Source organism: Perognathus longimembris, chromosome 16 (genome assembly GCF_023159225.1).
Source record: "Perognathus longimembris pacificus isolate PPM17 chromosome 16, ASM2315922v1, whole genome shotgun sequence".
NCBI classification, from domain to species: Eukaryota; Metazoa; Chordata; class Mammalia; order Rodentia; family Heteromyidae; genus Perognathus; species Perognathus longimembris.
In genome coordinates this window covers 4,932,415-5,076,593 of record NC_063176.1, presented here as the reverse complement: position 1 = coordinate 5,076,593, position 144,179 = coordinate 4,932,415, and the positions used below count along the sequence as shown (strand labels likewise).

General features: G+C 38.1%; 3 protein-coding genes and 1 pseudogene across 3 annotated transcripts; all 4 read right to left on the bottom strand.

The window, feature by feature from the left end:
* Positions 1–23,800: 23,800 nt before the first annotated feature.
* Tmprss11a (transmembrane serine protease 11A) lies at positions 23,801–68,702 on the bottom strand. The gene is made up of 10 exons (XM_048364875.1): positions 68,605–68,702; positions 58,928–59,049; positions 56,578–56,696; positions 44,945–45,012; positions 42,424–42,581; positions 36,444–36,482; positions 33,673–33,844; positions 30,185–30,444; positions 26,850–26,992; positions 23,801–23,962 (listed from the first exon to the last, which is right to left on the bottom strand). The coding sequence occupies exons 1-10, from the start codon at positions 68,700–68,702 to the stop codon at positions 23,801–23,803; spliced, it is 1,341 nt and encodes a 446-aa protein (XP_048220832.1).
* A 5,473-nt stretch (positions 68,703–74,175) lies between these two features.
* LOC125365020 (transmembrane protease serine 11G-like) lies at positions 74,176–85,308 on the bottom strand. The gene is made up of 9 exons (XM_048364874.1): positions 85,230–85,308; positions 84,123–84,241; positions 83,607–83,674; positions 82,909–83,069; positions 82,482–82,520; positions 81,354–81,525; positions 79,513–79,772; positions 76,249–76,391; positions 74,176–74,350 (listed from the first exon to the last, which is right to left on the bottom strand). The coding sequence occupies exons 1-9, from the start codon at positions 85,306–85,308 to the stop codon at positions 74,189–74,191; spliced, it is 1,203 nt and encodes a 400-aa protein (XP_048220831.1). The 3' UTR covers positions 74,176–74,188.
* Positions 85,309–98,626: 13,318 nt separating this feature from the next.
* Positions 98,627–130,022, bottom strand: LOC125365019 (transmembrane protease serine 11F-like). The gene is given in 11 exon segments (XM_048364873.1): positions 98,627–98,785; positions 99,474–99,616; positions 100,587–100,846; positions 102,151–102,307; positions 102,310–102,351; positions 103,535–103,573; positions 106,827–106,990; positions 109,846–109,910; positions 124,193–124,311; positions 128,406–128,557; positions 129,925–130,022. Coding segments are annotated over 11 exon segments (1,398 nt in total).
* Positions 130,023–132,897: 2,875 nt separating this feature from the next.
* LOC125365059 lies at positions 132,898–132,996 on the bottom strand (annotated as a pseudogene).
* Positions 132,997–144,179: the final 11,183 nt, after the last annotated feature.

Sequence of the window (144,179 nt, the reverse complement as noted above, 5' to 3'; positions counted from 1 at the left end):
AGGCTTAGAGTTGAAAGGACAGTAAAAGGTTTTACAAGCAAACAGAACCAAAAAGGCAAGTGCAATAGCTATATTCTCACCTGACAAGTACAGGTCAAACCAAAATTAGTCAGAAGAGATAAAGGAAATCACTTGTTTTGATAAAAGGAACTGTCTGGATGGGTGATATAACCATTATAAACCTATATGCACCCAATGTCATGACAATCACTTTTATATACAAACACCTTCTGAACATAAAACTCCCAAATATACTTTAATGCCGTATTAGTGAGTGTAACACACAAAGCTCACCAACAAATAGATTTTCCACAGAATAATAAGGAAAGTTGAAAATTAAATGAAACTATAGATCAAATGAATATAATAGACAGCTAAACAGTATTACACCCGAGAGACACAGAATAAACTCACATTCTTCTTAGTATCTCATGAAGTATTTTCCAAAATAGATCATAGAGTATAGAGTGATGCTTAACAAATATGAAATTTAATTTTTAAGCATTTTGTCAGACAAGCAATGAAACTGAAGTTGTAATAAGCAGTATTCCAAAGGGGGTGGGTGGGGAGAGGTAAGGTAGGACTGGAGTATCTACAGTTAAATTCTACCAGATACTTTTTTCTCTTTTTATTTTACACTTTAATTATCTGCAAGTAATTGTACGAAGGAGTTTCTATTTAACAAAGCAAAGTGTGAATTCAATATATCTCAGTCAATGTCATTCCTTTCAGTATCCCCACCCATCCCTCCCTCCCCATGCTGTCTCTCGCTCTTCTTAATTTTGTAGGCTATACATTGGATTATTGTCTGCATTATTGTCTCTCTTCTCTTCATTCATCTATCCCCTGGCCCTTGATCCCACCCCACCAATTGGGAGTACTTACTTCCTGGTGTTTTGTTTTACTGAACTTTGGTTCTTGCCTTTCTTAGGAATTAAACTATTGAAGATCGCTCTCAAGTCTACGGTATTTCAGTTAACACATTTGTGTACACTTGCATACCACCAAACATATTTACTTTTGAGTTTGTAAGCTGAATCTAGCTTCCCCACATATAAGGGAAAACATGTATCCTTTGTCCCTCTGGGTCTGACTTCTTCACTTAACAAAATTTTATAACATGATTTTAAACGTAATTTTTTTCCAAGGCTTTCCATTTCTTTACAAATGGTACAATATCATTCTTTCTAATGGATGAGTAAAATTCCATTGAGTGTATATATACCACATTTTCTTGATTTATTCACTCATTGAAGGGCATCATGGCTAATTCCGTATCTTGGTTATGGGGAATAGTGCTGCAATGAACATGATTGTGCTGAGACTTTTTAAAAAAAAACCACTGACATTGATTTTCTTTGAACTAGTCAATGAATAACAGAAGGAATACTGTCAAATGCCTTCTATAAAATTATCATTATACTCAGCCAAAGCCAGATAAGAACACAATAAAAAGTGAACCTTAAAGACCAACATAGACAGAAAATGCTTTAATAAAAATACTTGTTTGCTAGTTATTGCAATACATTAAAAAGATCATACACCATGTGCAAGATGGTTTCATTCTAGGAATGCAAAGATCATTCAATATGCTGAAATCAACAAGTATAGCACATTCCAGAGTAAAGGGGGAAAATTACATGATGCAGAAAATGGTTTTGACAGATCTCAACATTTCATGATGAAAGATAGGAGGTGGCTAGCAATAAAAGGAACATGCCTCAACAGAGTAAAGGTGATATTTGACCAACAATATGTCACACCAACAGAATAAACACTTAAACCATTTCTTCTAAAGTCAGCCATGAGATAAAGTGTCCATGCTCTCCTCTCCCGTACATTCTAGTACTTGAATTTTCAAAGCAATCGGGAGAGAAAGAAATAAAGGAGATATTAAAAGAAAATGAAGCTATAATTTCCCTTTTTGTAGATGGCACGATCCTCTACCTAAAAGAGTTGACGACTCTGCCAACACTCTCTACAATGGTATGAGGGTCAAGGGTGGTACCATTGACTATTAGAAAGCAGCACAACAAATAGATGTATTTCCTCTGGAACTTTAGCATGCTAATGTTTTAAGTCATCAGGCTTTCAAAATACCAACAATTGTAACAGATAACCTGCAGTAGGTTCCTGGGAGCTTCTTGCCAATCAGTGGTGCCGCTTGAGGAGTCAATGTAGATACACTAGAGGGCACTGGTGTTCAGTGTGAGTGTTGTTTCTAAGTTCTAGCAAGTGTAGCCATGGAGAGACATGGAATCCCTACTCATTTCACAGTAAGAAACAGCACATTAGTTGATGACTTATATCCTTTTCTGTTTTCCTCAAGGTAAACAAAAGAAGAGTTTAGTTCCTACTTGGATTTAATTTTTTTCTTTATTTTTAAAAATTATCCTTAAAAACTTGTCATTCAACAAGGTAGTTAATGATACAATGCGTCTTGATCAAGGTTACCCCTTTCAACATTCTCATCCATCTCTCCTCTACACAACACTTCCCTCATTTCTTCCTTTTGTAGGGTATACATTGAATTCTTGACTGCATTCTCTCCCTCTTCTCCATTCGTCTCCTCCTGCCCCTTGCCCCTCGCCCGACCCCTCTCAAGTACTTGTTTCCTGATGTTTATTTTGTTGAACTTTGACTTTGATTTTCTAAGACATTACACTATTTGGGTTCTCCCTTGAATCTACCATATTTAGGTTAAACTATTTGTATATACTTGCATAGCATCCAATGTGTAAACTTATTTAGCTTATAAACTAAATTTTTGCTTCCCCATGTCAGGGAAAACATGTATCTTTTGTCTCTATATGCCTGATTTGCTTTCCTAATAGGTCAATTTTCTTCCTCCTTTCTCTTTTCTCTCCGCTCTCTTGAAAGCTTTGAGGAGTTTGCTATATAGGTTCACCACACTTCAGCCACACCTCTGGCTCAACCACACCTCTTTATTTTTAACTAAATGTGTTCTTTGATCTTTTCTGTCATCAACATGATCTTTTCTGAATATTTATAAAGTATAAATATATATTAATGATAGTAGCTAGGCACCAATGGCTCATGCTTGTAATCTTAGCTACTCAGGAAGCTGAGGATTGTGGTTCAAGCCAGCCAGGCAGGAAAGTCCATGAGGTTCTTCTCTCCAATTAATCACCACAAAAGAGCTGGAAGTGGCGCTCAAGAGTAGCTCAAGTGGTACAGAGGGTATAATAGCTTGGGGATTGCACCCGTGCTCTGAGTTCTAGCCCCAGGACTGGAAAGCACACATACACACACACACACACACACACACACACACACACACACACGCACGCACGTACACACACTATTCATGACAGTGATCTTTTTTTGGTCAAATTTTTCTTTGGGGAAATAGGAGCTTAAATATTTTGAATATCTTGTGATGAAAATTTTGTGAAATTGGACCTCAGTGAAGGCACACATTTCTATAAATATACTAACCACAATTAAACCTCGCACTTTAAACCAGTGACTTTTAAGGACTGTAGATATATTTCCACTATGCTAGTGAAAACTTTAGTTTTTCTTTTAGTGAATGTTAACTCCCTACAGTAGTAAAACTATCAAGAATTCTGGGAATGGTTGGCAGTGAGAATGGGTTTAAACATCTAGAAGCAAAAAAGAAAACAACAGCAACAACAACAATCCATTCAGTTCACTATTCAATGGCATTTCCCAGGCAATTCTTAGTGAAACATTAAATAGGAGGTGCATTTCTGTTGATGACAAGTGATTTGTGAGGCATAATAGTTAGAAGCATGGGAGGTTTGAAATGATTTACTTCTTATAGCATTTAAGGTATTTAAATCTAGGACAATGTTCCTCCCTCTCACTTTCTAGCCAAATAGGCCCATGCATACGTATTGCCTCTTTTCATCACATGATGTATGACAGATACACCAGAGTGGAATAAGGCTGGACAGACCTAGAGGGCAACTCATGATTGCATTCAAGCTGCTAAATGATACGACCACCAACAACCCTGATCATTCTGTTCACATTCCCCATTTCCTCTACTTTCCCTTTCCCTTCTGCAGCCAGATGTGATGAGATAACCCTGCTTCCCAAACTCATCTGAGTAGAGAAACGTCAGATTGTGAAGGACCAAGCAGTTTGAGCAACACAGTGTTCATGAAGCTTAAGGGAATGCTGGTGTGGAAGTTGGGATGGCTCAAAGTGGCAGTTGTTTCTGCAGGAGAGCAACAGGAAAACTGGAAACCCACCTAAATGCGCAAGCAAGCTCCTCCATGATGTCTCCCTGTCTCCATTTTGGAGTCTTCAGAAGCTATCTTATAACTTACATTGCAGGTGCTTACTTTGGTACTTCTTAAACTTTAATGTACATATGAATTGCCAGTTGAAATGCAAATTGTCAGTGACTGAATCGGGATTTCTCTGAAGATTCTTCTTTTTTAGCAGTCTCTCATGTGTTCAAGTACAGAATTTTGTATAGAAAGGGTTTTAGATATAATTAAACTAGAGTAGTTCAGAGATGAAAGAGATTTTACTGAGGCATAGTAGTTCTCCTGTTTCTTAATGTCTAGCCACATAGTCTTCGACTATAGGATCATTAGGAAATATTAAAAAACCTTAATGTATTTCTTCATCAAAATATACTAATTTTATAATTGAACTAGATATATATTTGTATTCTATTGAAGATAAAGGGATAAGGAAATTAGGTGCCCATATACTTATGTGTCATTGTCACCATTTCTATAATATTTCCCACTCATTATCTTCTTTACAAAGTACGTCTCTAAGATACAAGGAATTTAGTACACTGGAATGTTGGGGACAAAATACCAAGTGAAAAGGGAGGTGCTATGGGTTATGGAGTCAAAACATACAAAAGTTGATCATTAAATGTACAAGTTCTAGAAATTAAAACCCTAACTATAAAGAGACTACAAGCAGAAAAGACATTTCCGCACATATTTGGTGAAATAGTCAGAGAGGATGATAGATGAGAATCCCGAAATGTAGTGGAGCTATTCTGTCAGGGGAAATGTTTGAGGGTTATTACCAGTAACTTTGTGAAGGGGAGTGGAGACTGAATCAGTGCCCCATTCTTATTCATCATGGAGAGTTCTAGTTAATTACTGTACCTAGTAAATGATGATTGTTCTCACAGAAGGAACAAACACAGAAGCAAGTCTTGAGCTACTCAGTGTTCTTTTCCCAGGGTAATTTTGTATCATAATGAAATGAAGAGTTTCATGGTCTATGAAACAAGTAATCTGTGTGTGTGTGTGTGTGTGTGTGTGTGTGTGTGTGTGTGTGTGTGTGTGTGTATACTAGGGCTTGAACTCAGAGCATGGGCAGGGACTCTGAGTGTTTTTTTCCTCAAGGCTAGCATTTGACTATTTGAGCCAAGGTGAAATCACTTTGGACAATTAATATTCACCGTAACAAAAATGCATACTAGGATGCTGACACATGTTTGGATATAGGTGTTAGGGGAGGCAGGAAGTGAGGAAAGAGGGTAAAGGAGGGCCAATATAGTCAAAAGAATTCCTGTCCATGTGTGACAGTGGAACAATAGAACTTCCTGAAACTGTTCTTAGAAGAGGGAATAAAGAGAAAGAATGGCAGAGAGGGCTACTGATCAAGATTCATTTTATATGTAAATGAACACGCTATTCTTTTGCCACTAAATGTTACTAATAAAATTACAAAAAAAAGAAGATAGGATGAAAAGAAGAAATTAGAAATAGAGACAATGGGTTTAAAATACTTTTAAAAGTGTTGTAAGGAGAAAGTGGGAGAAAATGAGGGAGGGAGGAAGTTAACACTGTTCAAAAACGTATGTACTCTTTACCTGACCTATGTAACCGTAACTCCTCTGTACATTATCTTTACAATAACATTTACATTTTAAAAAAGAAGTGTTCCCTATTAGGAAGAGGAAAAGAGAAATGAGGCAATACAGTTAGAAAAGGAACAATATTCAAGAGAATAATATGTACATATTACATATATGGTCATAGGTATATGCATGCGTGTGTGTACATACACACACACGTAATACGGACTGGAATTCAGGTATTTGTGCCTGTAAGACAAGTGCTCTACTACCAAAACTAGCCTTCTCTGCTTTTGCTTTCAGGTATGGTTTTAAGCTTTTTGCTCACATGGGACTTAGACCACAATGCTCCTCTGTCTGTCTCTTAAATAGTGGATACGACATGTAATTACAGGTATAAATCACCACACCTTACCTTTGCAAATATTACAGTTAGACAAGTACCCTACTCAAGATCTAGTAGTATTAGAATAAAACTTTTCTAGGCTAAGGAAAATATAACCAATGGTTTTAATTTTTTTGATCCACAGACTTAAACTGTGAGCTAAATATCCTATTATTGATACTGACATATTTGTTCATACTTCTATCAAAGACATATTATAAATATACCATGGAACCTACCATTTCCTTCCTGTTGAGTTATTCATCAGTATGTACTATTTAAGAAGTCGGTTTTAATTTCCAATCATTTTAGATGGTTATTGATGATTTTGTTTTACAGGTCATAAGTATGTTCTAATGCTAGACTTCAAGAGTGCTCTTAAAAACGGAAGTCATGGCAAATCTTTGCTCAAGAGAGCAGGATCTTTTGAATGTGAGCAGAGCTTTCGTCGGATCAGATGGCTTTAGGTTCCCTTACAATAGAAGATAGTGATTTCTTCTTCTTCATGACTTATTTTAAGGGTGCTAACTATAGCCCAGGTGGGAGCAGAACAGTTTTAATGGAAAATAATAAGTGTCTGAGAAGATAGCTTGGGTGTGCTCTCTGGTGGACAAGCTGACAGTGGAGTTGGAGGCTTTGATAGAAGCCTATGACCTCAGATGATGGGCCACATGGAGTCTTCCTGGTTCATATTCACATCCGCCACTCCCTCAATCCATCCCACTGTTAGAAAAAATCATGCGATCAAAGGTAGCAATGGTTTTTACCTGTGGTGCCAGGAATAGGTAGGCAGGAACTTGCACAGTACAATTTCTTTAGTACCTGAGGGAGATTGGTTCCAGAGTCCCACGCACATGACAAAATCCACAGATGCTCGTCCCTTAAGTAAATGGTGTTATATTTCAAGTAACCTATACAATCATTTCTCATATGCTTTAAATTATCCCTGGATTACTTATAATACCTAATATAATGTAAATGCTATTAACTAGTGATTCTACCATATTGTTTGGGGAGTGACAAGAAAAATAAAGTCTGTATATAGTGAATATAGATAGTACTTTAAGTGTGCTATTTGGGACTATTAAGATACATTGGGGCCTGCTTCACTTTCTCCTGAAGACATGTATCCTTTACCTAATGAATTCAATTTTAAACATTTTTTTGGGTGTGTTCTATTGTTGCTTTTAGGAACAAAATAACAACTCAAAAGCCAGGCTTGAAACAGCAGGTCTGTTTGCTTGGGATGCATATTTTGAACACGATGGCTTTTCTTTTAGACTGTTGTCTCACGTTCTTTTGGGCTCTTGCCAGGCAGGGCATCTGGTTGTCTTAGGCACATCACTATTATCAGGTAATTCTTTCATAAACACAGACAAAGGAGAGGGAGTAGAAAGCGGGTTTGCTATGGCAGGAGGAATCCTGTTTAGGCTTGTCTCTTTCAGAACTGAGATATGCTTATTTGCCTTAAATCTTTCTTTAAACCACATTTCTAAATTTAACTTGTGAATCTCAGTTCCAGTTCTCCAGGTTTTGCCTCCTACTTTTAGTGTATTATGGTAGAAAAGGATATTTTGCTGGTGGACCTGAGAAATTCTGAAATACTTGAGGAACTTTAGATGAATAATTATCATATAACATAGCGCTGAGTCCTGTGGTAGAATATCTGTCTTAGAGGAGAATAAGATGGAAAAAGAAAGGAACAAAGTCTTGAGATATTTTTAGGAGAGGAAAACTTGAGAGAAGTCAAGAAATCTTGGTATGAAAGCAATTGAACCATTCAAGAGAGCCCATTCTTAATGAAAGGTATTTCACCCTTATGGATAATTGGACATACATTACCTAGAATTACCTAAAATTTGTCATTTGTAATTTCATGTTCTTTTCCTCTGCTTGATTTAGATATGTTGATCCCTCAAAATATGCTGAAGTATTGGGAAGAGTTGAAGCTTCAAAAACTTTCGAGAGCACTGAAATGGGCTTCCTCCCTTCCCATTGGAAATTCTGACTTTTACTCCGGTTGATAGAATATGTCGTTTCTCAGTCATAGTCTTAAGATTATTGGAGATGTCCTTTTCAAAGTTTCACTATATAATTCTCAGAAAAACTAATGACTCAAGCTAGGAAAAATGAATTAAAACTTAGAGGTATCAGGTTAATAAAAGTAGGAAATCTGGTAATTATTAGTGATAGTAGCCCATCTAAAAGACAAAATTTACTAAAAAGTCTTCAGAAACCAAAATACCAAAGAAATGTCCTTTATTATTGGCCAAATTAGCTCTAAATGTCGGATTTTCTACACAGGATGGAAAAATTTCAAAACTAGATTGACTGAGGACAGGTAAAGTTGCTTATCTCCTTCATTATTTGCATTACCTATATCTTCCTTTACTTTCCTTTGCATGATTTTGGGGTACATTTAGCTACATATATGGATCCATTTGTCATAAGAATCAAAAATTTCCTTTAGGTGAAAATATTTCAGTATTTTCATTTCAAAATATGTTATGATTACTAAGAGACTACTATGGCCATAGATGTTTTAGGAATAATAGAAACATGTAATTAATAAATACCACTGGTAACAAAAAAAAATCAGTTTTTTGTATTCCTACCCAGACATTTTTACATGTATATCTTCACAAGTTGATAATGGATCAGTTAGTTCAACTTTGTAGTATCTTTTTCTTCAGGTAGAATGAGAACAAACATAGTGTTTTTCATAATTTTTTGCAACATATTCATGTCTACTTTATGGCTATGCAATAGTTTAGCTTATTTTATGTTATTGATAGGAATGTACACTGTCACATAGTTTAAACTATTTATCTACTCAAATGAGCACATTACATAGATTTTTATGTTTTTTAATGGCTTCCATGTCAATTCCATAATTTCGAATGTTTAGGAGACCTAAATTTCAACTACACCATATACCCACATTGTCCTTGCTTTTATTTATCTCCCTTACAGCACAACTTACCAGTATTTTTTTTCCTATACTCATAGGGAAACAATACATACAATACACACACACACACACACATACACTCACGCACACAACTTCCCACATATACACATCAAATTATGTGATGATGTATTTCATGTGCTGTATCATCTGATGGCGCATTATATCACAGGGATTCTTTTTTATGCCAAAGTATGAAAAGCTAATTTAAAAAGAAAGCCAGATAAAATTCGAAATCTATAACTGTATAAAATATAAAGAAATACTGTCTTTACTTTCTTTTTTTAAAAAATTTTTTACAGCTTTATTAGACAGTTTAAGAACCAACGACATACCTCAGTAATGATAAAGGAAAGAAAACAAGCTTTCCTTTCGAGAAACCAAAGAGCACAAAGACTGTTTCATTGTATATAATCACAAGATTAGGCACTCTGACAGGATTAGGCAGGAGTCCGGTGTAAGGTGAGGCGCAGGCACTTGTATCTGTAGAATATTGTCGATTCTAATTTTGAAGGTTAGGTTTTCTAAAGATCTTTAAAGAACTTATCACTTCAGATTTCTGGCCCCAACACAGCAGCCTATATTTCAAAAGTTGTATTTCTCCCTGGTCTCTGTTCATATACACATTGAAAATAACTTACAAATAAGAATCTAAAGGGCCATATTTCATGTGTTAGCTAAATGTATGAATGAGAACTCTTAAGCAAGTAGATTAGATGAAAACATATTCTTACCTCGGCAAGAAAAAGCAAACCAAAAATCCCGAACCCTTCATATGTACTTTTATACAGCTATTAAATTGTAATTCTTTGTATACCACTTTTGAAAAGTATTTAAATTAGTAGTTGCATAAATAAATGCAAATATTGTATTTTTAATTATTACTTAAAATCAGCCTTAATGTAATGTCTTTACTTTCTTAAAGAAGACTTTAGTATTTAGGACTTTGCCCTGTTTAATAGCCAATAGAGACCTGGTGATAGAGTTATGAAAAAGTTCTTAAACAAGAAAGGAATTTTTATATTGATTAGAGCTTAAAGAACCCACAAATCACTTCTTGAAAACTGAAACCTGCGAATCAAAACACTTCCTTAAAGATATGTTACAATATTAATCCATCCCTTTAACATTATTTATTTCATAAAATATTCAGCTGAGGAGTCAAGCACCTTATTTAAACAATGTTCAGTGTTAAACAATATCTAGGAGGTTCTATGAAATTTTCAGAGAAGTCATTCTTGGATACAGCTAACATTTTTAAACTTCTTTACAGTTTTTACATATTCTGAGATACAGTAAAGCTACAAAGGCAAAAAAAAAAAACTTTAGGACTCACCTATACATCTTAATCCCAAATAACAACGTGATCCTCTTCCTCTGCCTGTCCAACTGCTTTGAGATTCCCACTCAAACGAACCATTCTTATGTCTTAGGTGTATCTTTGAAGGAGATGCAGTCACAAGAGGAAATCCCACATAATTAAAATCTAACTTGTTCAACAAGTCTGAAGGAGTCAACTTACACCAATAGTATGACTTGTGGATCCGAATCAGAAACAGACAGGGTATCATACAAATCAGTAAGGATTTCATGTGGTCTAGTAAATAAACACAATTGAGCACGATAAGCATTTAGCAAGATTCTAGGACTGCTTCTCATGTCAGAGTCATCTGTGACACTCTGCCCATGCTAGCACATTATCACGCACCCCTTTCCTTGCCACTGTAACCTAAGAACTATCAGAAAGTATTTTTCTTACATAATGGGCACTACTTCTGAATCCTTTGTCTCTGTTACAAGGCATTGTTTGTCTTTACAGTGCCTGGAACAGAGAGAGAGAGAAGGACTTGAACAAGTGCAAAACCCTGAGGCATAAGCAAGAAGACAGACGAAACAAAAATTCCCTTTTTGTTCCAAATATTTAAACACACTGCTTCTAGTGCAAGGAATAGACATGTGTGTGGGATTAAGGTAAGGCTATGGTGTGGGTAGCTTCTACACAACAGAGCCCAACTAACCACATACACAAGGAAAGTGTGGAATTGAGAAAGGGGAGTCACACAAAACAGGCTGAGAAGTAGCTGATAAATATCACAAGTTATGTTGGTATTACTCTGGAAGAATAACAAATCCTAAAGAATTGAAATTTATATGTAGATTAAGTGTTAAAATTTGATTGCTGAACTTAGCTTCTCCAACAAATTGTTTTACATAAGGAGAAACTACTACTCATTTCTCTACGAGTCTCCTAGGCCTTTGAGAAAATGGAGAGTGAGGTAGTTCTTGGAGGACGCTTTCAACTTTAAAATGATATGACTCGATGGACAAATCACTGATAGCTAATGTCTAATAAATTCACTATAGAACTTCAACTTAAGAAAGTGGTCAATTAGGTATACATTAAAACATATAATATTCTAGTCACATAACAAGAACAGGAATAATTGCTCCTTCCTTATCTCTCCTAACTATATTTTAAGACATTGCATACATACCATGTTTGATGTTCTAAAATTGGTCTTTCCAGTAAAAATGAACTCTGGGCCTGGGCACTGTCCCTGAGCACTTCACCTCAAGGCTAGCTGTCTACCACTGGAGCCACAGCGCCACTTCCTGTTTTCTGGTGGTTCATTGGAGACAAGAGTCTCCTGGACTTTCCTGCCCCGGCTGGCTTAGAAGTGTGATCCTCAGATCTCAGCCTCCTGAGTAGTTAGGATTATAGGTGTCAACCACTGGCGCCAGGTTGCCATACTTTTTCTAGAAATTGGAATGTTGTCTTCTGGTCTTTGTTTTGTTTTGTCTACAAGATGTCTCCTGCAGTACAAAAGATTTTTCTCCCACAGCTTTACATTTCCTGGAGGAGTCAGCCTCTCCCCTTTCACCAGGTAGGTGTTTAGTGAATATGTACTGTTCGAATGCTTCATCTATGAGCTCAGATCTAGTACTATTTTTATTCCCAACAGAATTTGAGAATGAGTCAAGGGAGTAGTGCTGGGAAAATTCAATGCAATTTCAAAGTGGCTTCCGGCGTGATTATGAGCTCAACACAGCAAGGGATATGGGGCGGAACTTATGCACTGCTAGGCAAAGCAATTGTTCGCAATGGGATCTTCAGATCTATAGGGAGTGGCAGGGTAAGCTTTGGCCTAGTCTATTTCTAAGGGGCAGCCATTATAAGAAAAAAGGAATATAGAATCACATCGTACAAAAATTACGGGAACTTGCCTCAGCTATTAGACTAAAAGGGACTCAGTCTAGGGAAACAGACAGGATTGCCTACAGGAAAGTAGTAGAGATCATTTACTTTGTAGGAAAATGAATCTTGCTATATAAGGGTAATTGACAAAGTTACAAAAATATGCAAATATAGCACATTCATCAGTTATTAGCAATTGACATCATGATATTGGTGACGAGGAGAGTATCTCCAAACTATTATGTCTTACACTATGGAATATTTATCAGTAAATATCTGTTAGAAATCCTGTCTTTGACGGAAGTATGAATCATTCAATGCAGCCTGTCATAATATGAGTAAAAAAAACACAACTGAAAACCAGATGATCTAAGAAGGGCTGGACCTAGCGTGTTTTCTTTAGTGTTGGACTCTATTTATCAAGTCCATGGCAGAAGAGATGCTGGGCTATGGCTGGTGATTTATCATTTAGCACTTCTTAGAGTTAATGTAGAAATGAAAAAGTTAGTGAAGATAGAAAAAGAATAATGGATACATCCACCAAACCTGTATGATGTTATTTAACTGTAAGGATTTATAGTTGCTATGAATACAAATTTTAAAATTAGCTAATAAGTGAATTTTGAAAAGTGTGCCCAATATAATTTTCTGGATTATGATTTGTAGGAGATAAGGAATGGGTACATGCTACTGTAGTGTGAAGACTTTCTCTGTACAGAAAGTTTGCTATATTAAAAAAAACCTGTAGGATTTGTGGAAGTAGAATGTGCCTTGCCCAGCAAGATATAAAAAGTAATACTAACTGGGAGAGATCGAGGGAAGAGGTGACATTGTTCAAAAAGACATGTATTCTTTATCTGTGTACATCACCCTTACAATAGCAATAAATAAAATTTAAAGTATTATCTTTCTAAGCCCTGATGGGTTTTCTTAAGATATAAAAATATTTATCTTGGGGCTGGGGATATAGCCTAGTGGCAAGAGAGCTTGTCTCATATACATGAAGACCTGGGTTCGATTCCCCAGCACCACATATACAGAAAATGGCCAGAAGTGGCGCTGTGGCTCAAATGGTAGAGTGCTAGCCTTGAGCAAAAAGAAGCCAGGGACAGTGCTCAGGCCCTGAGTCCAAGGCCCAGGACTGGCAAAAAAAAAAAAAATTATCTTTCTAAGTCTTGGTGGTTCTTCTCCTTCATCTCCTTCTTTCTTCCTTCCTTTTTTCCTCCTACTTCCTCCTCTTCCTCCTTTTCATCTTCCTCCTCCCCCTTCTTTATTCTCTTCTCCTCCTCCTCCTTCTCATCCTTGTGCTCCTCCTCCTCCTCCTCCATTTCCTCCTCTTCTTCCTCCAACTCCTGTTCCTCCTTTTCCTCCTTCTCCTTTCCTACCACTTCTTTCCTTCCTCCTCCTCCTCCTTCTCCTCCTATTCTTTCTCTTCCTTTTCTTCTTTCTCCTCCTCCATCTTATTCTTTTTCACTTTTTTTTTTTTTTTTTTTTTTTTTGCTAGTCCTGGGCCTTGGACTCAGGGCCTGAGCACTGTCCCTGGCTTCTTTTTGCTCAAGGCTAGCACTCTGCCACTTGAGCCACAGTGCCACTTCTGGCCATTTTCTGTATATGTGGTGCTGGGGAATCGAACCCAGGGCTTCAAGTATATGAGGCAAGCGCTCTTGCCACTAGGCCATATCTCCAGCCTCTCACTTTTTTTTTTTGACAGTACTAAAGTTTGTACAAAAGGCACCTTAACATTTGAAGGCATATGCTCTACATTTAAGCAATTCTTTCTAGACATCTATTGCTTGGTTATTTGTCAGACAAGGTTGTACATTTTCATTTGGGGCTCCTTTTACACTGTGATTCTTCCAGCTATCCTTCTTCTAGTTGAGACCATAGATACCACCATATGAGGATTATTGGTTGAAATGTCTCACCAAGTTTTTTGTTCTCCTGGCCTTGAATCATAATCCTTCCAATGTCTGTCTTCCAAGAAGGAGGGGTTACAAGTAGGAGCTAGTGTGTTTGGCCTTTATTCTTCAGTTTTCTTACATTTAGAAACAGTTTAAAATACCATGTCACAGAGCTATGCAAATCAAATTCAGTCAAATTAAATAAAGTGACGTAACAAGTAAAAAAAAATCTGATGTGTTCAACCATTTGCAAAGTAGTTGTTCCTTTAGTACTTACTTTGAAGGTTGTATGTGTGTGCATGTATATATGCATGTGTGTATGTGTGTGTGTATATGCATGCTTGTGTATATGTATGTGTATGTGTGTTTGGAGGTCCCCGTTACTGAGAGGCGGACAGTTGATGCACTGGATATTGCTAAAGTTTCACCTCCTTAAAGCTGCCTTTTATTTTGCTTCTTAAGCCAGTCTGATTTCTTAAGTATTCAGACAACATTTATAAGAATCTGTGACAGCTTTCATGTTGGCAGTCAGCTATTTCTCTGTGCTTTTTCATATGGATTTTTAAACTAAATTTTCACAGGAGGGGATAAAAGAGGCATCTTGGTTACAGGCACCTTTGGGTCTTGTTAAAATGAATGTCTGCCCTTTGTGCCTTTTCTGCTCCTCCTTGAGCTGTAGAGTCATTTCTTCTCTAGAGCGCAGCTCCCGCCTTGTTGAATACAGGCTCAGGTTTGATTTTTACAATGTTTTTCACATCTAGAGACATGCTCAAAGCAAATAAATAGAACACATTTAATATATGACACCACAAGACACTTCACCTACTTCAGGGTCTGATAAACCTGATTCCTGAAAATTTATAGTCTATCCACAAAAATCTGCTAAAAATATCTTTTGTTTGGTCAATGATGAGAATTTTATAAATAAAGGAAGTTGTTAAAAGTAGAATCTTTAAAAAAATGAATGGCCATTGTCAAGAAAACTAGTAACAACAGGTGCTGGCAGAGATGTGCCCAAAAGAGAACCCTACTACACTGTTGGTGGGAGTGCAAGCTTGTTCAACCACTCTGGAAAGCAGTATGGACATTCCTTAAAAGGCTAAACATAAGAGTTCCCCTATGACCCAGCAACCCCACTTTGGGCATTTACCCAAAGGATCACAAATAAGACCACACTAAAGCTACCAGCACAACCTTGTTCATTGCAGCACAACTTACCATAGCTAAAATATGGAACCAGCCCAGATGCCCCTCAGAAGATGAATGGATCAAGAAATTGTGGTATATATACACAATGGAATTCTGCCAATATCAGACAGAATGACATTGCCACATTCATAAGGAAATGGACATCCTTAAAAAAAATCATACAAAGTGAAGTGAGCCAGACCCAAAGAAACATATACTACATGGTTTCCCTCATTGATAACAATTAGTGTATTTCTAGGATAGTCCTAGAAGATAATCACAATAGCTCAGTAGCTGTGTACATATGATCACATAAGATGCTGCTAAGTGAAATGAACTCCAAGTTATGAAAACAAGTGGTCTATCATTGTTATTTTTTAACACACTATGTGAAATTATTTCTTTTTTCTTTTGTATATCTTCCCTATGGGTTAGCCCCTGTTATCATTGTATTTGATTTTGGTACCCTGGGTATTCTATATATGTTTGCCTGAATTAGAGAAGCATAAGTGAAAATCAAAATGGTGAGACAAAGGATGAAAGGTGAACCAATGCACCCTCAATTCTTACAAGACAATATGTAGTAAACCAAGTGTACAATTCTGGGGGGAGGACTAGGGAGGAGAGGGGTTGGGAGAAAAATAAGGGAGGAGGTAACTAGTTTGACAAGACATGTACTCACTACCTGTGTATGTAACTGTAACCCCTCTCTACATCAGCTTGACAATAAAAAGTTAAAACATTGATTGCATTATAAATTTATTATTGGTCTAAGCTGAATCTTTGATATTGCCTAGCAGTACAGCTAGGTTTCTTTGGTTAGTGCCTGGCTTAGTGTTTATGAAAAGCATTATAACTCTTTTCTATTCTGCCTCAAACATTTTTATCCATCTCCTTTAGCATGCCCTTGTGTTTCAGTATACCACTTACCACATGACTTTAGGAGAACACAAAACAGAAGCCTTTAAATGGACCCACCTTCAATTTCCTGTTAGCCTATCTTCACATCTGTATTCTATCTGCCCACATCTTCCTGTTCCATTGGAGGAGGCTTTCCTGGTTTTTAGAGGAGGCCATTCCTTTCACCTGTGCTGGGCAGGCACTTCATCCTTCTTTGTGAACCTGTCTCTCCAGTCTTCCCCTTCTCCACTCGTGACCTCTCATTCACCCAGGTCGCCCCAACGCCTTCCATGATCCCACTTTGCTCAATGCTCTATGAGCCTTGATACTCATGTCTTTCCTGCTTTGTATTCCCACCGTCACCAGTGGCCTGACTTCAGTCCACTGTGTACACAGCTGGATTACCACCCCAGCTCTCATCCGCATCATCTCCACTCTGCTTCATCATTCCCATCCACATAAATGATTGCTATAGTGTGATTATTCTTTTAAACACTCTTTAACAACAACAACAATAACAACAGCAACAACAACAACACACACACACATATGTATAAATCCCTTAGAAAGATCTCCCTGCAGTTAATATGGAATTTGCCCTCCTTTGGGTAGTTGGCAAAGTCCTCTCCATCTTTTTCTACACCACCTTTAGCTCTTCTTTTCCTTTCCTACTTGCTTTTCAAATGTGATACTCAGTCCGTTGAATTTCTTTGCACTATTAGAATATGCCCTTGTTTGTTTCTTGCAGATCTGTTCAGTCAACTTGAACTATCTTTCTCTATATCTTTTAATTAATTTATTCTTAATTTCAAAATTCTAACTTTTTAAATATATGTGCTTGTAGTCTTCTTCCTTTGTAAGGACTTCTGATTCTTTGGGTGGACTGCTTGCTCTGCAGTGTGATTCTACATCAGCCTACACCTCTCATTATGGTGCTTGGCAGACTGTTTTGAAATTTTTACAAAAGAGAAGACTGGGGTGAAACTCAGCAATACAGTGCTTGCCTAGCATACTTGAGACCCTGGGTTTAATCCTCAGCAAACCAAAAAGAAAAGTAAGAAACTGTTATTTAGTAGAAAATCGAACCTATGAAGGAAATGATTATTTCATTTTCAAAGCCTGTCCATTTGATACATGTAAGTGATTTTTGAAATGTTGACTGGATGAATAAGAATCCATTGCTTTTTGCAGTACTGCATAACACATACTGTGTGTGTGCTTGTGTTAGTGTGTATGTATGTGTGTGTGTGTGTGTGTGTGTGCATGCATGTCCTTGCTCAAGGGTAGTGCCTTACAATTTGAGCCACAGCTCCACTTCTGGCCTTTTCTGAGAAGTTTATTGTTGATAAGGACCTCACAGACTTTATTGCCCAGTCTGGCTTCAAGTTGTGATTCTGAGATGTCAGCCTCCTGAGTAGCCAGGAATACAGGCATGAGCCACCAGCACCCGGCTGTGTAGCAACTTTTCAAACATCAGTTGAGTAGCAAACATGGGAATGTCCTTCATATCCTCTTCCAAAAACCAGTGTCTGTAAGCTCTAAATACTCCTATTTTAGATTTATGAGATTATCAGTTCCGAGGACGATTTTGACATTGAAAAGACAGGTTTGAGCCAGACACTGGCGGCTCACACCTGTAATCCTAGCTACTGAGGAGGCTGAGATCAGAGGATCATGGAAGCCAGCCTGGGTAGGAAAGTCTATGAGACATAAGTTGTGGGTGAAGATCTATAGTGCTAGCCTTGAGCAACCAAGGTCATAGACAATGCGCAGACCCTGCGTTCATGCCCTAGTTCTGGTGCAAGCCAAGAAGCAAGAAAGAAGTAAAGAAGACAAGTGTGTTACCATTTCTAGGAGAAGGGTGCATGTCATGCCTTCCAAGGGTCATGCAGGGTCACAAATGAAAGCTTCAGAGTAAATAGGAAAAAAGAGGAAGAAGTATTGGTTTTCTTGGGGGTGGGGAGGGGGACAGGTGACCATAAACACAGATGATAGTAAGGGGGTTTAGGATTGGGTTAGTTTGAATACTTTCAGAAGTTTTAAGGTAGAAGAGCTGTCCCTAGTTCCCAGATATCTGATCCTGGGGGTGATTAGAGAGGTAGAATAGTGGCTTTACTTACAAGAATTTTGAATAGGAGGTAATTGGGCTTTGAGCTGTCGGTTAGGGGAGTAATGCACCTTTAGGCACAATGCCCTCCCAAAATATAAAAGTATCAGGTTAAAAAGATGGGCATATCACAACCCATCTCTGTTAGATTTTCCAGTCAGTGTTCAGTGTTCTTGTCTGAGTAGTTTGCAGCCAGTGATTGAGCAAGGTGGTGGTACAAGCCATTTCCCCCTCCTGTGGGTTTTTCTAATAGGCAATGTTGATTAGCACACTCATTGTTACTATGGTAGACATGTTGTCAGACTGGCACCGCCATCTGACAGCAAGTCTGAGCAATGCCATTTCCTTCCTTCTGCTTTAACAGGTATTACTCTTCAATAAATCCATGGGCTTGTTTTGTCTACGTGTTCATGTGCGTAAAGCCACAATTGTTTTTAATTTAGGTCCTCTTTGTCTTGTTTATTTGAAGGCTAACAAACACTAAGGCTAGATTTAGAGGGTGGAGACCTCCCTACCTTGCTGGGTAATGGGGACTCTAGCATGGGTGGTACTATTGTTAGAACTTTCCCTGGCACTGTATTGGAATGCTGGTTGGACAGTGTGATTCTAATGCACATATTTGAAGGACATGAGGGATGGAGATGCTAAATACCAAAAAAAATGGAATGACTTCACTGTGACAGCAGGCTGCAATTATACCCAACCTGTAGGAAATGAAAAGTTGAGGGTAAGTCACACAATTGAAAAATCGGAATAGAAGATCTAGAGATTTTTTTTATTTGGTTGTTGGAAAGCCTTCACCTTCTGTAGTGGAAAAGCAGAAAAAGCTGAAAACCTAGGACAGGACTGGCTAGAGCAGCTGAGCTCCGATGAGAGTCGAGATGAACTGAGATCAACCGATTATTCTAGTCCGGACCATGGTTAGAAGACCCAAGACCTTATGTGTTGGATGTCAAAAATCTCTCTAAATGTCTTTAAAGGTTTGCACTCAGCAGGCTTCTTTGAAATCTTCTGGCCATGCAGAATTATCGTCTTCCCATTGAAAACTATCACTCAGAGGAGAAGTTACAGAAACCTTTCTTGCCAAAAGGAAAGGGCTGCCTTTTCCAGGAGCTAAGTGTATCCCTGCATCTGGCTGCAAGGCCTATCATCAAAGTTAAGTCAGAGTAAGACCTGCTGGTATAAACTTGTTGTAGGAGTGGCTCCAGAAGCCTAGAAAATGACGGACTACGTCAAGGGAAGTTTATTATTGTAGGAGTCAGTAAAGGATTTTAAAAAGCTCCCCAAAGTAGGCATAGTGAATAAGCTATGTTAGGTGAAGCCAGAAGACACATTAGAAAATTATGCTCATGGGAATATCCACATTTTAAACCCTTCACCAGGATCAGCAGAAACATGATCAGAGAGGCAATGGGAAGAATCCACTCTGCCCACCAGATGGCCCTGCTCCCCAAAGAGACCAACTAGTTAACTGATACCAAGTTCACTGCTTTGGGCATCCTTCATTCTAGAAGAAGCTGCCCTTTTTTTTTTTTTTTTTGCTCAAACACATAGACCTATATTCTTTTTTTTTTTTTTTTTTTTGGCCAGTCCTGGGCCTTGGACTCAGGGCCTGAGCACTGTCCCTGGCTTCTTCCCGCTCAAGGCTAGCACTCTGCCACTTGAGCCACAGCGCCGCTTCTGGCTGTTTTCTGCATATGTGGTGCTGGGGAATCGAACCTAGGGCCTCATGTATCCGAGGCAGGCACTCTTGCCACTAGGCTATATCCCCAGCCCCCCAAGACCTATATTCTTGATAGGGCTTAGTCTTTCATGTCTACATAGCTTTCACTAACTATATTATATGGCTCATTGGGAATATCCTGACTGGGTACTTTTAACCAAGAGTAGTCTCCTTCTCCTTTGCTACTTTGAAATAACCGATCCTGTTGTGATTGTTTCAGTCACATTATATTATTAATTTGAAAGTAAAATGAGAATATCTTATTATACCATCACACACACACACACACACACACACACACACACGCACATGTTTGTGTGTTTGCATTCAGAGCCTGAGCACTGTCCTTGAGCCTCGTTGTGCTCACTGCTAGCGCTACCCCACTTGAGCCGGGAGGACATCACTTTCAGCTTTTTCTCAGTAGTTAATTGGAGGTGAGTTTCCTGGCTTTTCCTTCCTGGGCGGGCTTTGAACTTCGATCCTCAGATCTCAGCTTCCTGAGTAGCTAGAATTACAGGTGTGAGCCACTAGTACCTGGCTTCATGCACATTTATTTTCACTTCTTTAACATAAGGAGACAAAATTCAGAGAAATTATACAACGTTATTCTTTGCTATGCCATACGTTCTGTGCGCAGGTTAAGAGCATGTAAAATTCGAGTGTGATATGTGGGTGTTTTGATTAGCCAGTGCTTTGCATTTTGTATCTATCTTTTTCATTTTAAAGAAATTCTCAATCAGTGATAAGACTGAGATATTTAAGAAAATATTAGGCATATCACAGGCAAAAATAAAAATCTCACAAATACTTTAAACATGATTTTTGCTCAGTTTAAAAAAGTCTTTGTTAGGGCATTATTTTCTAGTATTACTAATAGCATAAACCATAGCAAAGGTGATGATTAAATTGAACAAACTTAACTATCATCTTTTCTGGAGACAATGTCTTATCATATTGACTTGAAGATATGGCAATATTTTACTGTAGTTAATTTTGAAAAATATATCTATAGCTACACAGTATTGTTATTTAAATGACTTAGGACCCATTGGTCGGGTTCTCTGGGTGACTGTGTCTCTTATATTCCATTGCTCAAGGCAAGCACTCTACCACTTGAGCCACGGTGCACTGTTTCTTAAAGGGACCTAACAGTGAAGGTTGAACTTGATCAGTATAGTTTTTTTTTTTTTTTTTTTGGCCAGTCCTGGGCCTTGGACTCAGGGCCTGAGCACTGTCCCTGGCTTCTTCCCGCTCAAGGCTAGCACTCTGCCACTTGAGCCACAGCGCCGCTTCTGGCCGTTTTCTGTATATGTGGTGCTGGGGAATCGAACCTAGGGCCTCGTGTATCCGAGGCAGGCACTCTTGCCACTAGGCTATATCCCCAGCCCTGATCAGTATAGTTTTGCATTACTCAATGTCATATTTTTGAGTCTCACATTTCTAAAAGTGATAACAACTTCCTTCAAAATAGGGCATAATTTGGTTCCCTAGGAAACATTCCAATATCTTGTGTTATTTTTAGCTATCATAATATGGGGGGAGAGGGGTGTTGTAGTATTTAGTGGATATTACTAAACACTTGACAGTGAACAGAGCAGCCCTTTAAAACAATGAGATTTTCTGACAGTAGCATAAATGTTAAGAAGCCTGGCTTCAGAATAATTCAAACTAGTTGCTTAAAAGGAATGTAATTTTTTTTACCACAGTTAAAACACTTGCACTGGCTGGGAATATGGCATAGTGGTAGAATGCTTGCCTAGCATGTATGAAGCCCTGGGTTCGATTCCTCAGCACCACATTAACATAACAAAGGTGGAAATGTTGCTGTGGCTTATGTGGTAGAGTGCTAACTTTGAGCAAAAGGAAGCCAGGGACAGTCTAAGGCCCTGAGTTCAAGCCCCAGGACTGGCAAAAAACAAACAAACAAAAAACAACCCACAACAAACTTGCACTACTAAGCTAACACAGACTCAGTAATCTTGTTTGTAGAATGCTCTTCCCACCAACTTTATTAGATTTGAACTGATTTATTAACATTTGCTTACATATGACCCAATGAAATGTTACAGAAAATAGTTTAAAAGTTCATAGTTTACAAATCTAAAATGATTTCCTAATTCTCAGCATTCAAGTAAAAGTTTCACCTTGCCACCACAATTCAGAATTATTTATATGTCTACAGTTCAGAGAATTGGCAGCCAGCTGCCTAAGTGAATCACTTAAAATCATTAATTAGTTTAAGAATTTCCTAATTAAAAATGTATTTAATACCACTATTGATTCAACAAATCGAGGCCATCACAAAGATAGTAAGGAAAAAGGCATGTGAAAATTGATACACAGGATTGCCAGCTACCAATAGTTTCAGTGTTCTTGACCCTAACATAACTGTGTTGGGTTTTGTGACCTGTGGGAACTTTCCTAAACTTTAAAATTCTATTAGTCTAAATTATGAATTAATTGTTGGTGGACAAATTATAAATCCCATTTAGATCGCATTAGGAAAAAATAGACTGCCTTAGGATTGTTTTAAAATAATTTCCTTGTTCGAATAAGTTTGGCTTAATTTGGACTGCCTGAGACTCCTCAGGGTACAAATGCTGAGGTTTCACAGGCTCTGCAGAATGCAGTAGCATTTCTACAAAGCCTTCGTCTAGCTGCTCTATGGAATGCAGTAGGCATCTCCTAATTCCCGCATGAAACACTTAACTGGGCATGTTGACTTAGACCACTCTGTCCATGAATTTTATTTCTTAAATGTTCTTCTTCTTCTTTTAAGGTGTTAGGGCTCTAGCATGGTGGCAGCTGGTAACCATGACTACGAATTCCAAATTTTTGTTGGGCACCCCCCCCCCATTAAAATAATCATAGATAAAAATCTCCCCCTGGTGATCAAAATATGTAACTGCGTTTAAAAATGTCAGATGACTGAACCCTTATTGTTTTATCTATTATTCTTTAGTCAGGACTTCTCGGTATAATAGGGATCTCTGTGTGTGCTAAAAAAATAACCCCACAGAAGCATTAGAGAGGTTTCACAGCTAAGAATTAGGAAGCCATTAATTTAACACTAGACTTTGTTCCCTATATATTTTTTGCCTTTATCAAAGTTCCTCACATGCATTTGGAAGTAGCAAGCTGCTTCCTAAAAGCCCTAGAAAACCCTAGAAAGCCCTAGAAAACCAGGAAGAAAAGGAAACGGAAAGTAGTATTATTCGTGAAGTCTGGAAAAATCACTGGGGACTTACGATTCTTCTGCACTCGGAGAGTTCAAGGAGTTTCTGACTTAAGGGGGCGCCCTGGACAAAGGCACCCTAACATCTCAAGGCTAACAGAGAATCTGCAGGGTATTTTCTTTATCCTCCAACTTATTTAACTTAAAGGACTGAATATCTTTGCTATAGTTTCCAAGTTAGGGTAAACTGACATTAATTTACACCTACAAAGCCCCTTTCTCTTGGCTATGGGTCACTGGCTGACTACACGACAGTGAATGAAATCCTGTCACGCGTCTCCTGCTGCTCGTCATTCAATCTCGCTTCACTGTGCTGGTGCCTGCTGGATGTCTGGGTCTTCATGCACGTGTGTCCCGTGTGCAGCTCTCTTTGTTAGAGGCCGGTTTTTGAAGCAATCCAGCGTCGGTAATAGGTCACTTGTGTGTAGACTCCGGGCTTGTTCTTTTGGCCACAGTTATCACCCCAGCTCACAATTCCCATAAGATACCAGGTAGCGTTAGGATCTCTGATAACTAATGGCCCTCCAGAATCACCCTGAGAGTGGGAAGAGAAAGGACAAAAGAAAGCAAATGAACAAAACATAGCCTTTGTGATTTAAGATGCTTATTTGCATTGCTAGACATTAATAGACATGAGGTCTAGCGCTTGCACGAATGACACAGGACCACTGAGCCACGCCTTCAGCTTTTGCGTTGGCTCATCATTTTAGAACAGGGCCTCGCTTCCCGCCAGTGCACGCCTGATCTTTGCTACACCTACATTTAAGCTTCCCATTATTCCTGAAATCACAGGGGTACACTACCACGTTCAACTTCTACTCAGCTGGCCCCAAACTAGAATTCATCCATTCTTAGCTACCCAAAGAACCAGGGTTACAGCTGTGATGTACTGGCATCTTGTATACCCTACATTTCTTTATTCATTTTGCCAATTCATGCTAGTTTTGTGATTTCTTATCATCTCACTTCTTGTCATTAAATGATATGATCAAATTTCGGCTTCTCTATTTAGACTATTTATATTAATTTCTTGTTACGTAGTTCAGGATCTAGCTATTTTACAACTTTTTCTAACTTACTTCACTCTATCATTATGTATGAGTCAGGCTCTACTTTTGGTTATATTAACAGCTATCATTTTGTAAATGTTATAAATTCAAGCAAAATCTTGATTTCTTTTTACTTTTATTTGTCAGTCTTGATTTCTTATTAATAATAACATACTTTATTTTCATGTGGCTAGTTTTCCATGTACCCATGGAAAATGTTGAACATTCTAAAAAATCCGACATGGTCTAATAATAATTGTTACTGATTGTCAAGGACACCAGATGACATGTTAGCTTTTACTCCCCCTGACTCTTTTTTTAATATATATTTTTTATCATCAAACTGAATTACAGAGAGGTTACAGTTTCATACATTAGGCAATGGATACATTTCTTGTACTGTTTGGTACCTCCTCCCTCATTCCCCTTCTCCCCAATCCCCCTTTCCCTCCCCCCCATGAGTTGTCCCCTGACTCTTATATTTGTCTGTGTGTCTGTCCTTCTCATGCACACATGCATATAGTATTCTCTCGTGTGAAATTTACGATGGTTTAGGTTCTTTCTATTTTCTCAACGCCATTTTCCTGAGTATCTCATTTCTCTCCTAAGAGAGACACTGTAAGAAATCCGTTTTTTTTGAAGTCACTGCCTGTCTCAAATTTATTATTCTGTCATCCTAGTTAATATTAGTTTTAGATTTCATGAGCAAGAAACTTGAATGAAATAACTTTATTTTTGAAATACGAATGCGTTTTCCCCTGTCTTCCACCTTCCAAGATGATAGAGATTTTCTAGGCAAGTGTGATGTCCATTCCTTCGAAGCTCTGAAGTTTTCCTCCTGTTGCTCGGGTCCTAACATTTTTGACGATGAGGCTTTGAATACTTGGGTCCTTGTTTTCATAGGAGGCATATAAGCTTCACAATTAAAAAGCACTGGCAGATGCTTTGGTAATGGGCTCCCAGGATTCCTGTTTCAGACCTGACGCCGTTTGTTATTGTACCTCCTGAGCTGATCATCTAACGTTAGTGGCTGGGCTTCTTCTGTCTTCTCATGGAGATGAAGGCCTTCATCAAGAGCACCAGCTACAACCATGGCATTTCTATATTGGGGTCGTGTGCCTGAGTCCCTTACCCGGTAACTTTCCCCATTTTCCCTCGAGTGGACATTCGCATGGTGAAGCAGGAATCTTACCTCAGTGAGGACTGTCTGACTGCCAGTCCTTCCTGAAGCTTGTCATTGATCTCACTGAATCATAATACCCTGCCTACTCCAAGCCTTCAAGACCCTGCCTCTGCTTGCTTCCCGTGGCCCAGGCGTCTCTCCGCATTATTTCAGTGCTGGCTGCCTCCCTCCACGTTCTCATCCATTGACATTAGCTCAGCCTGAGTGACACGGGGCTCACTGCTTTCCTGACAATATGGTGCCCATATTTGTAGAACTCTGGGTAGAGTTTCCTGTCACCTCATCCTTTCAACGCTTCTTGGAGTTTTCAAGAATCTCATGTGAAAAAAGCGAGGGTCGCTGAGAATACACACATTTATACCTTTGTCAAAAAAAAAAAATAGACACGGCAGGTAGATTGTGGAGGCTGGGGAAAGCACTGGAAGAACTTCAGGACATCGTCAAGTAGCCTAACCTCACCTCTCCTGCTCCTCATGCTGAGACTCAACAGTGTCCTCACTTTGACAACATTGCTTCCTCTTTTTTTTTTTTTTTTTTTTGCCAGTCCTGGGCCTTGGACTCAGGGCCTGAGCGCTGTCCCTGGCTTCCTTTTGCTCAAGGCTAGCACTCTGCCACTTGAGCCACAGCGCCGCTTCTGGCCGTTTTCTGTCTATGTGGTGCTGGGGAATCGAACCTAGGGCCTCGTGTATCCGAGGCAGGCACTCTTGCCACTAGGCTATATCCCCTCTTTTTGAATACAGCATTCTTACCCATAATTGGGCCTAGTGACCTTCAGGCTTTATTGAAATATCCTTTCTTGAATGCTGGTTAAGATTGCCCCTTCAAGGAAAAAATATTTGCTCTCCACTGAGTTACTTAGAGCCTTGTATCATGGTTCATTGTACATCCTGGAATCCTCAGTGCAGTGCAAGCCCTTTGAACATGGGAACTCTGCTTTTCCTGCAGTTTATGGCTATTAAGAAATTTTAATTTTGTTACTTAGCTTCATGGCCTCACAGAAACTCCTTGCTTATTTCATATTGCCTAATAAAACATTTGAAGAAGGTACACATTGTGAAATTTACGTTTAGAACCTTTTCAAGCTGACATGATATATGAATTTTATATTCACATAAAACACAAAGTATTTCGTAGGACATATAAAAATTTTGGGCTACAGATATTTAGATGATTTTCTCCCTCCAACCTACCCTGCAGGCATCATAAATTCCTTCCAGAAATCCGGCACAAAACATTCCAAATTTTATGTCGTTGCCATACACATGTGGTTGCTTGCACACAGTATTGCTGATGATCCTCACTCTGGCTTCTCGGAGATTGTTTTGGGATTCCCCTTAAGAAAAAAGACAGTGGCTTTAGTTTTTGCAATCAGCATCCTTACTTAACATGAAAAGAGTAGGTTTTTTGAATCTTTTTCATTCTAAAATTGTCAGTACAGGATATTAGCATATAAGCAGTCCTAGAGGAAAAAAATCTGATTGAATTTTGGCACATTTAATGATACATTCTGTGCTTCACACTTTTATAAAGACTTTAAGCAAGAAAACCATTTAACCATTTGGCTTTTTAAAAAACACAATCTTTTTTTTTTTTTAAAGAGCTACTTTACATTTTTATGGAAGACATTCCATTTTCATGAAGTTTGCATTTTCAGACTCTAGATTGTTCCTAGAAATTTTTCTATGTAGTATTGTTTCTTTGGTTAATAAAAAAAACTTACCATACTATGTACATGCATAGTATCCTTTACATTTTATAAAGAGCTTTCACCTATTTCACTAAGTAACAATGCTTTAATCTTGTGGAAATCCTGAAGGCAATACTGTGGCAGGTACATTCACTGGGATGGCTAACACAAGTATGCTGGCATGTGGCATTCTCCTACAAAACTATATAGTGGCCAGGAAACAGCGTTCTCCCGGCTAGAGTTCCACGATGTCCCAAGTATAGTGGCAATCTGTGGATATGATGGGTACGATTTTCATAATTACATGTAGGAAATTTTCACATGTATTAAAGCCCCTAATCTGATTGATGTTTGATTGATTAAAAAGTCAATCATCCAAGGTGAGACTATTCAAATCAGTTGAGACTTCTCCATATGGGCTTAGAACTTTGCTGAAATCAGAGACAATTTCCTTTAAGGAAACCAGACACCCTGAGTTCTCCAGCGGCAAGAAACAGAATTCTTCCACGCGTCAGCTTGAGCTAGGCTCCAGAGCCAAAGTTGTGACTACTCTGAGGGCTACCCCTGGATTGCATCTTTGGGAGAGACTGAGCACCCAACTCCGTGGTATCGGAACTTTTGACCAACAAAAACTAAAAATAATAATAAAAAAAATGGGCGCTGTTTTCAGCTGTTAAGTTTGTGGTAACTTGCTACTCTGTAATAGAAATAGACATTGTTTCAAGAATATCAAGAGGACCATTTCAAAATGTATTTCTAAAGAGGCATTTGCAAGTACATTAAAAAAGTACTAAGAAAAGATATGCACAAAATAAATACCATGAGGATTTAAAAGTTTTGCTGTCTTTCGAATTAAAGCAAATGTTTCCGCCCAGGACTAAAAGAAGGAGGAGGTCCATCCATCCAAATTCACTTGGTCCTGCTGTTGGCCAGCTCTACCACTACGTGGAGCTAGAGGCCCTCCAAATGAACATGGTGGGGGGGGGGGGGACAGACAGGAGATGGGAAGGATTCAGACGTTCAGAGCTCAATAGCATCTGAGGAAGGCCTGGTGGTAGCTGGGTTTAAAGTTCACCTTCTCACTCGCATTGATTTCCACTTTACAATGGCCACGTTTTCTGCTTTCGTTATCTCTTTCTGTTTCTGGTTTGGCTAAGTTGAGTTGAATTCCCTCTCTCTGTCTCTCTGTCTGTCTGTCTGTCTGTCTGTCTGTCTCTCTCTCTCTCTGTCTCACCCGCCTCCCCCAGCTTCCTGGAGCTTGAACTCGGGGACTAGGTGCAATCTCTGAGTTTCCTTTGCTCAAGGCTTGTGCTCTACCACTTGAGCCACAGCGCCACTTCCAGCTTTTTCTAAATAATGTATTGGAGAAAAGAGTCTCACAGACTTTCCCGCATGAAGGGCTGGCTTTGAACCACCATCCTCAGCGCTCAGACTCCGGCCTAGCCACCAGTGTGTGTGTGTGTGTGTGTGTGTGTGTGTGTGTGTGTGTGTGTGTAGTATTTATCTTTAGGTAGTTGTGCAAAGGCATTGCCACTGAGCACAGCAATTTTAATACAGTTCATCTCAATCAATGCCACCCCTGCTTTCAACATTCTCTCCTGTCCCCGCTCCAAGCCACCCCTACCCCCCCTACCTTAAATGTGTAGAATCTGTCGTGGATTTTTTTGCAATGTAACAAAGCGTCTTAGGAACACACCGCGTCTGAATCTGTTTCACCAACCTTCAACACGGCCCCCTCCCCTCGCCTCCCCCTTCCCTTAGTCCTGAATTTCGCCGTAGATACAATTCGACTTGTGAAATAAGAGTTTTAAAAAGAAAAAAGAACAAGTAGACGAGCTGTGGACGGCCCTGCGGGAGAGGACAGCACCCCGCTAGCTGCTCACCCGTCTAGCTGCTCACCCGTCTAGCTGCTCACCCCGCTAGCTGCTCACCCTCTTAGCTGCTCACCCCACTAGCTGGTTACCCTCCTAGCTGGTCACCCTCCTAAGTGCTCACCCCGCTAGCTGCTCACCCTCCTAGCTGCTCACCCTTCTAGCTGCTCACCCCTCTACCTGCTCACCCTCCTAGCTGCTCACCCCACTAGCTGGTTACCCTCCTAGCTGCTCACCCCGCTAGCTGCTCACCCTCTTAGCTGCTCACCCCACTAACTGGTTACCCTCCTAGCTGGTCACCCTACTAGCTGCTCACCCCACTAGCTGGTCACCCCGCTAGCTGGTCACCCCACTAGCTGGTCACCCCACTAGCTGCTCACCCCGCTAGCTGCTCACCCCGCTAGCTGCTCACCCTCCTAGCTGCTCACCCCACTAGCTGCTCACCCTCCTAGCTGCTCACCCCACTAGCTGCTCACCCTCCTAGCTGCTCACCCCACTAGCTGCTCACCCCACTAGCTGGTCACCCCGCTAGCTGCTCACCCCGCTAGCTGCTCACCCAGCTAGCTGCTCACCCCGCTAGCTAGTCACCCCTCTACCTACTCACCCTCTTAGCTGCTCACCCCTCTAGCTGGTCACCCTCTTAATTGCTCACCCCGCTAGCTGGTCACCCCTCTAGCTAGTCACCCCGCTAGCTGGTCACCCCTCTAGCTGGTCACCCCACTAGCTGCTTACCCCTCTAGCTGGTCACCCCGCTAGCTGCTCACCCCGCTAGCTGCTCACCCCGCTAGCTGCTCACCCCTCTAGCTGCTCACCCCGCTAGCTGCTCACCCCTCTTAGCTGCTCACCCTCTTAACTGGTCACCCTGCTAGCTGCTCACCCCTCTAGCTGCTCACCCCTCTAGCTGCTCACCCCTCTAGCTGGTGCCCAGCCTTCCTCGCGCTCGCGTGCCCCCGAGATAGGTACCCACCGCCGTAGTAGAGCGCCCCGAATCCCGTGATGTACACGGTGGCATTGGGCCGGAGGGCGGCGGACGCGTCGGGCAGGCAGACGGGGCGGACGTCGGCGGTGAAGGCCACCCGGGGGGTGACCTGCACGAGCGCGATGTCGTACTCCCTGGCCGGGGAGCGGTAGCGCTCGTGCACGACGATCCGGCGGACGTCCCTCCTCATCAGGGGCGGGCTGATGGTGGTCCCGAAGCTCACGGTCCACTGCCGGGGGTTGGCGTTGCTGGGGAGGCCAGGGGTTCGCGGGTGAGCACGCGGGGCGCGGGCCTCCGCCCACTGCCCGCAGGCTCAGCAGAGGAAAAGCAATCCCACCCCGACCGTCTGCTCACCCTGCTCCCCGTGTGTGCCCAGGTGAGGATGCAGGGTCTCCTGGTAGCATGTGGAAGGAGCACAGACTTCCAAAAGCTGAACCCCAATATCCTACTTGGGATTTTAGTGCCATGGGGCACAGTGTTTGTGTATCCGTTCAGCTCATGCTCATGTTTATCAAACATCTGTACACTGAATGTTGCCCAAACTCTGGGGCTGGAGGAGTGACTAAGACCTAGCTTTTTACTCCATGAGATTACTAGACTGAGGGAAGAAAAAAAGATCCAAACTAATTTTTTTATTTTAAAAAAGTAGATGATTTCCATGGTAGAGGCAAAATAAAACAGGACTCTACCTAGACTATCAGGGGCTAGTTAGAGAAGGCGGAAACATGGTTAAGGAAGACGAATGAGTCCTACGAAGATGGGGAGAGAAGTTTCCAGGGAAACACCCTCAGACTGCATGCAGGCCAGGTGGGATTCAACTTAGGGGGTGAAGGGAAGAAGATTTTGGAGGGATTAAATTAGAGAGGTAAGAAGAAGGGACCGGAATTTCTTATACGATGTGATAACATGCTCAGAATTGATTCAAATGACATCTGTTTTTTCAGTCAACAATTTTTGGGTGATTAGCTTTAGCTGAAGAATATAAAGGTAATAATAGAAACAAGCCTAATCTTGCAACTATATAAATTGTGCTGGGATTATTGAGCTTTTGTTTTCATGCAACATTTTGATGTAAAAATACTGTAAAGAAGCTTAGTGAGGACTGATTTATAAAAAATAATTTATCAGATATTATAGATATGTTGACATTTTGGTTTGTAAATATGATTTTAGACTTCAACTTAAATATGCCTAGATGAATTTAGTATTTATCAGTTTTGTACTTACAAAAGTAAAGGTTAGATGTTAAATTGTATTTACGCACATGGAATTACCCGTCTAAAATTCCCAAACAATGATCCAATATGTGTGGTTCTAGAACATAAACCTTAAAAACATATATAACTTGATAGATGATAGGTGAGGTTCAGGTTTCTAAACTTTTAACTAGGGTCCAAACCAGTAAGGTAAAGATTAATGATGATAAACATAGATCCACAGGAATTATTTTGATTCCAAAGTAAACTGTAAAAATTCAAAATGGTAACATTTGTTCTACAAAAAGATCTCCCTAAAGAAAAGGGGTTTGGAGATGTTGTTGATTATTATTTTCCAAATAAGAAAGCTGTAATCCATTTGCACCTAAAGACAATAAACTATATATCTACATATATAGTGTGTATGATGTCATATGTGTGCCACACATATTATATGTATGACATATATGTATTATGATATGTATGTATATTTAACTTTGCTATATATAATGTAGGATAAATTATGTATGATATATGCCATATATGGATATATACTTTGCCTTATATATTATGTATCATATATAATATATTCTCATATATAGTATATGTATTATATAAAATATATATCATGTATGTATATCATACATATGATTAAAAAATTGACCAGTCCTCTTACTGATCCTCATTGGTGAAAGATGAGTTTTGGCATCAGGAAGATGTGTCCTTGCTATGAATTTCACCATCTCCAATGCTGACTGCAGGCAAGCGTCTTAACTTCTCTTATCACCCTCAGTGAAAAAGGACACAAGGATTATAGGTACAAGAACTTTTTAGATGTCGGACCAAATGTCTGTAGCATAGTGGAGCTGAATAACTCGTTCTAGCTGTCAGGACCAAAACACTGCCACGCTTGAACACAGTGTCTTAGAATCCTGTTTCCTTTTTTTCTTTTTAATTTATTCATTTCTTTCTTGTCAAAGTGATGTACAGTTGCGTTACAGTGCACACTGCTTCTGTAGCTTGGAATTCCTTTAATCTCTGAGCAGCTCTGCCTGGTGGCAAATTCCTTTTTGTTTCTCGAATTCTTTCCCACATGATAGAATTTCAGACCTGTTAATGCAGCATTCAGCTGTACTATAGAGATTGCCCAGAAAAAAAGTATTTTTTTTAATCTCTCCGGACATTTCTCAAATTTTAATATGCACATAAATAATTAGGGGACCTTATTAAAATGTGGCTTCTAATTCAGTGGGTCTTGGTTAAGACTCAATTTTCTTACAAATTTCATAGTGTTAAGCAGACAACACTTTGAGTGGAAAAGCTGTATGGATATACATTTCCTCGCTTTTCCTTCTTATTTTGTGGTAGCGATTGAGCCCAGGGAGTCATTCTTCCTACGCAGGTGTCCTAACACTTGTGCCAAACAGCTAGCCTCTTTCCACATTTGTTACTGTCAAGCTAGGGGCTCCCTTTACAGCAGGGCCAGCCTTCACGGCTGTCTTGCTACACACCTGTGCTCCCCTGTGTTGGTGCCACAACAAGGGTACACCACGGGACCCAGTCATTGGTCAAGATGGAACCTTCCAAACTCCTTTTTGCCTGGACTGACCTCAGGTTATGGTTATCCGATGTCTAGCTCCCATGCTAGGATTGAGCTACTATGTCTGGCTGAGAATTGTTTTTTCCCGAGACTCTAAGAGCACTTTATTTTGCTCATACCTCTTGAAGTGTGTTGTCTAGCACAGAATTAATACCCCAGACATGATTGAATGAACAACCAGCCTGAAATCTCATGTACGCTGGGGTCTGATTTAAGAATGCAAAATAAGTCACAATAGAATCTGCAGACAACTGACTCTAAGTGAACTAGCTCCTGACAAGTATTTCTACACATCAAAGGACATTTCTGCTTTCCTTTTTTTAAAATAAAAATAAACTAGCATTAAATGTAGAATATTGGTTACCATGGCTGATTTCATAAATTATTTGCAAATTTTTTTCAGTTTGGAGTATTTGTGCTTTCTTATAGTTTCTTTAGTAAAGCTTTGAGGACTCAATTCATGAACACTAGGATTATGACACTAATCATTATCCTCCCTTTCTACCTAACGAACATTGCAAATAAGTATATGAAGAGACTGTAACTTTAGAAAAGAACCTGAAAGTTTTCCTTACTTTTAGTTCAGCAACATTTGGAACATTGATTATTCCCCCAAAATATGATAAAAACTCAAGCCTTTCTACTTTCAGTACTGGGATCTGACTCAATTAATGACTTACCTTTTAAAGCAGTGGGCCGCAGTGACAAGCCACGTGTTACTAATCAAGGTGGCTCCACACTGATGGATAGTACCGCGTTGGAGGGAGGCTTGCCAAGGCCAGGCCCCTTTAGCTGCAAGTTCCCCAGACATTATTCTGTTGACTACTAATGGGGTAACTCGTTTACCACAGCCTGAAAGAGATGAGATGGTTAAATTTTAAAAAATGCCCAATCTGACAAGACCCCAGTAAACTACGGTAATGGAATACTTGCTCCTATTATTGCGTAGACATGTACTGCGTCCTTATTCATTCTCTATGTCCCCAGTGCATTAATATTTTGCTCAATCTCTTTCTTGGCAGCTGCAAATGTACGTGGCCTACTGCTGCTTTGCTGAGGATGGATGTAATGTGGTGTCAAACCAGCCCGTGGACTTTCGCTGCCACTTGTGCCGTTATCCTGAGAGCTCCCAGTTAGAGTAGTTTTTGATGACCCAACCATGTTATGGTGACACAAAATACTCACCAGAGAAACAAGGCTGTCTGTTTAGGAATTGTCTCTCTGGCGGAAACCCCTCTCCTTTCTACTCCTGAGAATGACTACTCCCTCTATTGTGCACAGATTCATGGAACACACGTCTCTTGAGGATGGAAGTTTCCATATTTCTACGTAAACATCACATTTAGTATTGACAGGAAGAAAAACATGTGCTGTGTTCATGTCAAGTCAGAGATGACTTTGTTGCTTGGAGTTCTTTCAATTAGCCAGGAACATAGTTTGATACAGAAAACATGTTGGGTTTCAGTCTTGTTCTGGCTAGTTAGCTATCAAAAAGGGAAACTCATGTTGCTGCTGTGGATTCCACTCCAAACATGACCGGCTGTTTTAAAAATCATCCACTTTTCTCCATCTAGCAACCCTTTTCCCCTCATCTTAAGGATTTCAACAACTTCCTACTTCATCTTTCTTTTTCCAGGCTTGTGCTCCCAATTTATGTGCCACATTAGAAGCTAAGAGATCATTCTGCAATGTGTGAACCCTTTTCGGACACCTCGTGTGCCTCCAAACAAAGTCAAAATGTCTCAGTGTGGTTCTGGTCCTTGTCTATAGCAATCGCACTCATCTCCTACACACGCAAGTCTCCATCGTATGTTGCAGCCACGATGATGTTTTTCATTTACAAGAAATGACTTATATTCCTACTTGCTTCACAGATTATCTCGTACCACTCCCTTGTCTGAAGTTTCAGGAATTACTCACTGTCTTACTCCACAAGGCCGGATTAATGGACAGTCTGACTCTCACGGAATGGTGTACCTTTACTGTGTTAACATGTCCTACGTGAGTTCCGCCCTTCCTTCTTTTTGAAGTGTACTTTTGAATTTGATTGTGTATAACCCATAATGGTATCACTAGCCCCCAGCACACGTACTTGATAAATGTTAAAATACTTTTGGTTGAATGAACAAATAAATGGGTAAAAATATTGAGGCTGTTGCAAAACACAAAAGCAAATCCATGAGTAATACCACTTCGGTTTCCCATCACCTCTGTAAAATATTTTAATGAAGTCACTGCCAGCTATGAAGATTAGTTATTACTTATAGTTTGAATGATTGGTGTCAGATCATAGGGATTTGTCTCTTCCATATGTATTGCTTTCACATTATTTTTATTTCTCAACAGAAAGCACACTTAATAGCATTTAAAATTACAAAAAACAAACTCACTTATTACAAACCATATATATATATTACTTTCTTAAAATTTCCCCAGAATTTTTATTATGAAAATTTTAAAAATTAAACATGCTTTTAAAAAATAATGCATTCCAGGCACCAATGTCTCCTGCCTGTAATCCTAATCCTAGCTGTTAAGGAGGCTGAGATCTGAGGATCACAGTTTGAAGCTAGCCAGGGCAGGAAAGTCCATGAGATTCTTATCTCCAATTGACCACTGGACAACCAGAAGTAGCACTGTGATTCAAAGTGGTAGATCAGGGACTGGGAAAATGGCCTAGTTGTAAAGTGTTCATCTCGTATACATGAAGCCCTGGGTTCGATTCCTCAGCACCACATATATATAGAAAAAGCCAGAAGTGGCGCTGTCGCTCAAGTGGCAGAGTGCTAGCCTTGAACAAAAAGAAGCCAGGGACAGTGCTCAGGCCCTGAGTCCAAGCCCCAGGACTAGCAACAAAAACAAAACAAACAAAAACAAAAATTCAAAGTGGTAGAGCACTAATCTTGAGCAACAGAGCTTAAGGATAGTGCCCAGGGCCTGAGTTCAAGCCCCATGACCGAGAAAAAGAAGTGTAAACTGGGTGTTGGTGGCTTATACCTGAAATCCTACCTACACAACCTAGTTAGCATGCTGAGATCTGAGGACTGCAGTTCAAAGCCAGCCTGGGCACGAAAAGTCCATGAGGCTTTTATCTTCACTTAACTACCAAAAAGCTGAAAATGGGGCTCTCTCTCAAGTGTAGAGAGCTAGCCTTGAGTAAAAGGCTAGGAAAAAGCTCTCTGGGTCAGCACCCAGGCCCAGGAGTACATAGAAATAGTGCTTGAGATCAAACTCAGAGCCACACACTTGCAAGGGAAATTCTCTACCACGGGGCCAATTGTGTCTCAGCACGACATCAGTCTTAGAGTAAAATAAATCGATTTCTATTGTCCAATTGTTATTCTTTCCCAAAGAAAATGTAAATCACGGGTGGGAAATTGTGAGCTAATATTGGAAGGTAAATTTGCTAATGTGGGAATGGGCCTTGTTTGTATAAGCTAAGTAGACACACTTGCCTGGACTCTTAGTTTCCCTGATGAGGAGCTCATTGCTGAAGAACATAATGGATTATCCTAGATGCTAAACATTCACACAATGAGATCAAAGGAGGATATTCTTAGGAAACGATCACAAAGGCTCAATAGCTATGTGTATATGATTATATAAAATTATGTCTACTGAAATGAACTCTAAGAAATTGAAACACCACATTGAAAGCTAGTGATACAAATTGTGGGGAAGGGAGTTGGAAGGGAAAAACTGGGATGAAATGAAGGAGGGGATGGCACTGTTCAAAAAGAAATGTACTCATTACCTGACTTATGTAACTGTAACCTCTCTGTACCTTATCTTTACAACAATAAAAATATTTTTAAAGAAAGAACACAACAGAGCAGTGCATGATCATTTGATATTCTCTTGGCTGATGTCGGTGACTAAGACTTATTAAGGACATTGGCTCTCCTGGGATTCTAGACAGTTGAGCACATAGAATCAGGAGAATAGCTCTGTGGTATAACAATACACCTGTATATGTTTGTAGAAATCTACAAGCTACTTGTAGCTCGGTAAATAATCTCTCTCTAATTAGGTGGATAATATTGTGTAAGATACAAATAGTGGATAACTGAAATCCATAAATATTTTCTATTAATAGAACTGCAAGGAAAAACCTCTTTAGGTCCTACTTCAGGACATGCAAAGAGGGACCAAGAAGGCAGGACCATTCATTTCCAACACTGCCTCAACAAGGGTAAGTCGTGTGTTTTTCTTGTGCACATATATAAAAATTGTGTGATCACAGAAGTAAATACATATGACTTTTATTGGTTGTTATTTCAGTAACATGGGGGAAAGTAAGTTGGTGGAATGAACACTAACGATTTTCAGGTCTGAGGAATAGCTAGAGTGGTAGGAATGAGTACCAGTCCCTGTGTTTAAACCTCAGTCCCACGTTAAGGCAAGCAAGCAAACAAACACAAAACAACAGTAAATATTTTGAAAACTCAATGTAAAACAGCAAGGGCACTATAATGACTTTTACATTAAAATGGCTCAATGAGTGATGATCATAAACGATTTCATTTTTTGCATTAGTGCCAGGTTTCTCAGACTTAGGGTCTTAGCCTTCTATTTCTCATTATGCAAAATGAGAACGCTTGATTTTGCTAAGTTTTTATGAGTTGCACCTTTGTAATGTACAAACGGAGAAATTATTCACAATTTCTGGAAGGTATCCCCAAATTACTCCATGGTGAAGAATCAAATGCTCAGAACAGGTTTGGTTCTACTTGGTCTATGGGAGGAATGCAATATTCTATCAAATGTAAGTTAAAGTAGCAAATTTCTTGTATATATAAAACAGTTCTTTTTTCCACAGTAGTGTATTCAAATGGAAAGTAGTATAACTGTTGCCAAGACAAGACCTAAGTAACTCTATTTGTAGTTGATTTTCACTGGCTTTTCTACAGAAGACACTCTTGACTGAAGCTACCTAATGGATTAAAGATTGTTGTCCTAGAGATGGGCATGGTGGAACAGTTATTTGGGAAGCAGAGACAAGAATATAAACAGTTTAGAGGACAGTATGAGTGAAAATTAATAAGGCCCTATCTCAAAAATAAAAGAAAAAAGAAAAAAAAACATGAAAATGCGAGAAGCATAGCTCAAGTGGTGGTAGATGTGAGGTCTTGTGTTTAGGTACCAGTAACACACAGCAACACACACACACACACACACACACACTTACACACACACTATTTTCTAGGGAATGCTTTCTATCCTTTTTCTTCAGAGGGAAATTACTATCCTCAGTTTTATGCGAACCACCGCGAACAAGTAGCCATTTGTTCTGTTCTCTCTTCTTCAGGGAAAAGACACCCTTGTGTATTAATAACTTTACCATTCCTGGAAAAACCAACTAAAAAGACAGGAGTTCCATCAGTAGCAAGGTTTCTAAGCAGTAACTTTTGCTTAGATTTATAGAATCCAGAAAATCAAATGAGCTAAGAAAACAGCAGTTCTTGTGTGTATCAGAAAAACAAACTGGACCACCTGGAACTTGTCACTACTATGATAACTCTCCTATGTCATATATCTCACACAACTTATCACAGAAACTTTGTGTCTAAGACACTAAAAGAAGATGATTTTTGCTGGTGATGGCCTATCTTAAGAAGATAGTTAAGCTGGCCACTCATGGGTCACACCCATAATCTTAGCTACTCAGGAGGCTGAGTTCTGAGGATGGCGGTTCAAAGCCAACCTGGGCAGGAAATGTCCATGAGACTCTTATCTCCAATAAACTATTCAGAAAAAGCTGGAAGTGGTGCTGTGTCTCAAGTGGTAAAGCATTAGCTTTGAGCAAAGGAAGCTCAGGGTCAGCGCCCAGCCCCAGAGTTCACGCCCCTACAACTGACAAAAAAAAAAAAAAAGATAATTTAAATTTTCTTACCCTATCAACCTTTTTCCTTCCCAACCTTTGTCAGTGCCCTTTGTGAGCAAAAATGTGCTTTCATGATTGCACACTGTTAAAATTCTTCAGTTAAAACTTCACTAATGCCAAGTTTCTAGCAAAATGAATGTTATCACCAGGCACTTCTAGCTCACACCTGAAATCCTAGCTACTCAAGACGTTGAGATCTGAGGGTAACAGTTCAAAGCTAGCCTGAGCAGACAAGTTCTAGAGACTCTTATCTCTAATTAACTATGGAAAAGACAGCAGTAGAGGTGTGGCTCAAGTGGTAGAGCACCAGCCTTGAGCAACGAGCTACTAAGGGTTCAAGCCCTGAGTTCAAACCTCAGGGCTGGCATAAACACACACACACACACACACACACACACACACACACACACACAAATTCCAAGTTATCCATTCTGGAGAATGATCGGTGTGTAAGCCTAATGGCTATTAAGTATAATTAGAATTTTAAGAATAGAACCCTAGTAATATATGATAAAATAATGTCTAATCTATAATACTAATATCTTCGATATTATGCATTATTATATAAAATATAATAATTATATACAATGTACTATGTGGTATAAATATAATAAATATCATTTATTATATTAATAGCAACACTTATAGATTTCTATATTTCGACAACTATCATTACTTTCTATTGTACTAATGAAAAGAAATATCGACACACTTTTCTTGAACACTTCTCAATTGGGAGAAATCTGGTCAGTGATCTGGACTTTACATATTACAGACATGGTGCTAGGAACTGAAGCACCCAGGAGCTTCTGGGTGTTTTGAGTACCAGAGGAGGTGATTTTATCTTTGCTCTGACACATTGTATCTAGGGAAGAAACCCTGCTACACAATTCTTTGTCAGACAAAACACTGATTCTTGACAAACTAAATGAATCTGGACTTACAGGGTTATTTCTAGACTTGATCTAGAATCTCTGCCATTTTCTATACTTTTAGAAGTTGCCAAATTAAGAACTGCCTTAAGACTGGCTATGAGCTTTCTACTATATGGAACTTTCCTAAGTGCCAGTAAACACCACAGGAAATACTGAAACCTTCAGTGTTCTAGATCTACTTGTTTCCAAAGCATATTCACTCCTAAATTGAAGTAGTCTTTGGTTCTGCATTATATTTTCTGCTTTCTTGTATATTTTCATGATCTTTTTATGATTTCAGGAAGGGAAAATGTTATCATTGCAATTTTAGATAGAGAAATGACACAAAAGTCCGGGGCAATTACTTGGGTCTTTGCTGACTCAGTAGAGTTAAAGCAATCAGTTTCTCCATTGGTACAACATAACTTCTTAATCTGGTATTGTCAGTAAAATAAAGAAGTTCCAGTAGCCAATGATCATTTCATGTTTCCTTCCTGCTTTCGGGGAGTTCAGGCTTTTAAATTCCTGGCAAATTTACACATTTACTGGAAATTACACACAACCCAACACAGCAGAATGGCTAGTGTTTCACAACCTGCATTCCTGGGCCTCCCCACAGAACAAAGAAGGTAGATTAAGCATTTGACAGTTCCTTCTTTCTAACAGGAGAGGTCTATATCTTCATTAATTCCCTAAGTAGCTGATTCTCAGTCACACCAGGAAACTTCTGCTCATTCCCTTATCTCAGATTTTCACTTCCAAATGAGTATTTCCTCTTCAAAAGTCAGCTAGAGTCTTATAAGGTCAGGGCATCCAATCTCATGTGTGATACAGATTACTTGCTCTGATTCTCCTCGCTGACTCCCTTAAATCTGGTATCCAATGGAATTAATAGGAAAAGCCCATTCTTGTCTGTCGAAAGTAAGTGCTGTGGAAATCCATCACTATACATGATGAAACGTGGAAATCCATCACTATACAAGATGAAATGTGGAGATACATCACTATACACGATGAAAAGGAGTTCTGGGGTTCTGGAGTTCTCGAAGTCTTGAATATTCTAGCATAAAAACTGAATGCTAAGAAACAAATATAGAGAGGGTTGTTTTTTTTAGGGGGGGGGTGTATCATGGGGCTTGGATCCAGGGTCCAGGTGTTGTCCTGAGCTCTTTTTGCTCAAGGCTAGCTCTCTACCACTTGGAGCCACATTTCCATTTCCAGTTTGTATGTGGTTAATTGGAAATAAGAGTCTCTTGGGGACTTTTTTTGCCCAGGCTGGCTTAGAACCAGGATCCTCAGATCTCCTCAGCTTCCTGAGTAGCTAGGATTAGAGGTGTGAGCCACTGGCACCAGTCGAGAAAATTTTTTTAAATGTGTTTGAACACAAAACGCCCTTTGGCTCCTTCTAATTATGAGAGTCCTTTTTGTTTTTTGTCTTAATTTTTGCATCTGGAAAATTGAACTTCCCTATTTCAGTGGGATATAGTAACGAGATATAGAAGATAGGCCTTAATAAACGTTGCCTCTCTCAAATTCAAGGAAATGGTAGCAGTGTAAGTAGCTAAATGTGAACAAAAAGTGGAAATGAAAATGTTCTGTTAATGTTTCCAATGACTTTTTTTCCTGTTTTGTGATTTTTAATTTATATTTTAATGTCAGTCCTGGGGCTTGAACTCAGGACCTGAACCCTGTCCCTGAGCTTTTGTGCTCAAAAGCTAGCACTCTACCACTTGAGCCACAGCTCTATTTCTGGCTTTTTGGTGATTAATTGGAGGTAAAAGTTTACAGACTTTGCTGCTAGGCCTAGCTTCTAACCCTAATCCTTAGATCTCAGCTTCCTGAGTAAGTAGGATTACAAGCATAGCCACTGACAGCTAGCTTGTAGTGATCTTCATAGCATTATTTATCAGCTGGCTTTAGTGGCTCCAAAGTTGGTTTATAACTATTTCTCCAAATGCTCATAGGAAGACAACCATTAAAAACATGATAACATCATTATCTAGACCTATCAATGCTTTTTTGTTGTTGTTGTTGTTGGTTGGTTGGTTGTGGGGCTTGAACTGTGGGCCTGGGAGCTGTCCCTGGGCTCTTTAGCTCAAGGCTAGCGCTCTATCACTTGAGCCACAGTGCCAGTTCTGGTTTTTGGTGGTTAATTGGAGATATGATTCTCACAGACTTTGAGCCATGATCCTCAGATCTCAGTCTCCTGAGTAGCTAGGATTACAGGTGTGAGCTGCCAATGTCCGGCCCTATCCATGCTTTTTAAAGACAACAGATGAGTTTGTGCGTTTGGAAGCTCCTATCCAGAATCACGGTTATTGCTTAGACCTTGGTATTTTTACTTGCTTAGTCACATAGGCCGTGGCTGCTCTGTTTTCTGTAAAGCTTTGCTGTTATTTGGGGGAGTCAATACCAATAAATTATTTCCAGGAAAACCACTTGTTGACTAAGTTCTGACATCCTTTTGTCAAAGAATGACCAAAAAACTCCCATGAAATATCATATGGTTAAATTGAATCATCTTACATATGAATTCTAACTGATTTGAAGTGGAGATGACAAATGAGTTTATGATTGTACAAAACATCAACTCAATAGGGAAGTCCATGACACATAGAAAGGAACCTACTTACCATTAGCTTGGATTGACGAGATGTTCATTGGCAGGGCTCTTGTCTTTCTAGTCTTCTGATTGAAGATGCCGTCGATTGTCTTCTCTCTTGCTGTCCTAGGCACAGTCAAGGGGATGTGGAATGCCAAACCAGTATCTGCTTTCCCATCATCCTCTGGGCTATGACACACAGAACAGAAAGATGCATATTCAAAAGATGCCTTTGGTACTGTCTTATGGTCTTTCCTATCTGCTCCTTCCTGATTTATGCCTCAATTGCTGACTGCCAAGAGTTAGTGCTTTCATTGGGGCTGGGGATATGGCCTAGTGGCAAGAGTGCTTGCCTTGTATACATGAGGCCCTGGGTTCGATTCCTCAGCACCACATATACAGAAAACGGCCAGAAGTGGCGCTGTGACTCAAGTGGCAGAGTGCTAGCCTTGAGCAAAAAGAAGCCAGGGACAGTGCTCAGGCCCTGAGTCCAAGGCCCAGGACTGGCCAAAAAAAAAAAAAAAAGAGTTAGTGCTTTCATGTTTATACCCTTCTGTATGTCATCCTTGGTGTGTTTTTGACCCAAGGCTAGTTCATATGTTCTGTTTTCCAGATTTGATTATATTCTGTGTGTTTCTTGTATTCCTCTGAATGCTGTTACAGTAGTTGGGTAACTCACAGTCATAAAAAGTCATCACCAAAATAAAGAACTCTAAAGACTGGAAGAAAGCTTCATGTTCTCTTGGGACAATGACTCATAATTTGATATCTCAACCACTGCTATCGCATTCATGAGAAGTGGTCTTCTAACCCTAGTGTGGTCATTAGAATGATGGCACCTTTGCTTCTTTAAAAGTCTGTTTGTTTTTTTTTGATCAGCTCTGATTTTAAGGCTTTGTTTATTTCAAATTGAAATATCAATCCTGTGTTTTCCATTCCACAAAGTTTAGGACTACCAATCAGAGCACACATAAAGGATCAATTTCCTCTTTCCCATACTGAAGGCAACAAGGTGTGATCCCTTATTCCAATCCGAGCTAGTTTCTTCAAATTCCCATCTGCACAGGCTCAATGCGACCATCCATGGAATTGATTTTTAATAGATTCTTAAATTAAGAAAAAGGAAACAATTTGTGATCATTTTAAAAGTTGAATCAATATATCTTGATCTGTCATATTTGCTAATTTTTTTTCTACAAGGTATCTAAACACTAAAAAAAAATTATGGGCATATTTTCCTGAACTTTTGGCTGAACAAAAATAGGGGGTTATATAGATTGCAAGACATTCTACATATTGTCTTCCTTTTGGGCAATGGAATAGGAAAGCACAAATGCTCAGAATTTTAAGTCAAATTGGGAAGTAGGTGTACAAGTAAATGTCCATTTTAAATAAGAGGAATCAATACTGTTCATCAGGTATCATTTCTCTAGATTCACACAAAACACACTATAATGGCTACAAACACAAAGGATTTTTATCAAACTATAAGAATGTTTCTAGTATGGCAAATAAGAATTTGAAAAAAAGGCATGAAATTTAGAAAGTTCCAGTATTTACATGCTTTTCAGCTTGTAAATTATCCAATCCAGAGTACAACATTCTCACAAAAGTCCTCAGTTACCAGAAATGGTATAAGAATTTGGAAAAAGTATGGGAAGGGGGGGAGGGGGAGGGGAAAGGGGGGAGGGGGGAATGAGGGAGGAGGTAACAGTACAAGAAATGTATCCAATGAACTGTAACCTCTCTGTATGTCAGTTTGACAATAAAAATTAAAAAAAAGAATTTGGAAAAAGTAAGCCAATTAAACCTTAGTCTATTGGTAAGGAAATCTAATGGTGACTATGTCTTTTTTTAAATTTTTTTTAAGTTTTTATTATAAAACTGATGTACAGATGACTATGTCTTTTAAATAAATCCACACATGAATATAACCTCTTTCTTTTCCTTCAAGAAGATGAATCATACCTACTCATGGGTTTGTGCTTGTATGTTCTGCTATGTGATTTTTCAAAGTAAGGCAACTGAAACCTCTGAGCAATTTCTGCAACTGATCTGAGTCTTCTTCCATCAGAACAATAACAAAAAAGAGAACATTTATTACAATAGAGGCATCTTTTTGTTTGGACATGTCTCCTGTGACTAGGGTTTTGTTACTGGTAACATTCTGTAGTTAACTTTAATGCTTTCAAAGTGACACCTCTGTCAAAAGCATAGTGCATAGTGCATGCAGCAACAGGCAGTTGGCTTTTCCCAAGGCTATGGGGTTTAGGTAGATTACAGACCTAATAATCAGCTGATAAACTTTTGAGACCTGCTTCTGTCATTTGGGGTAACTGTCTCCTGAGGAAATATGAGTACATCACTCCTACTTCCTCCAAATCTTCTCTATTGCAAAATGGTGGCTAGCTCTGTATTACAGATTGAGAGATAGTATCTATGAGCATACCAGGAAGGGCGTAATAAATAGAGACACACTATCTGAAGGATCCTGAAACTTTTGCCCTTTGACTTTCCAGTCTGTGATTATACTTCAGCCCCAACATACGTACATCGGCCTGACCACTTGGTTCTTGATAGAGAGCTTGTTCAAAGTGAAATCTGTGAATATCTCATCCACCTGTTATTTCAAGAGAGAAACAAAATGTTAACAAGATATTTTGTAACAGAACAATATTCTGGATTAAGAAAAAATACAGGAATGGTATCATTTCTGTTTTAATTAGTGAGTCTCAGTTCTTACAGCATGACAGAAATATTTGCTGAGTTGAAAACAAATAACAGATCCTGGGCTCCTCTCTCAACATTTCAATTGTTCCTACAGTGGCCTAGCCACTCTTGTTTTTAAGGCATCCCTCTAGATGATTCTAACTTCTAGTGTAAGTGTTTGGAGTAGAAAATACTCTAAATTTCATAGAATGAGTAGTGGAAAGATACCGGCTAGACATGAAAAATGGGATGAGGCTTTGTAAAATTTTACTTTTCAAATTATCTTTGAAGTACTTGTACAAAGGAGTTCATATTTCACAAAGCCACTATTGAACACAAAGCATCTAGATCCATGACACTCTTTTCATCATTCTTATCCATCCCTCCCAACACGCCCCTTCCCTTACTCTTCTTATTTTTGTAGGATGTACATTGAATTATTAACTGCATTCTTCCCCACCCTTTCTCCTCTTCTGGAATGAGGCTTTGCTGCTCATGAACTGGCCAACTTTGGAAAATATATTAAATCAAGTGGAGCCTCAGTTTCATAACTTATAAGACAAAGACATTGATACGTTACTCACAGGGCTAGGAGGATTAAATACATATGAAGTGCTGGGAATGTTTTGGTAGACCCTTGCTGGTGACCCTCCAGCCTCCAGAGTGGCATTGCAGGTCTTAGCCATTTCTGCACGTGTTTGTTTGTCAGGTATAATGAAAATGAATGGGCATTCAGAATTTAAGGGTGAGCCAATCGTTTTTAAATTGATGATTGTGGACAAAAGAATAACGAAAGTAATATTTAAACAAGGGGTCAAAATGGTGTTACTTAGTTGGTGTCACTGAGGAAGAGGAGGAAGAAGAAGTAATTGTTTGGGGTCAGTACACAGGGTTTTATTGCCTGCTACAGCATGGTACTGTGGTGCATTTGGTTAATCTCCCCGAGTAGCTACTTTGTGGCCATAATGTCATCTCAGTGTGTTAACAATGGAGATGAATTCAGTGAGTTTACCTACTCATTCAAGTAGATGAGCCAAATGGGGAGGGAAATACCCCAGGAAAGGCTATGAAAACCAACTCTGCTTTGAAAACCACAAAGATAAGAAGGAAAGCTCTTTCAGGGATTGAGAACTACTGGGAAGTCATAGATGCTTCATTTGGAACCATTACATTCATCCTCTCCTCTGACCTTTACAATTCCTCATGAAAAGAATTATTATTTTGATTCCTGCTTTTATAAAAAAAAAAAGAAGAAGAAAGCTGTGACTCAGAGATACTATGTGAAATTTCCTCCTGGATTCCTGTAGATAATGATAATCTGGGACTTAAATCTAGGTTTTGTATCTAGGGGGTCTATATTTCTGTCCACACAATAATATAGTTTCCTTGCTAAATGTGATGCACATTTTACTTCAGTTTATTTCCCTTAGAGCACATGCCTATAGGTTTTCAAATAAATAGTTAACTGACCTAAATATAATTCAGTTTAATACTTCTAAAGAGACATATTTGGTATGAGTTTTAAACATAAGATCAAAGAAAGCACTTAAATATGGATAAATTGTTACGATCCCAAATACGCCTTCATCTGTACTTATTATAATAAGGAAATCCTAAATTTGGAGGCTGGGGATTTCTATGAAAGAAACCGAACTATCTTGTAAGGTGTGTTCTTCTGAGAATGACATTGTTCTAGTCATTTCTTGTGACTACCAGTCCTATTACTCAGTACCTGGCGAGGAAGTCCCAGAGGAAAATAAAAGGCAAACTAAAAGGAAGGGGGAAATGTGATGAATTTTAAAAGGAAGGAAAGTTCATAGCAGCCTGACATTTCAGGATGTTTGGTTTGTCATCAGTTCCACCCATCATTGATTCCTGGTCATTTGGAACCAGGTACGAAAGGCGCTGGATCTGGCTTTTGATTCGGATGACACTCTAACTGGCAGTGGGCCCACTGAGAATGGCCAACCCCAGCTCCAATTCCACTTTTGACTGATTATGTGTTTTGGGAAAATAGGAGCTAAAGGAATACCATAAGAAGTCTAAGTGGAAGAAACTTATGTGATGCCAATAATCAGAAGTTTCTTCTTTAGGATTCTGATTCCGGGACCTTATGTGTAGAAAGTCTTAGGAATTAAGTTGGGAGTGAGGTCCCGGGATCTTCGGGTGCTATCAGCTGTCTATGAACAACCTTTTGAGAAAGGAGGCGCTGGGCTTGGTGAAAAACACTACTGGCTTTATAATGGAAAAACCTGAGTAAACATGGATAGAAACTTCATAGCTGAAAGGAGTTTATGCAGAAAAGAGCTTTCCAGATACCCTGAAAGTTTGTCTGCACAGGAGATTTAAAACTTGCCTCAACAAAAACAAACTTTGCCAAAATTAGGTTGTTTCAGTGGCCCCACAGTTTAGGAAGACACTTCTTCATTTCAAAGCCATGCACATTTTTCTCTATAAATGTATTGTTATTCATACAACTTAATAGATTCGATGATTTACCAATTTCTGTAGCCTCTTTCTTAAGGGGCATTTGTAGAGTTTTGTAGTTGGAGTTATTCTTGACATTGAACAAAAGACCCCTCCTCTTTCTGCTTGATGATTTGTGAATGTTGAAAATTATGTTAGGATTAAGGTCTCAGTGCAACTGAAGGTTAGTTTGGTGTTTAATGAAAGAGTTAGGGAGAGGTTGACAACTCAAACAAACAGATACGCCCAGAATTCATCTTTCATTCCTGAACTAGCTGTTCTTACTTGTCCACCTTTTTCTGTCAGCTGCTTCTGTTACAGCAATCTGTGTCTTTGCAAAGGGGTTGTTTTGGTTTCAGACTGCAAAATTCAGATGCTTATGCCACTGAAGATTGAAAAATGGAATTTTCAGTCTCTTGTTTCCAGATGAGCCTTTAAGAACCCAAGAAACTAAAGATCTGCTGTGGAAAAATTTTCGATCCTATTGCGTTCTAATTTATGTAGACATAATTTATATCACACAAGGCATGGTACAAGAGGCCTTTTTTATTTTAAAGACATCCTTACTGAGTCTTAACTGAATGTACAGTTCTTAATCTTAAATGAGTATATAGTTCCAATGTATAGTTGAATGTATAGTTCCAATAAGGGATGAATTCAAGATAGACAAAGAAACAGAGTGCAATTGGGTTTGCAACTGTGCTCACATGGTTAGTAGACTTCAGAGGTTCTTACCATCTGTCACCAGCCTGCTTGTTCATTTTCTAACCACAAGTCCTTTGCAGGTATTTTCCTATGTACTTGGTGTTTGGCCTCTAGCACTTCTTCTTTGTGCTAGCTCTGCTTTTCTGAATTGCGATTATCTATCTTTTAAGATCTATCACAGATAATACCTCCTTTGGCATTTCCTTCATCCTCAGACTAATCATTCTTCCTTCTGTCTCAGGTTTTCTTATCCCCTTTACATCTTCTCTTCCTTCACAGTTATTTATGTAAATATGTTATTTCCTTTACTAATGTACTAAGCATTCTGCATAGATTGATTTATGTTGTCATGTTCTGCAGTGATTTTTGTATGACAATTATGCAAAATGAGTTTGCTCAGTTAGTGTACAAATAAAAAGACATTTAGACTTTCTCTAGCAGGAAGATTTGCATTCACTAGGAAACATTGTGAAGGTTTGCAGTGTACTTTACTCATCTGGCAGAGATCAGTGTTTCTAGAAAAAAAATACACATGAGTTATTTGAAGAGATTTTTTTTTTCTCTCCTCATGGACATCTTTTTGCCAGTCATTTCTTTGTGGAAAACCCTTTCTTCCTGAGAATACAGACTTTATAGTCAGGAGTAATAATCACGGATTTCTTCCAAATGTGTACCGAATACAAAGTCTTTTACATTTCAGATCAGCAGAGCAGCATCTACAGTGAATACTGCTATTATCTGCATTATATGGATGAGGAAGTGATTTGCCCAAGGTGACACTTCAGTGAGCCACAGAATGAGAATTCAAGGCCATGCAGCCTCTGAGTCTGTTAATGTCCTCAGAGAGCTGGCCTTGGGCAATTACACAGCTGGATTCCACCAGGAGCTTCTCTGATGGCTCACAGGCACTGAGTGGCCCTATATGGATGAGCCACTTTGCCCTTTGCAGCCATTTTTATAGATTCCTCTAAAAATAAGGAGCATAGTCTTGGCATTTTTTTTTTTTTACTGCAATACCTTATTGCTTCCATTTAAAATGCCAGTGCTGTTGGGTTTTCAAATTGAAGACATCAGCTGTAAAGCATTCTCTCCAGCCTAGCTGGCACACCGTCAGCCTGAGCACTAATGGATGCCCCCCGGATTTTGAGGTTGGTTAACTTCTGAGAATCAGGTCTGCCTCCCACAGCATTAAACCCAGTGCTTCATCTAGAGGTGGACAGAATGTCACCTGAGGTCCCTGGGTATGGGCGGAGAGCCGTGGTTGTGTGGCTTTCTTACTGCTTTGTACTAGAAGATAACGAGGTCACTAATGGGGTGTCATTCAGTGATGGTATCGGTCATTTCTTTGATTGCACCAGTGAGACTTCAATATCGCTTTGTGGAATGTCAGAATGAAACAGATAGACATCAAGGACTAAGTAATTGCACACAGCCAGTCCCAATACATCAGAAAACAATACCTTAAATTAAAGATCATAAAGGATCAAGTATTAATTTTTAGTGGGTCAAAAAATATAGGTCTGCAAATTTTCTCTTAAGAAAACATAATTTAGAATTAAAATTGAAAAAAGTGGAATTAAAACTAGAATATATAAAGCAAAGAAAGGTGGTTATTAGAAGGTTCATGTATTTTGAAATGTTGGTTATTCTATTAGAGAAAGGGGGAGGAGGGAGATTGGTAGGTAGATGGATGATAGATAGATAGATACATAAAAGTAGATCCAATATTACTTAGCCTCTTATAATGCCTAATGAGGTGCTGAATTTGCTGAGTGGCGTATGACATTCTAGGTAATCTAACATAATGAAGACTGCGTTTACATTTACAACTTACAAATTTTTGCTATGCTGAGGTTTGAATATGTCTACAAATCTAATCAAGTTTAGAGATGTCTCATTCTATTTCTTTTCTCAGAAAACTTCTCTCAAAAGGCATAGCCATCTACATCTTTTCTCCAACTATAGAATTTTTATGACATATACAAATGTATCCATCAGTATCCTTCCTCTTTATCTCTGCTATAGTTCCTTCTATTGTTGCCTTCCTCACCCCAAACTAACACAATAAATAAGGTAACCACAGTATATCAGTTAAGAATATACTTTGGCCAAGCATTGATGGCTCACAACTATAATCCTAGCTATTCAGGAAGCTGAGATCTAAGGATCATGGTTAGAAGCCAGCCCAGACAAGAAAAGTCCATTAGACTCTTATCTACAACTAAGCACTAACAAAGCTGGAAGTAGAGCTGTGGCTCAAGTGGTCGAGTGCTAACCTTGAGCAAAAAGCTCAGGAGCAGTGCCCAGGCCTTGAGTTCAGACCTAGCACTGACACACACACACACACACACACACACACACACACACACACACAGTATATTGTAAAATATTTGGAATTGCACTATAATTAATGATTCATAACCTTATGGATTTAAATAATTAAATGACACAATTGATATAGGTTTTAATCATTTTTATCCCTCTTTTTTACTTGAGTCTCTTCTTGACATGTAGGATGATTTAGTTGGACAGCATGTTTGATGTTACTTATTTAGCAAGCCTTAAACTTCCCATCTATCATTTGTAAGCTATGGACATTAAACTCAGAGATTAGCTCTCTTATCTGTAAAGGAAGGACAATAATACCTCCCTTGCAATGTTATGCTGAAGGTTACATATGGAATATACAATTAGCTTCTTTTTTTGGCCAGGATACAAGTTAATTACTGATACATATCTTTTTTTCAGTAATGTCTAATCTTTAATTTCAGAATAAATGTAAGTCTGAAATCTCAAGTAAGAACTCATACCTAAGCTAGGAATGGAGGTCTATACCTGTAATCCTTGCCTTTGGGAGGTTGAGGCAGGAGAATAAAGAATTCAAGCCCCACTTAGACGGCACAGTATCCTCAAAGCCAATCTGAGTTTCATAGTAAGACTTGATCTTAAAAAAACTAAGGGCCGGGGAGGTATCTCAGTGGTGGGACATTCGTCCTCATGCAGAAGATGCTGGGTTCAGTCCCTAGCATCTCCCTTCTCCCCAAGTATAATTTAAAAAAATGGAACTCAGTCACTCTCTATTATTATAAACTCCAAGTGTTGCTATTGTTAATGTACATGGTGGCTTCAACCTCAGATCCTTTCCATTCCTAGCTGTATAATTTCTATGACCTTGAGCAAATTAACCTAGATTTGAAAATTATAGTAACATCATCTCCCTTAAGAAGGTAGTTATTGAGGATAAGGTGAAAGTAATACACATAAGGTGATCAGTGTGAAACCTGACATTCAATAGGTTAATTTTTACTATTCTTATTCTACAGGGTTAGCTCTTTCACATAGGTAGTGATGCTATGATCTTATGTGCTTTTCCTTCTGAAATATATTCTCTAAGTGAAGCATTCCTTTCATAAGTAGTAACTACTCAAACTCATAAAGTCTACGTGACTACAAAAGTGATCTACCTGTTTGGAAGTGTTGCTGATTATGGCCTGAATCCAGCTTCCAGCGGATCTGTTTATGATTTTTTTTTAACTTTTACAAGGTGTGAAAACTAGATATATTCAGTAGTAACTGTGCTTTATAGAAACTTTTTACTCTCAGTAGAACTTGTACTTTGAATTTTAAATTCTGATCATTTCCTGGACTATAAATAGGTACTAAAGGCAGGCTACAGTTTTTAACCTTTTGTTAATACAGATATTCAGTAAATTACATGAGCCATCTAATACTTTATTATTCAACGAGTTTTGTGTTAGATGATTTTATTCAACAATATGCTTTAATGTGTTTTGGGTACCATGATGGTAGGATAGGCTAACCTATTGATGTTTAACTTAAATGTATTGGATGCATTTTTTTCAGTTTATGGTATTTTCAGTTTATGATGAATCTATCAGGAAGTTGTCTGATCTTAAGTTGAGGAGCATGTTTGCTGGTATCTGGTTACTAGAGCCATCTCTAAAGGATGACATGGGAGAAGGGATATATGTCTGTCCCATTATCTCAGGGAACTAGGCTGAGTTTTAGTGGAATCTGAGCATGAACTCATTTTGCTTTTACATCTCCATTCAAATTCAAATCAGGAAATCCTAAGTTATGAAGACAAACAGGAACTACAACCTGCCTTTCTGAGAAATCTAATTAGTACTCTTATAGGAGAGAGAAAAGAATCTGATGGCATTCATTAGGATTTAGCAACAATAGACAGGAGTGGCTCAGGATAAGGCACCAGCTCTTCCTGTCATTTCTCTCAGACAAACTTGATGGGGAAGGGGCAGATGAAGGAATACAGACTGCCTGTCTCATTCAAACAAGTGTAAAACAATACAAAGCTTTTCCTTTGAGAATCCTTATTGATCTTCCTTTCCTGTGAAATTCTCTGCTTATTACCCTCAAAATGTATGCAACTGTAACCTCTCTGTAATTCAGTTTGATAATAAAAAATATATATAAAAGAAATTTAAAAAATGTATTATGTTAGCACAATAGATTTGTGTTTCACTTAAGAACAATTCAATTTTAAGTCTTAAAACTTAAAGATAAATAGTCTTTAAACATGAAAAAAAGAAAGTAGAAATCTTTATTAATGTGTTTTTCAGACTACCTTATTTGCTTGTTGTGATTCAGTATTCCCGGAAGTTGTTTCAGATTTCCACTGACCAAAACCTGCTCATTTTCATAGGCTTGGTTGTGGTCAAATTTGCATATATCCAAAATGAGGTTAAATAGTCTTATGCCTCTGTGTTTTGTTGTGTTTTTAATCAGCAGGGTGGTGTTGCTCAGGAATAGGCCTCTGATTTTTCTTGCTATGTAATGAATAAAATATGTGGGAAATGTGTAAAACTTATGTAAGCTCTTTTGTCTTGGTCTTACTGAAGGGCTTTAATTTTACTCTTCTTTTTTTAATCCTGGAGATGTCAAACTGGCCCCATGACATCTTTCAACTTTATATTTTTCCTATGGAGACCAAGGACTTCAAAGTCTGACAGGAGAACGTGAAAAATAAAGGCCCCTGGGTGGTGATTGTGAGCATTACTTTCCCTCAGGAAGCTGTAATGTTACCTAAGATAAGTATGTTGTATTAGCATTTGGGCATATATTACAACTATATAGTGACTACAGAAGCTTTTCTGAATTCTAATATACTTCCTAGTAATGTTGCTTGAGTAATTTTATATGCTGATTTTCATGTCAAGAATATTGACTGGAAGGAAGCATAGATTTCTTTGTGTTATATCTGTTTTGTAATTCTTGCAACTTAAAACATAACATTTTTTTTTCTTTCTGATCTGTTGATAATCATTACTGTAATGGAATCATAGTAAACTTTCTTCTTTCAAAGAATCTGCATCTCTGGGTTGTGGGAAAGAGTATATGAAGGAATGCAACTAAGACACTCAGCAAAATAGTCCTAACTTCTTTATATGAATCAGTGGGTAAATAAAAATCTGGAAATATTGTAATAAAAAAACCAATTTAATCTGTAATTTTGCCACATTCATTTTCACATGTGTTACTCACATCTCTTAACAAAATTGGTAATAAGTTGAGAAGACAGATCGTATTTTCTTTTCTGTAAGAAATACAGTGAGCTCAATCATCATACCACATGTATTGAGGAAATCTTTGATTGGTTAATGGGTTATATTTGAAAGCTGTCTCATTATTTAGTGTCTAGAAACATAGTTCTCAATAGCACTTTTCAGAAGTGTTCTTCAGATGCTTTGAAGACCTAACATAAAGAACTATAAATGGAATATCAGAAAACATGGTAAAATGTTTTATGACTTAGGAGAGAAGAAGTTTCCTTCTAAATAATTATGAAGCAAAGAAAACTGATGAATCTGATTGCTTTCAAGTTATGGATCTCAGTTTCAATAGTCAATAAAATATAGAATGTGTATGTAGAATATCTGCAATGAATAAACTATTAGTATCTAGAAAAAAGTAAGAAACTCCTGCAAAGATACATGAATAAACAAAAATGTACAATGTACAAGTAATTTACAGAAATGGAAACTCAATAAGCTAATATGTATATGAAACAAGTACAAATTCATTATTGCTTAGGAAATGTAAATTAAAGAGTAAGATGCTATTTTAAGCTTTGTAGGCTGTCAAATGACACCAAGAAAAGAGAAATAAAGTTGTGTCATTCCAGATGCTGTGAAATGAGTTTTATGTAATCCCCAAATCCATATCTTAACCTGTTAACCCTCAGATGATGGCATTAGGTACACAATTTGTCCTTGAAGATGGGCCATCATGAAAGAGAAAAGTGTCTTCTTGCTTCTTACTCCATGTTAGGACTCAAGAAGTACTAGTTTTCTAGGAATTCAAACAGCAAGTTATGGAAATAAGTGGTTTATCGTTATTTTCAGCATACCATGTGAAATTATGCCATTTTCTTTTGTCTTTCTTCCCTATGGTTTTACCCGTGTGTCACTGTAACTGAGGTTGGTACCCTGGGTATTGTATATATGTTTATCAGAACTAGGGAAGGGAAGGGAAACATCAACATGGAGAAACAAAGGGTAAAAGGTGAACCAATGCAACAGCAATACTTACATAACTGTATGCTGTAAACCAACTGCACAACTTGGGGGAGGGTTGGGGAAGGGGAAAGTGGGAGAAAAACAAGGGAGGAGGTAAGAAGTTAGATAAGAAATGTACTCATTGCCTTATGTATGAAACTGTAACTCCTCTGTACATCAATTTGACAATAAATTAATTAATAAAAAACTGTAAAAAAAAAAAGAAAAGAAAAGAAAAAAGCAAGCCCTCACTTGACACCACATCCGCTGATTAGTTGATCTTAGACTCCTAAAGCTTTCCATTTGAAGTAAATGTTGGTTGTTTAATTAATCCAGTGTATGGCCCTTTTGTTATAGCAGCTAGAGCCAACTAAGACACAATACATTGGCAAAGCTGTGGGAACATAAGTAGACTTAGGAACCATAGATGGGAGTGCACATCAATTCAGTTATTGTGAAGAGGTTTCATGTACTAGTCACATGAAATACATGCATGCCCAAAGACACAGAAGTGCTTGCATTAACCCAAAATGGATACACAGGAGTCTGTTTACAGCAGCAATTCTGGGGGTTATAGGGACGATATGGTGGACATCAAGTATGAATTGTCATGTAGTAGCTAATGGCAAAGAATTCGATGTGCATTCAGCAACATGAAAAGTTGAGACAAAAATCACTTCTAATACAAAAGATAAGTTTAAAGTTTATACACATAAAACAAAAATGCAGGTTTATACTAATGGATACAAACAAATCACTCATGAATCTCAGGATGGAGTAGTGGTATGGGCTTATGGCAATAGAGGATATTAAGCAAGCAAAGATGATTGACAGCTAGAAAGGGGCTTTGCCTATAACTCAGATGAGAATGTGTCCTTATTGAATTCAGTCTTTGTCCCTGAGAGGCCTCTCAGCATTTTTACTGGTTAATTAGAGATGGAAATTTGAAGATTTTTCTGCCAGGGTTGACTTCAAACCACATTCTTCCAAGTCTTGGCTTCCTGAGTAGCTAGGATAAAAGGTATAAGCCACTAGCATCCATCTAGCTCTGCTCCTTTTTGTCTTTAATAATAGGTTGGTGAAGTAAAGTGAACATATTTGGTTGTCCTTATTTTTCTTATCTTTTCAAACAAATACTTTTAAAGCCCAGCGTTAGTGGCATGCCTGCAATCTTAGCTACTTAGGAAGTTGAGATCTGAGGACTGTGATTCTAAGCTAACCCACCAATTAACTACCAAACAAGCTGGAAGTGGAGTGTGGCTCCCGTGGTGGAGTGCTAGCCTTGATCAGAAAAGCTTAGGGACAGTCAGTGTCCAAGCCATGAGTTCAAGTTCCAGGACTGGTACACACACACACACACACACACACACACACACACACACACACACACACAAATACTCGAAATTTTAAAACATGCCTTACTAAAGAGTACAATATTACAAATAATTAATTCTGTTAGAGTTAGACTTTTTATTAGAAAAATATTGTGGTGAAGTTGGGAGAGGAATTGTCTCAGCATTGGCATTTTTTAATGAAATGGTTGAGTTAGGGACAATGGTTTCTCAGAATTACCCATATGTTGGATAGGAGGAGGCCTTTTCTCCTCTCCCCAGACTTTTTATCCATCAGATACTGGTGGATGATGAGCTATGGGTGTACCTAGAAAATCTACCACCTGATTCTGATGGAGATGATCCGAAATTAATATTTCAAAACAAGGGAAACTGTACACAAAATCATTTCCACTTATAAGAGTTTTATCCACTTACCAAGTGTTCACTCATCTCCTGTGATTCCTTAACTTGATATGCACTTCTTTTTATGGTATTACTATTGACTTGGGGATGTGGACTTTCAAGGATGCCATGGTAATATTCTAGTTGCTGACCTGCAAATAAAAATGGAAAGTAGGAAATTAAGTGACTTGGGCAAAGATTTTAGGACATAGATTTAATTTTAATCAGGCTATTTGGAAGTCTTAACTGTGTCATGGAGCTTTTTTCAAATTCAGTTTCATAAGTATTGGTTTACTGTTAGATGTTGATAATAGATGGTAGCTGGCATTTGTTGAATGTGCATTGTGTGTCCAGTGTGGGTGATTCACAGGTACTATCTGATCATACCCACTTTCTAGAATGGACATCTTTATTTTATACAGGAGGAAAATAAGACACAGTGGCATAAGTAACTAGTGTTGTGCCAAGTCGCGAGACGACCACCAAGAAGGCCACCGAGACTCAGACGTTCCGAAATGCAAAAGCAAGGCAAGGCTTTATTCAAGCGAGCTGCAACTTGGGCCTCGTCCTACCCACCGACACAGCGAGCTACGATTACACAGGGCTTATAAAGGCAAAAACAAAGTTACAGCAATCAGGTGTTCAAGCAAGCAAGCTTAGGACACAGGTACAAATCTGATTGGCTCAGGGCTCGAGGCAAAGGGCTCAAGGCATTCTAGGGGTGGTTAGAGTTAAGCATTCCCAGCGGTTCTTGACCGGCTGGGCCCTAATAAGTTTGCCCTGGGTCTGCTCACAGGGCCTGCTTATCTCAGGTTCGCGTGGTAAAGTGGGGTTCACGTGGTAAAGTGGGGCCTGACTTCAAAGTCTGGCACTTCACTAGCTTTGTGTAATATAACTATACAACCAGTAGATGACATATCCAGGTTTTGAGCTCTAGACTCTGGCTCTAGAGTTTAAATATTCATTATGACATTGTCCCTTGCTGAACTGACATATAAACTACCGTATACTCTACTGATTGATAGTAGAGGAAAATGAATATTTTTATAAATTTTTACTTGCAGTGAGATAGGTAGAAACAGATAGGAAGGCTAGGGGAAATGCTCTCTGAGATGGCAGGTAAGAAAAGTATGTAATGGGAATAAACCAATCAAATCTTTCTAATAAAAGGCACTGGGTCTTCTGACAGTGGACCCAGAAATGAAAAGATAATGACTCCAAATGGAATATCTCTTGGATTTTGACTTATTTGACATAATCCATTCTGTTATCAAACTTTGTTTTCATAGCTAAGAGGTTTTGGAGAAATCAACTGAATTAACTTGAGAATCATTTGCCATTGGCACACTCTCCAATTGGAGGGAGTTTCAAAGGAAGACTGGATTATGGATTTAAATCCTTTTCTTCTCTTATTAAAGGCATTATTCCCTCCTCAAGTCAGAGGAAAGTTAACAACAGATAGGACCACAATTGAACTCATCATTTTAATGGTCCACGGCAGATGATAATGATGTTGAAAGGATTCATCAAAAAGGAAATGATACATGCTCTGTATTGGGAGGAAAGATAGGGTTGGAGGTGCGGCTCATTGCAAGAGCACCAGCCAATGCCTGAAACATCAGGTACCGAGCTTGAGTCCTAGTCAAATATGAAAAGAGAGAGGAAAGTTCAATAATGTATTTTTGTGTGATTTTAGATATGTTAGGCAACAAAAATTTAATTCTTGAATGCTGTTTTGAGAAGAGTAAACTTGTCCCTATAAAACGGCATTTTCATAATTTATCTAACATTATTTTGTGTTTTTATTTGTCTTGGTTTAAAAGCTGCTGGGCAGAAAAATGATGGTGATGAGTGAAAGGAACAATTAAATCACATTTATTTTGTTTTTGTTTTTGTTTTTTTGTTTTTGTTTTTGTTTTTTTTGGCCAGTCCTAGGCCTTGGACTCAGGGCCTGAGCACTGTCCCTGGCTTCCTTTTGCTCAAGGCTAGCACTCTGCCACTTGAGCCACAGCACCACTTCTGGCCATTTTCTGTATATGTGGTGCTGGGGAATCGAACCCAGGGCCTCGTGTATACGAGGCAAGCTCTCTTGCCACTAGGCCATATCCCCAGCCCTTAAATCACATTTAAACATAACTGGGTTATCACATTTTTTGGTGAAAATTGTTTAATGTCTAACCAAAAAGTTAGCATGTCTGGTACAAACAATGACTGTTTTTAAGTATTTGCCTGTGATAAACATATTAACAATTTGCTGACAAAATGATCAGATGAAATTTAAACTGGGCGACATGTAAACATTCACAGATACAAATGCATTCTTTTTTTCTTCACTTATCTGCAAATGAATTGTAGAAAAGCGGAACCTCTTGGTTTTACCCACCAGAGACCAGGAAGTGAGCCAGAAGAAGACCGGCCAGCGCCGCCAGGGTCAGCGACGACACGAGGAGCAGGGCAGCCAGCCATGGTTTAAGAGCGCTGCGCTTGGGGTCCAATGGCGATGCTCTGCCAAAAGGAAAGTCCCCGCGTTAGTCTCACAACGTCCAGGAAACCGGATTTTAGGTTTCCTTGGAAAAATTCAAGTGTCTTCGGATTATTCCAGTTTCCTTGGATAATTTCAATGGAAGACATTCCGTTATGGTGAAGAGCATTCCGAGGAAGGAAACTGGGAGAAAATGAAGGAAGGGTGACCCTGTCCAACAAGAAATAGTCTCATTCTTTGACTTAGGCAATTGCAACCCCTCTATACATCACCTTTACAGTGAGATTTAAATTAAAGAAGAGATCATTGTGGCTTGAGAGAAAGCGTAAAAAAAAAAAACAAACCAGAAAACCCAAACAAACCACAAACCAGGATCTAGAACCAGTCAGTCTTGGTTGCTATTTCTAAAGGCATTTTAAAGCTCCTCTTGGTGCCCTGGCTTGAACACTCTTAGTAATGGGGTCAAAGTAGCACATGTACTTGAAGAAATGACTGTCCCTCCTTTTCCCAATGATTTGTTTTCCCTTTACCTACTCACCGTTTTAGAGTTTAGAAAGTGATTTCGTGTATGCTATTTTACTTGTTTATTTTAACTCTATTCTGTAAGTTTTCAGACACATAGGAAAATTTATAGTGGTATAAATACATATCCATATGTTTGGGATAGAAGTTTTATTAATTCTGTTAAGATTACTGTTGTATTTAGTTTATGCAATAAGACATTATGAGCTTTCACCAAATTATTGTTACAATCAAGATACAAGCAGTACATTTTTAGTATTTCTAAGCATTACCCAATCCATCTTCAATTTGTTTTATTTTCCTCATTCTATTTACAGCTACTTTATGGAAACTCGATGTTATATTCCACAGCTGTTTTAGATAAACAAGGACAGAGCCAGGGGCAAGTATTTTGCTTGGCTGACAGGCCCTTTATGTCTCAATCTCCCCTTAAGTTTTAATGACACGGCCTTGTTGAAGACTCAAGGTCTTTAGGATGCTCCCACAGTTTGGACTTGCATGATCCATTCTTTTCATTACAGTTCACTTAAATATTCTTTGTTTTTGTAAGCTAGAATTTAGATCTAAAGTTTTTCACAGATTTTTGATTAAATGCATTTTTCAAGAGTACTTGTCATATTTCACATTGCATCACATGAAGACTGGAGGTCTTTCCCCACATTCTGTAGAAAAAGTAGCTGCTTTCTGTTAGTGGCTTTTGATCAACAACTGTGTTCTGACATTGCCTTAAGTGTTTGCCAGTGTTCACCTACAGACAGTTAACTGGCACGCCATAAGGGACTTCACTAGTCCTTCTCATTTTTTATTAAAGCAGAGCTTTAGTGCTCTATCTTTACAACTTGCAATGATGGTGCAAGTTTTTTTTTTCTCACTTTACTGGCTTAATCATTGAATATGTGTATATAAATAACTAAATAAATAACTAAAATTCTTTGGGAATAAAACATCTTCCTCAAAGTTTCTCCACAGATGTTGTAGCAATGTTTTGTGCTAAGTGAGCTTTCAATGATTATTGTTGATGTCTAAGACGAATTTCTTTTTCATATACATTTCATATAAGAAGTAAAAATTATTTCAAGGCTTAAGAAAATGATAGTAAGTTCTTGGGCCTAAGTACTGGGCATACATACTGCCATTTGTCTGATACAGTGGAACTTAGGAGACCCTAATTAAATATACTGACAATGTGAACACTTCCTCATTAAGAAGAAACTAAGTGATAGAAATGCAGCATACACTCAAGCGAGAACCAAAACACTTGGCTGTGGAAAAAAAACATAAGCTGCATGGGGTGAGATGATATGTCATCTCATTAGTGGATGGAAGCCTAATTGCAGAACTGAGAGAAATCTTAGAGACTTCTTAGCATACTTCAGTGACTTCCTAAGGTTCAGAGACAGGAAATAATTTCTCTCATACACTAGAACTTGTCTCCTCAAACACAGGTCTTCCAGTCTCTAGGACATCTACCTCTTTGTAGCTAGACTGCCTTTCCAATAGTTGCTGAATTCTTGAATATATGTATCACTCATGACCATATCTACTCACCTATCATATATTCTCTCCCTGTGGGGACCCTTCATTTGAGAATCCAGGTCATTACAAACAAAAGAGGAGCCAAGAAAAAAAAAAAAAGCTAGAACTCCAGAACCTTTATTAGCGTTGAAATAACAGTACAGTTCCTTTGACTGGAATAAGTGGAGAATGTAGATTATGGAAAAATCACACCCCCATCACTCAGATAACTCACATGGCTACTGATTGAACCATGAAATCGGGAGTAGAAGAGTGGCTCAACGCCGCGGAAAGATAGTTATTACATTGACAAATAGGAGCTGTGAACATCTGGGTGAAATGACCACCAATAACGTGAAATGTTGTCATTGAGACTGTTTATCCTTTCAAGAAAATTGTTGAGGAATCCACCACGTATATAGCATAAAATTAGAAGAGCAACAAGATCTAAAGGTTAAAGCTGTAGCTGCTTATGAACAACTTTGGAATGAACTACCAGATTTTATGGTTATAAACAATCAAGGTGTGAAAGCAAATATCTCTCGTTACCTTTCTATTCTGAAGAGGTTGTGTTAGTCCTTTGTTTATTATCACTTCCTCTTTGAAAATAAATAAACTTAGGCTGGAGTTTGGTTCCTACTCAGGAGGCTGAGATCTGAGGATCATGGATTGAAGCCAGCCAGGGCAGAATTCTGTGAGACTCTTATCTCAAATTAACTATCAAAACAGCCAGAAGTGGAGCTGTGGCTCAAGTAGTAGAACACTAGTCTTGAGCATAAAAACTCAATATATAAAGATATATAATGTATATATATATATATACATATATATATATCTTTTAAAAAACTTCTAGTCTACAGCAGAGATGCACCATTTTGTCCAGGCATTCTTTCTTTTTTGCCTTGCATCAAACATACACAAATGTATTGATTTTCTATTACTGTGTAACCAATTTTCACCATGCTCACTCACAAGTCCATACTTCTGTATGCGGCACATTTGGATCCTTTGCTGAGTTCAAGGAGTTGGTTGGAGTTGCGTTTCTCATCTGAGATTTGTGCGTCTCTTCCCGCGTCACCCAAGAACTCACTTCCTTAGGGAACTAAAGTTCCTGAAGCCTTAGTCACGGGATGCTCTCAGCTCCTAAATACCATCTCTTTCTTGCCGAGAAGCCCGTCCATACCAAACGACAGCAGTAGAGAAGAGCTTTCATTCAGTCTCAGTCAGCAAGTTTCTAGGTAAAGCCCCATCCTTTTAAGCCATCCCCCAATTCATTGTAGGCCCCAAAGTTAACCTCCCCATCTTGAAGAGGAGAGAGACCTTAATTACACCTTCACAACCATTTTAGAGGGACATCCGCATTAGCATCTTATTCATTAACTGGAGAAAGTGTGTGTACACTACAGAATGGGGATCCCGAGGACCATTTTAGAATGATATACACTACAATTAAAAATACACTACAACTGAAACTTTCCACCTCCACAAAAACGAACAAGATTTGTAGCCTTCAAAGAAAGCATGTAAGTTAAATGGTGAATTTTGGCAGGGGTGGTAGTTAGGAACTATTCCATTAAACGTGAATTCTATGCCAGGTATAGATTTTGCGCAAGTAATAACTGCAAGAATGAAAAGTGAACTTTTGGAAGTTTAAATGAGAAGAGAGCTAAAGGTAATCCCCAGTCATTAAGTAATTGGTGCTCTGCATGCTTCTAAAAACCAAGCAGGCAGAGGTGATCCTTATTCTGAATAACATAACTGTAATCGCCACGAATTCCAATGTATCATACCCACTATCCTTTTAGAAAATTTAATATTTAGTTTTTAGAAGGGTGTATTCATAATTATATCTGAAATACTCTAAAAGGACACAGTAATAATTGAGTGATTTTGCGACTTTGCTTTTTGCAATCTCGCTGGCTAAAGCCAGAGTGGCAAATGCAAATCATGAATGATCAGAGTTGGAATATCAAGTTGTTTAGTGATTTTCAGTTCCTTCCTTCTTGCCTGCCTGCCTGCCTGCCTCCCTCCCTTCCTTCCTCCTTCCTTCCATCTTTGCTTCCTGCCTCTTTTTGCTTCCTTTCTTCTTCTTCTTCTTCTTCTTCTTCTTCTTCTTCTTCTTCTTCTTCTTCTTCTTCTTCTTCTTCTTCTTCTTCTTCTTCTTTTTTGGAGTAGTAGTAAGTTTAAACTCAGTGCCTTGAGCTTGCTCGGCATGTACACTGCCAACACGAGCCACATACTCCCATCCTTTTGTCATTTTTCTCAATAAGATCTTGCTTTTTGCCTAGACCTTAAACCTCCTGTTTGTTTTCCCACAGTGGATTGGATCACACACGTGAGTACACATTGTCACTTATAGAAATTCAGACATATGTAATTCTTACAGAATTGCCCATTTATAAATCAGTTAACTCCATAAACCTTCATGAAAATAGTTTTTTGAAGTTCAAAATACATTATATGATATAAAAAAACCAATTGTTGTACAGCTTTCCAGGCCAACCCACAAATCTGTATATTTTCTAATATAACAAAGGTGCTAAAGTATTTCAGGAAGCTAATGCATATAGAAAGCTTTGCTATTCAGGCAGGTATTGTTAGGATTTGGGTCTGAAATGAGGAAATAATTAATCATACTCCATACCAACCACTAAGGCAGGCATGGTAGTTCATGCAGAATTCCTAGCTACATAGGAAAAGTTTGTAGAACAATCTCAATTTGAGTACATCCTGGGGGCAAAACTCGTATCTGAAAAGCAAGCAAAAGCAAACAAGGGCTGGATGTGGAGGTTTATTTTGCAGTTTTAATTTTTATGCTATAACTTTAAAATATATTAGGGATTGGGTTTAGCAAATTAGTAATTTAAAAATCCTCCCCCAATTAAAATGTATGGTGTATATATACATATGAGTATAATATATACTATAATATAACATATACATATAATATATACTATATATCATAAAATGTAAGTGTAAAATTATAAAATTAGTGTCTGACAAAGGACTTGACTAGACAAGAGGAGAAACTATATTGGTCTTCTTACCCATTGTTGAAAAGAAAATGCTACAGAAAGAGAAAGATGTTACTTTTCTTTGACTAGTTTAATTATTTCAGATTAAGGATTCAGTTGCATTTTATCTTTTATAGGAGAGCTAACCAAGATTTTTAAAGTGAGTGAATCATCCAATTGAGCATTTGAAAGGTAGGCGTCAAGAAATTTCTAAATGCAAATGCAAATGGAGTTATGCACTCTTTACATTAAAACCAATCTGAACTCTAGAAAAGGTCACAGAGAAAATCCACAGAGAAGAGAACCAAAGTTCACGATATCACTGATGACATAAATAGGAATCAAATATATTTTGCCCAACTTTCCACACTGTGTTTCTTGTTAATGGGTAAAATAAGAAAGGTCAGCATACCTATGTAATTTCTGCCAGACTGAGTGGAGATGGGACCCAGGATGTGGTAGTGATTATTAGACACCACTTTTCCTTAATCCTTACACCCGCCTGCTGGTATGATTTGCCATTTCCTAAAGTCCTCCAAATTCTCCATTGGTATACTAGGTATACTATTGGTATGTTAGGCTTAAAGAAACTACAACCTTCAGAATTCCCATGGCCTGCTCACTGGGTTATCTGTGTTACAGAACAATGGTATTTGGCCTCCACTGCTAATCCGGTAAGTTTCTTCTCTTGAACGTCAAACATTCCTATAGATACATAAATTTTTGTTTACAATTGGGTGCTTTGATGTATAAAATTATAAGATTGATGTTTGTAAAATAATAATGTAGGAAATGTGAAACATGAGAAGTTAGAGATCATACATGATTCCTGAAAGCACAAGAGATGAATTTTCAAATTCCATGAGTTTTAACAAATAAGCAAAACACAAAGGTTACATATTTACACTTGTTTGCTAATTCACTTGTTCACTTAATACATATATGCTGTGCTGACTGTGTAGGAATCAGTGAAGATGGACTTAAAGCCTGGTAGACTCTTTAAGGATTACTCTGCCCTGTCTAAAAGATTGAATAAGTGTGGATTTGATAAGGGGGAAGTAAGCCCAGAGACATTCTTTAATTAGCAACTAAATTACTACTAAAACTATCCAATTCTCATTCTGAAATTCCTTGGGTGGTAACCTTGCCACCCAGAGAGGCAAGAGACAATAAAGTTAGTAAGCTCTGTCAAGAGCATTGAACTCTTCAGAGCTGAGGGGTAACGAATGACAGCTTCCCTTCTGACATCTGACAGCCCCGACCAGCTGACAATGGCCCCCGAATTTCATAGCTTCTTTTAGAATAATGATTCCTATTTTTACAAAGTACACAGGCTGCCCTGGCTCCTAAAAGGAAAAACATAAATAAAAAACATCTTGAAGGTGGCATAAAGCTAAACAAGGAAATATTATTGTCATTATGCTTAAAAAATCCCCATTGTACGAGCCCAGAAAGTTATTCCAAAGAATCTTACTTTTGGGGGGAAAAAGCCCAAATAATTCATATGCTCTTTTTTGTTTGATATTTAATAGGAGACATTGGAGAGAGTATTTTTCCCAGTTTTGATTACCCATTCCCTCATTCTTCCCTCAGGAAGTTTGGGGTCTTTTTGTAGAGGAGACAGGTGTCTGAAGATACTGCCTTCCCACCTGTGCTAGTTCACAAAAACTGGCTGCGAATTACAAGGAAAAAAAGCCAAAGAAAAACTCTTATACAACCCAAGTTTTGCTAAATTGCTGAAGGAAGGTTCATTTTAAAACAAATGAACACCTCCCTCCCAATTTAGGATCAATCGTAATACAGCTTAAAATTACTTCTAAAATTCCAACTACCATCTTTTGAACTCAGCAACATAAAACAGTACTGGCAATAATTTTATATAGCATTGGTTTGGAAAAAAACCCCACAGATATTACTGAATCCAGTTTGCTGAAAGCAAAAATTCTAGAAATCTCACAAGCTCCAATGCAGTTTTTAATCCAGTAATGTTAGCTCCACAGACATCCATGGGAAATCCAGACATTGACAGATGATACAGTAAAATAAAGGATCCATTTACAAAACAGAAATGAACTTACCGATACATCATTGACAGGAACTAAGGGAACTTGTAGGTCTGTACCCAGTGACTTGACTTTCTAATCAACTCTTTGTCATCCTAAGTATATTGGAGATCTACTGCTGGAAGAACTAAGGAAACAAATTATGAGTTGTTGAAATGAAACTAGTTCGACAAGTCTGAACAGAGAAGCCTCAGCCCATAGGAAAGCTTGAAGAAAACAGCCAGAGAAAACAGAGAGAGAGAGAGAGAGAGAGAGAGAGAGAGAGAGAGAGAGAGAGAGACTACATTTGTAAAAGAAGCATAAACTGCAAGGATTTGGATGAGAAATATTTGAGGAGGAGTGCAAAAGGACTAAGAATGTTTTAAGGTTAATAACTGGTAGGTATACAAATATCTTAAAGCAAACCACATAAAAGCTCTCAGTGAAGACAATCAGATATTCCTAAAATTCATATTCGTAATGTAACTTAAGAAATAATGCTTAAGTTTTTGTTGAGCAAAAGGCATTTTTATGTTTCACATGGCTGCAGTGACATAAAATGACCTCTAAAATACCTACTCCTGAGAGGACAAAAATATAATACAAATAATATAGTATAACACATAGTGTACATTTATCAGAACAAGAAAACTGAAAAATAATGAACACATGTACGTATGCTTTTCGTCAATATTAAAATTAGAAATGAGACTAAAATCCTGTTCAACTATGTTCTTACCTTCATTCCTTTCTTGCTCAGAATTAACTGTTGTCACGAATGTTTATCTTTCTACAGAACATTCTAAGCATTAACATGCACATACACACATATCCATGGAAAAATATCCTTAAGGTATTTCAGATTAAAGTATCAATGTGGTTTTTGCTCCTTTAATATTTTTGAAGAACTTTTTATTGCTAACAACTACTGACCTGCTAAGCGATTTAATGTTTATCTAATGAAGTTATTTAGTGTTAACCAATGGTACTATGAAAAGGGAAACAGTAAATCTGCAAGAAAATTTGCTTTGACATTTAGGGAAGAAAGGACAGCTGAAATCATCTCAGGCAGAATAGTGCTTGTAATGCAGAGATTCTTTAGCACCAAAATACTTAGGTGACAGTTTCCATGATTGTAAAATATGAATTATACTAATAATTACTTTCTTAGGGTACTGGTGGACTGTAAATACCCACACACATATGTATATATATACATATACACACATATATACACGCATATATGTGCATACATGTGTATATATGTGTTCATATATACATGCATTCATATGTGTACCTACATATGTGTATATGTGTGTATAATAAATATATGTGCTTATTTATAAGTCCTTTATATATCTGTATAAAATACTTAGTACCTCTTCCAATGAACACAGCAGAAGACATTGACTAGTATTATTAGTTCACTTGCTTATACGTAAGAAATACAATTTGGCGCTGTTATCACCTCTTTACTTTCTGCGGGTTTGGTTATAGAAGGGTAGAAAATGAAATGGGAGAATATAAATGTAAATCCAAAATTGGGTACAGACCTTGAAGTTGGAGGTAGGAACTAAAAGCCTTTTCTTTCATGATGTACCACCTTAAACAAATACAGTGTCCCTATGTCCCGATGAGGCTGAAATACAGAAGTAAACTATCATGATTGTTGCCAATCACATTTTTATTATGGATGGCATTGACTTTTGTTCCATTTTAGATATCTATTTCAATAGATACCCATAAGTCATACCATCTATAAATTACATGGAATTATATCTAAACTTGCATTTATATTTATACTGCAGAAAATCTTTCTTCAGTTTGTTTTTAACTGTCAATGTAACTTCAATAGGCATGCTGGTGGTTTGCTATAATCTCACAGTCAATGTGGCTAGGCTGGAAACTACTCTAGTATATCACATAATGAGGGCATTGCAATATGCCTTGTTTGAGGGAGATGGAAGGTATTTCTCTGGTTGAGATTTTTCAACTAGTGTTTTTGTCCCATTTTATATAGAGGAATTGATGTCCGATAAGTATTGCTATGTTGAAAATGGAGAGATGAAAGATACCATGTTACTTAGAAGCAAATGCACATAGTAGGACAGTTTATTATATTTTGGCATTTCAGAGAATCTAGATGTGTTAAAATAAACATCATGTCTTTTAGGAACTCATTATTTCCTCTATTCCTATAATTCTTTTCCTAAGATATGCTTGGAATTAGAGAAGTAAAATAAACACAATTTATTAAAATCACTTTCTTGTATGTTTCCTCAACTCTTCGAGCCCTCTAATTTCTTTTTTTGACAAAAAGATAACTTTAGATGATGTCAATTTTCTGTAGTTCTTCACTACAGGGCAGATAAGTAGGGCTGGAGAAAAATGTTCGGACTGATCTAATTTTTAACTTCCTAACCATGAGTTAAAGTTGACTTCAATTGCTGCAGGCAGTCATTTTATAGTCCCTAAAAACACTCACTTTCCCAATCGCTTCTTGCCTCTCATCTCTCTCCTTAAACTCTTTTCCCCAATCTTTTCTCTATTCTCATTCTCAGCTGATCTTCTTGGGTCCTGCATACCTGTTCTCGTTTGCTATGGCTGCATTAAAAATTGTTATAGACTTGATGGGTCAAAATAATAGAAATTTTATTCTTTCCTCATGCTGCAGAACATAAGGCTAAAGCCACGAAGTAATTGAGGTCTTACTCTCTGCAAAATCTCTAGGGAGAGACTCATTTCTTGTTTCTTATGCTCTGGTGACACCACTTTCTTAGCTTGTGTCTTACAAATCCAATTTCTGCTTCTATGTCCTTATGAAGATATCTTTTGTCCTCTCTTTTTCGGTGTCTCTCTTTTTAATTTAAATTTTTTTTTATTTTGTTTCCTCCCTACCCCTGAACTTCCAAATCTAGTACAAGGGACTTATAATTGAAGTATTCAGTGCTGCTGTCATACTATTATTGACAACAGTGGCACTATTTTACATTCCTAACACCAATGCACAGGAATTCTAATTTCTCCTCCCCGGGATAAGACTTGCCACTTTCCCCCATTTTAAAGGCTGTTTCTGCATTTTGGATATGGTTTGAATGTGTATACCATGGTTTCCCATATTGGCAGCTCGGTTCTCAGTGTGGAGGTGTTGGAAGGTGATTGTAATCTTTACGAGGTAGTGCCTAGTGGGAAGCAATTAGGTGATAGAGGATGATTGGAGAACTGAGGTAGTTCCTGTGTCACTCTGGTTGGTTCTCATGAGGAGAGTGCTGCAAGAGAGTACGCTTGGCTCCTCTCTGTCTGCCCTGGTTTTCTCTGGCGCACATGCTCATTATGACAACAGCTGCCATGATAGTCAGAAGGAGCTAAGGAGGGCCGCACCAGGGCCTGCATTATGTTGTTTGGAGTTTTGATTTCTAGAAATAAACCTCTGTTTTTTTTAAAAAACGAAGCACTAAAACTCAAATATTTAAAAAGTGTGAATGGAAAGAAAAAGGACTAATGCAGGTCTACAGTCCTATCTTGCCATGTATTTGATTTATTTCCCTAATGATTAGTGATGTTAGACGTGTTTCCTGGTGCTTAGTATCATATTTAGATCTTTGTTGGAGACATGTCCAGCCAAGTACTTTGCTTACTTTGTAATGTGTTGTTTGAGTTTTAGTGGTTGAGTTATGAGTCCTTTATATGTTTCATATATTAATTTCTTATATGATACCTACTTTGTAAATGTTTTCCTTCCAATCTACAAGGTGCTTTTTCACTTGGTTTCAAGTATTCTTTGGCACACAAAGCTTCTGAATTTGGGGTTAGCCTAATTTACCCATCCTTTATTGTCAGTGCTTTGGGACTTCACCCAAGAAATCATTGCCAATTCAACATCCTTTATGGTTTCTTCTAGAATGTTAGTACTTCTACCTCTTGCTTTTAGATATTTGGTCCTAACTTTTGTACATAGAATAAGATAATATTTCTCTTTTTTATTTAGGTATGCAGGTTTTAGGCTACTTCTTGAAAGTTTTTGGGATGCTTTAATATCTTTGACTAGGAAGCCTAATGTTTGTACTTCTCAAGTACTGCTTCTATTAATTTCTTTTTTTTCTTATGAATGGACTACTTTTCTTTCTTCTTTGCATACTTCACATTTTTTCTTGAATCATAGATACTAAATATTATGATGTGATATCTCTAGAAATCAGAATATCTTGGTTTCCCTCAATTTGCTAGCATTGTTTGTTATTTTTTGTGTGTAGTAACCTCTCTAAACTATTTTTATAAAAAGTATTCTTCATCAAATGTACTTTCTGAAATCTTTGTCTTTTTAATTTACTGGCAAGATAATGGATTTCCACAAATATTGAGAGCCCACAAACCACACAAAAGAAAACAAAACCCCAACACATATCAAAATTTCAGATCTTTTCAAATTAGCTGATGTAAGAGTACTCCTTCAACAAAGGCAGGCCATTTTCCTGTCTTCCATATACTTTACATGCTGTTTTCACTGAGTCTAAAGAGCAGCCAACATGAAAGCCACTAGCCACTAGTCTTCTCAGCTTTTTCTGCATATGCATCTGGCATGCAATCTGGGCATGCAAGTGACCTTGTGTTTCCCCAGTGTGTGCAGACATGACTTTTCCTAAGCCCTAATTCCCTCAAGTATCCTCATAACCTACCTTCTCTTTCCAGGCTTTCAATGTGCCTATTGTTTGCTCCATCTGGTTAATTGGCATGTTAATGTGTTTGAGCAAAGTCTTCCATGAATCTGCTTCTCTGCCTTGCCAGTGTTCTAGGTAAGAGAAACAAAGTCTAGTATCTTGAGTTAGTGTCTCCCAAGTCCTACAGACAGGTCAAGCCAGACAAGCACAGTTCATTGGGAACAAAATCTGCTCTGGTTCCCTTGAAACCTGAAACTCACAAAATTGCCTTCACAGAGAGCCAGTTTTTGAGGGGCTCTGCCCTGTGATCTTACTGACTGTGGGTGGGTGGGGGAATGAGAAGCCCCTGTATTTCCAGATCTCAATGGCTTCTCCTCTTCCCTGACTCAGTGAGATGGTCACCCTGAGAGCCAGTGTGTATTCAAGGGGCTGATAGTTATGTGGACGGTGTTCATGCATATAGGGTTGCACGGTGGGAACTATGGGCTGTACTGCAGGGGAAACAGGAAGGTAGCTCCTTTTATGAATGGAGGTTGGACCTCTAGAAGTTGGAGCACGACTAGCCCTCCATGGGTTTCTGTAGGGATTGGGATGACAACTGGAATGATCAGGGCTCTGGACCTGAGTTCAAGCACCACAATCTCTCTCTCTCTCTCTCTCTCTCTCTCTCTCTCTCTCTCTCTCTCTCCCTCTCTCTCTCCAAATAGATATATATTAACCAGAGCCAGAAGATGGCAGTACAGTAGCACTTTCCATGAGACTTTTGCACAATTGTGGGTCACTGTGACCGGCTGTTTGTCCGTTTTCTGCATTTAGCTATAATCAAAGCACCTTAATGGATTACATAGTTCAATTATTGTTTTATTTGGCTTGATTTCTTCCATAAATACCATTTGCTGTGTTTAATGTGTGCAAGTCCTCTGAAGTGGGGCTGTGGCTCAAAGTGGTAGAGCGCTAGCTTTGAGCTGAAGAGTTCAGAGACAGCGCCCAAGCCCTGAGTTCAAGCCCCAAGCCCCACAAAAAAAAAGAAAAGAAAAAAAAAGAAAGAAAAGAATAGTTTGTTAGATAAGTTGATAAGTGGTTATGTTATGTAGGTTGTTGCCTTGAATGCTTTAGGTCAGTGATGTCCAAAAGGACTTCCTAAGGTTAAACAACTGTCCTAGATCATTGCCGGGCAGAATAGTAGCTACTAGCCACAAATAACTTTCTTGTGTTTCCAAAGTGATTGAAAAAATAAAATTTTAATGGATTAAATAACAACTAAATAACATCCCTAAATAGCCTTACCTGGCTAGTGGCTAGCTACTACATGGGTCATTTTAGCTTTTAGTGCTTAGTGTTATCCTGAAAGTTAATATTCTGTACTTCCCAACATTTAGTGGGGAATAAGCTGTGTATCTCAGCTGAATTCATAAACCCCATTTCAAGTGGTGCTTATGCATTCTGATGATGTTGGTGCGATGACGCAGAACTTAGGCATTTGACGCATAAATCCATCATATAGATTTTGGGTAAATGAGTGATCTCGCTATAGTAGCTCAACCCTCATCTTCCACTAACCAACTTCAGTTTCCAACAATATTCATCTGGCTTGTACAGATCGTACTGATTGTACAGACATAAGAGACTTTTTTTTTACATTTTCAATGCACCTAGATCATAAAAAGGAAGGGAATATTTTCAAATATATGTGTGGAAATTGTGAGTGTATGATTTTTTAACCACTGATCATTGGTTGCCGATTCTGTAACGCTCTCAGGGGAACAATTGGCAATATCAAGAGTCATTTTTGGTTGCTATAACTTGGTGGTAAACTACTGGAATACAATGTATGGATATAAGGAATGTTGCTAGGCATTGAAGCGTATGTAGGGCAGTCTCCTTTCTCAAAAGAGAGTTATTGTGACAAATTGTCACAAATTTGTTGTTTCACACAAAGGCTGAGAAGCCCTATAATCTAGTGATGAATTAAAAACAATTAATTTTAATATATGTAATATGATGTTATGTCGGGGTAAGAGAGTCCCTTATTTGATATAAAACCCAAAGAAAATCTTAGCATGTGAAGAGAGGGAGGTGGAAGAATATAGTCATAAAATTCAGTGCATATTCCATAAAATTAAAAAAATTCAGGGTGTGTGTAGAGTTAGGGATGGGATAGAATGATGAAACTGATGACTTTGATCAAGATTTAATGTATTCATGTACTATGCTATTGAGTGACAACTCCTTTGTACAAGCAAATTTGAAAATAAAATTTTGACTTTGGTACACTGGGTATTGTATGTACATTTATCAGAACTAAGGAAGGGGGACACCAAAATGGGGAGACAAAGGGTAAAAGGCAAACTAATGCAACAGCAATATTTACAAGACAATGTGCTATAAACAAACTGTACACCTCGGGAGAGGGTAAGGAGGGAACCGGGGAGGGGGGAAGGTGGGACAAAAATAAAGGAGGAGGTAACAAGTTTGATAAGAAATGTACTCACTGCCTTACGTATGAAACTATAACCCCTCTGTACATCACTTTGATGATAAATTAATGAATTAAATTAAAAAACTGTAGTTATTTAATTAGCAATTTGAGTTTTGTTTAATACTAGTCTGTAGTCATATACAGAATTAGAAAACCTGTAATACATAGGAAAAGAACAAACATATAAAAATATTAAGCTCTCTCAAGATGTCTTCTTGATTATCTACACTTTTCCTATAAATACAATTCAGCAAAAACTGCATGTCATCTTTTACATAAATTTAAACATTGTTCTTGGTAAAAAAAAAGTGTAATACTTATACTTCCTCACAAGTATCTTTTTTAGTAAACATCTTCAAAATTTGGGTATCATACTGTTTGATTAATGGCAAAAATGGATTGGCTCACAGTAGTGCCATCTCTAAAGTTTTAGTTTCACATCTTGTGCACCCTACATCATTGGTGACAGCTCTGATCAAAACTAATTATCTTAACTTGCTAGTCAGTAGGCCAACAAATTCTTAATGAGGATTATCTGATGAGGAAGCCAACAAAATGTTGGAGCCACTAGAGAAGACAGGAATTCTCTATCAGGAAACAAGTGCAGAATGCTACACCAATTGGGATTTACTGGGTGAAAATATCAGATTACATACAGATATAATTAGGGACTGAAAGATGAACAAAGAGGTAAGGAGAGACACTTTGAGAAATGGCAGATCTTTGTGGAGATGCCAGTGTCTTCTGTGCTCCTCAATAGCAAAGCACTTCTAATGAAGTCTAAGTCTTCCTTCTTCATGTGTGAAGAAAGGTCATAAGGCCACACTGACTTTCAACTTGACACTGACAATATACATGGCAAACACACTAAGCATGATTTCCTGGAGACCACACCTGACATTTAGAGTTTGGATGTGGAGGTAGTTGACACATCAGATGTTAGTTTTCGACTTAATCCAGTCCCGATAATGAGTCACTCTGGTATAAAGTCCAGGCTTGTTTTCTTTTCCACAGCCTATACCCCAGCTTACTATCCCAATAAGATACCAGATATTTCTATCAAGCGTAATAACCAGAGGTCCTCCGGAGTCACCCTGTGGAAGAAGAAGAAAAACAGCCATTGTGATAGATGAAATGGGTGTCAAAATGAGAAACGTTTCCATTTAGATCTTTAATAAATCCATATGTTGAGCTGAAATATACAAAACTAGTTTATTTTACTAATTATTAGTATTGCTATGATAATTGAGTCAATTGTTTATTCCTCCTTGTATTCATCTGGAAGTTTCTGTGAATAAGGCTAAAGTTTTAGTTTTTCTTTGTCTAAACAGAGACCAGAAATTGATCAAGTCCGGGAAGTCTCAAATTTTCTTATAGATGATGAAGTCAGTATTCAAGAAACATATCATACCCTATATTAAGCTCCTTCTAAATCTACCAGATAGAAATAATATCCTGTGTTGGATCAAAATCTCACTTTGTTCCACTTATACCAATCAGTAGGGAGAAGGTAGTCTGTGTATTGTGTCTTTGTGCACAAGTTTATAACTGAAAAGAATTTTCTCTCAAACTAGTCATAATGGAATCCCTAGTCATAACGAACTGGCTTATGGTTCCTTAACCATTAGAAATTCCTGTATCTTTGACCCAAGGTTAATCAAAGTATTTTCAACTTACCTTTACAAAATAAACTTATTGTTTAAAGAAATATAATGTGAAAGTTATCACAAGTTTTTTAAAGTCATACAAATGATCCTGTTTGAAGAAAGCATGAGTTTCTAGAGTCCTATGTCTTAAGCTCTTTCCTCTTCCATTTTCTTCACATTTTTATTCTCCTGCAGTGTTCATTGCACGAAGTATGGAAACTCTCGTTTACTAAAAACTGTCTTTTACCTCCCTTCCCTGAGGTATCCATCCTAATGCAGTTCCTCATTAATTTACTGTGCTAATGGTACAAGGAAGCAAGGTAGTATAAACCAATGAAAAGAGAATATCTACTCTTGTACAGACACATGGTTCTTTCTTCTCTAGGTCATGTGATTTAGTTATATCTTGGCCCAAATATATTGGCTCTCCTTTGTTCAGGTGAGAGGACGTATATTCTGCGATCTGGATCTACACTTTCTAAAGTCAAAGCCTTAGAAACCAGAGAAATGAAACTTTATTGACTGTGGAGATGTCTTCAGGGTTCATTGTACCATAGCTTTCAGAGAGAAGGGACTGCATATCTAACTGTGGATTATATCTGCCCCTTAAAGCATTGATTGAATAGCTTCTAGTCTTGGTTACTACTTCAGATTCTCTAGTTGGATACAACTTTTAGTCTCCAGTTAGCGTTCTATTTTACAACTGAAGACCATTTTCAGATGGGTCAATAAAATGTTAAATAATGAATGTCTTGGGGTCCTTCCACTTCTTCATTTTACCTTTTCCTCTCTCCTTCATAAATAAATTTCACAGAACTAAGCGAGGTAACATTGGTCTATTCTCAGTGTTATGATTTAGATGTGGAATGTCCCCCAAATGTTTCTTTGTTGAAGATGTGGTCCTCAATTGGTGGGTCCAATCATTGAGAGATGGTTTGACCATGAGAGCTCTGACATAGCGAATAGATGAGTCATTTATGGGTGCTTTATTTGAAGGCGTCATTGGAGGTGGTGGACTCTTCTCAGCGTGGGCCTAGTTGGAGAGGTAAGTCACTGACGTCATGTGCTCGGGTGCTATATCTTGTCCTTAGTCACTGTCTACATCCCTCTCCATCACCTGGCCATCATTAGCTGAGTTGTTCTTTTCCACCAAATGCTCTCAGCCATAATGTTGTAACTTAACTACAGCCTGAATGTGATGGAGCCCGCCAGCTATGGCTGAAATCTTTCCTTCTTCAATCTGTTTCTCTCAAGTCTTTGTCAAAGGCAATGGAAATCTGATTAACAGCAATGGCTAAGCCCAACCTTACCCCATAGTCATTATTTTTATTTGCCTCTCTTCTTACCTCACAAGCATCATGTTTCCCTGTCAAGAACCCAGCACATATCATTCCTGATGACACAGCACCACCATATACATTAACGTGATTACATATATCGTTACTGATGATTTCTACTTGAACTTGGCGTAGAGTATTGGGAAAAGGACCTAAGTAAGAAAAAATTAAGTGAATAGGTGAAGGATTTCTGCTTTCTTGTTGTAATAGTTCATTGTTTCGTTTCACATGAAGCGGATCAATGGTACGTCATTCATCTTGAGTAATAAGTTTCTGGGCTAGATTATTCTGCTTGGAAACAAGTTACATTTTGGGGAAGTCCTTCTATGACAGGTATCAGGCCTGGTCCATTTACTCCTACAATCTTATTTGGTATTGCAACAGCCAAAGATAAACTGAGTGTTCTCTTTATCAGTTTAGGAGACCAAACTTTACCTGGCTAGGAGTCTTGCCATAGTTGTATACCTAAGTGGAGGAAAATGTTAGATTTAAACTCGGTATTCCTCAACACCCAGGAGAATCTGTGCTTCTCATAGCTCACTTTCCTTTGTACTTGCTTTACCTCACCAGCTTTTAGAAGAGGAGAGTCAGACATCTAAGGGTTTTCAGTACAAAGAAACTCAGTTCTCTGCTGGGAAGCTGATAAATCTACTCACCTAAGACTATGTTTCTCAGAAAATATGTCTATCTTCTCTACAGTCTTTGAAGATCATCAAGATTATGGTGAATTTATTTGTTTCGGTTTTTGTTTGTTTGTTTGCCAGTCCTGGGTTTGGACTGAGGGCCTGAGCACTGTCTCTGGCTTCTTTTTGCTTAAGGCTAGCACTCTGCCACTTGAGCCACAGCACCACTTCTGGCCATTTTCTATATATGTGGTTCTGGGGAATCAAACCTAGGGCTCCATGTATACGAGGCAAGCACTCTTGCCACTAGGCCATATTTCCAGCCCATTATGGTGAATTTATTCACCTGGGTAGTAATCTCCCAGCATTTTTCTTTTTTTTTTTTTTTCAAATTTTTATTATCAAACTGATATACAGAGAGGTTCCCAGCATTTTTCTAGGAATGCCCCTAGTGAGAGAATCTGCTCTCCAACTGCTCTTCACAATAGATTTTGATGCAATTGAAACTACTTATATGTGCAGATATCTCATATAAACATACACACACACACACATATATATGTGTGTGTATATATATATATATATATATATATATATATATGTTATTTGGGTTGTCTAGAAAGGCATTCAGACTTTAGATATTCCCAAAGTATAATCAGCTATACTACAACGATTTGTAATTTGTGTGTTTCAATTTTATTTTAGCTAATTGATGTAGGATGATACTTTCAAAGTGTAAAAATTTATAATCCTTTAACCTCAATTTAAAAAACATTCAAGTGCAGCTGGGACTGGAGGCTCATGCTTGTAATCCTAGCTATTCAGGAGGCTGAGATCTGAGGACCACATTTCAAAGATAGTCTGGACAGGAAAGGTTGTGAGAATCTTATCTCCACCTAAAATCTGGAAGTAGAGCTGTGGCTCAAGTAGTAAATCAACTATCCTTGAGCAAAACAGATCAAGGACAGCACCCAGGCCCAGAGTTCAAGCTCCATAATCAGAAATTTAAGAAAAAAAATCAAAATGCTTACCATAAAACAAGATACTTTACATTATCACTAATTCAGGAAAGAATTTCTATCAGAGAACAGAACGTGTTAGTTTGGTAACCTATCAGGTAACATTTTTAATTGAATAAATACTAGAAGGCAAGAAAAGGAAGCCTAAGTAGTTCTTGTTTCAGTTTCAAAATTCAGAAAGAAGCCTTGATCGAGTATCTATTTGTTGGCCTCCGTTTGATGTGTTACCTATTTATAGTAATATTTTTGAAAAGTATACAACTTGTCAGAGTAGATAGCTCACCGTACAGGTACCTGCACACACTACTGTGCTTAAAGTTGATGATGAAATCCAAAATTCTCCAAAACTAGTACTTTGGGGAGGTTTTTAATTAAATCTAGAAAAAAATGTAATGCTTTCCATTCCTATTCTCACCAACACAAGATTAAAGGCTTAATTTTATTTTTTATCCAATACCATTTCCCATAAAACAGTGCACACACTGAGTGATAAAGAACGCTCAGGTTCTACACTGAGCAATGATGGCTCAGGCCTGTAATCTTAGCTACTCAGAAGGCTAAGATCTGAATGATGACCATTCAAAGCCAGCCTGGGAAGAAAAGCCAAAAACCACTCCACCTCAAACAGATGAGCATAAAGCTGAGGTGGAAGCATGGATCAAATGGTAGAATACTTCCTAAGCAAGCCAGTCAACCAAGTATGGAAATGCTGAGTTCTAATCTGGTACTACTAAAAGAAAAAAAAAAAGACAGTGAACCTAATGTCAAAAATTTCAAGTAAGAGGTGACACTGTTCAAAACTAAATATACTCATTACCTGACTTATGTAACCTTCCATACATCACTTGTACAATAAAAATTAATTTTTTTCAAGTACATGTTGGAAGGAAGTGAATTTCTGTAATAATCAACTGATAAAGACTGATCAGAAACGCAATTTCAGTAAGTCCATATATAAGACACCAACTCAGATTCTGAGCAACGAATAAGAATTAGGAATCCGAAGGCAGAACAAACCATGTGTAAAAAGTCTAACTGAGAATAAGAGAGCTAAAGATTTCTACCAATATCTAAAAGTCTAGCCTTTCAGTTTATTGTGGATTGTAACGTGGAGTAAGATGCCATCACTGTCAACTTTATAAAGTCTTGGACTCAAGAACAGCTTCATAAATACATGGATAAGAGGTACCCCATACTGATTTCTTATGTAAGGCTATTTCTGTTTAGCTGCATAACCCATTCCTGCAGCCTGTCATGCTGAGTGCTTGCAAACCATATACTTTATGAACAAGGCAGCCAGGCAGAATCTCTACAGATGAACCACAGTCCAAAAGGAATACATCACGTGAAATGATATGCTTTGATTGCTTCTTAAAAAAATGCTATGAATATTCTAAACTAGTGCATATAAGTGGAATTCAGAAATATATGTACTCCGTACTAGTAATAGTAACAGAGTTCTCATAGTTCACCATGTGTGGCTTTTTGTTTGCCTTTTCTGTATCTATTGTAAGATATTTACATCTCATCCCCTATTTTATATATTCTGTTTTTCTGTTTAGTTGTGCATCTCCATTTGGAAGGAAGGTTGATCTACCCTTTTTGCTCTGTTATTGTCCTGAAATACTCACCATTTACTTTTGATGCCCCCCATCCAGTGACAAACACTTTGCTCTTAGGTGAGACCTCCAAAGTGGCATCTGGGAGGCAGACTGTATGCACCTCTTCAGAAAAGGGGACTGGTGTGGAGAGTCTCACCACAGCGATGTCGTCGTCATGCTTGTGGGCCGCGTAGTTTTCATGAATGATAATGGAATCCACTTTCCTTCTCATCAGTGGGGATCTGAGGGTTGCTCCAAAACTGACCGTCCATAGTTTGGGATTTTTGGAACTGTTCACAGATTAAAAGGAGCACAGTGGGGTCATTCTGACTTTAAGTTGCCCAGAACTCTGGATGGGCGTGGGACATAAATATGGGAGAAGGGCAAATTTTAAAAAATGAGTATCCAACCTTTCTCCCTTAGAACAGTTTTTGTTTGCCTAGTTGATAACCAACACCTCCTCCATTGTAAGGTAGCTTCAGATACTCTCCTTGATGCAAGTTTACATTTTAAAAAATCATACAATACTGCTATTTTTATTATGAAACATAATACAGCTTCATTGAAGAAAATTACGAGTAAACTTTAGACATATTTACCTGCATATATTCCTGGGGGTACACATACATGCCCATAACTGTGTGTGTGTGTGTGTGTGTGTGTGTGTGTGTGTGTGTGTGTGTGTGTGTGTAGCTATGGAGTAAAGGAGATAGAAAAAAATTAAAAAGGAGAAACTAAGATAAAGATGGAGCCATTTCAAATATATTCTTATCTTATACTTCTTTTCCACAGAGCATTTTATCTAATGTATTTCCTACCCCCTTTCTTTTGTGCCAGTTGTAGCACTTGAACTCAGAGCCTGGGTGCTGTGGCTGAGCGTTGTTTTTTCTTTCTCAAGGCTAGCACTCTACTACTTGTGTCACAGCTTCAGTTCCAGCTTATTTTTCCTCTGGTAATTAATTACAGATAAGATTCTCATGGGCTTTCCTATTTGAATCACGATTCTCAGATCTCAGCCTCCTGAGTCGCGTGAATTTTAGATGTGAGCCACCAGCACCTGGCTATTTTCCATTTTTATGTGTGTTTCACTGATGTTGTTATTATTATTATTATTATTATTTGCCAGTCCTGGGCCTTGGACTCAGGGCCTGAGCACCATCCCTGGCTTCTTCCCACTCAAGGCTAGCACTCTGCCCCCTGAGCCACAGCGCCCCTTCTGGCCGTTTTCCATATATGTGGTGCTGGGGAATCGAACCCAGAGCTTCATGTGTAGGAGGCAAGCACTCTTGCCACTAGGCCATATTTGCAGCCCACACTGATGTTATTTTGTCTTTTTCTTGTCTTCAGAGGTAATGAATGTCAAATTTTCAAAAAGCATGCAGAGACTGAGAATAAAAATACTTCAGATAAGGGTGTGACACCTTTTATGACCTTAAATTATTTCTTGAGCCTTAGGTGACTTTAAGTGGCCCACGGGTCCACTATTCTTCAGCTGTGAAAATCTCAGAGTGACGAGGTATCAATTGTAGGTATGGCTACGATGTTGGTAAAGTGTTTAAAAATCTATAGTACAGTTCAGGGAAACTGGTAAACGTGGCTCAGTTTTGACAGCCCCGGCTCACTTATACTTGAGACCTGAATTGAGATGGCAGCAGGCTATGTTATTGCCTGGAGCTGAAGACGGTCTCTCTAGTTTTGTCCACTATTCTTCAATAATCGTCACTTCGTCCTAGGCATGTGGACAATCCTGAGTGGAATCACCGGGGAGCCTAAGATGTTCATGAAGACAATGAGGCAGGTGAGGATGATGGGTGTGAAGGGGAGAAGAAGGGGTGGCCCTGACACCCCGTGGGCGCAGACCCAAGGCTTACTTGTCAAAACAGTGAGCAGCGGTCACGAGCCAGTCCTGGCTGATGAGCGAGGCCCCGCACCAGTGACTGCCGTCCATCTGAAGGCTGGCTTGCCACGGCCAGGCCGCTTGAGCTGCAGTTTTGCCACCGGCAATTCTTTCCACGGGTGGGTACTCCATTCCCAAACCGCAGCCTGTCACAAAGGAAAAAACGTGGTCATTTCCAGTTCTGAAATGTGCCCAAGAAGCAGTGATGGACGCCACTTGTGTTTAAAACGTGGGTGGGGAGAAGATTAAAGTTTTAAAAAGTTGGTTGGAATAAATAGTATCTATAGTAGAGAAATGACTATTCGTATGGATAGAATGTGAGTATTCCTGTTCTTTTCTTTTGTTGTTGTTGTTGTTCTGGTCTGGGGCTTGAACTCAGGGCCTGGCTGCTGTCCCTGAGTCTCTTTGTGCTCAAGGTTAGCACTCTACCACTTAAGCCACAGCACCACTTCCTCCTGTTCTTAAATAATGAAAACATTTACAGGTTATCCAACACTTTCTTTGGTGTGCTTGAAGAAACTTCCTTTACGTGTCGTTTTTACTCAGGTATCTCTCACGTCCAGATGTGAAGCAGTTTAACTCAGTGGTACTTCACAGAGCTAACCACACGCTATTGCAGGAAGATATCATTTGTACTGTTTTGTAATTGTATCACTTTAGTCCAAATACATTACTATACATTGGAAATGTTCACTTCCATATTGGAGTTAGTAGCTACCATGTAACCCTGAGCCAATATGTCTACCACAAAATAAGACAAATAAAGGAGAATATGGAAGCAGGGGCCAGCGGCTCCCGCCTGTAATCCTAGTTACTGGGAAGGCTGGGATCTGAGGTCCTGGTCCTGGTCATGGTGCTGGTCCTAAGCCGGCCCAGGCAGCAAACTATGGGGGACTTTTATCTGCAATTAACCATCAAAACTCATCTAAGTATTCCCAACTAGCAATAATGCTTTCCCTTTAGGAGGATTGCAAAACAAGATATTTATTTAGAGAGAAACATGTGCTTGGGAAACACTAAGCAAGGGGGTAGAGAAAGGTTGAATGTTTCGTGGTTATTATTCTTTGGTTTATGGACTTCTCGGTGATATCCTTGAACTCACAGCTGTTTAGAATGTGCTTCGCTTGTGCTTCATGCATTTCTGCAAAGGAGAAAACAAAAATCATGGGTGATTAATGCAATTGTTAAAATGTACAACACCATGCCTATCAGATGTAATTTTTAGTGCAGAAATACCATATACCATAAGTTAATAAATTTACATAATTATCTTATATCATTTTTATGAAAGGGGAAAAATATTAGTATATTTCACTGGTCATATCATTCATGCTTTCTCATTACTTGTATGCTCACCAAAGGAAAATCCTTTGATGATGATTTGCATGATGACTCATCCATCATCAAGTTAATATGATATTTACAACTGAAAGGTGATTTCATTTTGTGGTAAGAGCATTCTCTCTTGTGAAGATTGTTCAAAACCATTATCTATAACAAAAGAAAAAAAAAGAAGTAACATTTCTTGCCTCTAAGGTGAGGTAATGAAATGTCTATCTTCAAGAAGCTCTTGCTCGATTTAAAATTCTCATGTAAAATATTATCAGCTTGCCATTTCATAGTGTCCACTCTGGTAGATGGAAATTGAAATGTAATCAATACATTTGCTTCCAAGCCTCTATTAGTTGGCCTGAAAAAAAAACAAAGACACCAGACTGAGTGAAGTCATACCACAGTAATCATTACATTAAATAATAATACAGGTTTAAAAAATGCAACGTAGGTATTTTACTAGCATAACTTCCCTCCCCCCCTGCATTCTTTGCTTATAAAACACTGTCATATTCAGGGATGGGAAAGTATCTGGCAAATCTAGAATTTGGGTTTGTTTTGAAATAAACAAATAAGTGCCGGCTAAACTTATGAGTTTATATACATACCATTTATATGTGATAGTAAGAATCTTCAACTGAAATGCAAAGTACTTTAAAATGAAACCTAGTAATCTTTCATTATCACTTAGGAAACTCTCCCATTATAAACCCTTCAATATGGGAAGAATATCAATGTCAGCATATTGTGTAAAATAATGATATAAAGTATATAAATTACATAACTTTATTATGTGAGTGAATTATTATATAAAGTAAACTATAAAAATTATATACATCAGTGCGTTGTATGTTATAATTTGTGGAATTTTATTTTATGAATTAATTAGAATTACCTAAAGTTGACAACATGGGACTTGATGTAGTGTTGGCTTAAAATGGATCTTTGAAATACCTGATCTATCTGAGAAAAGAAAAAAAACACATAATTGAATTTTGTTATGTATGAATTATACATATTTCAACATATCACAAAATGCTATGTGAAAACTTCAGTGATACATATACCTTTTACTTTAAGGCTTGTTAGTAGTTATTCCTGAAAAGTTAATCTAGGTTTGACCCTCTTGTCATGAAATCATTCTTATAACAGGATGTGAAATGAAAACTTACATATGCATTGCATATTTCATCTGGCAAGCTTAACATGGATGTAACTGGACATGTTCCCAACTTAGTTATTACCACCCACAAAACTGGACTCTGCATTTGCATGTTTCTGACTCCAAACACTGAGATGTCTCCAATTCAATCTATTGCTTCCTATACCAAAGTACTCTGCCATTCCCCTCCACACATGGGCGAATCACCATTTCCTGAGTAGGAGTAATGCCAGCAAAGCTCTGACTTACCTCAGTGTTAATTTTTTCTTTCAAGTCACGACTAGCTTTTGAGTGTTCTACAGAAAACTCAGGATCATATTCCATACTGGGGATTTGGAAGGAAGCTTGATAATAGTGAGAGCTCTGATCTGGAAGGAAGAATAGAAGATGATATTTAAGTTGTGTTCATATGTGAAATAGAGAATATAAGTAACAAACGTCAAAAAAAAAAAAAAACTCTTCTATATCACTGATGAGAATGTAAACTAGTATGACTACTCCAGAAATCAATTTAAGGGATCTTCAAAAAACAGTTTTTAAAGTTACCTATATTATGAACTCACCATACCATTCTTGAGTATATATCTGAATGATAGTAACAGTACACAAGAGATAGCTTGTATAGCCATATTTATTACAGCTCTGTTCAAACTGGGGAATCTGCGCAACAACCAAGGAATCGATAAAGAAACTATGGGATACATAAGTCTTTGTGTACTATTATTCATGAAGAAGAAGGAAATCATGTCATCTTCAGGAAAACAGGTGACAAGGGAAATCATATTGAAGGATAAAACCCCAGCTCAAAGCCAAATACAACCCTGTTCTTACCTGATTTGGGATTATAGAACCTAGAATTATGATGATGACGCTAGTCATGCAATTAGTTCATGAATATAGGAGGAGATCAGCAAAGGATCACACACACATATATTCATACACCTATGTACATACATATGTATTATATGAATGCAACATAATGAAACAACAAATGCTATTTGTGAAATGAGGAGGAGGGAAGGAAGCAATGGAAATATGATGGAGAAGACAATTGGTTCCAAATACACTCTGTTCCAATAAGGAAATATCACCAAAAAAAATCCCTCTTGTTATAAATGTTATAGCTATCATTTTAACCGAAATATTTTATAGCCATTGTATCGAGTAATGTTATATCATAAAACATCTAGCATGTGAAATTTTTGCTTTGTTCAAAAGGTAATATACAATCCACGGCATTTTTTTAAATGCTATTATTTCTCAAATGAAAACTGAAGCATGGAATCATGTGAAAATGTTGAAATAAATGGAAAGAGCCATCACATTCCCAAATTTAATAAATAAATACAGACTTACCGTATGCTAAAAAATAAATAAGGAGACCAATGATTATTGCCAGAACCAATACAAGAGCTGTGACAATGAGTCCGACCATGCATGGCTTCGATGTATTTCTTCTAGCACCCAGGAGAGCTGGCCTTGGACAGACAAATGGAAACCAATTGAACTGGTGAGACAATGGACAAAGGGCAAACCAAAGCAACAGCAATACTCACAAGACACTATGTGGGAAATGGGCTGTACAACTGGGAGACAGGGATGGCGGGAAGGGAAAGTGGGTGACAAATGAGGGAGGGGGTAAGAAATGTACTCACTCCCTTATGTATATAACTGTAACCTGTGTACCTCACCTCGACAACAAAATGAAATTTCAAAACAGACAAAAAGTGAACACTAGCTCTTGTTCTGGTGTCATTGTACACAAATAACTAGCAGAAGTGCAGAGAACGTGCTAGAAGCATTTCAGAGGACTAATGATTCCTTTTTAGAAGATGTATTGGCTGAAGAAAGCTTTTAAGTTTAACAAGGCTGGATTTCGTGATAAAATTCTCATTGAAAATGCTGTGGCTACCTTTTGAACCATTCCATCTCTAACACTAGAAGCATCATTGTGATTGAATTGCTGTCTCATGAGTATTTCCTAAGGAAGAAATTGTTTGAGGATATTTTCTCAGCCATGTAGATACAGTCCAAAACATATATTCCTAGACATTCTTTTCTTTCCCTCCCCTCTTTCCCTCCCATTCTCCCTGCCTCTCTCCTCCTTTGCTCCCTTCCTCCTTCCGTTTTTCTGTAGTAGTGGGAATTGAACTCAGGGCCTCAGGGTTTCTACACAAGCACTTTCCCATGAAAGCCACACCTCAGTTCTTTTCCTTTGAATTACTTTTTTTTTTTTTCTCCCCAGTCTTGGGCCTTGGACTCAGGGCCTGAGCACTGTCCCTGGCTTCTTTTTGCTCAAGGCTAGCACTCTGCCACTTGAGCCACAGCGCCACTTCTGGCCTTTTTATATATGTGGTGCCGGAGGAATCAAACCCAGGGCTTCGTGTATAGGCAAGAGCCCCAGATCCCAGCCCCTCCTTTGAATGAACTCTTCAGTAGGGGCTCCAGGCCCTCCCGTTTCACTTCTCCAGGGGCTGGCATTACAGACGTGTGCCACCACACTGGACCCAGGTTTTTTAAAATAAAATATTTTTCTTCCTATTTGTTTTTGTATTAACCTTAGTTTAACATAAATAGTGACTAATCTCAGTGGCTGTTCCAGACAGGTGGAAGCATGCACCGCATACACAGTTGATAAATATTTATCTGCAAAAAGAATGTGTCATAGACCATTTGCCACGCAAGACTAGAAGGTTGACTTAAGGATGAACTTCTTCCCTGACAGGAGGAGACCAGCGATGAAAGGAATTTGCATACGAGGACAAGTGTTATCCTTCAAAGTTGCTAAGAGACGACTCCTTTTCTTTCTTGTCTTCTGTCCCCCTCACTTCTGTTGATCCACACCACCATGAAGATGGGCACTGACAGAAACCACCTGTTCATCAGATCAGTCTAGAAAACTCCTTCACAAGAGTCAAAGCAACATTTCATCATTCTCAAGTCAATCCCTCCTCGACCTCCATTTAAATTCAAAGAGGTTCATTAGCGGTCCTATCTCACGGAAGGAAATCTTTGCAGAACCTTTTCTTTGGACATTACAATCTTTTCCCCATGAATAGTTGAGGTTGGTTTCCCTTGAATAGAGCTCCTGGCACGTGTGTGTGTGTGTGTGTGTGTGTGTGTGTGTGTGTCCTTTAATCCTGGGAATGTACGTGTGTTCTCTGACCAAACTCACTCAGTGATTCAGAGGTGAAGAACAATGGGGTTTCTCCCTGTCACAGCCATGGCCGCCATGTAGAAAAGGCTCTCGAAGAGGTTGTTGAGCACGGTGGTTCAAGGTGCAGGCTGAGCAGGTGGCCCATCTGAGTTCTTATCCCATGCCCCTCCTTGCCGGACCTTACGCGGTCCCTTGGCTTCCATGTGCCTGGCCTCCTTATCTATATAATGGGAATAATCTACCAGAGTTCTGGAGCATCCACAAAGAAATAAATTAGAAGCAGGAAAATGCAAAATAAAAGAGGGGGTTCATCTCTTTGGGGATATTGCTTCATTGACTAAGGGAGACAACAATTCAGGAAGAAAGTTGTCACACAACTACCAGGAGTGGATGGGCTTGTAATATGTAATAACTTGCCTTACTAGTGATAATGATGGTGGATCTCATTTTACACCAGATACAATGAGACTTGCATAAAATTGGTGATTTGGGCGCAAATATCAAAAAGATATCTAAGAGACAAAATGAGATTTCTTTTTTGTTTTGTATTTCTTTGTGCTCTGATATGCTGTATGTCTTCCTTTCATTATGTACATTATGTACATATGGAAGACTAAATTTCTTTTTCTTTTTTTTCTCTTCTTTTTTAATTATCAAACTGAATTACAGAGAGGTTGCAGTTTCATACATTAGGCACTGGATACATTTCTTGTACTGTTTGTTACCTCGTCCCTCATTTTCCCCCTTCCCCCTTCCCCTTTCCCTTCCCCCTCCCCCAGGAGTTGTTCAGTTGTTCAGTTCATTTACACCAAACAATTTTGCAAGTATTGCTTTTGTAGTCGTTTGTCTTTTTTTTACCCTGTGTCTCTCGATTTTTGGTATTCCCTTCCAATTTCCTAGTTCTAATACCAGTATAGACGGTTTCCAATATACTCAGATAAGATAGTGTAGGTACAACCACAGGAAGGTGATACAAGAACATCATCAATAATAGAGGCTCAGTTACTGGAAAGTTGAGTCATACTATAATTAAAATGTGATTCAATTAACTTGTTTTTAGAAGATAAGAGTTCAGAAGGGGATAAGGAAGGTCAGAGGGTACTACTTTTCAAAGCTTTATAAACCTATAAAATTAACTTATTTTTCTATGAGAAAATATTACCTTGAAGGAAATTTCAGATTATTGGGACAAAACCTGATAATAACTTAAAAAGTGCATATGCCATCAATCAAGAATCTTGATGATAAACTGTTTGGTTTTTTTTGTTGTTTGTTTTTTTGCTGGTCCTGGGGCTCAAACTCAGGGCCTGGGCACTGTCCCTGAGCCTCTTTGTACTCAAGGTCAGCACTCTACCATTTGAGTCATGAAGCCACTTCTGACGTTTTTGGAGATAAGAGTCTCATGGACATTTCTTGCCGGGCTGGCTTTGAACCGTGATCCTCAGATCTCAGCCTAGTGAATAGCTAGGATGACAGGCGTGAGCCACCAGCGCCCAGCATTTCTCCACTAGTTTTGACAACATAGCTTTAGGGTTCTCTTGTTTAGACAAAAATTACAAATATTAAAGGTGACTGATATGATAAGGTATGTACATTGTGAAATTTTACCACAATTGAGTTTATTAACATAGCTGTCACTTCACAGAGCTGCTCTTTCTTATTTTGTAAATATATACTTTCTCAGCAAATTTCCACTGTGTGTGTATGTGCATGCATGTGTGCATGTGTTGAAAATATTTAACATTTACTCTCTCTGCCATTTCAGGTATAAAATACATTACTGGTTACTGCAAACATTAGATTTACTGGGCTTCATCTTGCTGTATATATTGAATACTATCTTGAGACAGATATTTAAGGATGATTTGACTATATTCTTCTATGCATCAAGACAGGAAAAATAAGTGAATTTTAACATTATATTTTGGCCCTTTTTTTTTTTTTGCCAATCCTGGGCCTTGAACTCAGGGGCTGAGCACTGTCCCTGGCTTCTTTTTGCTCAAGGCTAGCACTCTACCACTTGAGCCACAGCGCCGCTTCTGTCTTTAAAAATATATATATGTATATATATACATACACACACACACACACACACACACACACACACACACACACACACACGGTGCTGAGGAATCAAACCCAGGGCTTCACGTATACGAGGCAAGCACTTTGCCACTAGGTCATATTCCCAGCCCATATTTTGGCCTTTTTCAGTCAATCCTGTCCATAAGGATGAACAGAAAACAAACAATATATTTCCCACTTTATTTTTTCTTAAGAATTTGGTCACAATAGCTTCACTAGCTGACTAACAGCTTGTATTTGTAGTAGAAAGAGCCTGATTTATTTTTAGACAGGATCCTGAGACACTTATTAGTTGACCTTACTTCACTTATCGGAGTTCCTTAGTCTCTAAAACTGAGACAACCTCTACATTATCGTTTTATGAAAGAAAAGAGAGAAGTACTCAATCAATGTTAGTAGTATCAGATTGAGTTAAACAAAATGATCTTGTTGGACAAAATGAGGCTATCAAAAATGTAAGTAGTTTGATAGCGCGTTTGATCAAAGCAGTTGAGCCACACATTTGGAAGTTCCTGATCATCTTGGTAATGAAAGGGTCCCCATCTACAAAATTATCTTCTCCCACTCTCAAACTTACTTAGAAAATACTTTACAGTAATATATTCTCCATTATATTCCTTCAGCTAAATATAAATGTCAGTGAATATATCAGGTAGGGTATCTTTCTTCTTGAGGCTCTTTCTACCTGTGTTTAATATATTCCATGGTGTTGTGTGTGTGTGTTTTTTTTTATAAAGCCTTTTGGGAGTAAGTTTACAGCAGTTCTTAACTCAAGGTTGTCCCTTTGATTTCAAGGAGGATTTAGAAAACAAAGGGAGAGGAGTTAGTATGAAACAAAGTTTTCCTGATAATTAATAGCTTTGACTTATATAGCACTGTACAGTGCATAAATCTGTATGCTCCTTAATGAGATTTACCCAACATCTATGTGAGGTTCTTATAGGTAGTAATGTTACGCCCATTTTTCAATACAAGTTACTCAGGCTAGGGAGATTTCGCTAAGAACTTAGAACAGTGTGGAGCTCAACACAATTAATTTCATATCTTTAGTTAGTAATATTTTGCTTTATATAGTATAGGTTCTAATGCAGGATTACTAGAGCAATGACTAATGGTGTGTATTAGAAAAACAGAACTTTATTTTTTATACAGCAGAATTATACTGTGAAATAAAATTTTATTATTTTCTTACGAAAGCCAGGAAGTCTGGAAAAACTCCAAGACATGTAAATGGAGTACTTGACAATATGATATTTGTGTCACAGGGTGCATACCTCAAGAGACCGTGGACACTGACTGAGCTATGACCTCGTAGGTGCCCCAAGGAGGCAAAGGCTCTTGAGGAAAATAAAGCATTTTGGTATGAAGAGCTAATTCACTTAAATACAATAAGTTGTTCTGTTGAATCTATTCTTAGGTAGCTGAACGAGAGTCCAATTCAAACCAGGATCATCAGCTCTGAGCCTCCTGAGTAGCTAGAATTACAGGCATGAGCCACCAGTGCCCAGCGTATTTTCATAGTTTTTACGATTGTAAAAACTAGCCAGGGCTGGGCATTTGGCCTAGCGGTAGAGTGCTTGCCTAGCATGCATGAAGCCCTGGGTTACATTCCTCAGTACTACATATATAGAAAATGGCCAGAAGGGGCGCTGTGGCTCAAGTTGGCAGAGTACTAGCCTTGAGCAAAAAGAAGCCAGGGACAGTGCTCAGGCCCTGAGTCCAAGGCCCAGGACTGGCAAAAGCAAAAACAAACAAACAAACAAAAAACTAGTCAGTAAATATTCTAAAGTTGGGAAGGGGATTGAGTATAGGATGTATTTGAAAAATCATTGATCATAAACTACTACTTCCACTTACATAAATCCATTTCTCATAGCTAGGATTACAGGCTTAAGTAACTCTCTCTGGCAACATTTTTTAAATTAGTGTATGCTAATTATACAAAGGGATTCTATTATGATATTTCAATTCATGTACATAATGCATTTGATTAAATCCACTGTGTTACTCTCTCTCATATTCAATCTTAATAAAAATTTCACTCAACCCTTATGCTTTATGATGCCAAGAATGTTTTCTGGCAAACAACATTCATTAAATAAATGCCCCAATACTAATGATATTAAGATTAAAAACAAGTTTCACTGAATTGTTTTTGTTGGCATGACATCAATTTTTACTCTATAACTGGAAATAATTTAAATAATATTATAATATATTAATAATCTGCTGCAATTTTAACTTATTTTTAAAGTAGACCCTATTTTATAAATAATGCCAATTAATGTGAAAAGTTTTGTTTTGTTAGTTTGTCATTTAACAAGCTAACCCTTAATTTGTAGGTATAATGTGAGCAAGGTAGAAAGGGGATCATTCTGAATGACCATCAATAGTTAACTCTATTAGAGAAACTGGGGTCTAGAAACCCACTTATGTTTAACTGAATTTCATACATAAATATCCAGTTACTGTTGACAAAATAAAAGGTTCAACTTTAATCCATTACTATTATAAAAGTTTATTAGAAAAATGTGCTCATTGTTTTGGTAGTTTGTTCTCATTCACGTCATATAGTAGATGAATTAATGCATGATAACGGTACAAACTATCAAAAATACAGAATAGCTCAGACATGATAGCGGATGCTAAAAACTGTTCAAAATTACTTACTGTAGACTTCCACATCTAGCAAAATACAAAACGATTTATAGTCACTAATTTTCTACTCTCTATTATATGCTTAAATAGGAATTATTTTTTTGTTGCCCTGTATTTTTTCTTAAGGCAAAGCATTTCTCAAGGAACATTAAAATTCACGTTCATGTTTCTGAGCTTTAGTCATATTTACTGACTTCAGAAGGGGATATTAAGATTCAGTGCTTCTTCTATAACTTAGGTATTGTCTTTCTTGTTATATATCAATTTATAGTGTAACTTGTAACAACGTTATACATTCCAAAGTTTTGCCTGACGATGAGAAATTCTCATTCCTTTCCTAAAAACACAAACCACTACAGATCTCTGCTTTTCCTTCTCATCTACAATGATCTGACTTCCAACCAAAATCCAACAGTAGATTACATTTTCAGTGAACCCAATATTAAAAATTTCAAACTCCAAATTTAAAATTATTAGCACAGCTTTCTGAGACAGAGCATTAATATTACTAGATAACTGTTAACTCAAAAAAAAAAATAAAAGTAGAGAACATACTTAGATTTCCAACTCAGAATTATTTCCAAGTTCCTGTTTGAAGCCCAAATACAAACAAATCTTTCGAACATGAAATAAATCTTAACTTACTGATACATCACACACTTGCCGAGACTAGAAATTCTTCCACCTCTTCAGTGCTGCTTTGTGATTTCTTGTCCACTGAGCAATGTCCTGAGTATTCTTTCAGACTTGTAAGCTGACTAAAATGAAGAACACTTAAGGATTAAAAAGGAAACTTGTTGAGCAGGTTGGGATGAGTAAATGTGAACCCCCAATATGGTTTGAGGTAAGGAATCACTTGATAAAGTCTTTGTTTCAGGAAATAAGAATTTCCTGGTTCTGGCCAATTAAAATTAAGTCCCAAACCTAAGCCACGCCCTTTGGTGCTTTGAGAAGCTTTGTATTTGTCTTTCAAGGGGCAGCACTTTTCCTTCTGAGTCAGTACAAGTCTAGCCTGAGCCGTTCATCTCAGTCAGGGGCAAGCCGAAAATGAGATCAGAGGTTTGCAGGAAATACTTGACTGCCTTTGGTTAGCTTTGCTCACTGCAAGAATGCCTGTGCTCATTATATCTGGCCAGAGAGTTCATCGTGTCTCTTCTAAAGGGAGCTTCTGCTTAGATGGAAAATCAAAACATATCTTGATGAAGTTGTTCACCATCTTAATGGTGAAACTATGGGTTTCACCTCTCCTTTCTGCGCCCTTCGCTCTTTAGTTACATCATCTTCTACTCTCTTTTACTTCATTGCATTTTCTCTTAGTCTATCCTTTTTTCGCCCATCGAGTCTTTGCTCCATAAGCCGGAAATGTCTCTCCCTTCTTTGGGTTATTTTCTCTACTCACAATTTGCTTCACTATTAGTCATTTCATTACAATCTGTCAACACAGGACCCATTCACCCTGAAACCCTTTCAGGTTTCTTTAAGGTAACTTCCTCCACCGTCCTCTTTGGACTTTCCCATTGTCTGTGCTCCCCAAACTATTCCTGCATACAAGCTTCTAGTGTTAGTTTTTGCTCTTGGTGAACAAAGTCACTGGTGTAACTAATGTTTCTCTTTCTGTGTGTCTATTTTATAACTAAAAAAAAGAACTATTTTTTGCTAAGTTAAATGGAGGTAGAAGATTAAATTTTTTTTTTCTCCTTAGCGTCTTTGTTTCTAGGACAAGCATTCCTGCTTTAAATGTACATCACCTTGACCAAAAAATTAAATTAAAAAGAAAGAAATAGGGGGAGAGTCTCACTCTGTGTTGTGTTTCCATACCACCGCCACAGACTGGGAAGTTTTGCTTTAAGTTCACTTGGCTCCGATCAGCTCTGCAGCCTGGGGTATCCAGGCATGGTGCTGGGTTCTGGTTGGCAAGAGCCTTGCTGCTGCTTTGTAGGGAACGCCACAGCTGAGCGGAGACCCGAGAAGGTGGCAGAGGCTGGCCTGCTGCCTTGGCAGCGCTCTGGACGCGGGGAACTGGCCCTTAGAAAGGTTGAAACCGATGGCACCGGAGAGGGCCGGTGGGGCACCCCTTCCTTAGCCCCGGAAGAGCTGAGGGCTGGACCTTGAAAGCCAGGTAAAGTAGAATGCATGTTTCAATTTTGCCTGGATTGCGGTCTTCACTCCCCAAACACTAAGGGAGCCAGTTCACCACACAAGCTGCCCCTAAGACTGGGTAACGATACAGACGCACTGTTTTCTGCATGTACACATGGTAACTTTACCTGTGCTAAACCGAACAGATGAGCTTGCTTGCAGGACCTCGGGGCCCTGAGCCCCGCTCTGCTCTCCTTCCTCAGCTCCTGTATCCTGCAGTGCCCTTCCCGGTTGCAGGGAGCAGCACTGCCTCATCACCAGACGGAATGCAGAACGGGAGCTCACTGAGCACGCGTGGCAAGCGCAGCGAGAAGGACTGGACTGGCTTTGCCTTGCTCTGTGTTCGGTGGTAGCTGGCCCATTATTGTGATAACTTTAACTCATTCACGAGGTCTCCACCCTCGTGTCCCAGTCATGACGTTTTTCCTGAGGAAACTATTTAGAATGAAGGCGTCTCATCTACCTGGACTGGAAAGCAAGAAGGAAAAAGAATCCAACAGATTGACTTCTTTTTCTTTAAAATAATATTTTTAATTGAATAGGAATACAATCTGACAATGGAACAGTGTACAAAAATAGGACTTGACAGGAAGCTATGGCTCCAGCTAACGTGCTCACTTGGGTATTTTCTACTTCATCTACAAGTGAGTATTTTTAAAAAATTTTTATTGTCAAACTGATGTACAGAGAGGTTACAGTTTCATACGTTAGGCATTGGATACATTTCTTGTACTGTTTGTTACCTCCTCCCTCATTCCCTCCTCCCCCGCCCCCTTTCCCTTTCTCCCCATGAGTTGTTCAGTTGATTTACACCAAACCGTTTTGCAAGTATTGCTTTTGTAGTCATTTGTCTTTTTATCCTGTGTCTCTCAATTTTGGTATTCCCTTTCAGTTTCCTAGTTCTAATACCAGTATACATGGTTTCCAATATACTCAGATAAGATACAGAGATAGTGCAGGTACAACCACAGGAAGGGGATACAAGAGGATCATCAACAATAGAAGCTACGGTTTCACATGGCATGTGGAAAGTAATTACAACGGTGATATAACAGTCGTTTCCATACCATGGAGTTCATTTCACCTAGCATCTACAAGTGAGTATTAAACATGTCTCAAGTGGCCAGGCACTAATGGTTTACTCCTAGCTACTCAGCTGGGAGCTGAGGACAGTGGTTCAAAGCTAGCCCAGGCAGGAAGTTTTGTAAGCCTCTCATCTCCAATAAACTATTCAAAGCTGGGAGTGGTGCTGTGGCCCCAGTGGTAGAGCACTCACTTTGAGCAAAAGAAGCTCAGTAACAGTGCCCAGGCCCAGAGTTCAAGCCCCAGGACAAGCAAAAAAATATTTAAAAAATCTTTGAAATCTCCACATAGGCACATCATTTCTGCTTGGTATGGTTTATATCCATTTTGAGTAAGTTTGAAGTATTCTTTGATTTTTGTACTTTATCATTCAGCATAAAAGTCTTATAACCTCATGAAGTAGACAGATGATCTGTAGATAGATCTGTAGTTAAATCTTTTAGTGTAAGAAAAATAATGAAACCACTCAAAGAAATGCTGGGTGTAAGCATTTATAAAAATAGCTTAAGCAAAATTGTTTTTTTTTTGTTTAGTTTTTGTTTAGTTTTCTGTTATGTGAAGGGCTTCTGTAGTTTAATTTGTCAAACATATTTTCTAACAAGGCATTAAAACACTAGTAAGAGAAAAACAAATAGGCATTTTGATAAAGTTGAAAATGTATTATTGCTTTCATTTTAAAACACTACATAAATGTTTTATTTAAATCATGTAAAGGCTTCAGATTACTTCATAACTTTAAAGCTGAATGTGGAGCATAAAAATGAAGCAAAAAAAGTAAGGCAAAGACAATGTAAATTTGGAAGTGAGGATGAACTTTCCATTGAATCTTGCAATTTAATTAATTTAGCAAGCAGCTTTATCTATGGGAGATGGGAAATCTTTTTTTCTGCCAAGGACCATTTGAATATTTATACCCATCATTCTCTGGTCACACAAAATTATCAGTGCAGCAAACAGGAGGTGGGCAGCCAATGTATCTGTTCCATGTACTATATGTTTTCATAGACTTTGTAATTGCCGGTATGCCAGCCATCCCCAAACAGTCTTCATTTTCTTAGGTTAAAATGTTATTTATTTTATTTAATTAAGTATGGGCATATTTAAACCAGTATACACACTTTCACAGAAACAATATATAAAACATTATCACAATCTCATGAAACATAAATAAAATTACACAAAAGCACACATCAACTGGTTTAGAACTTACACAGAAGATAAGTTGTTGGTAGACAGATTTGCTTTCCTCTATGTACCAAAAGAGGTATTTAGTTCATATATTTAAAAGTCTAACATCAAGCAAGCCCACCTATAACCTTCCAATTTTTAAAGAAATCTTTAGATATTTCTGTGCTATATGCAGAGTATGAGAATTTAAGCAAATGAACTATAAGAATATGTTTTATTGTGCTTTCTCTGATGATAGCTATTACTAATAATCAACTTAGAACTTTGAAGACATTCCCTCTTTAAAAGGGAGGGGTGGCCAGGTGTCTTGTCTGATGCCTGTAATTCTAGCTACTCAGTGGGCTGAGATTGGAGGAATGCGGTTCAAAGCCAGCGTAGGCAGGAAAGTCCATGCGACTCTTCAATTAACTACCAAGAAGCTGGAAGTGGAGCTGTTGCTCAAATGGTAGAGTGCTACCCCTGAGCCAACAAGTTCAGGGACAGTGTCCAGGCCCTGAGTTCAAGCCCCAGAACTAACACACACACACACACACACACACATACACACACACGCACACACACACAGCAAGAGAGAGAGAGAAAGAAAAAAATGGTATGTATGAAAAACCTTTCTATCTTATTGAGATGTAAATAGTAACATCTAGGAGGCTTTTAAGTTATATTTATTTTATTTACATATATTATTATATAGAAACCCATATACACGTAAACCAACAAGACTTTCAGTCTTTAAAGAACTGGATAGGTCAGATTCTTCTCTGACAGATCTATTTGAAGGCAGGAAATTAAATACAAGTGGTGTATTCCTGTGGTCAATGGTCGTCTGTAGACTACTTGTCTATGAGTAGATGTATTTCAAAGGAGGGGGAGGAGTCATGGAAATGATTTTGGGAGTCTAATACTTCACCTATATTTTTACAATGCCATTTAACATATGATACAATCAATTACATTGTTTCAAAGGAACAAGGACTGATGTTTTTTACAAGTGTAGTCAGTTTTATTGAGTCCAAAGCACAGAAGTTATGATTGGTAGTAGCTTATCCATCTCGAGGGCTTATGCAGACACCATTAAGTGCTTTGCTTGTATTAACGCATTCAATCCTCATAACAACCATGCGAGGTAGAATCACTGTTATTCTCGTTATCCAGAAGAAAGAGCTAGTGAACAGAGAAGTTAGGTGACTTGCATGAGAATACACAGTGTGTATGTAGCACCCAAGGTTCAAATGACAGAAACCTAGTTCAAGTTCAAAGACAGACTGCGCTCTCTCTCTCTCTCTCTCTCTCTCTCTCTCTCTCTCTCTCTCTCTCTCTCTCTCGGTCCAACACTATAATTTCAGCTACAGGTAATCTTCAAGGTCATTCCTTTATTTAACTGAATTGAGTTCTTGAATCTTAAAACTTGTTGATGCATTCTTTGACTTTTATTTATGTAGTGCTTTGTGTATACCAAGCACTATCCTCAGTGCTCTTATACAAAGCACAAAGTACACACATCCTCTCAACCTAATGGACACCCATCCTGTTAGAAAGCTGAAGACCGTACAAAAGCACCAGGGCCCCTAAGCTGATACAATTTCTAGATAAACCATTGGAGGGCTTCATCCACGAAGACTCTAGCAGTCTGTGGTGCTAGCAATTGTTGAAACCAGATCCGCTTTCATCCCTTTCTTTACATCCTTTTTTATTCATGGAAAAATGCTCTATGCTTCTTTTTTCTTCTTTCTGCACTGGCTTTAATCTGATGTAGGAATGGCAAGATACTACTAAAGAGTAAATCGGGAATACTTCTTGACAACACAATATGTGCTCCCCATAGCTAATGCTTGAGGGCGCAATAAAGCCTTGATGGCAAGCCGAGACACAGTGCAACAAATGGCGCTTCCTGAGGTTATGGACAATGCTCTGTTCTGTTACATAGAAATACAGGGTAAGAGTTCAAGTTCTATTGCAGGCCCCGTGCTCCTTCATTCTATCCAATGGGTGTCCTGTCATCACTTCTAGAAGGAGGAAGTCCTGAATGCTCAGGGAAGACTGACGTTTCCTATTTACAACAAGAATTCCTGGTGTTCTACGTCCCATTTGAGGTAAGATTGGGGCAGCATAGCAGCTCTTCATCTCCTAGAGAAAATGATGTTCCCATCTTCGATGGAGGGAAACCACTTATGCCAGGTGTTCATCTCCTTAAGAGGTGTCACAGTTTGCCTTGTGAGTGAGGAATCAGCGCTTCCTGTCAGTTGCTGTGTCTTCTTCCCGCATGATAGAGTTTGGTCATATCCATACAAAGAGGCCACTGCATGTTAACTTGGTCCAGGTCTGAAGAGTTTTCCTGACATCTAGAAAAAGCACTGATTCAACCTACACGAATCTAAATAATAATATACATGATGCAGGTGTTTCAGCTCCATGAACCATAGCTACAACTCATGGGGCATCTACCTTAGATGCCAGTCTTGGAAGCAATCCAGTCTCGATACTTAGTCACTCTGGTGTAGACTCCAGGCTTTTTGGGAAGAGCACATGATTGTCCCCAACTTACGATACCAACAATGTACCAGATGTCACGATTGTCATAGACTAGAGGGCCACCAGAGTCACCCTGGAATAAAAACAAAGGAGTTATGGAAGTCGTTCAGAAGAAAGGTCATTGTAATGGTCGCCCTTTCACAGGAAAAGAGGAAATTGGTACCTAGATCATACAACTGGACTATAGGTAGTTTAGATAATGTTTCAGTCAACTTAAGATTTTGTGATAAAGCCTGGTGCCTATTGAATTATTTTTTTTAGAAAAATAAACACTCAAGCCAGGCACTGGTGGCTCACGCCTTAACCCTTACACCTTCTCCTTTTGCCATCTGTCCTATTGCTTCCCCTGCCCAACAATCCCTTTTAACATGAATGTCATTTCTCATTAGTTTAAATTTTAGAATCTACATATGAGAGAACATGTGATATTTTGCTTAATAAAACAATACAGCATAAAAGTAATGCATGAACCCAAACTAGGAAGCCATAGATTCATTTCTTATTTGAAAAATGGGGGTAGTTTTGGTACAACTACTGCCAAAACTACTTATATAAATTACTATATAAATGGAAGTGTTTTGTTTTTGGCTTGATTCACACTAAACATGCAATACAATGCTGTTTGTTGTGAGGATTATTACATAATCTTAGCTCTTGGTGAGATAGATGTCATTGGTTTTCTTCCAAGATAAACTATATGCCAAAGTCAGTAGCTCGTGGAAACGTTCCTTTGGAAGTTTTGGCCTTGACTCTGAACTTACCTTACATGCGTCTACTTTTCCTTCCATGAATCCAGCACATAACATCCCCGGCGTTATCAGCCCATCATACACATCCTTTCTGTTACACACATCGGTGCCTATGGTTTCCACCCTGGCTTGCCGGAGTTTATTTTGTGTTGGTCCTATTACACAAACATGCAGGCACACATAAGCAAAGCCAGTGTCTTCCAAATATAGTTGCATACAAGACATGGAAGACAGGTAAATTGTATATTCTCAGAGGCAGAAGCATAACATACGTATTATATAAATATATAAGTGCCTACTTATATTGTGTGTATATACATGTGTGAGTGTTGGTGATTCGCACGGGTAACCCTAGCTAGTCTGCAGGTGGAGTGCTAGAGGATCTCCAGCTTAGGCAGAAAAGCCTGTCAGACTCTGTTTCCAAAATAACCAGCAGAAAGCAGAGCTCAAGGGGCAGGGTGCCTCTGACTTCAAGCCCCAGGATAGAAAAAAAAAAGATATGTATACATACATTATAGATACATATAGGGATATACATTAGAAAAAGAGCTAGATTATGAATATGATGTTCTAACACTTGACTCTCAGTTTCTTTAGCATACCCTTAATGGAACCTCAAAGATGTCCTATTTTTCTACTTCAGAGCACTCAATTAGCTCCTCTCCTTAGAGCAGAGCAAAATGGATGGAAAAAATGAAGGCACTGTTAACAAAAATAAAAAAAAAGTTAAAGTATTTATAACCTATTTTATTTTCACACTTACGGCCATCACAAATGCTTATTAAAATGAGAAATGACTAGAATAAACAACAAAAATCTACTGTTAAGAGTTTGCCTTATAGTATATGCTGATTAAAACATATATCTAGGAAGTATACATTTTTAGTTGCTCCCTTAATATTTTGTCCTTTCTAGTCATATGACATAGTCTATCCTTTTCTTCTATATCAGTCTCTCCCCTTTCTTACTGGTATCCCAACTGTGAACTCCAAGATTGAACTCTATTTATTTAGCTCCTTGTTCTGCTCAAGGACATACATCTAGGAAGCACTAGCATTATTCTTATGAAAAGTTTGTTTAACCTCAAGACATTTTTGTACTAACAAAATAAGGTTGTGTGCTTACCATCATCTACAATAGATCCAAATCCTGTGACAAAAACACTTGTTTTTGAGGGCAACTTCATTGACGAATCTGGGAGGCAAACTCTCTGAACTATATTTGAAAACTCCACACGGCCAGAGAGTTGAGCCAAAGCAATGTCATTTTCATTTGTTTCCCGTTTGTAGTTTTCATGAACAATAATTTTCCCCACGCTTCGTTTCACAGCAGGTGGAGTTATAGTTGTACCAAAAGTAACAATCCATTGACTTGGGTCTTTATTCCTGGAAAAGAAATTGTTATGCTTCACTTTATCCTTTAACAAAAGGAAAATTGAGACTGTACTTCTCATATGTTGGAATTTCATTCCTGAGAGAGCCCTATGCTTAGAAACTTTATACTTGATGACTTTATAGGAAAAAAAATGCTTCCTGCTATTAACACAAATAATCGGGGACATTTTATTTAGTTAGCTTTACTCCTTTTCAAACTTTAAGTTCCTGTCTTGTTTGAAACTCTTCTGGTTTTCTTTCTTTTTTATTTCTCAGCTTCAGTGAGTTGAATAGCAATTACTTTTTATTTGTTTAAATACTATGCATATCAAAATTAGGCATTATGCCTTTGTATCAAATCCTTTCTCTATTTTATGACTTATTGGCTCTTGTTTACTGGACTGAACCATGCTTTCTGAAGCTAGCTTGACAGTGTCTGTTGTGGAAGTCCTCATATGTGTACACACAGTTATTTTTTATCTACACCCATACCCCTCCCTTGTAGTCAAGGCAAAGCTGTAACCAGAAGCCATGCTCCCCTTCGATCTGTAATTTAGATCACAGGCAAAATCTATTCTTTTCTTTTCTACCTCCTAATTACTCTCCAAAGGCCATTTCACTCTTTTAAAATATATTCCACCAAGAATAATAGGATATATATAAATACTTCAAGTCTTCTGGGTGGAGGAAAATTATGAAGAAGAAAAAAAACACATACACACAGTTTTAAAAGAAAGGGATTTCCTATTTTGTGAGAGATTTCAATGTTGGTGAATCATAAACTCTTGATAACAATGGAAACCTTGAAAGACAAGTGGTTTCCAAAGTACTTTGCACTGCCCCAGAGAGTTCAAGTAGGGCCCAAAGACAGAGGAGGGAATTCTGTTGTATGTTTTACTTATTCACACGCGAGGGGAAGATTTTATTCCAAGTAGAAGTCTTAGCATTGTAGAATTCACTTCAAAGCTAGACACTGGATATTTGACTCCTGCATGCTATATTAACACACTATGCCTCTTACTGAAGAGCTCACGAAGTACTTGGACAGCCAAAGGAAAGCTTTCCCATGCCTTTATCCGTTGTCCATGAGGGAGGAAGCCTTACGAAGTGGAGCCAGTACAACATGCCTTGCAGCTCTGGCCACTGGGCCCATGGCTCAGGTCTCTTGACCTGTCAAGAGCTGTTTCCACAACCACGCTGCCTCAACCACCAGGATCATTCTTCTAGAGACATCAAGCTCTGCCCTCACATGGAAATGGGGGGACCAAGAGCGAACCAAGGCCACGGTGGTAGAGGGGGCTCACACTGGCACTTACTTGCGGAAGCAGTGAGCAGCGGTGAGCAGCCAGGTGTTGCTGATGAGGGTGGCCCCGCACTGGTGGCCCGCCCCCACCAGCTGCAGGCTGGCCTGCCAGGGCCACTCCCCCTCCATGGCCGTTTCCCTCCCTTGCACGATCCGCTCCATGGAAGAGTGGCTGGCAAGGGCATGTTGGAAGATGTCATCCTTATCCCACAACCTACCATGTAAGCAGATGTTAGTTTGCTCTCATGAAAGACACACACGCACACACGCACACACACACACACACACACACACATCAGGTAGAAGTATGTTTTAAAAATCCATTGTTCTAGTCACTGTAACCCGTTGGCATCGCTGAGCATCTGAGGTAGTTTTATACAAGGCCTGCTCGTGGCATTGAGCCTAAGAAATATTTGCTAACATGGTGAGTAACTCAGGCTAAACATTGACTTCCGTCTCTGCAAAGCACTCAGAGATGAATGATGTCAACCGAATGTTAGAACTCAGATTCCCTCCGGTGCTTTCGGGTCCTGTGGCAAGCCATGCCTTTGTGGAAATCTGCCCTTGTCCACACATATCTAAGGTGCGGGAAGGGATTTGTTTTCCTTCACCCTACAACTATTTTTATTTTATCAACAGACAATTAATTGAGCTTCAGAATTGCATAGATCCGTCTGCTAAATGCTTGAGATACATTTCTAGCAACATTCATTGTAGATGAGCAAACTAAGCCTTGGGTGAAACTCTCCATTGCTGCTAACTGACCAAGTACTGTCATCCTGGAGAGACAGCCCTTTATACAGCGAAGAAGAATTAATATTTTTGCAAGGGCTATATTTTAATTGTATCAAATAATTGTATTCCTTAACTTCTAAAAACGAAAAGACAAGCTTTTTAAAATCGTATTCTTCAGTGTCAAATCTTCAACTGGCCAGATTTTAAAATCAATCTCTCTAAATACTTTTTAAAAATAAACAATTTTATTAGCATATGTTAATTATACAAGAAGTTTCACTGTAACGTTTGGATTCTTGCAGACAATGTATTCCAATCAAATTCACCTCCTCCATCAGTCTCCCAATACCCAATCACCCCTTTGTAATACAATCTCAATAGACTTCATTGTTCTACTTTCATACATAGAAAGTAGGAAGTGTTCTTAAAATATTTGAGAGAATATGAAGACAATTTTTAAGAGAATACTGTAAAATCTAGACTAGTTATTTGGTATAAACTTACAAATTTAATATATCAAATATGAAGATACTAAAAAGACTGAGTTGTTTATAAAAACATAAAATGATCAAAAACACTTGGTGAATTAAACTACTTTTCTTCAGCTCTTAGCCATTATCTGTATTTGAAATTAACAGTTACTTCTGAATTGTGGAACTTACGACTGTTGAGAAGATTCCGCATCTTTCTGCTGTCAATAGCTGAAATATATGAATAGGTGAATTAATGGGCATGAGCTACGTTCCCGTTTTCATGTTATTTTTGCCTAAGTTTCACTAACAGAGATGTTGATTATCTGAGGCATCCCCATTTCAAGAGGACATGGGCTTTGCAATCAACTTTGACTCTGATATGATTTTTGGTTCAAATTGTAAATTTCCACGAGAGGAATAACATTTCACTTTCTGATATTTCTTTGGAAACAAAAAGAAATGAAAATATACAGGTGTGATGGCACACAACTGTAATCCCACCTACTTGGGAGGCAGAGAGGGGAAAATTTCAGTCCAGTGCCAGCCTTGGTGAAAGTAAGAGATCCTATCAGAAACAAACAAACAAACAAACAACCCACTAAAACAAAAATCCTGAGAGTAAAATTGAGTGGTGGAGCACTTTCCTAGTAAGTGCAAGGCCCTGAGCTCAATCCCTAATATCACCAACAAAAGAAAAAAGGAAAGGGGAGAAGAAAGGAAGGACAGAAGGAAAGATGGAAGGAAGGAAGGAAGGAAGGAAGGAGGGAGGGAGGGAAGGAGAAAGAGGAGAAAATAAACGTAGGGAAGAATGAATATGAAACAATGCCTTTGGTTGCTGTCTTTTGGAGTGTTTACAAACCCTGAAGAAGTAATTCCTAATTCCCCTCACAATCATTGCTGTATCAGACTACATGGTTGGGGCACATTCCCAGTGGCCAGTAATGAGATGGCAAATCCAGGAAGTTAAAGGCATCGCTTGCTGCTGGAGACCCAATTTCAAGGCCCCATTCTAACAGAAATTGGGAAGTCTGCCTAGGCCCGCCCGTTGCTAATCATCCTCACTAAGGCTTCTCTCTCCCCCAGGATGCCAGGGCAGTTTGTGGCTCAGGTAGCAGATATGGTGGGCAAGGCAGGATGCTCTTTTCATGGTGCAAAGACTCCACATGTGCACAGATACCTAGGGCACCTTCTGACTCGTCCTTTTCCTTTCCAGTTAGTTATTCCTGCTCATTTAAATCCAGTTACACTGGATCTCTGTTGACTTGGGAACTGTTCTGTTTTATTGGTCAGAGAAAAAGTAGAAAATCATCCCGTCATTTTTCTGGAGAACACTGTCATTCCCCAGAATGGAGGGGGAAAAAAGACAAACTTCTTCATCCATTATGGAATTCCTGAGTACTTATGACATAAAGTCGACTAGGATAAACAAGCATGAGAAAATATACAAAGTTGTGTTTGTTTTTGTTTTTTGAACATAGGAGCCTTTCAGTAATTAAGAAACAAAAACTCAGAAAAAAATTGCTTGTTGTAATTCTTATGACTGGTGATGAACACACAGCCATGTACTGTAGAAATACAAGTAAATAAAAGGATGTAATCTGATACTAACAGACGGGGAAGCCCAGCAGGGCTTGTGTGTTCAGTCTCTTCTTGATTCTTCTCAGCAGTGTTCTTTCTCTCCCCTAAGCAGGGCCCTCTGGAAAGAGGTGCTCATGATCAGCCGTCAGAAGATAGGTTAGAGAATTTCTTCCTGGCTATCTCCTACATAGAAAGGCAGGGAAGGGGTACAGTAGTATTTCTGTTTCATGAGTTATTTGGTTTCTGTGGCTTGGCTTCAATGGTAGAGTAGAAGAGAAAAGAGTGGGTGAAGCTCACAGAAACCTTGTTTTGTAGGCCCAGATTGATTTCCAGGCCCAGATTGATTTCCTTTAGTTCAAAATAGTTACAATGTCAAAGTATCATACTCTGGAATATCTCACTCTGACTACAACATTCAAAGATGGGAATTCCCTAGTTCCTTCTAGAAGTTTCCTAGAGATATCTTTCTTAAATTAGTTGCATGTGTGTGGCAGAGGAAACTGCATGCTGGTGGGTTTTTGGTTGCTGTTACTGAGCATACCACTTTAGTTTTAAGCATGATACTTTAGTTTTCAAACAACCTGTATAATAAATTAATCATTGTGTATGACCAAGGCCAAAAGCTACTTTTAATTGTCAAGTAAAAAAATTCTATAACTTCAAAGCACAGTAAACTTTTAAAATAGATATTTTACTTCCAGAATATACGGTCATGCCATAGAGATATTGCGAAGAACCGAGATTCAATTTAAGATTTCTCTTCCTGAAATGCTGGCAGATATCATATTTACATTGGAATGTAATTGTTTACCAAAAGGCAAATACCACACTCTTCCCAACTTCTTTTTTTAAAAAATAAACTGATATTTTCTTTAAAAAAAAAAAGTGATTGTGAAGGTGATATACAGAGGAGTGCAGTTGCGTGAGTGAGGTGATGAATACATTTCCCTTTGAACATGTCACCCCCTCCCTCTTCTCTACTTGATGAAGAAATCATTCCTAATGTGTGAAGATCCTGATGCCATACTCATCCCTTACATATTTTATATGAAATTATAAGTAGCTGAACTAAGAAATAAATAATGAAAAGCACTAACAGAGCTGGAATACCTAGTGTATGTGGGATGCATGGGTTCATTTGAGAAACCGTAAGAAAATGAAAGGAAACAGGTCTTGTCATTGACTCGTAAAATCTTATTTGGATCAGTACATTACTCAATACAGTATTTTATCTTATTTTCTAATTGTGCATCGACAGAGAAAGCATAGAAATTTCTCTCAGGTTGGATTACAATTAAGTATAAGGTGATTTTAATTTTAGTTTTGTAAACATTCTAACTTTCATTTCTACTTTAGTAGGATGGATGAATAATTTCTTTCTTTCTTTTCATAGGTAATGAAATAAGGAAATAGTGAAAAAGTTGGAAATAAACTACGGCACCTCTTTGCAGTTCATATCACTCTTCCCACTGTGATAAAGCTCTAGTTAGTATCTATTTCTTTGATATTATGAAAATTAACTCCCAGAATTGACTTGTAAAGACAACTATGGTTTGCAATGTTTGTTTATTCTTATTCCAAGGGATTTGGTCATACAATGTCTTTAGACCTCCTTACCCATAAAATGGTGAAAATAATACTTATCCCATTGAGCTTAGTAAGAATCCAATCTCATCTCATATAGGAAAAAATATTTAAACTTTCTCACACGCCCTAGTTTATAACAGAGAAACAATATAATACCAAATTTTACCTCATAGTAATTACTTAGGTTAGTTTTAATCTATATCTGTCTTTTTTTAGTGGTAAATTCATAAATGAGATAATGTATCAACCAAATTCCAATGAAGAATAAAGACAAACACAAGTACTTACAAAAATGACAAGTAACAAAAAGACTTACGTGTGAGTGTAAATGATGGCTTATTTATAGTCAAAGGTAACTGTTTGATCTTCATACTTTGATATAAAGTCCTTTCTATCTTTTTCTTGATGCGCTCAACACTATCAGTAGATGGGTACCGGAACATGAGCACTATTAGAATGTTCACACCTTTTTTATCTGGACTAAAGAGCAAAACAGCAGACTGGTCATGCCATTGATCTACTCATGGATTACTAGTGCAACTCATTAAGTTTAAAGAAGCATAGTGAGTGTTATATCTTAAATTATCTCTAGAAAGAGGGAATAAGAGTGAATGCCAAATGATCGGGAAAGTAAGAAGCACTGTACAAGAAATAAAGGCAGCATGCTAGAAATACTGTATAAAACATAATCCTGAAGAAGACCATTCTCTTCTCTTTATTGTTTTAACGCCCTTATTGTTATTGTAAAGGTGATAGAGGGGTTACAGTTACGTAAGTCAAGTAAATAAAGAGTACATTTCTTTTTGGACAATGTCACCCTTCTTTTGCTCTCTCCCAGTCTTTCCCTCCCATCCCTATGCACAAGTTGTAGAGTTCATTTTCAACATAGTATCCAGGAGTACCATTGCTGCATTTGTTCATCCTTTGTCCCACCATTTCTGTGTCTCCCTTACCCTCCCAAAAGCAGAGCAACTAACTAACAAGCAAAAGGAAAAGAAAACAAAAACAGCAGCAAGGAAAAAAAATCTCTTGTGTTTCCATTTCCTGTCGTTGATTTTGATAAATATTATTTCATCGGATCAGATTCTCTGCTCTTTCTTAACTCATTGCTGAGATGCTTTGCTGGGAGGAGCTGATCATCAAATCATGCTTTCCCTACACTTAAAAATTTGCTTTTCAAAAGTGTTTTGAAGGCTGGGAAGATGGCCTAGTGGCAAGAGTGCTTGCCTAGTATACATAAAGCCCTGGGTTCGATTCCTCAGCACCACATATATAGAAAAGGCCAGAAGTGGTGCTGTGGCTCAAGAGTTCTAGGTTTGAGCAAAAAGAAGCCAGGGACAGTGCTCAGGCCCTGAGTCTAAGCCCCAGGACTGGCAAAAAAAAAAAAAAAAAAAAAAGCGTTTTGAGAAAAATTGTAACCAAGACCATTATTCTTCAGAGTGCATAACAGAGATAATGCTTCTGTTTATCAAATCCAGTGAACAGCCTTCTGAGCACACAGACTGTATTTTCAGCCTCTCTGGAAGATTGTCAAAACTGTCAAATGAGTTCTGTGCTACGGAAATGAAATAATCTTTATTGTATTAAAACACTGATATTAAAAAAAAACTGATATTTTTAGTGTTTGATATTTTGGTGAGTAAATGAAAGAGAAGTTTAGAAAAAGATCATTAGCATCACAATTAAAATTTACAATGTAATATTGTGATTTGTAGAGCCAGAACTTCTAACCACCTTTTGAGAATGGTTTCAGAAGACAAAAGAAAAAGAAATGAGAAAAGGAAGGAAGGAATAAAATAGGAACAGAGAGGACAAAGAAAATAAAGAAAACAACAAAAATATGAACAGCAAGAAAGCAAGAAAAGAAGTGGACCCCTTAATAATTTAACCATATTTACACTTATTTACCAACAAAAAAGAAGCAAAAGCATAAACATTATAAATTATCTCCCATATTTACATATATATGTATATGAAATTAAGGTCTTTTAGACACCATGTAAAAACATCCCCATAGTATATTCTAGCAATTTAACTTACTATTAAACCATAACTCTATATTTACATATATTACCCTTGCTAAAATTAAAGTTAAGGGTAAGTTTTAAATAATAACAAAAGTGCACTGACACTATAAAAAGCCTCACTAAAGAGAAGGTTGCAAACCATCACAAATAAGGCCAAACTAAAGCTACCAGCACAACTATGTTCATTGCAATGTTATTTATTATAGCTAAGATATAGAACCAAACAAGACACCCCTCAGTAGGTGAAGGGATCAAAAACATGTAGTATATATACACAATGGAATTCTAGGCTTCCATCAGAAAGAATGATCGCCCCTTTTGTAAGGAAATGGAAAGACTTGGGGGAAAAATCATATTAAGTGAAGTAGGTCAGACCCAAAGAAACATAGGCTCCATTGTTTCTACCATTTGTAATAATTAGTATATATCTAGGATAGGCCCAACAGAGGTTCACAATAGCTCAATAGCTATGTACATATGACCACACAAAATGATGCTAATTGAAATGATCTCTATAATATGGAAACAGGAGGGTCTTTTGTGTGTGGTTGTTTTGTTTTTCTTTTTTCCGTGTGTGTGTGTGTGTGTGTGTGTGTGTGTGTGTGTGTGTGTGTGTACTGTTTGTAGTTATTTATTTCTCTTGTCTTTCAGGTTTTCTTTTTCTCCTCTTGTTTATTCATCATGGTCAGTGTTTCTGACTTCAGTCCCCTTTGTCTTGTACATGAGGTTTATCTGACTTGGGGAAGGGAAGGAGAATCTCAGAAACAGTGGGACAAAGGATGAACCAAAGCAACAGCATAGTTACAAAGACTCTATGTTGGGAATGAACTTTACAACCTGGGGTGGGAGAGTTGAACAGGGAGGGGAAGTGGGAGAAAAATGAGGAAGTAACAATGTTTCACAGGAAATGTACTCATTACCTCACTTATGAAATTGTAACTACTCTGTACACCACCTTGACAATAAAATACAACAAAATTTTGAAAAAGAGAAGGTTGCATTGGTTTAAAATGAGAAAAGTAAAAAAAAAATGACCCAAGTTGTCCTTAGTTCCATGCCCAGATAGCTGGTATCAGCAGCACTGTCTCATTTATTGTCTTTCCTGTGATGTTTGTCCCATGAGACTATCATGTACCTTGTACCTTCCCAATCATGAGAGGGCAGAGGGGAAAAAAGAGAAGCTGAATTGCTTAAAGCACTAGAAATCCTTTTGCTACTAAGATTTTTCTCAGTGTAATTGAGAAATCACATTAATCCCATACCCCATGCAAAAATTTTGATTTGCAGTTACACATCCAGTTTACATACCTTAATTTGATGACATGAGATTTGATATACCGACCCCCTCCAGAACGTCGAAATATCCTAGACATCTGATAGAAATAAAAAAGAATTAGTCTGAAGAAAAATGTGACTCTTGCATCTATCTAGAGAGTTGAGGCAAGCTTTTCTGTTGCTCCTCCAGCATGGAAATAGTGTCTCCTTCTATGAGTGTGTGGGGCTCGTGTGTGTGCTTCCATTACTCCACACAGTGCTCAAGCTAGAGGAAACACTTGATGCCTGGCTGAGGGGTAAATGTGTAAATGAATAATTTGGGTACGTGCATAAAGAATCAACAATACTATAAAAGGAAGGAGATGGTAGCGCATTGCTTTACCTGAACATTATGTTGCCACATGCAAGAGCAATTCCCTAAGGCTGTGAGAGACCAGGACATAGGGCGACACCACAGCGATGGTGATTCCACAGGCTGGTGCCAGATTGGAATCATGCTGGGAAACTAAAGATTGTAACCACCATTTTGTAGTTACTAACTGCTAGTTTTGCTTTTGTAAACCGCTTTCCAGCTAAGGACCTAGGAAACTCCATATTGTACTAAGACCCCATTCTGTACCCGACTGACCTTACTGTAAGCCCTACCACCCATCCCTCACTTTCCAGTAAAGACCATAAAACGCCCTGGGGCAGATAGTTCTCAGAAAAACCATAAGCTTTGGAGTTACCAGAACTCCCCTACCCAGATGTGGTTTCCAATCTCTAATTAAAACCCTGCAGCTGTGCACGTACCCCCCTTGCTACACCCCTATGGCTTAAGCAATCAACTTTAAATGCGGGTCCCTTAATCTGACCTGTGACCCTTTCCAGATTCCTTCCCGCCACCAAATGCGCCAAACATGCTTTAGAATTATTTCTATAATTTTCCCACAGTGTGTGTTGATTTGTTAAAAGATGATATGATGTAGGCTAAGTCCCTGCCTTCCCCAAAGAATGTAGAAAACAGCTGGAAGCCCGAGGCTCAGGGCTCTCAGCGTCACCGGTGGCCGAGTGAGCGGAGGACCAAGCTCGAGCTTGCAATAAGGACTCCTTTTGCTTCTGCCTTGGTGTGGGTGTCTGGTGCTCCTTGTGGGGGTCCGGCGTTTGAGCATAACGATGCCACTTGGGATTTCTCTCCGCTCACTTTATTTCCGTCTTTTAAGGAAGTTAATTTTAATGATCCCAGCCTTTTAGGTAAATGTCTTTGAGATTGTGAACTGTTGATTCGCTTAGAGGAGGGATTAGGAGCATATCATACTAGCATATTCAAAAAAGAGACTCTATTCAGATATGATCAGATCAACACTTCTACTGCGTTGACCTCTTCATATGGATGGCTTCTGGTACAGTTACAGTACTAGTGTGATCATTAACTATAAATATTAGTTTACATATATTAAGTCAATTCCCCTGCTGGGCATTTACCTTCATTTAAACTTCACATTGCATCTGGAGGAAAATACTAGTCTCCCCAGCTCCATTTCAGATGAAGAAACTGAGGTTTAGATGCTTAAACTCGTCTAAGGTGGCATGATTCTGGGACATGATTCTGGGACATGAACACAGGCTACCCAGCTTTAGAACCTGTGCTAATACATTAAATGACATTGACAACACTCAGTTTCTGATATGCTTGGAAAAATGTTCAGTTTGGCAGTTAGGGTATGAAAAAAAATGACTCAATGGCTCTTGTTAAAGCCTAACAAGGAAAACAATTCAAGATCATTGTCATAGATAGACCCAGGAGGGCAGAGGGATTTGGCTTAACTATGAATAAAGAATGGGCAAATGGGAATTTGTAAATAAGGAACAGGGTGGAGGGTCTGTAGATTTAAAAATACAAAAGAAAAACAATAGGTTAAGGGAGTGATTCTAGCTAAACTCACTTAACAAGATTCTTGCTGAAGCCAGGACAAGGGAAAGGAAGGAAGTAGAGCCAGATACTAAGGAGAATCACATGTCAAAGAGATGGAAATCTTGCTGAGCCAACAGCAGTGGCTTTTTTTTTCTTTCTAACATTGAATTGCACAGTTGAAGATTCAGAAGCTTAACTAAAGTTTGACCAAGTAAAGAAGCATTGTTGGTGGGTAGGAATATCCAAGATAAGAAAAGCTCCTACAGAACAACTCAAAGCTGGGTGCTGGTAGTTCACATCTAGATACTGAGGAGGCTGAGATCTGACAATCACAGTTCAAAGCCAGCAGATGGAAGGAAAGTCTCTGAGACTCTTATCTCCCATTAACCACCAGGAAACCAGAAGTGGCTCTAGGGCTCCAAGTGGTAGAGTGCTAGCCTTGAGCAGGAGAGTTCATGGACAGTGCCCAGGTTCTAAGTTCCATGACCAACAAAACAAACAAACAAACAAAAGAACAACTCAAATACACGCTTTGGGGGTGAACAGTTTATGTAGCTCACTGGAAGACTACTTGCCTAGCATGCTTAGGGCCCTGGGTTTGATCTTTAATACCACAAAAAAGTAGAAAAAAAACTTTGTCTCTGAATCTATACCTAATAAAAGATAACTTGTTTGTGAGTTATTTTTCTTTTCTGCTTCAAAGTTCAATAGGAGACAAGGGAAATTTCCTCTTTAGGCATGTAACCATTGCTGTAAATATTTTCTGGAGAATTAACTCATATTGATATTTTTCTACCAGGAACTCAGTAATATAATATAGTGTATACTACTAATTGTCTTCTTCCTTTTATGTGATCTACTAAACTTAAGAATTATTTTTCCTAGTAATTATTGCATTAAAGAAAGTATGAGATAATAAATTACTTGTTTACCTCATATGCTAGTCCTTGGTTTGAACTCCAGTATTAAAACAAACCAAAACCTATGGCTCTGACTAAATAGGCTGATACCTACCCAGATGAGATTTTTGCAGGTTTGAGCTTGCACCTTTCCTTCTTTCCTGCAGGAAGATTAAGTCCTGAAGAAAGATTAATAGTGACAGGAAGCCAGATAGAGATTCCAGCTAGGGAATTCCTTTGGGGTTACACCCACGATAAATCAGGCCTGTTCTGCAGACTTCCTGGTACAGTTAGAAGAATATGTTCCAGCAGAGGACCGATGTAGTAGCAAAACTCATACCATTTTCTTCACCTCTTCAAGGAAGCTTCCGGCTAACTCTCAGGGACTTTCAACCTCTGGTCGGTGAAAATACTGATCTTTCTAGTCTTATATTTTGACAATGAAGGCTGAACTTTGGCAGCTCTCATATTGTCCCATCGTGTTGCTACTTAATTTTTTCATTTTCTTTCCCCTGCATAAACTTTCATACATAAACAAGATCATAAAACTCCTCTAAGGATTAGACTATACTGACCTTGGCGTGCTTATAACTTTGTACAAATTAAGTATATGACATCTTATTCGACGGTTGATTGATTCTCCAGCTATGTTTAATCTTAACATTGAAAGGTAGCATTTGTCCTCCTTCTTGGTAGCTAGGGAAGCGTAGAAGAAAAGACTCCTAAGTAGACCATGCTGAAGTGAAACGTGGAGGGTCAGAGTCAACTGCAGAAAGCAGAAGATACTCTTCAATCTGAAGAAAGAGAAACCAAACCTCCAAAGGGGATAATAGACAGGAGAGAGCATGGAGGAGAGGGGAGAGTTGGTGGAGTCATTTGAGCAAAGCACGTGTTTTGGAGACTTTGGTAAGGAACCTTGATTACATCCTAAAAACTGGGAATGAAAGGTTAACCTTGTATTTTCAGAAGGTCATTCCGGTTACTGTGTAGCTGTGACATGGCTTCTGGAGCGGAAGCAGGGGGAACTGAGTTGGTACCCGGGTGTAGACACTCACTGGTCTCGCAGACATATAATAAGTTGCAAATGGTGAGACCTGGAGATATCAAAATCGTACAAAAAAATGTAGGTGCTCTAGCAAGTGCTTGGGCAGTGATACCATTCATTGAGTGGGAAAAGAATAGGGATGGGAGGATGGGAAGGAAGCAAACTTCACTTATGAGCTGGAGTCGCGGCAACTTTGAGAGGTAACTGGGAAAGATCCGGGTGGGGATGCACAGTAGAACATTGAATGAACAAGCCTGGCACGGTTCTTTATTTTCAAATGGAACTGAGCTTGGCCCCTTCTCCCACTCCTTTGTCTCCTATTCCCATTCCACAAGAGTGGCACAATTCCATCTTCATGGTTGAGAGAGATGTAAGTATCCAGAATTTAATCAACTAAATAATAGGAGTGCTTCTTCAAACATTCACTCCAGGATAATTAGAGAAAATTGTGTTTGCTACTTAACTTAATAACCTAGGAAAATAAAAACATAAAACTGCTGTTCGCTATAAGTACGATATAAAGATAAGACATCTCTTCCGAGGTTTGTCCTGGCCTGACCTGAACGCCTCACCCAGTGAAGTCTGGGAAGTTTTACTCCACCTTGCCTGGACAGTTCTTTTTGGTATAAGACAAACAGCCCTACCCTCTGACTCCTTCAGAACCACATGGGTGATGAAATCGAGGGCTCATATTTCCCAGAGAAATCAAGATGAGGCTGTGCTTTTCAAACCACAACTGTGTCTAGCTCTTTCTCTGCCTTTTACTGCTCTTTCCACTTCCTTATTACAAAAATTGCAATAAAGTCTTTGGTTAATAAACCACTAAATTTTAAGTCATTTCCTACTTAATTTTAAGTCATCTCTTGGAATGTAACCTACATAGGAAATTCGCTGGAGCGAGGGGATGTTGTGTTAAGCATTTATTCCAGCTTCCCTATTTTTCTTTTTTTTTTTTTTTGTGGAAGACCAATAATCACATATTCTCACTTTTCAAGTAAGGTTTAGCTAGCAGCTAGAAAGGATTCAGTAAAATTCAGTGAAAAAAATGTTTTAATGTGTTGGTGGGAATGTAAACTGGTTCAGCCACTCTGGCAAGCAGTATGGAGACTCCTCAGAAGGCTAAATATAGAACTCCCCTATGACCCAGAAACCCTACTTTTGGGTATCTATCCGATAAACCACAAACAAAATCACAGTAAAGCCACCAGCACAACAATATTCATTGCAGCGCAATTTGTCATAGTGAGAATCTGGAACCAACCCAGATGCCCCTCCGTAGACGAATAGATCAGGAAAATGTGGTACATATACACAATGGAATTTTATGCCTCTATCAGAAAGAATGACATTGCCCCATTTGTAAGGAAATGGAAGGACTTGGAAAAAATTATACTAAGTGAAGTGAGCCAGACCCAAAGAAACATGGACTTTATGGTCTCCCTTATTGGGAATAATTAGCACAGGTTTAGGCAAGTCATAGCAGAGGATCACAAGAGCCCAATAGCTATACCCTTATGATCACATAAGATGATGCTAAGTGAAATGAACTCCATTTTATGGAAATGATTGTTATATCACAGTTGTAACTACTTTCAACATCTCATGTGTATCTGTAGCTTCTACTATTGATGATGTTCTTGTATCACCTTCTTGTGATTGTATCTACATTATCTCTGTAATCTTATTTGAGCATATTGGAAACCGTGTATACTGGTATTGGAACTAGGAAATTGAAAGGGAATACGAAATTGAGAGAAACAGGGTAAAAAAAGACAAACAACTACAAAAGCAATACTTGCAAAACTGTTTGGTGTAAGTGAACTGAACACCTCAGGGGGGGAAAGGATAAGGGGGAGGGGGAGGAGGTATGAGGGACAAGGTAACAGTACAAGAAATGTATGCAATGCCTAACGTATGAAACTGTAACCTCTCTGTACATCAGTTTTATAATAAAAACTTAAAATAATAATAATAATGATAATAAATTGAAAAAAAAAAAAGATGATCCTAAGCGAAATGAGCTCCAAGATATGGAAACAAGAGGTTTTTCATTGCTGCTGTTATTTTCAATGTACTGTGTGAAATCATTTCTTTTTTCTTTCATATTTCTTCCCTATGGTTTATCCCCTGTTGTCACTGTATTTGATTTTTGTGCCCTGTGTATTGTATATATGTTTATCTGAATTAGGGAAGGGAAGGAGAACTTAGAGAAGGGAAGAGAAACATCAAAATGGTGAGACAAAGGATAAAAGGTGAACCAGAGCAACAATGATACTCACAAGACAGTATGTTGAAAACTGTTTGGTGTAAATGAACTGAACAACTGAACAACTCATGGGGGGGGAAGGGAGAGGGAGTGGGGGGAACGGGGAATGAGAGGGGAGGTAACAAACAGTACAAGAAACGTATCCAATGCCTGATGTATGAAACTGTAACCTCTCTGTAATTCAGTTTGATAATAATAAAATAAAATAAAATGTTTTAATGTTAGTGTTTTGCATCTCTAAAGCACTGTTATTTCTGGACACAGGAAAGAGAAAGAAATCTTATAGATAATCCTTTAAACTTCATTGTAGTTTCAGAGTATAAAATGCGTCACAAAGAAGGTTTCAGCTTATTGAAACAAGAGGTTAGAAAAGCAGCCGGCCCATAGTTGTAGCCCTTTCCTACTGACGGTGCTACCTATCGAAGATAGGTGTCATGGAAATTTCCCAGTCTTTATTGAAAAATCATCTGCTTATTTTCTATAACCACTATTTTGTCATTTCAAGTATTGATGTTTTGGATTATTCTGCACATTTATTTCCAAAGTAAAGCCAATATATCAGAAGAGAGAAAAAGTACCAGCAGGCCTATTTATACTATTTTATTTTTATCTAAACAAGCAACTTTTTATAGTTTTGAAGAGTTGAACATTAGTAGGAATGAAATCCTTTATCTAATGTTCCTGAGAAGAAAAAGGAGACAAGGTGGTATCAGAATAAGGTCTCATGCACTGATAGTCTTGGGTTCAGTACTCAATACATATTTTCTGCATTGCATCAAATTATATAGGCCTACTTCATGTGTTAGTATAATTAAATGAGCAGTTCTCAGTATAAAAACAATTACCTTGTTTTAAGTGCTTTATTAATAATTTGAGCTTATTTACCTATTTATTGTTTTAATTTTATTTTTTGTTGTCTGTAGGTAGTTGTACAAAATGGTTTCAATTCAACTTGTTAATTTATGAGGACAATTCATCTTGACCAGCATTATCCCTTATATCATTCTTCCCTCCATTTATATCTCTCTCAAGACACTGGAGTATTGTGAAAGTATATATCCAGTTTTCAAACAAATCCTACCACAGTTCTGACTGTGGGATTTCAGTTGGGACCACAGGGAAGAGAAATGTGCTAAAGGACCATGATTGGAACTGTCAGTAATTGAAAATGTTTATAAATTATTAACTATTGATATAATGTTTTATTTACTGGTTATCTTTGCCACAAATAAAACACAGCACATTTTCTACCAGATGACAGTGACTCATTCCTGTAATCCTAACTATTTGCAACCCTGCAATTAGCAGGACAATAGTTCAAGACAAGCCCAAGCAGAAAATTTTGTGAGATCCCTTCTTGACTGAAGTACTAAATGAAATCTGTTGTCCTAGCTACAATGGGAAGTATAACATAAATGGATGGCTTGTATGCTCAGGAAGGAAGGAAGACACTATCTCAAAAACAACAGGAGGAAATGGAGTTGTGGCCCAAGTGGTAGAGTACTCGCTTTGAGCACAAAAGCTGAGGGACAGAGCCTAGACTATGAGTTCAAGCCTTGTGACCAGCACAACAATAACAACAACGATAACCAGTAGAAACAGAGCTGGAGATACGACTTGGTGATAAGAGCAACTGCTTTAAAAGCACAAGGCCTTGAGTTCAAACCCCTGTACCACCAAAATCAATACATGGCCATGACATACTTCTTATAATGCCCCGTATTTGACAGAATCCTTGAGCATGAAATTCCTTAAGTATTCACTAAATAATTACATAAATTAACTGAGGGCTTGATGCTTAATGAGTGGAGAAATTGTTGGAGAGACAAAGCTTTAAGGCGCGGTATCTCTATACCCATGAAAGTAGGTACTGGAGTGCAAAGAATCTTAGAAAATGAGAAAATAGGTACCAAAAGACAAGTGAAAGAGAAAGAGGAAATGGTAGCTAAAATTGAAATAATACCAGATACTTTATACACGTTGGAGAATTTTTTAGCCTAGTAGTTCCCGGTAAATAAACATACAACGTTAATTTGCTGTCATCGTAAAAAAAAAAAAAAAAACAAAATCAGAACCAACCGGAAAATTCTTTTTTTTTGCCAGTCCTGGGGCTTGGATTTAGGGCCTGAGCACTGTCCCTGGCTTCTTCTTGCTCAAGGCTAGCACTCTGCCACTTGAGCCACAGCGCCACTTCTGGCCATTTTCTGTATATGTGGTGCTGGGGAATCGAACCCAGGGCCTCATGTATACGAGGCAAGCACTCTTGCCACTAGGCCATATTCCCAGCCACCAACCAAAAAATTCTCATGTGATTAGTATGCACAGATCTTTAGTTAATTTTGTTTGCCTTTGATAAAGATGAAGTATAATATGAAATAATTAGGAAAAGAAGAAATAAAGTATTCAAGGATATAAGATAGTGCTCTAGAAGTACTAATTCTAAGAACTAGAAACTTTAAAATGGAAAAATTTGAATACACAAATGCAAAAGAGCTTTTGTTCCAAATGATAGGCCATATATTCTTTGTGATTGAATCTTATTGACTATTTTTTTTATTATTTATGACATGTTATTTTTATGGACTACTAGTGTATGTTTATTAAAATAATGTTAAATGTAAAACTAGTGATAAGCCTTCAAGAAAAATGGCTTTCATAAAAAATAAATTTAACTTGTTTTAAGCTCAGCCACAAGAAGATAAACAATGGGCAAAATAAGGCCAGGCAGCTGCAGACTAGACCATCAGTTCATGCCCACAGTATTGCTACTTCGGCCAAGGTAACTGCTATGAGAAGGAGGCGGTTGGTCTGCATCACCGAGTGCTTAGCAGAGTTCCGGCCCGTGTTCGTCATCAATCACGTCATTTGTACCACTCCCCCCAGTGGGATGGAGAAACCAGTTTCTAGAGATCGCCAAGTGCCATGTGGGGAATTAAACTGACCTGGACTGAGAGTGTCCAGTAGAAGCACTGTATCTCTGCCAAGGAAAGAATCTACCATCCCTAAACATCCAGAACAGGATTGGAAATGCCAAGGTCCAAAAATACATGAGACTGAAAAGACAGAAATTACCAGCAAAGACAGAAAATCCAGTAAGAATATGTACTTCAATAATAATAATAATAATAATAATAAGGATTAATGATAGCAATGACAAAAGTATCGGTGGTTGTAACTAATTAAAGGTGATAAGGTATTTAAAATGTAAAATTTGATTAAAATACATGAAAGAAGTATTAAATAAGGATGAATTATTCTTATGAATTATTTCTACACAGGCTTGTAGATTTTAAACAAGGTAAATTAAGGTCTCAGTATGAAGAGATCTGGGGATGTTACCGAGAAGAGCTCAAATGTGCCTGAAATCTTAATGGCACTGGGCTGAAAAGGTGACCCCAGAAACACTGTAGCTAATCCAGGAATCTAGCAATGTGTTCTTGTGTGTAAAAGTGTCCTTGAAGATATCACCAAAAATCTTAAAATGAGACCATCATAAATCTAGAAAGGCAGAGAAGGATTCTTATCAGAGTCGGAAATCATAGAGACAGGAAGGGAATCCTCCTGAAGATGGAGACATAGATCCCAGCTTTGGTTGTTTGTGAAGCAACAAGTCAGGACATGCTTGGCCAGAAGCTAGAATCGGCAAAGCAGGAGCCTCCAGCCTTCTCAGAGTCTCCCGACACTTGGATTTCCTGTTTTGAGTTGCCAGAACTGTTACAAATCAAATGTTTGTTATTTTCAGCCACATAATTGTGTAGTAAATTGCTACAGAAGTTCTAATTAAAATAATAGGTACCAACACTTACCATCAAACTAAGAAGTTAGAGTGTGAGGGCAGATAATGCGCACAATGAAAACACGCTGAAAACTGATCTGTGGCCCTGACGGCTTGCATCGCAGAGACAATTAAGTCTCTAAATCAGCCTGTGCGTTTGTGCATGCAAATACATTTCATATAGCATTCGTCTTCACGCAAAAGGCAAAACAGCAAGCTTTTTAAAGAAACAATTACATGAGAGAAAAAAGTATTTCTCGGGCTGGGAATATGGCCTAGTGGCAAGAGCGCTTGCCCCGTATACATGAAGCCCTGGGTTCGATTCCCCAGCACCACATATATAGAAAACGGCCAGAAGTGGCGCCGTGGCTCAGGTAGCAGAGTGCTAGCCTTGAGCGGGAAGAAGCCAGGGACAGTGCTCAGGCCCTGAGTCCAAGGCCCAGGACTGGCAAAAAACAAACAAACAAAAAAAGTATTTCTCATACACAAAAGGCACTGGTTAAAAAGAATAACACTTAATTACTGTAAAAGTCAGGGGAGAAAAATCAGGAAAAGCAGTGGCCTCCCGCACGGGGTCAGTACCATCCTGCCAACGTTTATCCTTGTGAAGTAGACCTAGAGCACAGACAGGCAGAACTAAGCAAGAAGCAGAATAGAATGCATGAGAATATAGCAGTCATAAAAAAAAAAAGAAAACCAAAGGAAGAGAGACTATTAAAGAGTATTCTTTGAATAGCAAATAATTGTGGTAATATAATTGTAAAACCTTTTTGAATATCAAACATTTTAACTATGGGAAAGAAGAATGCTGTACATTGATTTTTCAACATTTAGAACCAGTTTCTATAGAGGTAAATACGAATAAAACGCATGCAAATGTTTTCCTACCTTGTTCATACAGAAAGGAATGAGAAAAAGATCAGAATGAGAAAATCTTTGCCTTTTTCTCAGCCAGGGAAAAGATTCTTCTCAGATAGTAAAATAAAATGTAATACTAATACAGTTGCCATTTATACAGCCATTACTTGTTCATTGTAGAATAAGTCTCATAAGCATAAAGGGCTACATTCCTAGCTAGTGTATTAAGTTTTGATAAATGAATCTGTCATGGTCCCAGTAATCATGCTTTTCATGGGACAAAAATTAGGGCTGTTCCAGTTGATATTTTTGCTATGTTGGGCACTATTAGTGTATCAAATATACTTTTTAATGATAAATTCCTTGGTAAATACATACACCGTCAAAGAAAACCAAAGTGTTCAAAGACATAATGAAATTTGAGGTTTATATTAGGAATTCTCCATTGATGATATCCATTAAGTGATTTCAAAAAGAAAATGTTGAAACGAGTATGGAAATTGTTTTGCTACAGAAGACTGAAGGAAACAAAATAAAATCAAGTGTCCACTCTCCTTACTCGTATTTCAGTAGTAGAATTCTTAGCTACAGCAATAAGACAAGAGAAATAAACAGGATTCAAATAGAGGAGAAGGTCAAACAATCCCAGCAAAAAGCAGGTTTAGAAAGAAACTAGGAAAACATTTCCATTCACATTAGCCACAAAAGAAACAAAACTAGGTATAACTTCACTGAATAGATGAAAGACTTCAACCACGAAAACTTGAAAAAAATGTTTCTTTAAGAAAGACATTGAAAGCCGGAAGTGGTGCTGTGGCTCAAGAGGCAGAGTGCTGGCCTTGAGCAAAAAGAAGCCAGGGACAGTGCTCAGGCCCTGAGTCCAAGCCCCAGGACTGGCAAAAAAAAACCCAAAAACAACAACAACAAAAAAGAAGAAAGACATTGAAGAAGACATCAGAAAACAGAAATATCTCCCACGTTTATGAATTGGTAAAATTAATATCATGAAAATGGATATATTACTGAAAGCAAATCACAAATTTAATGCAATGTCCAGCAAAATCCTATTTTTCATGTAGAAATTGAAATTTCGCTCCTAAAATTCACATAGACGCATAAAAGGTCCCAAATGCCAAAAGTAAGCCTGAGCAAAAACAGCAATTCTGTAGGTATCACAATACCAGACTTCTGTGATGTAGTAGTAAAAGAATATGGGACTGACACAAAACAGAAATAATGACAGAAGTTAAACAGATGATGCAGAAATAAAATCACACTGCTCCAGTCATTTTTTGACAAAGGAGCCAAAATATACATTGGAGAAAAGATAGCTTCTTCAATAAGTAGTACTGGAAAACTGATTACCAATATACGGGAGATTGAAACTAAATCATATATCTCTTATCTAGTATGAAACTCAAACTCACATGGAGCAAAGATTCTAATATCCCATCTAAAAATTTGAAAGTATTGCAGAAAAATATAGGGAAAACTCTGGAAAATATAGGCACGGGTAATTTTCTAGAAAAGACTGATCGCCAGAAAAATAATAGTAAAAGTTGGCAAACGGGCTAGGCACTGGTGGCTCATGCCTGTAATCCTAGCTACTCCGGAGGCTGAGATCTGAGCATCACAGTTCAAAGCCAACCAGAGAAGGAAAGTCCCCAATTAACCACCAGAACACCAGAAGTGGCACTGTGGCTCAAGTAATTGAGTGCTAGTCTTGAGCTAGCTCAAGAACAGCACCCAGGCCCAGAGTTGAAGCCCCACAACCAAAAACAAACAAACAAACAAAATACAAAAAAAAAAAACCAAAACAAAAGTTGCCAAATGGGAACACACCAAATTAAAAAGACACAATTATCAGAATCAAGAAATGACCCACAGAATGGGAGAAAATCTTCTCTAGATACTCAATGGATAGAGGACTTATATCCAGAATAGACAAAGAGCTAAAACATTAAACAGTGAAAGTACAATTAATCCAATTAGTAAATACACAAAACTAATTGAATAGATAATTCTCAGAAGAATAAATCCAAATAGCTAACAGATGCATGAGTAAATGTTCAAGGTCCTCAGCCATCAAGGAAACGTAAATCAAAAGTACACTAAAATTCCATCTCACCCAGACTGGCAATCATAAAAATTAATAATAACCTATGTTAGAGAGGATGTAGGGAAAAAGGAACCAAGATAAGCTGCTGGTAAGAATGGAAACTCGCGCAATAAGTATGCAAATCACTATGGAGCTTCCTCAAAAAACTTAAGATGATACATTGTGGTCCTGTCATATCACTCTTTGGCATATATCCCAAACCAGGTAAACCAACACATACACGGAAGATACCTTCGTATCCATAATTATTACAACTCTGTGTGCAATAGCTAACTTTCAGGTTTGAGCCAAAGTATCAAACAATTGGTGAAGAGGATCAAGAAAACATGGTACAAACATAATGTGAGATATTACTCAGCCACAAACAAAAAATGAAATTATGTCATTCTAGGAAAACAGAACTGGGAATAATCATGTTGAGCAAGATAACACACACACACACACACACCAAAATTATAACTGTGGGAAGGATGAGAGGGAGGGAAAAGAGTGAAAGAGTCACGGAAAAAGAATACTATGAGAAGACACTGTATATTGTGTATGAAGATGGCATAAACTCACTAAATGGGAGAGAGAGAGAGCAAGAGGAAGTTCATCTGACTAAATATAAACATGTGTGAACTACTGTCATGAAAACCTACTGAATAATTAATATAAATGAAAAACTGTAAAGCATATTACAGGAAACTAAAATAGCTCTGTTCATGAGCAGGCTTCAGCAGGAATGGGGAAGGCCAACAGAGAGAATGAAAGAGGGAGAATCAGGGGGCAATGGATATGCATGGCTGAAAATGCAACAGTGAAACCTGCTGAAATTGTTTCAAGAAATGGTTTGAGGGGAATGAGGGGGAGTCCTAGAAGAGATAAGCTTGACCAGGGTACATTATATGCCTTGTGTGGAATGTCACGATAAAATTGCCCTTGTACAGCTAATAAATGCTAATGAACACTTTTTTTAAGGATGGAAGGAAAAAAGATCAAAGATTCAAAACCAGTCCTGGCAAAAAAAAAAAAAAATAGTTAGATCCTGTCTCAAAAGTTAACAGGGCTGGCTGGCTCACGTGGATAAGAAAGTGGTTTGAAACCGTCCTTACAAAAAACATGAGCTTCTATCTGGGGCGGGGGGGGGGGGGGGGGAGAGGACTCTAAAGCAAAAAGGGCTGGGAGTACAGTTCAAGTGGTAAGTGCCTAGTAAGTAGGAGGCCTTGCATTCAAACTCAGTACTTCCCAAAACATAAAAGAAAAGAAGAATTAAACACATGGTGTTTGAATTTTCTCACTATCGAATTAGTTGTTTACTCCTTAATCTCAACAATCTAGGGACATACAGACAATGATAAAGGTGCACAAATGTAGCTTAAGTATTTTGTAATAGTTTACAATAGTTATAACTGTTGGACACAACTATGGTATCTATTTTACTGTAGAAGAAATTTAGGCACAGAGAAACTAAGTTCCCATAACAGCCACATTCAATCTATTTCAAGAGTATGTGATCATAAACCATTATTCTGTGGAGCTTACCATTCTCTCAATCTGATGACTCCTTTCTGTGAACTCTCTTGAGGATCTTATTCCATAAGTTTCTTTATATTTGATATTTGTGACTTTAAAAGAGGCAAGGTAATAGAATGACTTATCATCTGAAAGGTAAAATAAATGAAAGATCTAGGGTTAAACATAGTCATGTCATTGTCCCCACCCTTGCTAAGTAGACATTGCAGCTAGACCTTCTACATACAATGGACTCTAACAGTTTTGATGTTTCTGCTCCTGCCTTGATGAAATAAGCACTTTTTTATTGTATATATGAAATGTACTTGTACATGAGGGAATACGTGTATTTAAGACACTAGCACCATCGTAAAGAGATTTCAAGCTTTGGCTTTTGCCAGTATTGTAAAGCTATTATCCTATTGAAATAAAGACTTAAAAGTAGAAGATAAGTTAATATCTAAAAGATTTGTGTGTGGTGGTGATGTTAACTCTCCCTGACTCCATCAGATCTTAAATGTATTTATGTTTCCCAAGTATAGAAGCCTTCCAGAATGTGAAGCTTAGGAGAGTACTACACTAAGCTGATATCCTTCAAATTAAACTTCACGTGTTCAGACTCCATGCTGAAGTACTCTCTTCCCATTTAATTATAATTTCTGTTCTTTGCCATGTTTCCCTGGGGATACATGTTAAAATCACATCACAATATTTGTATTCATTTTTATTTGCTCTCTTGTTTTTCTTTTTCTTTTTCTGGGAGGGGGGATAGGGGACTGTAAGAGCTATTTAGAAACTACTCTTCCTAAAAGCATTAACTCTTCACTTAGGCCAGAATATGCTTTGCCTCTATGTTGCATCTGTCTCCTCTGTTCTGAGCCACTGTCTTCTGTGGTCATTTTGGTTTTTAGCACGAAAGGGCTTATGGGTTAATACCTTGCAATATGAGTCAAAATTATGCCCAAGTAGCAATGGCTTTCTTATCATGGCAAGACGTCATCTCTCATTACTCCTGAAATAATAACCTGACAATTCCATCAGCCACCATATACCTTTGACCAGGAATATTTCATTATGCATACATCTAGCCTCATGTCCCAATTCTTTCTCTATTCAAACATAACGCTCTTGTTAATAACCCGAAGATGAACTAAAATGCTTTGTCTACCCTTGTGAAGCTGGCTTGTTAGTAGATCACTTTCTCTGGTCTTTTCTATTGCTTGTCTCTTTAGCTGAGTGCTGGGGCAATCCCGACGTGTTGGAATACCTACATTGGAGTTTCACAGTCATTTGACTGACTCTGGTTACACTAAGCCATCCCCAGAAGCTGCTTTCTTAATTCAGGTCCTCATCAACTACCTTTTAATCCAAAAACAAATTGACTTTCCTATCAAAATTTTTACTATCTATATTTATTATCTTCAATGTTCTTATGATAATCTACTTCATTTGAGGCTAGAGATCTTGGAGTAATATTAGATTTGACACAATTAGATCCTGGTAATGTTTTTGCCTAAGTTTTAAAAACCCACTCTCTACTTACATCCTTCTACTAGTAGTGATCCACGTTTCCCTATGGATTGTAAAACCTAAGTATTGTAAGTAGTATCCTTACCTCGATACTGCTGTGCTCAAATCCACTCCTCAAATCCATATAGAAACGAGAATTACCTTCCAGAACGCAATTTTTACTGTAACACATCTTTTAAAAACTTTCCTGGTGGATGAGGATATGGCCTAGTGGCAAGAGTGCTTGCCTTATATACACAAAGCCCTGGGTTCAATTCCCCAGCACCACATATACAGAAAACGGCCAGAAGGGGCGCTGTGGCTCAAGTGGCAGAGTGCTAGCCTTGAGCAAAAAGAAGCCAGGGACAGTGCTCAGGCCCTGAGTCCAAGGCTCAGGACTGGCAAAAAAACAAAAACAAAAAAACAAACAGAAAAACACCTTTCCTGATTAAGCCAGGTGCTGGCAGCTGAGATCTGTAATCCCAGCTACTCAGGAGGCTGAGATCTGAGGATGTGGTTCAAAAACAGCCCAGGCAGAAAAGTCTGTGAGACTTGTATCTCCAACTAACCTCCAAAAAAGAAAGAAAGAATGAATGAAAAAAAGAAAGAAAGAATGATAGAAAGGAGAGAGGGAGGGAGGGAGGGAGGGAGAAAGAAAGAGAGGAAGAAAGAAAGAAAAGAGGAAGGGAGGGAAGGAGGGAGGGAGGGAGGGAGGAAAAGAGAGAGAGAAAGGAAGAAAGAAAGGAAGGAAGGAACAAAAGAGAAAAAGAAAGGAAGGAAGGAAGGAAGGAAAGAAAAACAGAAGCAGAGCTGTGCCTCAAAGTAGTAGAATACTAGCCTTGAGCAGAAAAAGCTCAGGGACAGCATCTTGGCTCTGAGTTCAAGCCCCACAACTGACAAAAAAAAAAAAAAGACAAACTGTTCTGATTAGACAAATGCATTGTTGGAATGATCTAGAAGTGATTTAACATACACTTAAGTGATATTAAAAGCTCTAAAATGATGACAACTATATTATAATAATGATGAACTTTTCTAGTTATGCTGAGTTTATTTCACCAGTACGAAAACTGAGATTTAAGAGATTTTGTACAAACTGAATTATAAAGCCATTATAGATGATCCAATAGCAAATATTCGTGAGAAATTATTAAATTCTGGCACTGTGATAACTACAAATCAGTCACATAACAATCTTTATAACAAATCACTGAAGTGAAAAATAATACTCCTTTCCATAAGCATTAACGCTTGGTGAGGTTACTCAAAACCAGTAACAAAGAGTGGACGAATAAATAAACATGAGACAAAGTAAAAATCAGTCACTTCATAATAATAATAACAAACCCAAATGACCAATTGATATATGAATAGGTCCTCAGAATCATTGTTTACCAAAAACATAGCAATTAACTTTACAATGATAGCACTGCAAACTACACCAAATTAGCAAATATAAAATATATTTGACAATACAAAACATTAGTGATAATCATGAGCAGTGAGAATCTCCACATGTGCTAAAAAAAAGTTCGATATTATTCATGAAAATTAAAAAAAAAAACCAACATATGTCCAATGACCCAGTACTGAGTTATTACCAAAACAGAATTAATTCTAAATTTGCATGTTTCCTAGGCATTTGGGTACAAGCTATATGCATAAAACGATTCAGAGACTAATTGGCTTAATGTGTAAAGCCTGAAGCTCTGGAGCAAGGCAAACATCTATATACTTTAGTGCATAAGTAAATCGTGCCGCCATGTTTTAGACAACTGAGTGCTGTCAGTAATGAAAACAAGTGAACTAAAGTAATCTCCAGCAAAGTTATTGGCTTCTGCCACAATTTCAAGCAGGAAAGAACCTCAGAGAACATTCAATGATCTTGTATTTATTTATTTATTAAATGGAATTTCATTTGGCTCAATTTCCTTTCCTCTGGTAAAGTAGAAAGGACCCTAAAGATATATAACACAGTAGCTTATTAGGCTTTGCACTGTGCGGAGTGGTAAAGTTTAGGGATATGAAGTCTACCAAGCACCAAGGTCCCCTAAGGATTCGTGTGTTGGGAGCTCGGTCACCACAGTGGTGGAATCCCGGAGAGCTGTCTCTTGGGGCTGGGTTTGGGACTCAGTGTCAGAGCCCTGGCTCAGCGGTGTGGGAGGCTCTGGATCGAGGTTTATCACTGGAAAACAAAGAGCTGGAGCCTCCGGGAGGTAACTAGGTCATGGAGGTGTTACCTTTGAAAGTGATTAATGCTGAGTTACTTCCCTTGAGAGAAGATAGTTATAAAAGAGCAAGACTGGTGGGGTTCCTCCCACTTCTCTCTTCCTGTCTTGTCACAGGAATCTGTCCTTCCTGTGCGTTCATCATACCATTCCCAAGTGGTGACACAGAAACACCGACCCTCGCTCCCTAGAGGAATGGACTTCCCCATCCTCTTCTTTCAGCCTCCTAAACCATGAGCTTCACTCTTCTTCACAACTATCTTGTCTTATGTTATAGCCATGTAAGATAAGCTAAGTATTTAGTAGTCAATTAATAAAACAAAAGTAATATAAATATTAAACTTTACTGAGAATAAATACTCCATGTGTGAGCAAACTGTAATTTAGTATCAATAAAAGAACAATACTTACAGTGCTAATATCATGCAAATAATATATTACAATAGAACTGTAAGATACTAAGCTGTAGAATATGGAGGCAATAGAGATATAATCTGAATACTTACCCTCAACAACGAAATGGGTAACAATACCAATCGCAATTCCTATGATAGCTGCTATCGCCAAAGTAAAAAGAGCCAGTCGAATAGGGTCCCAAAACTGTTGTCTCCTTTGATATTCTACTCGTGGGTATTCAGTTTCTAAAATTTTAACTGGTCTGTCATAACAGAAAGAAAGAAAATAGAAACACAAGAAAATACTCGTTGTAATTCTGCTTCAAATCTACTTGTGACATTTTTAAATCAGTGTTGTTTTCACTAGTAAATCACATTTATCTTTGAAAAGAACATTGAGCTTTAATTTGTGTATCCTTTCCAACATCACACCCACAACATGAGTTTCAAAGCTGTCCTGATGTTGACATTCAATGTTAGTTGGTGTTGGTTTCTCCCCACTGCATTTTTGGACGGCATACAGACAATCTGAAGTTTGGAAAATGAATAACAAATGTATATCATGAACTTTCTTTCACTAAATGAGAGTAGGGAAAAATCCCTGGACCATTGCCTGTCATATTAAAATAGTGTTTTGGCAACTACTCTGTATCCCTAGAGAATGACAATTTTAAGATACCTTTAAGATGCTCACATCTTAAACTATATTTACAATATAGTGAATGTGCTAAAATAGACAAGGAGACAGAGCAGTTTTGAAAGGGTACTGACTGGGCGGGATATTTTGAGAAGATAACATTATTAAGAATAAGATGAGGGGCTGGGGATATGGCCTAGTGGCAAGAGTGCCTGCCTCGGATACACGAGGCCCTAGGTTCGATTCCCCAGCACCACATATACAGAAAACGGCCAGAAGCGGCGCTGTGGCTCAAGTGGCAGAGTGCTAGCCTTGAGCAAAAAGAAGCCAGGGACAGTGCTCAGGCCCTGAGTCCAAGGCCCAGGACTGGCCAAAAAAAAAAAAAAAAAAAAAAAGAATAAGATGAACTAATGCCTTTGAGGTGAAAAACGAAATACAGAGAAAATAGTAAGTGAAAACTGAAACCCAAAGAAGAAAGGATGTGAAAAGCATACATCAGTAATTACTACTATTGGAAATAATAACCAAATGAGATTTATATCCATCCTCAAAGAATTTATGGTCTACAAAAAAGCCTACAGACTGAAAACCTTTTTCAGTGCTGCAGAGCTGTATGAGGACATGGAGGGGGACTGAGCTGGGAGGGGGGGCGGGGGGGCGTGTCCTCATCTCCTCATCCAAAGGAAAGAGCTGGAAATGTCCTGTGCCCTGAAGGAGGTGAGGAGCGTACAGAATTTGGTCAGTTACTGAGTTCAGAACTATCACACGGTGTTTGTGAGCATGAGGTAGACCAGTAGACAGACAGCCAGGTTAGCATTCGTGGAGGCGGGGGAGGGGGGACGGGGGGGGGGGAGAGGGAGGAAAGGGAGGAGAGGGAGGAGAGGGAGGAGAGGGAAAGGAGGATAGGGAGGGAGGGGAAGGATAGAGGAGGAAAGGGAGGGAGGAAAGAGAATAGCACAGCATGGAAAGAAGGGATTTAAAATTCTGGATCACAGTCCGCTCATTGTAAAAGGAGAGACAAAGGCTTTCATGGCTCTGTGAGAATCCAAAGCGCACAAGCAGGCAATGCAAGCGGAGGCGAGGACAGCCATGCTCATCACCTCCAGCACAGAGGCCTCGGTGTGCAAATTGTTTGCTGGTTTTTATTTTGGGGGGAGGGGGGGTGACCTAAGGACACTTCCTCTTACTATAACTAGTTCCCAAGCTCCATCAACCTCCCAACGACGTCAAATTGAGGGCTCAGCCATCTGGTAGACTGAGATGCAAACTAGAGTGAGGTAGAAAAGACTGAGATGAAGGCAAGGTAGTCCGCGTGATGAGACGACTCATCTGTAAGCATGGGGCTTGCGAATTCATGGACTCTTTCCTTGCTTTTACTAAAGACCTACAGAGAATGACTGAATTAAGAGTTAAAGATAACCTACAATTCATATACTTTCATCAGCAATGATAAAAATGCCTTATTGGACCACTAGCCTATTTTCATTTTTTAAAATTTATGTATTTTATTTTATTTTTTGCCAGTCCTGGGCCTTGGACTCAGGGCCTGAGCACTGTCCCTGGCTTCTCTTTGCTCAAGGCTAGCACTCTGCCACCTGAGCCACAGCGCCACTTCTGGCCATTTTCTATATATGTGGTGCTGGGGAATCGAACCCAGGACTTCATGTATACAAGGCAAGCACTCTTACCACTAGACCATATTCCCAGCCCCTACTAGCCTATTTTTAAAATATGTTTATTTATATTTAATTTTTTTTTCTAGTAGTAGAGTTCAAACTCAGAGCCTTGGCACTTGCTTGGTGGGGGCTTTACCACCTGAATGAGGCCTCCAGCCATTAAAACTCTTTTTCCCCTAACTTCCTCAGAAAGCATCTCTGGACTTGGATTAGCCCTATATTGCTTTTCAGGCAAGGAATACCAGCATTTACCTAAGTTAGAGTAGTCATATATTACATAAGGTATAATAGTTGTATAGCACAATCTGCTGTTCCACTGACCAGCCGTTTTGGCACTTCTAGGAACTGATGACTCTCTAACAAACAAACAAGGTTCCTGTTGTCAAATAAATGGAAGTCAGCTGTACAATCACAGTCCCTTATACCAGCCACCAAATCAGTAGGTTACGTCCTTTATACCATGGGGAAAATGCCAGAGACATGTTGAGAAAGCATTTTTCACAAGTTGGTAAATACTAATAGGAATAATATTGCAGCTAAACAGAAAAAGTACAGCTCCCTGGAAGCATTAAATGTCTGCTTTGGCTCATTTAGAATTTAAGAGTCTACCTTGTTGTTCTTTTTTTTTCAAATTTTTATTATCAAACTGATGTACAGAGAGGTTACAGTTTCATACGTTAGGCAATGGATACATTTCTTGTACTGTTTGTTTACCTTGTTTTAAAATCAACCAAATGCTACAACTCCATGTTAGAAACAGAGAGAGCTAAGTGCAGGTGTTGAGTACTTGTAGCTATTAGTTTGACAAGTAAAATAAATGAAAAAAAGGAAATGTTGGGCAACAGGTTAAGTAGAGATGAGAAGGTATTTTGTAATAAAGTTTGAAAAGTCATTCAAATCTTTAGGATTACCCTTACATGACTTCTCATTGGATTTATATCTGAGTTTGTTTCTAATTCCATCAAAACATTGCATGGAAATACTGTGCAATTAATTTGAACTGAACAAAGTGAAGCAATCAGATAACTGGTTCCATCAAGATGAGGATTTACATATGTGACTATCCTTAGAAACAAAGAAATGTAAATAACCTAATGCAAACGAAATGTATTATATCTTCCTAAGTACACTATAAATATTTATCCAGTGATCAGACATTCTCAGGCAGCAGCCCTGAGGCAAATGCTTTTTTTTTTTCTTGCCTTACTCATGTCTTAACATATTTGTATTCAACATGTAGCACAGTTACATATTCAATATTTGTTTGAGCATAGTCCTCTATACTTCTTGCCAAAAAAACAGTCTTCATTTCTGGGCATGCCTGTGATTCGTAACATCTCTTTATCGAGGGTTAACTAAGGTTAATGCTCTTCTTTATAGACAGGTGCACATCAGAGCATATACACACACTCAGTGATACACTCTGGCTAAGGAAGAGAAGTAGCACCAGAGAAAGAACAATATTCATTGTAAATGTAGTTTTGAATTTCTTTGTGGTTTACTCTGTTGGGCAGTTAAAAGGCAAAGAGTTTGACTTGAGAAGTGTTGAGAAGTTGAGAAATAATATGAAATCATGTCTTAGAAGCATATATTCTAGGCTGTAGTTTTTCTATTAAAAAAAATTAAATCTGGCACTAGCTGTGTGATTTTTAGACAAGATTTTTTTTTTTTTTTTTTTTTTTTTGGCCAGTCCTGGGGCTTGGACTCAGGGCCTGAGCACTGTCCCTGGCTTCTTTTTGCTCAAGGCTAGCACTCTGCCACTTGAGCCACAGCGCCCCTTCTGGCCATTTTCTGTATATGTGGTGCTAGGGAATTGAACCCAGGGCCTCATGTATACGAGGCAAGCACTCTTGCCACTAGGCCATATCCCCAGCCCTAGACAAGATATTTAATCTCAATATGCATCACTTTTTTCATTGGCAAATGAACGTGAAAAATCTGCTTCCTAAGTTTCCTATAAGGGTTATTATCATTGCTAAAATGTCATTGACTTTTATTAAAAACCTTGATTCTTAGGATAATCAAATCTAGATGTCTTTGTTCTTTAGTATGATGATTTGGAGTTTTTTTCTTCATTTCAATGGAATGTTTTTCTACACCATGAACTATTTTCTTGTCTTTAAAATGGCTGGAAAAGGAGTTCAAGGATGCAAACGATGAGTAAAGCTGTAGCCACTCTCAAACACACAGAATGAAGTGCATTTCCATCTCAGATTCTTTTATGTCTTGTTTAGGTCAAAGTCCATCAATTAGAGACTATTTTTATACAAATTCCATGTAATATTAACTATCATGTTGGAATTCAATTAAAATATATAAACAAACACAGGTATTTTACTGATAAGAACAAATACTACACTTGATCTTAGCCAAAAGGCCAAGAAGCAATAAACAACACAGGTATTTTATATACCTTATTTTTCTAGTCTTCTAACTGAGGGTGATAACTTGTTATTATACTCTTTACTCTTCTAAGTTTTTGTAGCTTTGAGATGAATCCTTCTCTTGTACTGAATCTTCTAATAGGACATAAAGTATCTCTTTGGTTCATTGATTTATGTCCAGTGTATAGATAGCACTTGATACATTGTAATAGTTTAGTACATTTCAATTTATCATATAGACTTTAAAATGTACCTCATTTATATCTCATTTAATTTTCATTTACAGTATACTAATAGTTATATCACATCCTAAGTTATGTTTTCAAAGAAAAGAAGGAACAGATTTCTGCTGTGTATCTCTTGTGAAGTTCATAAATGTGAGTTTATTGTCTACAAAACTTGCTTTATAGAAACCAAATCTGAATGTTTATTTTTCAAATAGAAATGAATAATATATAAATTGCTGTACAAGTATACAATTAACTTTTACATATCAAAACAAATTTTTGAGTAACTTTTTCTGTATTACTATATTGGATTCCATTATTTATAATTTTTTTTCTTCAGAACCAAGTAACAATCTTACTCTGTAAGAAATAAGATATATTCCAAGATATTAAGCGTAATGGAATAAAGGTTTGCAGTTCATTGAAGCATATTGATTTTTCATGAAAACCCAGCTTAATAAAACTTCAGTCAGACACTTCTAACTACTGATGCTTTACATCGGATAAAATAGAAACATTAAAAAAGATTAAAGCTAACCTTTGGTATTTTCTTCCTTCTTTCCTTCCTTCCCATTTTTTTTCTTCCTTTGCTTCTCTTCTAACATTTAGTCTTAATCACTAGTGAGTTACATAGAAATGATGCTTTCTATGGAAAGTACACTAATAGGAACTATCTTAGTGGCCTAGTTCTAAATATTATTTGTGCATATAACTATTTTCAATTATTTTAAAGTCAAGACATTATATCTTTTGTTAATTCAAATTTAGTAATACAAGTCATTAAACATTTTGGTCTTGTTGGTGTTTTTTTTCTTTGCAGTAAAAAGTTCTAACTCTTCTTCTCAGACTCATGGTTGCTATGAAATAATTATTTGATGAGCAAATAAACAGGTTTTAACAGGTCCTTTTCTACAAATAATCTTTTACTGTTGTTTTAATATTTTACAGTGTAAGTCTGGCTATCCATTGAATTATTTGCTTGTGTGATATATTCAGCCATTTCCAGTTACTTTTCAAATGCATACAACTACACGTTAGTGCCTTCGCTGCAGCATTCCAAATTCCTCGGGAGAAGACGGTACCACCAACGCTGATTAACAACCTACTTTGTTCAAAGCAGTGAATCAACAGCAAAGGCAAGTACATGTCCTTCTAAATCCACCAAGCATATTTTTTAAAAAAATTATAATAATAAACAGTCCATGGAATATTAGCCTCACAACCTTTTATTAGCATGCCAAAGACAGCCACAATAGCAATGAGACCTAGAACATACTTAAATATCTTTAAAAGGTATAGCTAGTTGAATGGTCTAGTAAGGAAACTAGTGCATCAATTGGCTTTTTATTAAAATGTCTTTCACAAAAGATACTAGTTAGAGGTTCACTTTACAGACCTATTAGTGGGCACAGATCAGTCAACACTGTTAACACTGTAAGCTCATTAATTAAAAATGTATTCTATAGTCTCTTAAAAATAATTAAATGGGTATTTTATTAGTTTATTTTTTTGCTATGCTGCCATTTCACTATTAAACTCAGAATTTGGGCCATGCAACAACTTCTAATAGTGAAAAGAAGTTTGTGTCTTTGAGGAGTAAGTATTTAACAAAGCATACATGTATTCCAATATTGTTCATGCTTCTAAAAGAAAATTCCATGAAAGTGGTGGTTATAAAATGACAGAAATTAATTTCTCACAGTTCTGGGAGCTGGGAGGTAGAGATGAAGGTTCTGTCAGATTCAGTGTGAGCTGAGTCTAATTTTGAACTCTCGTGCACGTGTGTCTCCTCACATGATAGAAAGCATAGCAAAGCTCCCTTGGCTTCTTTTATAATTTAATCTATGTAGTTGGGATAACTCTATAAGTCAATCACTTCCAAGAGATCAAACTCAATGCTATCACCTTGAAGTTTAGAATTTTAACATACACATTTTATGAAGGAGAGACACAGATATTTAGACCTTTTCGTGAACCATTTACCAAATAATTAATTTTCAAATGCTAACTCAATGTTCCATGAGCATTTCTTCATCTTTTTGTAAGAAGCAAATAGCCACTTGCTGTGTGATTTAGGGCTAAGATATTTTAGTCTAAATTAGGTGTAGACCTAATATATCTTTAGATCTAAGATACCTTAGTGAACATGACAGATAAAATTCCACTCTCATGTACAAAGGTCCAGTGGATTTAGACAGTTAGAAATTTAAGGAAGTATAACTAGCAGGGAAAACTATTGATAATTCAAAAGGGAAAACAAACAAACAAACATAAATAAATAGACAAGTAAAATATGGCCTAGTGGCAAGAGTGCTCGTGTTGTGTGCATGAAGCCCTGGGTTCGACTCCTCAGCACCACATATACAGAAAACGGCCAGAAGTGGCGCTGTGGCTCAAGTGGCAGGGTGCTAGCCTTGAGCAAAAAGAGCCCCAGGACTGGACAAAAGAAAAAGAGGTGAATGAGGGAGACGTGCAGAAAGCAGGGAAAGGTTTCTGAGTAGGGACAATACCATGTGCAATAAAAGGAAGCAGACACGTGACTAATGCTTCCACAGAAGGTAGTGTACAGAGTGGACAACTCCATGATTTTTAATGTTATGAAAAGTTATAGATTTTCTTTTTTTTTTTTTTTTTTTTTTGCCAGTCCTGGGCCTTGGACTCAGGGCCTGAGCACTGTCCCTGGCTTCTTTTTGCTCAAGGCTAGCACTCTGCCACTTGAGCCACAGCGCCACTTCTGGCTGTTTTCTGTATATGTGGTGCTGGGGAATCAAACCCAGGGCCTCATGTATACGAAGCAAGCTCTCTTGCCACTAGGCCATATCTCCAGCCCCATGATTTTCTTAAGCAATACTTAGACTAACAACACAGTGTGTGATATATGTATAGCACATGGAATTTGTAATATGATTAAAAGTAAGACATATGCCAGAAATAGGCCAACAGATGAGAGAAGCTGGTAGTGTGTAGCTTAACACGATATAAAGTAGCGTATTATTAAGTTATGTACACATAATAATTTAAAGTATACATTATAAACCAGAGTGGATTTAATCATTTTTAAAGTTATAGCTAACACTGCAAGAGAAAAATCTAAATAACCACGCCCAAAGAAGTAAAGTGAAAAAGTTTAAAAAGGTGGGGGAAGAGGGGAATCGATGAAACTAATATAAAGCAATTAGCAAAATAAAGTTTAGATTTAAGTCCAACCATATAGTAATTACCCTAAACGTAAATTGTCATAAAAATCCCAGTTAAAGAGACCAATTATACAAAGACTTCACTAACACCTAGACATTAATTAAGGGTAAAAGCATAAGAATGATAAAAACGTGTAAAATAAAATATGTGAACATGAATTAAAAGAAAACTCCAGTGGCTACGTATGTTAAAATCATTATCAACTCCAAATCAAGATTTCTATCAAGAACTAAGAAAAGAATGCACATTGATAAAAGGGAAAATTCAACAAGAGTGATATAACAACCTTTATTGAGTGTATAACTAACAACAGAATTTCAATCAAAGCAGATAGAAGTAGGATTTTAAACCCCACAACAAATCCATGTGTATTGTTTGAGATATCAACACATTTCTCTCAGTAATTGGTAAAGTAGACAGATCAATAAGGAACTAGAAGGCCTCAGCAAATTATCAACCAGCTTGCTCTACCTGCCATTTATAGAAAGAACACTCCACCCAACAACAGCATCATCCACATTCCCTTCTGCTCCATCTGCAATGCTCACCAATAAAGAGCACAGTCACTCCATTAAACACACCCTTTTCACATAGGAAACCACACAGGTGAGTTGCAGTGGCTTTAGGCTAAGCATGTTATATAATAGGATTTTTTAAAGGCTTCATACAAAGGACAAAGGGTGAACCAATGCAACAGTAATACCCAGAGGACACTGTGTTAGAAATGAACTTTACAACTTGTGGGGGATGGGAGTCGGGGGGAGGGAGAGTGGAAGAAAGCAAGGGAGGGGGTAACAATGTTCCACAAGAAATGTACTCATTACCTTACTTATGTAACTGTAACTGCTCTGACATCATCCTTGACAATAAAATAAAATAATAAAATGTCTTCATGCTGTATTTTCTCATTAATAGGTTGTGAATGAGACAAAAATTTTTGGAAAAAAATCAGAAATGGACATAAGAAACTAAATTCTATACTGTCATTGTGGTGGTATTGTACAGTTGTACACATTTGTTAAAACTCAAAACTGGGTGACTAAAGGAATGACTCTATTAGGAAGGAAAATGAGGAAGAAAGAAAATCCAATGACCATAAGGCAAACTAAGCCATAATTCTGGTGTCTGCACCCAACAAAACTACCAGAGGACACAAAGGAAGCTCAAAGAAAGTAAATTTAAATGCTCAGGTGGGACTAAGGTTACCACATAGGCATAGAGTAGAAATATTAGGCTCTAAGGAAGAAAGGTTAAGACTGAGTGGTGTTATTGCCAAACACCTGTTTAATAAATGCAAAATTTTTTAGGAAAGTACAATTGAAACAGACTTTAGGATTTATGAAAATACACAATAGATTTACAAAACTCATTCCAAGAAGTTGCCCTCAAACAATAGCACATTAAAGGATGATACATGACCTTGAAAGGTAGTTTAATTTTTTCCTCATTTCACAAGTGAAAATAAACAACATCTAATCAACTGAATGAAAAATAAAATAAATCCATGTCTCTTGTTTTGACAATAAAAGCCTGATAACCCAGTCTCTGCTTAAGACACTAGGGAAAGAAGCACAAAATAAAGAAGAAATGAATTAATAATAGAAATGTAAATAATATATTAATAAAAAGCATTGGAAAATTAAATGTCCATGGATGGATGGGTTAAGGAAGAGCCTCAAGCCAGGGGCCGCTGGCTCAGGCCTGTAATCCTAGCTATTCAGGAGGCTGAGAATTGAGAATCAGGGTTCAAAGCCAGCCTAGGCAGGAAAGTCTGAGACTCTCATCTCCAATCAACTATTCAGAAAAGGCAGAAATGGTGCTGTGGCTCAAGTGGTAGACTCATGGATAGTCCCCGCGCCCTGAATTCAAGCCCCAGGACAAGCCAAAAGAAAAAAAAAAAGCCTCAAAACCTAAGGTATCAAGATAATTTATCGCAACACAATGAAGACCATTATGAAACACCCACAACGCACACTGATAGGAAGTTTAAAATGGTTCTTCTAATATTTAAAACAATGTAAGAATGATAACCCTCACCTGCCCAATTTAAAATATGGTTGTATTTCTTAGCCACAGGTATTAGGTAAGATCAAGAAATAAACACTGTTCAAATTATAAATAAAGAAGTAATTTTTTTTTCTAGATGACTTGGTCTTATATTTGTAAAGTTACTAGCTAAGATCTAAGGATCAAAATTCAAAGCCAGCCCTAGTAGGAAAGTAATCTCATGTCCAATTAACTACCAATAAGCCAGATGTGAAGCTGTGGCTCAAGGAGTAGAACACTAGCCTTTAGCACAAAAGCTCAGGGACGACACTCAGGCCCTAAACTCAAACCCTAGTACTAGCTTGCAGTCACTATTTTAATTCTGTTTTTGTTTCCTGAGATACTCTGAAAAAAAAATCCATAAACTATTAGTCATACTCTCTTCTAAAAATATTTGCATGACTTGTTGATGTTAAATATTTTCGGTATGCTATTCCCAAAATTTTCAATAGTTTGTCTCCTATTTGAAAGTTAGATTGTTATTATATAAAGTGCTATTAGGTCAGTGAATTTTTAACTTGTAATGAAACATCAGCTGTTTTAATAAGTATATATAGATAACATACCTAAATAAACATAATATATGTTAGAAAACAAACAAAATGTATTATTCACGTGAAGATCCTGACAAAACAAATAACTAATAACATCAATATGTGTTTTACAATACACTGCAGTTGTTCTCAGTAAGCAGCCAGTGTTATTTATTATTTATTTAGCCTCTCGTAAAGCTGTCTGACATAAAGGTTTGTGCTTGAGTGGCATTTTGAAATCCAGTTCAGAGGGAGGAGCTATGATTAAGATATTAATGTCCTAGATTAAAGATGAACAGTGTTCTCACTTACATCTCACGTAATCTGCATATTAAATAAACAAAATTAACATGTCCCAGAATCTCTCCGTCACATTCTGAAGGGCCATGTATAAGAGATAATGAGTAGGTTAGAATGAGCCATACAACCAAGTTTAAGAGCTTGTCATTCTTGTAATTTTCCTTTCAAATGCCAAGTTGCCTTATCAGTGACTAAAAAGATTGTGCAGGGCTGGGGATATGGCCTAGTGGCAAGAGTGCCTGCCTCATATACATGAGGCCCTGGGTTCAATTCCCCAGCACCACATATACAGAAAACGGCCAGAAGTGGCGCTGTGGCTCAAGTGGCAGAGTGCTAGCCTTGAGCAAAAAGAAGCCAGGGACAATGTTCAGGCCCTGAGACCAAGCCCCAGGACTGGCCAAAAAAAAAAAAAGATCGTGCAACCCAAGGTATTTCATCAGATTTACATCTTTTCTAAAAATAATTTTATTTTTGAGGCTCAGAGTACACATTAAAGTAGATTTTTCATATTTATTTTCTATAATCACCTACTATAATCACCTACTAGCTAATAGTTTTAAAATTATACCCCATTTAATTGTGGAATAAGAATCAAAGTGTTAAATTTTAGGCAGTGTAGGGGTTTGAACTCATTGCCTCATGCATGCACTGGCACTCCAATTTACAAACTGTGTGTGTAGTTTAAGCAATACCACTGTTTGATTTTTGCCTGTATAAGAAAACCTCTGGGGCTGGGCATGTGGCTCAGAGGTAGAGTGCTCGCCTGACATACATGAAGCCCTGGGTTTGATTCCTCAGCCCGACATAAACAGCAAAAACCAGAAGTAGTCCTGTAGCTCAAGTGGTAGAGTGCTAGCCTTGAGCAAAGAGAAGCCAAGGACAGTGCTCAGGCCCTGAGTTCAAGGCCCAGTACTGGTAAAAAAAAAATAAAGGGGGGAGAGAGGAGGAGGAGGAGGAAGAGGAGGAGGAGGAGGAGGAGGAAGAGGAGGAGGAGGAGGAGGAAGAGGAGGAAGAGGAGGAGGAGGAGGAGGAGGAGGTGAGGAGGAGAGGGGGAGGAAGAAGAAGAAGATCTTTGATTCCCTATATTGCATTTTGTATTGTGATAGAATTTATTTATTTATTTCTGTAAAAACAACAGATATTTGCTTAAAATCTATTAGCCAACTTGTTATTATACTTGGCTACAAATAAATGCCATAAAAAAGTTATGCCTTGAAAACCAAGCATTATTTCCAACTATGAACACAATACAGCCATATTTAAATAAATGTACTATGCAATTTTGAAACTAGATTTTTATATTTTCTCATAAGATGTTAAACAGTTAAACATTATTAACACATTAGTTTCCTCAACATTAGCATATGAATCAAAGAAACTGCAATCCAATCATTAGATTCCATTCTAAATAATGTTTGTCAATTATTCTAATGCAGAGATAACACAATTCAAGCAGTTAATCCAGTTTCATCGCACCCAAAATAACTCTTAATACATCCCTATGTACTTTGATTATAAGTTGTTAAGTCAATTCCAGAAACACAGTCAAGAAAATAAAAATGTTTATTCTTGATTGTTTAGAGATAAGGGACATCTGAATGGTGCCTCAATTCTTAATTTATTTTTAAAGCACAGTTTTAATGAGTGGAGGAATGTAGGAAGATGGTTAGGGTTGAGTGCTAACTCAGCTTGTTTGTGTTGGATAATAAAGTAAAAATGCAGTGACTATCCTTTGTTACCTTCCTAAATAGCAAACCACAACCTGAATCCTCTGAATTTCCAATGAATGGAAAGCCCTAAGAAAGGGAGAAGCAAGGAATCTAGCTGTGCGCTGTAAACAGTTTTTCACGTGACTCAATACCTACCTCAAATCTGTAGTTCATGAATGGAGAGAAGAGCTAATAAGCCTTATTTTTCATGGTGCTACAGTTTAGTTACAAATTCAATGTTCTTTGAAAAGTTGCCTGTCAGCACAAAGATGACAGATCACCTGTTAAATAATTTCAAATAGGAATGAATTATGTTTGGCCTATTTCAATGAGGTAGTACTAAATAAATTCTTGCAACTCTGATTAAGCGAAGGAATGAAGAGTAAAGAAACAATCCTCAGCAAGAATAATATGCCCCTCAAAGAATTAATCATGAAAGGAAAGTCTGTTTTCTCTGCAAAAAAAAGAACATAGTTTCTCCTTTAAGGAAGACATAATTCTAGCCAGCCACCAGTGGCTCATACCTGTAAACCTAGCTACTCAGGAGTCTGAGATCTGAGGAACACAGTTCGAAGCCAGCCCTGGCAGGAAAGTCCGTGAGACTCCTATCTCCAACTAATCACAGAAAAAGCTGGAAGTAGCTCTATAGTTAAGTGGTAGAGCACTAGCTTTGAGAGAAGAAGAACTTAGGGACAGTGTCCAGGCCCAGAGTTCAATGTGTCAGGATGGCCAAAAAATAAATAAATAAATAAATAATTCTGCTTATTCTCTGGAAAGGCAAAGATTTTACCTGGCAATATTCCAAATATTCAGTTATAAGAATCCATTGGTTAACATTTTCTAAAAAGGTGATATGATAGTTAAGCTATGAAAAACAAAGTCTTTCCTTTATGTAGCAGAAATGGTTGGCCAGTAGCATTGTAAAAAAGGGGAGGGGGTGCAGAGATTGAGGTTAGAAACGAAGATGTAATCATCAGGAACTAGCCACCAGGGGGTAAGGTGAGTGTGGAAACACGAATAAAGAAAGAGAGGGCAAGGTACACAGTAGAGTCACAATGGACCGCAAATGCCTGAGACATAGAGTGAAGAGTAGAGTTGCGCTGCTATCATTTGGTGGTAGTTTCGAGGCGGTAGCAGCACTGATATGTCAAACTCCAACCTGTTCAGGTTTATGCTTGTGGCTTAAATGAGGGTGAAAGATGGAAGCAAGATAAATGACCCAATTTTTAAAAATCTATTTAAAAAAAAAACCTTTATCAAGATGAAGCTAGGGGTTCTTTTGCTTTTATGGCTTCTCCAATGGTGAGGTCCAGGTGTACAGATGGATATTTCTGGTTTATTTGGCCACTTGCAAGGATGGGTTGAGGGGAGAGGGAGGAGTAGACAAATGAGGAGGAGAGGAGCAGAATGAAGTTTAGGTAAGAATGAGGGAAGATGGGAGCTGGGAGGGATGAGCATGTTGAAAGGGACGACATCCATCAAGATGCGTTGTATTTTTAAAGTGCTTTGGTAAATGGCAACTCCTTTGGACAACTGCTTAGTGCTGGTGTATATTTACGATGAGAAAAAAGCAGCCCGTAATGAGTGGAAGTTACAAATTTATGTAGTTGTTGGACATCATGTAGCAAAAGGTTAGCTGGATTTTCCCCCTTTTCTTTCTTTCTTTTCTTTCCTTCCCTCCCTTCCTCTTTTTTTCCTTCCTCCCTCCCTTCCTCCCTTCTTCCCTTCCTTCCTTCCTTTCTTGCTTCTCCATCTTGGTGCTTGAACTCAGGGCTTAGGCACTGTTCCTAAGTCCAAGGCTAGTTCTCCGCCACTTGAACCACAGCTCCACTTCCAGTTTTCTGGTGGTTAATTGGAGACAAGAGTCTCATAGGGCTGGCTTTGAACTGTGATCCTCAGATCTCAGCCTCCTGAGTAGCTAGGATTACAGGTTTGAGCCACCAGCACCCAGAACCCCTTTATCTTTACAATAGTGCCTAGACAACCTACACTTCATTCTTCACAAGAATTTTCCCCCAATCTCAGGAGTGACGTTGAAATTACCTCTTCAAGATTATGTCACCTTGAACAGTTATATCATTTTGACATTGTTTATGCATTTATTAATTTAACGCTATATTTAAGGTTTTTTTTCAAGGTACTTAAAATGTGAGCTGTACTCTTCATTCAGACATAATGTCATATAGATTTTTGGATGCCCCAAAGTAGCTTATTCTCAAATTTTGATCACTAATAAGCAGTTAATTAAAAAATTTAAACTATGCAAAAATATAAAGACCATAGATTTGTGTGTTTGTGGGGGCTTGAACTCATGACTTGGTGCTCATGTTTGTTTTCTTTTGTTCATGGCTGGCTCTACCACTTGAGGCACATCTCCACTTCCAGCTCTTTATTGTGTTTTCTTTTTTTTTTTTTTTGGCCAGTCCTGGGCCTTGGACTCAGGGCCTGAGCACTGTCCCTGGCTTCTTCCCGCTCAAGGCTAGCACTCTGCCACTTGAGCCCCAGCGCCGCTTCTGGCCGTTTTCTGTATATGTGGTGCTGGGGAATCGAACCTAGGGCCTCGTGTATCCGAGGCAGGCACTCTTGCCCACTAGGCTATATCCCCAGCCCCCCAGCTCTTTATTAATTAACTGGAGATAAATGTCTCTTGGGTTCGTCTGCCTGAGGCTGGCTTTGAACCTCAGTCCTCGGACCACAGCCTTCTGAGTGGCTAGAATTGCAGGCGGGAGAGAGCCAGTGTCACAAATATTTATTGAGTTGAATGAAATTTAAAATCTGTTCTATGAATCCACTTATCTGATGTCTTCTTCTCTATAGTAATAAATCCTCATCATAATATAAGTTTACTCAGTATATAAGGGATGTATTTACCTTCTGAATGACTACTGCTCAAATATTCATGGCATTGTTAATAGATAAGTAAGGGGTAGTAAATTTAAATTTTTCATTTACTCCTAACTTTTCCTCTTTTCAATATCTGTTCTTTGGCCTTACTAGTACGTAATCATATGGCAACTACAAATGTCTAGAGTGAGCATGTATATGTTTGTCTCTGGGAATGCAGATAGCTTTATATTTAACTGGAGATCCATCACTGAAAACAACTAAACCTGCACAAAGCAAGTACCAGCAGATGTATACACAATGTGATATCCAAGTTTGAAGGAGGTGGCTG

What these genes read in the sequence shown, in the direction of transcription:
- Tmprss11a (XM_048364875.1), bottom strand. Translation starts at nt 68,702, where the DNA reads ATGCAGGACCCAAGAAGATCAGCTGAGAATGAGAATAGAGAAAAGATT. An exon ending in AACCAAGTGGTCAGGCCGAT is followed by an intron (nt 42,582 to 44,944) that starts GTACGTATGTTG and finishes TGTGTGTCATAG; the next exon opens with CCCAGAGGATGATGGGAAAG. An exon ending in CTCGTCAATCCAAGCTAATG is followed by an intron (nt 36,483 to 42,423) that starts GTAAGTAGGTTC and finishes TATGTTCTTCAG; the next exon opens with CAATGAGCTCCTCATCAGGG.
- LOC125365020 (XM_048364874.1), bottom strand. Translation starts at nt 85,308, where the DNA reads ATGGTCGGACTCATTGTCACAGCTCTTGTATTGGTTCTGGCAATAATC. An exon ending in TCCCATGTTGTCAACTTTAG is followed by an intron (nt 83,070 to 83,606) that starts GTAATTCTAATT and finishes TTTTTTTTTCAG; the next exon opens with GCCAACTAATAGAGGCTTGG. An exon ending in GGGGGCATCAAAAGTAAATG is followed by an intron (nt 76,392 to 79,512) that starts GTGAGTATTTCA and finishes TTTCTTACTTAG; the next exon opens with GTCCTTTTCCCAATACTCTA.